This window comes from Tiliqua scincoides, chromosome 10, assembly GCF_035046505.1.
Source record: "Tiliqua scincoides isolate rTilSci1 chromosome 10, rTilSci1.hap2, whole genome shotgun sequence".
NCBI lineage: Eukaryota > Metazoa > Chordata > Lepidosauria > Squamata > Scincidae > Tiliqua > Tiliqua scincoides.
This window is the reverse complement of record NC_089830.1, coordinates 27,953,115-28,077,202: the sequence shown is the minus strand read 5'-3', so window position 1 is coordinate 28,077,202 and position 124,088 is coordinate 27,953,115. Positions and strand designations below refer to the sequence as shown.

The following is a 124,088-nucleotide window of genomic DNA, read 5'->3' as shown; positions in this document are numbered from 1 at the left end:
GCCCCTCACCAACCTGCTCCCTGAGGCAACCACTTCAGTTGGCCTCATGGATGGGCCAGCTCTTGCAGAAGCCCTCCTCCATGCCCATCCACTGAGCAGCCACGACTGGACTGCGCAGCAAGGGCTCCTGGGTCCCAAGGATGTGACTTCCAGCCAGTTTCATCCTGGACACTGAACCCTGGGCTGGATGTGAGGGAGGAGGACTGGGGCAAGGTTGGAGCCCCTTCCACGCTTGCCTCTGCCAACTGATAGATATCTGTCTGTGTATCATCCTGAATTTCATGCATTGTTAATACGTTGTCATTCAAGATGTGTGTCTCTGTGTTAATAAACTGACGTTGTGCCCCCTCATGGGGTATTGTTTTGAGTTTAGGTGGAAAACAACACCCCACGGGAGGCACGACATCAGTTTCTTAGACTCAGAGACGCACACCTTGAATAATGATGTAAACAATGCATGAAATTCAGGATGATACACAGATAGATTTATTTCTATCTATCACCTGGCAGAGGGCAGTGTGAAGAGGAGGAGGAAGGGTTCAAGAACCGCAGGGAGAATCACAAGCAAACACCCGTGGATGCCAAGAAGAAGGAAGTGAGTCCTCCTTGCCCAGACACCTTGGTACAGAGCTGCTTCCAGCCCACAGGCAGGGCCTCTCCCTTTTCAGGCAAGTACAACAAGCACAACCCTCCCCCAGAGCCTCAGGGCCAACGGCCTCATCCCTTTGGGCACCAGGTGTTGTGAGAATGGTCTGGCCAGCGAATGGTCTCGCAGCCTCCGCCTCTCTCCTGCGCTCCTCTGGCTGCAGGTGCTCTACAGCAGATACAGAAGTGGCAGAGCAGGCCAAGGCTCCTTCCAGCCTCTCGGGCAGTGAAGAGAGGCGCCCTCCTGCCTGCCCTCCTGCCTGAGCCCTGGTGCTGCTTTGCAGACCTGCTTGGAGCCTGTAGCACTGCCAGCTTCCAAAGTGGCTGTTAGGTGGGAGGAGAGAGCAGGAGGTGGTGAAACCAATCAGTCTGTCAGGTGGGGGGGTGCTCTGCTGGGTGCACAAAGCCCCACCTCGAGCCTTCATGGTACAGGGACCCACACTGCACCTGTGGCTGTTGTACTGAGCTCTTCCCAAAGGTTCCTACCTTAGCAGGGACATGCGAAGTAACCTCTGATCATTGCCTGTGCTGAGCCCGTTGCACTGCTGCTGTTTGGCAGCCCTTCAGAGTGGGGGGGGGGGTGGGCAGATCGAGTTATGCAGGTTTCCCACGTGGGTGGCTCTCTTCCTTCTTCCGGCTGCAGAGTGGGGCCGATCCGTGGGCCGCCCAGCAGAGAGACAGGAACGTTGACTGAACATGCATGGCCTGGAGGAGGAAAGGGAGAGCAAAACAGATGATTGTTTGGGGAATTTTGCTCCACAAGAAGCTCTGCGGAGATGAAGAGGCAGCCAACGTCTGCCAGCCAGTACTGCTGGAATTGCCGACATCACCTTGCCTCGCTGGTCCACCAGCTTCCTGGAGGTGCTGGGGCTTGTCTGTGTGCAACTCAGGGAAGCCCCATTGCATCCTTTTGCCTCACGGCCCAAGCAGAACGGAGCTGGGAGAGGCAGCCCCATTCTCGGCTGTGTCTTCTAGTCTTGCCTGTTGCAGGGGAAGTGTGGCCACCATTTGGCCAAGGACAACCACTCCCTCCCCTCTCCTTCACAATGTCTTTCTCCAAACACACCTGGGGTCCTTTTCCTTAGCCCCCTCCCTCCAGACCACCCAGGTGCCTATACAATACCATGGTTGGCTCAGCAGCCCTGAGCTGCCTGGTAGGGTGATATGTTCAAGCACTGGGAGGTTGTATGATTGGCACACGGGTGGAAGGGATGTCTTTGTGACTGTGAGCCTTCTTCTTGCTACTACACCTGGGCTGGAGGAGGCAAACATTCAGGGTGCCTTGGTCATTTCTAGCAGCAGCTGTATCAGAAGTGCAAGGACACTTTCAGCACTTTCAGCTGCCTGCCTATAGGGGAACCTGGTTCTGCAGAGCTGCCCTCCAACCTGTCCTTTTCTTTCCTGGTTTGTTTGCAGAACTGTGCAAAGTGCCACATACAGAGATTGCCATCCAAATGGGAGTAGTCTTAATGCACCCTAAGCAAACACTTGGCGGGCAAGTTCATGCTGCTGTGTGAAACTCAGCCCCATCATTCTGTTGTTTAGTGCGGGGGGGGGGGGGAGAAACCCTGCCACAGACTCCCTGTAGTGGTCATCCAAGGACGCCCCCTTCCATAGACTTCTACATACCAATGATCAGGTGCCCCCCCCCCCATCATTCCAATACAGCCCTGTGTCCCTTGTCTGTTTTGGCCTCCTTTCTGAGCCACCACTCTCCAACTGACAAGAAAAGAAGCCCTTCCTCCTTTCCTTGCCCAGGGGAAGGGGCTGAAGAATCCCTGAGCACCAGGGGGATCTCTCCATTCCGCCCGCCCCTCTTTGCAGAACAGGAATCCAAAGACACGTGGCCCAAAGAAGCTACCAGGTGAGATGTGGGCAGTGAGTGAGCAAACCTGGTGGACCCCGGGCAAGCACCTTTGCTTTGAAAGCCACCCATAGCGCAGGGACCTCCTCCTCTGGGCTCCCTGGTCTATGCCCAGCAATACCTGCAGGAGGAAAATAGGGAACTGGGGTCACTCCCCAGCTCCTGCACAGCTTCTGAACACTTCAGTGGGGCCTCCCCCTGGATTTCATAACATAAAAATCTAAGAAAAGCCCCACTGGATCAGGCCCAGGACCCATCTCATCCTGCTTCCTGTATCTCACAGTGACCCACCAGATGCCCCAGGGGGCACACAAGACAACCAGATGCAAGGGAGGGCACCAGGATGAGGTCTCTTGTTATCTGGTGTGCTCCCTGGGGCATTTGGTGGGCCGCTGTGAGATACAGGAAGCTGGACTAGATGGGCCTATGGCCTGATCCAGTGGGGCTGCTCTTATGTTCTTATGTAGATCCTTGTATCCTGGTGCAGCTCCTTGCACCTGGCATTCAGGGACAGGCCACCTTAAAACCTGGAGGCTGCACACAGTCATGATGCAACTCATGGTGTACTTTTCCTCCAGAAATCAGTCCAATCCCCTTTTAAAGGCATATAGGCCAGTGTCATCACCACATCATGTGGCAATGAGTTCCACATATTAATAACAGATTAAAATCAATTCTTTTCAACATTAGCTTCAAAACAGACACTTTCTTGCATATATAAGAGCCAGGGCCGTCCCAAGAGCTCGCAGCACCCAAGAGGCAGCTGCCGAATGCAGCCCCCTCAGTGCATGGGGCCTGGGCTGCAAGTGGCCAATGTGGATTGTTTTGCAACCAAAGGGACCCCAACCCACTGCCTCTCCCAGACCTGAGAATGGAGGTTGCAGTTCTGCCTCCACCCTGCTTGACACAAGAAAGCCCTCTAGCCAAGGGCAAGTGTGGAGCCCTTTCCAGGTAGGGGGAAAGCAGTGGGCTGTGTCTTCCACACTGTGCACCAAGTTAAAATTCCCCAGGAAGAGTCTTCCTCCCCTGCCAGGGAGTCTGCAGTAAGGGGGTGCCTACTGCCCCCTGGTGACCATTCCCTGCATCGCAGCAGCAAAGGTCAAGTGGGGGCGGGGAGCTTCCTTTTATCCATGGAAGCAGCAAAAGTGGTCCAGATCTCTGGGGTCGCCATGGCAACAGGAGGGTACTGCTTAGCTGCTTCAGCCTGTGGGCAGGAAGGAAGAGCCAGCCTGTGGTCCGTCTGTGGGTGCTGGGGCCAGAGGGAGTCCCATCTACGCCTCCCTGAAATTTCTTGTTTCTGCTGGCAAAATCACTTGAGAGCCATGCAGCACCACCTCCGTCCCAGATTTGGAGGGGTTGGCCCCACCATGTCACCTGAGGGTTGGCTCCTGGGATTGCTTGTGGTGATGGCAGAGCATCCTGGGGAACAGCTTCAGTAGGACTCCTGGCAACCACTTAGATCCACTCCTGGGGCAGCCCTGGGATTCCGTACCCCTTTCTCAACTGCCACTTCTCATTGAAAATCTCAGCCCTGTGTCATTGCAGCAAACCACTGTACAGCCCTACACTGGCTCCCTGTCCACCACCACCGGAGATCCAAGACAAGCCTCCCAGCTCCACCTTCAAACCTGCTGCCCCGTTTGTCTCTCAGATCTCATGTCCTCACACCTCCCTGGTTGTAGTTCTCTTGCCTCCAGCTCCACTGCCCTCTGTTACCTTGTAGGGCCTCCTGCTACCTCCCACAGCCTCCCCCCTCCTTCCATACTGGAGGTCCCTCCCTGCTCCCCCCTCCCTCCAGTTCCCTGCTAAGAAACCATCTTTTCTGCAGTCTTTGGCACCTCTCCCGTCTCTTTGTCCTACTGGGACTGGACTGAAAAACCTTTGCATGAAGCCATGGCAGAGTCTTTCCCTGTTAGCACTGCCTTCCCTTCCCTCCTCTTCAAATGACAGAGTGTGAGGTCTTTGGGCTGGAAGCCTACACTCTCGCACTTGGTGAAGTGCCCTGCACCGTGATGCCATCATCACCACCTCCGTCACCAAAGACGAAGGAAGGAAAAGGAGGTGGCTATGGCTTTTTTCAGAAGGTTATGAGGTGCCATGTGCAGTGATCGCAAAACCAGCCAGAGCCTTGGCAAGCAGAGACTGCAAACAGGAGCATAAGTGACAGAGGCCTGTGTTCTGGAGGCTCCCACTCTGGCCTACCAAGCAAGGCACCAGGCCAGCAGGTCCTGTGAAGCCCTGGCACTGATGGGCCGGGCAGCAAAAGGGACCAGTACTGAAGGGGAGCAGTGTCCAGAAAGTGACCAACTGGCCTATGTTGGGGTCGTTCCACCTGCTATCTGGCCAAGCTTGGTCCAGCCTCCAACCCTGTGGCCACTGTGGGGAGTGGAGAGTCTCTCTTCGGGTGGGGAGGGCCTCTGATTTTTCGAGGTCCCTGATGGTGGATCAGGAGGTTTGATCAGGAGGTCTCAACCAACCCCAGCTCTAGGCAGCTCCTGCCAAACGTGGGGCAGCTTCGGGCCATCCCAAAGGGGGGGGGCATCAGTTTTGGCTAGGCTGCCAGCACAGACTGGCTTGCTCAGCAAATGCAGGTCAATGTCTGGGAACAGAAAGGACTACGCAGAGAGGCACAGCCAGCAGCAGCCTCATGGGACGACCCAAGATTAATATTCCAGCTGCAAACTCTGGTTACATAATGTGTGGACAATAACACCAGCCTCTTCCACCCGGAGCGCCTGGTCAGATTCTGCAACTCCACAGCTCTTGACCTGTCTCTGGAAAGAGCCACGCAGAGGGGCCGTAAGCGAGGAGAAATTTGTTTTTTGATGGGGGCAGTAAAACTATTCCCAGTGGAAAATCTCCAAAAGCATCACTCTGGGGAGAAAAATCCACCACTACTCAAGTTTTCTATGGCTAAATTCATATTTGAGAGGGTTGGGGGGGGGGCTATTCAGACAGTGTCTTTTGTGATGATGATCATTTATATGCTGCTTTTCAACAACAACAAAAACACAAAGCAGTTTAAAAGGCAAAATAAAAGAATATCCTGGATACTTTCTTAGTTTTTGGAAACAATGCCATGATCCAGACAGGACACAATCCTCCAGGCCAGTGGTGTAGCTAGAGGGGGTGCAGAGCACTAATTTTTGCAGGGAACCACACTGTAGTGTGCAAGCAGCCCCTCCCCCTTCCCTTCAGAGCCATTCCGGGAGCTTCCCCCACGAACCCCATGTTCCCCCCCCTGCCATGAATGAGATGGCCCCTCTGGTTCATCATTGGCCATGCCACATTGTCCAAACATCCCTTGCTGCTGTTCCATGCCTAAAGGGCTCTTGGCAAAAATCCTATTGTGCTCAGGTGGGATTTGGGGGGCTTTCTGAACCTTCTGCAATTGTAACTGCAAATATAATTAACTGAAAACGACCTATTAATTAAAAAAAATTAGCAACCCAGCAGACTTGAAGTGACTTGTAGTCCAGAGAACAAGCTGTTCTGAAAGTGTCCTGTGAAAGCCGCCATGCCTCTCTGCTCATTGGCTAGTGGGTGTGACATCATGCTTCTGTCTTGCCCTCAGGATTCCGAGGGTCTCAACAGGTAATCACTCCTTCTTCCTTTGTGGCCTCGTGGCTGCCCTGATTCGAGTGGCTTCTTTCAAGAACGGTGGCCTGTTTGACCACTCACCACCCATGTCCCGTGTCATCCCCCTCAGTTGCCTCTGGCAGTCCTAGATTGTGCAGGGGTCACAAGTCACCTGCCAAGGAACTGGGGCATCTCCTGTGATACCCACAATGCAACTGGGTCTGGAATGTGGCTCAGCTGGAGCCTTGTTGCTAGGCTGGCTCCATAGCAGAGACTGCCTGATGGGGAGGGGGAGGAGTTCCGAAGTCCAGGGTTCCACCACATGTGCCCCTGGTCTCCGAAAAAGAAAGGGTGATGATGGAGCTGGGCATCACCTCCCTGCTCCCAGGAGTGTCTGCTCTGACCCAACAGAACTGGGTCCCACATCCTGCACCCACATCTATCCCTACAGTTGTGGGACTCTCTTCCCCTGGAGACTCACCAAAGTTGCCCAGATGTTTTGCAAGAAGCTATTGCAGCTGTGTGCTCATGCTGGGACACCTCCAGGGAGGGGCAGTTCTCAAATCAGATATGGCCATGGTGCCTCCAAAGAGAAGGCCCTGCTTCTGGTCACTGCCCCCCGCTCTCCATCGTGGCAGCATCCTCACCTTCCAAAGACCTCAGGGGGCAAAGCCGGAATGGGCGGAGCTGGTGGTCCCACGGGCCCCAGGGTCCCAAGCCATGAAGGGCCTCAAGGGTCATAGCCAGCACTTTGAATTATGCCCAGAAATGAATCAGCAGCCCAACAGAATCAAACCGCAGAGCTCCAGCAGCCACACAGGTACACACAACTTAGGCATTTTGTGGCCAGGGCCTGGATCTAGTTGGTCTGAGAACACTTGAAATGGGCCACATTATATTGAGGTTGTTTTGAAGGTGTCCCGTCAATGTGATGACTTCCATTCCCCTTTCCACAACCACTGCTCGTTGCTTCCTGCGGAGCTCCTCTGGACCAGACCAACTGGGAATCAGGCCCAAGTTCTCCCTCCCCCCCACACACTTCTTTCTTCTCCAGACTGACGTCGTCAGGGTGACCTGCAGAGCAACCGGTCTTCTCCCTGTCCCAGGGCCTGCTTCGACACTCACACACTCACCTAGCAGCCTCGCCATGTTGAAGGCCCCGATCCGCATTGCTCCGCAGTGGAAAGAACTCAAATGCCAACTTTTAGAGAAGCTGGAACTGCAGAAGGTAACGGGGAGTCTGGTCTGGGGCCCAGGGCTTCCTGCCTGCTGCAGGGCTGCAACAGGGCTGGCCTGTTCCATGCCAACTTCCCTTGATCTCCCTTTCTGAACAGGGCCTGCCAGAGGCAGCTGAGGCGACCCACATCCTGCTGAGTGACCGGCCCACCATCATCTTCCGGGCAAGCTGCTTCCCCAGCCTCATGCCGCTCATCTGCTTCTATCCAGCCAACACAACTAGCTACTTTGCATCCTTCACCTGGAGGGTCACCAAGGGAAACAAGAACAAGGTGAGCAAGAGGCTGCTTGTCTATTCATGGCAGTGGCGGCCCTGGCTCCCCTCCCTGAATGAGGTCACAAACTGATGCGCCTCCTTCTCTGCATATGTGCAACCTCCTGATTTTAGAAATGGGCTATGTCAGAATGCCAGATGCAGGAGGGCACCAGGAGGCAGGTCTCTTGTTATCTGGTGTGCTCCCTGGGGCATTTGGTGGGCTGCTGTGAGATATAGGAAGCTGGACTAGATGGGCCTATGGCCTGATCCAGTGGGGCTGTTCTTATGTAGGCTATAAGCTCAATCAGAAGCCCAGGTCTACCCAAGCAGGCCTCCAAGTCCAGGTGGGAGCCCAGACCCAGGTCTGCCTGCCCAGCAAATGTCCACAGAAGCGATAAGCTCAAGCAGGAGCCCAGATCTACACAGCAGGTAAACCTGGGCTCCAAGTCCACACAGGAGCCTAGGTCTACCCACCCAGCAAATGGCCACAGAGGCGATAAACTCAAGCAAGAGCCCAGGTCTACCTGCCTGGTTGACCTGGGCTCTGAAGGTAGTGCTCATGGCCCCTCCCAAATACAGACACTGGATCCACCCCTGGTTCCAAGGAGGTTCCACTCTCAGAAAGCTGGGAGGATTCAGCTCAACCAGATAGATTCAGTAAATTCAAATCTTCTGTACTTTGCTTTTTAAAAGTAATGAATATTGTAAAAAAAACAACAACTAGTGTTCCAATGACGTGACTGCATTTGACTAGCATATCTTTCCTCTTGCTTTTATGTAAGGTAAATAAATTTTATTTTAATATGTATTAATGCATCAGCAATGTGTCATCAAAAAATGTTATATAGGTGCTAGATAGGCACTATATAGGCATTACATAGGTGATAGATAGGTGATAGAGACTATATAGGTGTTAAATAGGCACTATATAGAAGTTATATAGGCATTATATAGGCGCTATAGGTGTTAAATAGGTGTTATGTAGGTGCTAGATAGGGGCTAGATAGGTGATATATACGTAGTAGAAAGGTGTTAAATAGGCACTAAGGCGTTAGATAGGTGCTGGACAGGTACTATAAAGGTGTTAAATAGGTGTGATATATGCGCTATAAAGGTGTTTAGTATGGCAACTTTCAGTCTCGAAAGACTATGGTATCGCGCTCTGAAAGGTGGTTCTGGCACAGCATCTAGTGTGGCTGAAAAGGCCAATCCGGGAGTGACAATCCCTTCCACACCGGGAGCAAGTGCAGTCTGTCCCTGGTCTGTCTCCCTGGCTATGGGCCTTCCTTCTTTGCCTCTTAGCCTCAGACTATTGGCAAAGTGTCTCTTCAAACTGGGAAAGGCCATGCTGCACAGCCTGCCTCCAAGCGGGCCGCTCAGAGGCCAGGGTTTCCCACTTGTTGAGGTCCATCCCTAAGGCCTAAGGCCTAAGGCCTTAAGGTCCATCCCTAAGGTGTTTAGTAGTAGTAGTAGTAGTAGTAGTAGTAGTAGTAGTAACTTCCTATTGTCATTGTGCTACAGCACAACAAAATTTATGCACCTTTGAGATACAAGCATAAATATATACAACAATTCCAACAGTCACACTCTACACACTCACCCACGCATTCTATACAACATGCATCATAATATAAAAACAGTATAACAGACCATAATGCCCAGGAGCATGGTAAAAACTATATCGCCTTATTCAACGTAATTATGGCTGTGGGATAAAAACTGTTCAGGAGTCGTGTGGTGCTGCTCTCATAGTTCTGTATCGTCCCGAAGGCAACAGTTCAAAGAACTTATGAGCTGGATGGAAGGGGTCTCTCAGAATACTATGTGACTTCTGCAGACAGCGAGATGTGTAGATGTCCTCCAAAGCTGGTAGATGAAGGTTAATGATGTGCTGCGCGATCTTAATAATTCTCTGCAGAGCTTTTTTGTCCCCTGCAGAGCAATTTCCATACCACACCAAGATATCATGGGTTAGGACACTCTCAATGGTGCAACAATAGTAAGACACAAGCAGCTGCTGTGACAAATTTAACCTCCCAAGCTTCCTCAGAAAATATAACCACTTTTGTGCCTTTTTTATCAACATGCTGGTGTTAATAGTCCATGAGAGGTCCTCTGTGATGTAAATACCTAGGAATTTGAAACTAGCAACCCTCTCCACCTCCTCACCATTTATGTATAATGGTGTGTGTACATACCTCTTTTTCCGGAAGTCAATTATAAGTTCTTTAGTTTTTTTGATGTTAAGTGAGAGATTATTTTCTTTGCACCACAATAACAATACCTCCTTCCTATAAGCAGACTCATCGTTCCCGCTAACAAGCCCCACCACTGTAGTATCATCTGCAAATTTTATAATTTCATTGGTGTTATGTGATGGGGTACAATCATGTGTATACAGGGAATAGAGGAAGGGGGCTCAGCACACAGCCTTGGGGAGCTCCTGTATTTAATATCAGAGTGGAAGAATGATAAGAGCCCATCCTAACTGACTGTGGCCTATTTGTCAAAAAGTCCTTTATCCACAGACAAATGTCTTGCTGTATGCCCAAACTAGTCATTTTTAAAAACAGCCTGCTAGGTAGAATGATGTTAAAAGCAGAACTATAATCCACAAATAACAGCCATAAATATGTACCCCGTTCCAAATGACGCAGGAATGTATGTAAAACAATAGAGACGGCATCATCAGTTGATCTATTACTCCTGTAAGCAAATTGACAAGGATCCAAGGTGGGAGGAAGACCAGACTTAATATGTTTCAACCCCAGCCTCTCAAAACACTTCATAATTACCAAAGTTAGAGCCACAGGTCGATAATCATTGAGAGAAGCAACTACTGTCTGCTTAGGAAATGGCGCTAGATGTCTTCAAGCAAGTAGGGATAGAGCACTGTGACAGAGATAAATTGAAAATATTTGCAAAAACTTCAGTCAGCTCTGCAGCGCAGTCTTTGAGGACCCGTCCCAGAATTACATCTGGGCCAGCTGCTTTCTGGACATTAATATTCTGTAAAACCCGTCTCACATCAAATAGGTGTTAGATAGGTTTTAGATAGTGCTAGATCGGTGCTAGATAGGTGTTAAATAGGGTTTAACTGGTGTGTAAATGTAAGGATATGTTGCATGTTATTTTTATGTAGGCCAGGGGTGCTCAAAATGTAAGGATATGTTGAATGTTATTTTTATGTAGGCCAGGGGTGCTCAATAGGTGGATCGCGATCTACCAGTAGATCGCGAGGCAAAATGAGTAGATCTCGGAGTGCCGACCCCCCCCCTTCAGGTGCCTCTGGGAGGAAACGCCAAGAGTAAGGCCCATTGTACTCAATGGGGCTTACTCCCAGGTAAGTGTGGCTAGGATTGCAGCCTCACAGCCTAATCCTAGGCATGTCTACTCAGGAGTAAGTCCTGTTATACTCAGTGGGGCTCAAGGTACACCAACATACATTGTACACATAAATGTTATATGTTATGATGGTGCGAACATTGTAAAAAAAACTCTGGTAGACCTCCGGGCCTTGCTGGGTTTCAAAGTAGCTCTCGAGCCAAAAAAGTGTGAGCACCCCTGATGTAGGCAATACATTTTACATTGCATGCAGAGATGCATTTATTCTATGCACATTATTCTTACGTTGCTTGACAGATAATGATTGCATCTTTCAAAAAAACAACACCCCACATTATTTTCTCTTCCTGAAATTTGGGGTAGTTTCGGGTATTTGATGTTTCTCCAGACTTATCCTTTCATTTTGCCCACCAGTGTAGATACCTGACATCATTGCCCCCCTTGAAAAGATAGTCGCCCCCCCACCTCTAGAATCCTGGCTACAGGCCTGCCTGGGCCCCTCCTCTCTTGCTCTGCTCTGGGCCCTGCCCCCCCTCCCAAAGACTCCAGCTCCCTCCTGGAGCTTGGGACAGAATCCACCCACTTACCTCCTAGCCTGGCAGAGCTCTGGTGGCCCCAAGGGGTTTCCTTTCTGTGGCAGGTGCGTGTCTGGATCTACAATGTGGAGGAGGACACGCCAATGACGGAAAAGGACTATGACTTGGAGGAAGACCCACAGGTGCTGACCATCGTCTACGTTCCCTGCCAACGTCTCTTTGTGGCCTACTGCGAGGACATCCACATCCGGCTCTTCAGTGATCATCAGGAGGACATCAAGCTGCTCTCAGCGGTGATCTCACCCTACTTGATCACCAGTGTCTGCTACAACCCTGAGACCAATGAGCTGGTGACGGGTGCCATTGGTGTGGTGGCCTTCTGGTCCTTCAGCGAGGAGGAGAGCTGCTCTCTGAGTGTGACACATGAGGTGTGTCTTGCCAGTGGTGAGTTTGTCCACGCCCTCAGCTTGGAGCAAGAGGGCCGGGTGCTGGTGGCGTTGTGTGAAAACATCATCCGTGTGTTTGACTACCTAACCAAAGCTGAGATACGCACCTTCCAGGTGAGCCAAGGCGTGTCCCTCACCTGCTCCTCTGCCAATTGGCTCCAGAGCTTGCTATATGCAGGAGACCTAGCCGGGGATGTCAAGGTGTGGAACTTTGACACAGGCAGCCAGATCAACCAGTTCAAGGCCCACCAGAGCGCCATCAGCAGCGTGGTCAGCCGAATCTCTGTGCACACCCTCATGACGGCATCACTGGACGGGCTGCTGAAGGAGTGGAACCTGACCACATGCGAGCTTCTCCGGCGCGTGGACATTGGGGAGCCGGTCTTCCAGATGCAGTTCATCAGCGAGCAGACCTTCTTCCTCCGCACCCAGTACACCTTCTCCATCCGTACTCTCAACAACTTCTACCAGCTCTTCAACAGGACCAAGTCTGGCCTCAAGAAGTTGACGAGGGTGCAGTGCGGCCCAGACAAGGCCCGCATCCTGGCCACCACCGAAGACGGGGTGAGCCGCTTCCTGTCCCCCGTGACGGGCGAAATGCTCTTTGTTACTTGGCCCTTCCAGTTTCTGGAGAAGGCCCTGGACTATGTGTATGACCCAGAGCGGGAGGAGCTCCTGGTGACAATGGGCACCTCCGACATCTATGTCTTGGACACCTCCAAGAACCCCTGCCCCACCAAGTACATCCTGCGCTGCACAGACAGTGCGGACGACAAGGTGCTGTGCCTGGCCTACAGCCGCCTGGATCTGGGCAACCACACCTTCAGCTTCATCTTCAGTGGATACAAGAGCGGGAGGGTGCGCTCAGTCACCCAGCACCTCTTCCGCATGGGGGGGCGCAAGCTGCATGACGGCAGGGTGATGGCCCTCAGCAGCATCTCAGCGGCAGGGAACCTCTCCTACCACTCCCGCGAGTCCTCCTTCCTGTGCTCCTACGGGGCAGATGAGTACATCATCCTCTCCGACGTGGCCTTGAAACGGAACGGCCTCCTGGACCTCATGCCCCTGGTCGTCATCCCCAGCCCCCACTGCCGGATCAACCACCTCCTGCTCATCCCCGGCTACATTTGCGTCCTGACAGAGCAGAATCGGGTCCGGCTTTGGCGCCAGGCGGCCCTGGTCCCCGGCAAGAAGAACCCCTTCTGGAAGGAGTCCGACGCCATGCACCCCACCACCATCACTTCCTTCGACTACTGTTACAACCTCAACATGCTCGTGACTGGCGGGGCGGATGGTTCCGTCCGCATCTGGGACATCCTGGGGCAGCTGCTGGTGGAGTTTGACACCAGCCTCAAGTTCAGCCGGGTCTGCTTTGCCAACCAGCGTGGGGACCTGGTGGTGGGGGGCAACAAGAACATCTACTTCATCCCGTGTGTCACGTACCTGCCCAGCAAGCACCTCAAGTCGCTGTCCACCCAGTGTGTGCCTGACGACGTGATCGAGACTCCCCTGCCCTTCTTGCCCTGCTTCCTCCTGTCCTTCAACATCGTTTTCGTGCCCAAGTAAGTTGTAGGGCGGGGGGGAGGGGAGGAGGGAAGCCCCAGCAGGACAAGAACCCGCCAGGCCCAATCTTTGTCATGGGAGGTGAAGAAGCATTCTGCTCACCTGCCTCTTTGACTTCCCTTCCACGGCTGCTGCCCTGTGCAAGCATCAGAAGTTAGGCGCCAGGGGCATCGACCCACTAGTCTGAGAGGCCCCAGGCAGGCCTGTGTTGCCCGTGTTCTTCCAGCAGCCTCCAGCATCAGGGGTGGTACAGCAAGCACTAGCTGTGGAACCCGCTGTGCGGAGGTCCCCGCCTCCCGGATCACCCATGTCCACTTGGATCCCACCCCAAGGTGACCACGAAAGCTGCCACTTCCACCACCCGGTTGTTTGGCTCCACCCTCAGTTGCAGCCGTTTCCTGTCCTAGAAAGGGGGAAAAACAAGATGCACCTGGTATCTGCAGAGCCCTGGTGGCTCCTGCAGGCGCCACACCATGGCTGGGGCCACTAACCAGTGCATTGTGCAGTAGAGTGCCCACAGTTCCTCAGCAGGGGTCAGCAGGTGGGCCTGCAGGAAAGGGAAGGGGGGTTCTAGAGCCCAGATCATGCTTGAAGAGATGGTGCCCAGTCAGCTCCCTGTGCCAAATCCAGCCTCAGGGGCAGGTGGGACAAAGAGCAGGCAGAGCCAAGGCCGGCCTTGAGGCAGGAACATCAAGTTGTTGGGAGACCAGGGCTTTGCGGGCGGGGTGGTTCCAGGAACGGTCCTGGAAAGGTCCTCCACCCCTCAGAGGAGCCACCTGGCTGAGCCAACACCTGAGCCCTCATTCTCCACGGAGCAGCGGGCGCTGGCGGAGAGCACCGAGATCGAGTGCTACGACAGCCTGACAGGTGAGGGGGCCCTGCCTGCGTCCCTGGGCGGGGGTGCTCCTGTGCATTGCTGGGCCAGCGGAGGGGGGCACAGCGCTAAGTTTTGCAGGGAATCATACAGCTCCGTTTTGCTCCCCCCGCCCGAAATGTCTCCGAAGGGGAGGGGCCGCCTGCACGCCGCGGGGAGCTCCCTGCAAAACTTAGAGTTTTGTCCCCCCCCTCTAGCTACGCCACTGCCACTGGGAACCTCTCCGCCTCCCGCCTGCTGACCAGAGTTGCAGTGGCAGCCCCAGGAAAAGAATTGGGGGGGGGGCCTTTATCCCAGCACCCCCAGCAACGCCACTGATTGCACTGTGGTGCCAACACCACACCAGGGGGGACAAATTCCACCTGCCATGAGACCTCCCTGTGATGGCTGAAGAGGCTGCCAGGGAAAGGGGCTTGCAGGAGGGTGGCAGGGCACTGCCGGATTGTCACAAGGGGAAATTATCATGATCCACAGGAGGTCCTGGGCATGGGCAGGGGCAAGCAGACCTCTTCTGGGGAACTGTGTGTGTGTGTGGGGGGGGGTGATGCTTAGGATGTGGGGTTTCTGGGCTGTGGCCGTGCAGGGAGGGAGTATCCCCACACAGGCACTCCAGAGCACTCAGCTTGCGTTCTTTCCTGTCCCAGGTACCGCCAGGTGGGCAAGCAGGCCAAGAAATATGAGGGCCTGGAGCCCGTCACCAACTGCAAGGAGGTTGTGATCGAGAAGAGTGTGGCCAAAGTGATGGAGTTTGCCGGCAAGGAACCGACGGTTCTTCCTGGCCCTGATTTCTATGAGCCTGGAATGCCCATCAAGGAGAGGCACCCTGAGTTTGCCGTGGAGTACCAGCTCATTCCGCAGTCCCCCTTCAAGCCCTCAGGGGCAGAGAAGAAGCCCACCTCAGCTGAGTTTCCATTGCCACTGCCTCGCCGTGACCTCCCACCACTGGCTGAGAGTGTCCCGCTGTACCGCAGGATCGCCTTCCAGGCTGGGCGTGAGTGGCCCATTGCGCCGGATGGCTACGTCCCCAACTCAGTGATCCGCGCCCAGCTATTCCCCAAGGGGACGCCCCCGGACCTGCGCTGCTCCTTGCAGCCAACTAGACAGGCACTGCCAGTGCGGAGGGTGATCAAAATCCAGCTGCCGGAGGGTGGCAAGGCAGAGCACCCAGAGAAGTCCCGGAAGAAGAAAGGGCCCAAGTTGAAACGGCCCTCCCTGGCTGAGGGGCAGCACCGCCGCGACCTGCTGGCGGAGATTGTGAGCAAGCCCTGGCTGCGGCACAAGCCCAGCGAGATGACCCTTCCCTGCATCACAAAGGCCATCCTGGACCTGATGGATGACGTGCCCTATTCCACCTACCTGCTGTGCTCCACCGCCCTGGTCCAGATAGCCGAGTCCTACGAACTAAGCCCTGAGGTGCAGGATGTGGCCTTCAACCGCCTCATCCAGGACACGGATCACAAGGAGGTCAGCACAGGCACCCCGGGGGGGGGTATAGTGCTGAGAGGTGAGGGTGCAGTCACCAAGCTGAGGGCCCCTCCTTGAGAGAGGCTCTGGGGCTCCTAGGTCTGCCTGCCCCCCCACTGGTCATGCCCTCTGCATACAAAATGGGAGCGGCCGCTGGCCAAAAAATGGGGATGTGGCTGGAGTTGGAAAAAAGCATGGGATGGCTGAAAGATGAAATAGGAATTGTGGAGTCTCTTAAGGGGGGGGGGCTGGCAAAGCACTGGTAGGAGAGCCTGGCTTTGAACTCTCCTCCACCCCCACCAGCTCCAGGAGTCAACTGCAAGAGTCAAGACTGTTTTGACCCTGATTCTTCCCCACAGGTGAGGATGAGATTAGCAGCCTGGGAGGCCTTGGGGAAAATGGACCTCCTGACAGAGAAGGATGTGGTCCCACTGGCCCGGGCCCTGCTGGATGACAACAAGAAAGTGAGGGATCTGGCCCGCTCCCTCCTGGACTCCGTGGCCGGCATCACCGACAAGTTTGTCCTGAAGAAGGAGATGCAGCGGCTGGCGATGACAAGCCTGGAAGACCTGTGAGGACCTCCTGGGGGCTGGGCAGTAGTTAGGTGGGCCGCAGCTGCCGGGGGTGCCTGGGACTTCTCTGAGCTCAGTAAGGATCCTGGAGGGTCCCATTCCTAGCTGCTTCTCCATAAATCAGGACCCAGAGCCCCCCCCACTCCGTTTTCAGTTGCGCCAGGCCATGGGTGTCCAGTGCATCAAGGCTTGGCTCTGCTTGCCATACAAAACTGCACAGCGGAAGAGGGGGTGAGTGCAGAGCACCCGGCACCTGCTCTGGTCCCTGCGGCCAGCATGCTCTCAGTCTGTCCAGGTGGCCGGTGTGATGGGGGGAGTCCTGAAAGGCATCAAGACGCACACTTCTTTCAGGGAGGAGATGTATTGTGAAGGGAGGAGATCTGGGGCAGGCTCCAAGCTTGGATGCCACCCACATCCAGCCACCTTCTCTCTCCTTCCTCCAGGACTCAGCTGAGCCCGCCCCCCGAAGGCTACTTCCCCCGCAGGGTGCGCGCCGCCGGCATCGTGGCGGGGACGCAGGACGAGGCTGTCTACGAGCTGACGGAGGGGGCGCGGAGACTGATGAACCGGGTGGATAGCTTGCTGACCGCCAATCTCTTTCTGACGACCGAGTGCCCCCCTGCAGAAAGCCGGCGGGGGGGCCGCCTGCCCTCCGCTCGGCGCAAGCACCTCGCTTCCAGGGCATCCGGAGACATGGGTGACGACGCCGAGCCAGAGGCCCACGGTGGAGCCCAGGCCCGGTGGCTGGGACTCTTTGGGAAGGATGAGAAGAAGGCTGCCAAGGGCTCCGGTGAGTACCGCTCCCTTCCAGCAGGGAGCCGTTGTTCACTCAGAGCCTCCTCTTGGGTTGGGCAGCCCCGGGGAAGGGTGACTGCAGCCGGAGCCCCATGCAGGTGGGACCTTCCAGGCCTGGGCAGCTCCTAATTCCCCACCGTTCTCCCTCTGGAGAACCCAAACTGTGGGCAGCCGGTCCCCAGCTCCCACCAGACTGCCCTGCACACATCCCCCTCCAGGCCCCAGGAAGAGGTCCCTCTGGGTTCCTTCTCACCAGTCTCCAGCCCAGGCCAGAGCCTTTCCTGTCCCGCCCATGCTATTTTCTAACCAGTTTCCTGGAATGGGAGAGTTCCTTGGGTTTGTCCCCCCAGACCCACGAGGCTGCCTGAGCCGCAGTCCCTCCCAAAGTGTCCCCTGACCTGGGTCGCAGGGCCCCCTGCTCACCTGGCCTCTTCTCCTGCCCCAACAGCTGGCCCTGAGGGTGGGAAGCCTGCGAAGATTCCCAGGGCCCAGTCGCGGCTCAGAGAGGGCTTGGCGACCCCCAGGAGCAGCGAGCGCGTTCTGCCAGAGAGCCCCAGCCCCAGCCCCACCCCCAGCAGCCCCAGCAGCAGCAGCAGCCCCAGCAGCACCAGCTACGTTACCAGCAGCAGCAGCAGCGGCTCCACGTGGGAGGAGTTGCGGCAGGCCAGGAAGGCGCTCGCGGGCAAAGGGAAGAGGCGCTCGCCCTCCAAGCCTTCCCACTCCCAGGAAACCGAGAAGCGGGTCAAGCTCCCCAAACTAGCCCACCCCGTCCTCCTGCAGCGGCGCGACACCCGCACCCAACTCTACAGCGAGATGCTGAAGCACCAGTACACCCGGAAGGAGAAGCTGGCGGGCCCCCAGACGGAGGTCGAGAAGGTGGAGACTGGCTCTGTGCCACTGAGGCCCAGCCAGATGGGGCTCCCTGCTCTGCCCCCCGTGACCCCCAAAGGCAGCCTCATAGACCCAAAGAAGCAGTACAGCCTCGACAAGACCAAGTGGCGCAGCGACCTCTACAAGCTGATGATGCTGCGCATCGCCCCCACCGTTGAGGGCCGCACAGCTGCTGAGGACTTCCTTGCCTCCGCCAAGATGGCCCTCAGTGGCCCAGACGTGTCCTGGGAGCTCTTCACATCCATCAGCCAGTCCCTCCTGGCTGTTCCACAGAAAAGCCTTCAGGAGGTGGCTGGCTTGAAGAAGTACATGGACAAGCTGTCCAAGTCTCCCTTCAGGGAGGAGCAGGTGCCGCAGGAGCAGGTGTCCCAGGGGAGACTCGTGGCTGCGAGAGAAAAACCCCCAAGTTCCAAAGCTGCAGAGGGGACCACCAGAGTCAGCATGGAGGACCTGGCCTGGAAACTAGCAGAGTCCGATGAGGAGGCCGATGCCATGGGGAAGAAGCCAAAGCCTGCAGCCAAAGGGAGGAAGGAGGAGTTCGTGCTCTCTGGGAGAGAAAGGAAGAAGATCCTGAGGAAGAGAGAGAAGGGGCTCGGAAGAGAGCTAAAGGCCACCAAAGCGAAAGAGCAGGCGGTGCTTGCGGGCACAGAATCAGATGTCCTGTCTGACGGGAGAGAATGGGAGGAGGTCATGGAAAAAACACGGCCGGAGGCCCTGGCAAAAGGACGGGAGGTGGCCAAGGGGAAAGAACGAGAGGTGGCCAGGGGGAAAGAAGGAGAGGTGGCCAGGGGGAAAGAAGGAGAGGTGGCCAGGGGGAAAGAAGGAGAGGCGGTCAGAGAACGGGAGGTGGCTAAGGGGAAAGAAGAGGAGATGACCCGACAAAGGGAGCCTGAGGCCGCGGAGAGAAAGTTCAGAATGTTATTTAGGAGGAGAACCGAAGAGCCAGTCAGGAGGGCAGCAAGACGGTGGGCTGGCCTGAGAAAAGGGGAGGCCGTGGCAGAGGAAGCTGACAGGGATCACAAGGAGGTCGAAGAGTGGGCCCTGGCATGGGAGAGTGCCCTGAAGGAGGCAGCAGACAGGGTGGTGGCCCAGGTGATACACAGGTCCCTGATCCAGGTGAAGAAGAGGAGGTTGGCTGAGGCCCGGGAGAAGGCCCTGGCCCAGGTGCTGGATCAGGCCAGAGTGGAGGCAGGCGAGATGGCGCTGCAGCGTGTGAAAGAGATAGCGCTGGCCCTGCTGAAGGAGAATGCCCTGGTCGAGATGAGGACTGAGGCGCTGCAGGAGGCCCAAAGGCAGGCTGCGTACGAAGCCAGGGAGAAGCTGCTGGCCGAGGCCCGCCAGGCGCTGCTGGAGGAAGTGCGAATCCGGGCCCTGGCCGAAGCCCAGGCACAGGTGCTGGGGGAGGGCTTGGAGGGGGTGCGGGCCGCGGCGAGGATCAAGGAGCTGGCTGAGGCCCGAACTCTGGCACTGGCAGAGGTCAGGGCACTGCAGATGATCCAGGGCATGGAGATCACCGTGGACGAGGAGAGAGTTCTGGAGCTGGCTGCCAAGGGCCTGGAGCTGGCCGAGGAGAAGGCACTGAAGCTGGCTGAGGAGAGGTTGATGGAGCTGGATGAGAAGAGGATCTGGGAGCTGGTCCAGCCCAAACTCGAAGAGCTGACCAGGATGAGAGCCAAGGAACTGGCAGAGGACACATTAATGGAGCTGGACACAGAGGAAGAGCAATTAAGACAGGAGGAGCTCGAAGCTCAGTTAAGACAGGAGGAGCTCGAAGCTCAGTTAGGAAAGGAGGGTCTCGAAGCACTGTTAAGAAAGGAGGAGCTCGAAGCTCAGTTAGGAAAGGAGGGTCTCGAAGCACTGTTAAGAAAGGAGGGTCTCGAAGAACTGTTAAGAAAGGAGGGTCTCGAAGAGCTGTTAAGAAGGGAGGGTCTCGAAGCACTGTTAAGAAAGGTGGGTCTCGAAGAGCTATTAAGAAAGGAGGGTCTTGAAGAGCTATTAAGAAAGGAGAGTCTTGAAGAGCTGTTAAGTAAGGAGGGTCTCGAAGTACAATTAGGAAAGGAGAGTCTTGAAGCACTGTTAAGAAAGGAGGGTCTCGAAGCACTGTTAAGAAAGGAGGATCTCGAAGCACTGTTAAGAAAGGAGGGTCTCGAAGCTCAATTAGGAAAGGAGGATCTTGAAACCCTGTTAAGAAAGAAGGGTCTCGAAGCACTATTGAAAAAGGAGGAAGAGAGTCCTGAAGAGAAGGCAGAGAGAGAGCGCCTGGAAAGAGAACGAAGAGCCAGCCTGTCCTCTGAGGAAGAAGGTGGTGCCCTGTGGGAGGACATTGGAGATGAGGACGAGTGGCCCTTTGAGGACGAGTGGCCCTTCTCCGAGGAGGAGAAGGAAGCCTTGCTCTCCATTTTGGAGGAGGGACAGGTGCAGGGGGCAGGGCTTGACTTCTCAACTCGTGCCCAGCTGCTCCTGGACCTCTTGTCTGGACCAGAGAAGCTGGAGGCCAGCGACGAAAACTTCCAGAAGCGCCTCTTCCAAATGGTGTCCCTGCTCCAGATCTCCTCCACCACAGATGCCGAGGGCCTGGTAGAGACTCTACTTCAGAAGGCCCAAGAGCTCTTGCAGGAAGCTGAGGCAAAGCAGCAGGACTTCTCCAAAAGGTCCACCTCCATCCTCATTGGGCTCAGGGAGGCAGTGAAGGCCCACCAGTCCTTGGACACTGAGCACAAGGCATTTGCATCTAGGATGAGAGCCCTACTGAAGTCCGCTCTGGCCGTGATGCGGGCCAAGAGCATGAAGGAGCGGCTGAAAACAGAGGTCCACAAGAAAGCCTGGTGGGAGAAGGTGGAGAAGAAGTGGAAGGCAGATGAGGACCGGGTCCGGAGCAAGAGGGTCTGGCTGGACAAGAAGCTCAAGCAGTCCCTGGTCAGCTGGCAGGTGGAGCAGGACCGGGCCGAGCAGAAGTCCCAGGAGCTGCGGCGGCGGGAGAGGCGCCTCAGATTACGGGCCCAGCCAATCCTGTTGAGCACAGGGGGGAGGGAGGGGCGGCAGGTGACAGTGGAGGGGGCAAGAGAGGGAGAGGAGCAAGGCGAGGAGGTGGTAGAGAGGAGGGCGTTCCTGAGTGCCCGGCAAAAGCAGCCTGCCCTGACGTGGTCCCTGGGCCCAAAGCGCCAGGCAGCCTGGAAGACCATCCTGCAAATGGTGAGAGAGCCCCGAGCACCCCAGCAGGCCCAAAGAGGGCCAAAGGCCCCCCTCCCAAGGATTCCCAAGAATTCCCTGTACCTACTTACAAGGCCCACACCAAAGCAGAAGCTTGGCCACAGGCTCCGGAGAGGGACCCGGCACCACATCTTCCGCATGGACAGCAAGACCGTTGACTGGGAGATCTTCATGAAGCTGTATCAGTCCCTCCTGGCCCTTAAGGCGGAAGGTGGGTTTGAGTCAAAGGAGTGGCAGGAGAAGGTCGCCCAGCTGCTGGATCTCTATGGCGTGAGCAACCCCCTCGTCCGCACCCTGATGCAGCGCCTGCTGGTGGGCGACTACCGCCAGCACAGGTATGTCACCAGCAGCCTGGTGAAGATGGGCGAGGCCCAGGCCAGCCTGGGCCAGCGGATCCTCTGTGAGCTGGTCCATCACTCGGAGCGCCTGGCCCCCAAGCCCCAAGCCACCTTGCACAGCATCCTCCCCCTCAGCTACCAGAACAACGTGCACCCCTTCAAGCCCTGGGGCATCTCCCGGTGCGGCACCATGTCCATGAAGTGGAAGACCTGCTTCTTCAAGGGGAAGCCGTTCAAGCTGCACCTGTACGCAGCGGCCCGTGGCGGCTCCCGAAGGGTGTTTGCGCTGTAGTGTTTCTATGTATATAGTCTGTGTATATAAATATAAAGTTCTTTTCCAAGAATCCTCTTTTGAAAATCGCATAATGCCCCTCAAGGCCAGTGGGCCACGTGGAGACGCAGCCGCGAGGAACTTCTGGCATGAGGGGTGCTCCTTGCAGCGGCTTTGCAGAATAAAGCGGGCGTTGACGGAGTCTGGACTGTCTTACTTTGGAGGCAGTGCTGCTACTGTTGAGTATCTCACAGAGATTTACAGCGCTAGCATCAGCAGGGTTGGGGCCACTCACTTAGATGGTTTTGGGAGGTGATGTGAGGAAGAGGAAAGGGATGGGGAGCCATTCGCCATGATGGTCATACAGAGCCTCTAGGTTCAGTCTGTCATGGGGGGGGGGCACCAACAGAAGGGGAGTCCCCTACTGGGCCACTCCAGGAAGCAGGATGCTGGGCCACCCAGTGGCCATCTTGGTGTGGTCCTTGTTCTCCTCCACCCAATAGCATAGCTGCTGCTTCAGTCAACCTCTGCCTCTCTTGCCAGGAAACCTGCCAGGCCATGACAGAGCCCACACAGTGTTCCACAAACACTGGTGGGAGAGTGGAGGGAGCTGTGACCTCTCAGTGCCTGGGCTTATTTTGTTGTTTGTTGAGCATGGAATACTGTAAACATGTCTACACAGAAGAAACCCTTCTGTGTGCAGTCAGGCTTCCTCTCAGGCAAGCTTCTAGAGCAGTGGTTCTCACACATTTAGTACTGGGACCCATTATTTAGAATGCGAATCTGTCAGGACCCACCCGAAGTGATGTCATGACCGGAAATGACATCATCAAGCAGGAAAATTTTTAACAATCCTAGGCTGCAATCCTATGCACCCTTACCCAGGAGTAAGTCCCATTTACTAAAATTGTTAAAGGAATATACATAGTATACATAGTAGTAGTAGTAGTAGTAGTAGTAGTAGTAGTTGGCAACCTTCAGTCTCGGAAGACTATGGTATCGCGCTCTGAATGGTGGTTCTGGCACAGCGTCTAGTGTGGCTAAAAAGGCTGATTTGGGAGTGACAATCCCTTCCACACCGGGAGCAAGTGCAGTCTGTCTCCCTGGCTATGGGCCTTCCTTCTTTGCCTCTTTGCCTCAGACTGCTGGCAAAGTGTCTCTTCAAACTGGGAAAGGCCATGCTGCACAGCCTGCCTCCAAGCGGGCCGCTCAGAGGCCAGGTTTCCCACCTGTTGAGGTCCACTCCTAAGGCCTTCAGATCCCTCTTGCAGATGTCCTTGTATCGCAGCTGTGGTCTACCTGTAGGGCGCTTTCCTTGCACGAGTTCTCCATAGAGGAGATCCTTTGGGATCCGGCCATCATCCATTCTCACGACATGACCGAGCCAATGCAGGCATCTCTGTTTCAGTGCATACGTGCTAGGGATCTGTCAAGGAGAGAAATTTCTCATTTTTCTGGCAGGGAAAACCACCAAACGAAACCAGGGAACATGGCGTTGGCTTTGCGGTCAGAAATACCCTGCTGAAATCCATCATCCCACCTACTCTGTGGGAAGTGAAAGAATTTTGTCCCTGCAGCTCCAGTCATCAGTAGTAGTAGTAGTAGTAGTAGTAGTAGTAGTAGTAGTAGTAGTAGTAGTAGTGGAAAGAATCTACATGGTAGGATATGGGAAGAAAGGCGTTCCAGCTGGACATTTTGGAGGGGCAGGCTATGTTTTCTGGGGTCTCCCAGGAAGGCCGTCTCCCTGCCTTGCTGCTGTTTGTGAGAAGCCTGTCAGGCACGTTTTGCACTTCCTGGGGGGGAACACCTGCCGGGTTTTCTATCCAAGTGTGTGTATGTGTGGGTGTATTGTATTGGCAACCTTCAGTCTCGAAAGACTATGGTATCGCGCTCTGAAAGGTGGTTCTGGCACAGCGTCTAGTGTGGCTGAAAAGGCCAATCCGGGAGTGACAATCCCTTCCACACCGGGAGCAAGTGCAGTCTGTCCCTGGTCTGTCTCCCTGGCTATGGGCCTTCCTTCTTTGCCTCTTTGCCTCAGGCCAAGTGTCTCTTCAAACTGGGAAAGGCCATGCTGCACAGTCTGCCTCCAAGCGGGCCGCACAGAGGCCAGGGTTTCCCACCTGTCGAGGTCCACTCCTAAGGCCTTCAGATCCCTCTTGCAGATGTCCTTGTATCGCAGCTGTGGTCTACCTGTAGGGCGCTTTCCTTGCACGAGTTCTCCATAGAGGAGATCCTTTGGGATCCGGCCATCATCCATTCTCACGACATGACCGAGCCAACGCAGGCGTCTCTGTTTCAGCAGTGAATACATGCTAGGGATTCCAGCACGTTCCAGGACTGTGTTGTTTGGAACTTTGTCCTGCCAGGTGATGCTGAGGATGCGTCGGAGGCAGCGCATGTGGAAAGCGCTCAGTTTCCTCTCCTGTTGTGAGCGAAGAGTCCATGACTCGCTGCAGTACAGAAGTGTATTCAGGACGCAAGCTCTGTAGACCTGGATCTTGGTATGTTCCGTCAGCTTCTTGTTGGACCAGACTCTCTTTGTGAGTCTGGAAAACGTGGTAGCTGCTTTACCGATGCGCTTGTTTAGCTCGGTATCGAGAGAAAGAGTGTCGGAGATCGTTGAGCCAAGGTACACAAAGTCATGGACAACCTCCAGTTCATGCTCAGAGATTGTAATGCAGGGAGGTGAGTCCACATCCTGAACCATGACCTGTGTTTTCTTCAGGCTGATTGTCAGTCCAAAATCTTGGCAGGCCTTGCTAAAACGATCCATGAGCTGCTGGAGATCTTTGGCAGAGTGGGTAGTGACAGCTGCATCGTCGGCAAAGAGGAAGTCACGCAGACATTTCAGCTGGACTTTGGATTTTGCTCTCAGTCTGGAGAGGTTGAAGAGCTTTCCGTCTGATCTGGTCCGGAGATAGATGCCTTCTGTTGCAGTTCCAAAGGCCTGCTTCAACAGGACAGCGAAGAAAATCCCAAACAAGGTTGGTGCAAGAACACAGCCCTGCTTCACTCCGCTTCGGATGTCAAAAGGGTCTGATGTGGAGCCATCGAAGACAACAGTGCCCTTCATGTCCTTGTGGAAAGATCTGATGATGCTGAGGAGCCTGGGCGGACATCCAATCTTGGGGAGAATCTTGAAGAGGCCGTCTCTGCTGACCAGGTCGAAAGCCTTTGTGAGATCTATGAAGGCTATAAAGAGTGGCTGTCGTTGTTCCCTGCATTTCTCCTGCAGTTGTCTAAGGGAGAATACCATATCAGTGGTGGACCTGTTGGCTCGGAATCCACACTGCGATTCTGGATAGACGCTCTCTGCAAGTACCTGGAGCCTCTTTAGTACAACTCGGGCAAACAGCTTTCCTACAACGCTAAGGAGAGAGATGCCGCGGTAGTTGTTGCAGTCACCCCTGTCACCTTTGTTCTTGTACAGCGTGATGATGTTTGCATCCCTCATGTCTTGAGGTACTCCACCTTCTCTCCAGCAGAGACAGAGGATTTCATGCAGCTCAGTGACGATGATCTCTGTCTCACATTGACTAAAACGCAGCAGGGACAATGCTTTGAAGCGAATGTTTTCATAAGTATTGGAAGAACGAACAGGGAAATCTGTCTTTCAGTCTTCCCTTCCCTCTTTGCACTCTCTGTTCCTAAAACTTAAAAAGGTCTTGGAGGTCCTGAGCTCTAGCTTCTGCTAAATGTGCTGTCTGTCTCTCTTTTCCGCACACACACAGACACACACACACACCATTTACTTTTTCTCCTGTCCAAATGCTTTGATGAGTCTTTCCCCTGAGCTCATTCTGCTGAGTCAGCCCATCAAAATTAACAGGCAAGCAACCTCAGCAACCGCAGTAGCCCCCACATTGGGAGGGGGGAATAGATGGAGGGAGGGAAGGAGGGAGGATGCAGGGGAGAGGTTGTGAACAGCAAGGGGGTTTAAAATGGAAAAAAATATGGAAATATAAAATATCACAGCAGCTACAAAATATTCAGAAGAATGATAATGACCACAACATTACAATATCCGTTCAACCACATTCAGATCACAGACCAGCTAAAGATTGCAATGAGGATTAGCAGGAAAGAATTTTGGAAAGATTCCGCACAAGCAGCCCCGGGCTCAGGAAGGAGATTCCTTCTAAGCAGATTCCAAGCAGATTATCCCGTTCTGATGGGGACTGCATGGTCTTGCTGGAAATGGCTACTTTTGTTGGCGACTTTCTTGAGACTCCCTGAACTTTGTCCCAGCACTATCAGTGCCATTTGTCATTGTTCACATTCATCACCACTTGGATTCCCCTTTCTCAGGTTTAGTTGAAGTGCCCCTGGCACCTGTTGGTGCTGTTGTTTTTTCTTTTCAGCTTGTGCCATCTGAGGCTGTGGACAGGATCCTTGCAGCCATCTGGCTGTCTGCTTGACCTTGCCCAACTTGGCTCATTAGATCAGCCTGAGGAGGGACTGGCTGAGTGGACAGTGAGAGTGATTAATTCATCTCTGATGAAGGGGGTGTGGCCAGCAGTGTTGAAGTTGTTCACGGTTCATCCCCTCCTGAAGAAGTTCCCTCTAGATTTCACTATTCGATAATTACCATCCAGTCTCTAATCCCCCATTTCTGGATATGGTGGTTGAGTGGGTGGCAGCTTCTCAGGTTCAGAAGGTTCTAAAACAGTGGTTCCCAAACTCCTAGAGGAGAGTTCGGAACCAGATAAATGTTTTCTTGAGCAGGGAGTGGGGTGGGGATGGGGGCAGTGGCGGTGTTGCAGCTATTGGAGCGCCACCGCTACCGAGGGGCTTTTTTACTTACCTGGGGGGCAGCACTGGCCTCTGGCAGGGTTCGGAAGGCTTGCAGCCCCTTTGGCGGTTCTCCCCGCTGCTGCAGAAAGCCCTTCATCTCCTATTAAAAGGCACTTCTGGGGATGTGTGGGTGTACACAAACTGTATCTCCCAAATGCCTCTGTGAAGAAGAGTGAATTCAGGAGAACCAGTGAAGACTAGAACTCACTCCTCCCCCCACCCCCGCAGATGCAGCCCATGTTTCAGAGGAAGTCGACCAGAAGGTGGCCTTGCACTGCCTGTCCTCGACACAGAGGAGGCTGCCATGATGGACTGTGTTTCCCCTCTCTCCTCTTTTCTGAAAGTAAAGCATAGAACCTGAACTCATGTGCTTGGAAGGACCCCCCTGCCCTCCCCACACACCCCATAGATGGAAAAATAGCTTGGGAAAGTGCTGATTTGGAGAGGAGAAATGGCCAGAGGGAAAAGAGCAACGCAGCACCTGCCTCACTGTTTCTTGGCCTGAAGGAACCGCCTCATCAGGCTGATTTTTTTTTTTTTAAGGTTGGGGGACTGTGGCCCTCATCCTATTTAACTTTCCAGTGTTGATGCAGCCATGCCAATGGGACGTGTGCTGCATCCGGTAGTGGTGGTGAGGATAGTCACAGAGGCCTCCTTAAGGTAAGGGAAGGTTTGTTCCCTTACTTCAGGCTGCATTGCAGCTGCATCAGGGCTGGAAATTTGGAAAGGATAGGGCCCTGTGACACACAACGGTCTGTTTAGGTGAATGAGAGCAGGGCCTCCGAGGGGGGGGCACAGGGGGTACATCATACAGGATCAAAAAGAGGGCCCAGGAGCCAAATTCATCTTTGAAGGGAGAAGGAAAGAGGCCAAAGAGAAGCGTTGTGCCCCCTGATAAAATCCCTCTTGGTGGCTCCGTATGAGAGGGGACTGAGGTCTTCAAGGACTCCAGTGAAGACTTTGAGTTTGTCTTAGAAAATGATTATTCTCACTATAAAGAGCCAGGTCAGAAAATTCAGTGCTGCCACTGGCCATCACACACCTGAAATCCATCTTTGCAAGGCATGGTGAAGTCCACAGGTCTGAAAATGGTTCTCAGTTTGCTGGATACTAGTTCCAAAACCTTGCCAAGGACAAACATCCCTGGGGCCAGGTGGTCTACACTCAAACACAGAGTACCTTCAATGTCAGCAGTCCCTCAAGGAGGGGCCTGGAATGCCAGCATGCAGGAGAAGTTCCAGCCAGCAGCACGAAAGGTGTGTTGGAGGAATTTCTTAAAACTGGTTTCCTCTTTAGGGGGGAAGCAGAGTAGCTTCAGCAGCAGACCCCCCCTCTTGCTGGGAATCAACCCAGGGAGCCTCCCACACCCGGCTGACTGCTAATCAAGAAAGACAAACAACATTGGCTGGTTGAAGTTGCAAAGGAGATTCATTTACTCACGGTTCATTAGAAGTATGGTTACAGCATCTGATTGAGATCAGAGGTTACTCTAACTTAAAAGATAACAAGGCCCTGAAGCTGCCTCGTCCTGCATGTGCCATGTGGTCAAGATGGCGGCGCCAGCAGAGCCCTGCTGCATGCCATCTTGTCTGCTCAGTGGTCGGTGAGGAAGAGAGAGCGGGCTTGGAGAAGAAGGGTAAGTTATAGTATCAGGGCCACGCCCCCACATAGGTCATCCAAAGGGGACAGGTAAAATGTAGGGTCACCGGGCTATGGCTTAACCCTTTCAGTGGACAGTATCCTGCCACCTCTTGGAAGCAGACAGAGTTGTACCAACTCCAGTAGGGTGGGGTGGGGAAGGCCAGATCACCTACAACTGGGATGGAAACAGACCGAGTTTCCACACTACTGCCAGCTTCATCGGGCTGACCAAATCAGGACACCAGCATCGCTGGCCGTGCAACTCCTGCTGTACGTGGCCGGCACAAACCACAATAGCTTCCGTGCATCCAGGTGGGGTTTGGTCTCAAAGGAAGCCTGCACAGCACTGCAGTCCCGTGACCAGCAACAATCGGTGCAGTTGAAGAACACAGATGGATTGTTGATGAGCTGTCAGCCTGCGCTGCCCAAGGTGTTGAAATGGCATTGAAATGGCAGGTCTGTTTCAATGTTGGTAAGTATAAAGTGATACACATGGGGGGGGGGAGGATTCACATATAGGCTAATGGGTTCTGAGCCATCTGTGACGGATCAGGAGAGGGATCTTGGGATGCTGGTGGATAGCTCAATGAAAGTGTGGACCCAAAGTGCAGTGGTGGTGAAGAAGGCTAATTCCATGCTAGGAATAATCAAAAAGGGGATTGAGAATAAAATAGCTACCATCATAACACCATTGTACAAATTGATGGCATGGCTGCACCTGGAATGTTGCGTTCGGTTCTGGTCATCACACCTTAAAAAGGGTATCATGGAATTGGAAAAGGTGCCGACAAGACTGACCAAAATAATTACTGGGCTGCAGCACCTCCTGTACGAGGAAAGGCTACAACACTTCAATCTAGAAAAAAGGTGCCTGAGGGGGGACGTGGTTGAGACACATAAAATTACCCAGAGGATAAAGCCGATAGAGGGGTGTTCTTTTTCCTCTTGCACAACACCAGAACCAGTGGGCAGCCACTAAAATTGAGTGGCTGGAGAGTTGACAGACAAAAGGAAATCTTCCTTTACCCACATGTAATTAGTACGCGGAACTCCTTGCCACAGAATGTGGTGATGGCACCTGGCCTGGATGCTTTAAAAAGGGATTCGACAGATTTCCGGAAGAAAAGTCCATCACAGGTGACAAGCCATGAAGGGTATGTGCCACCTCTGGCTACAGCTGAATGCCAGATGCAAGGGAGGGCACCAGGGTGCAGGTCTCTTGTTTCCTTATGTGCTCCTGGAGGCATCTGATGGGCCACTTTGTGATGCAGGAAGTTGGACTAGATGGGCCTCTGGCCTGATCCAGTGGGGCTCTTCTGATGTTCTTGTGTCCAGAGAGGGCTTACCTGGTGCAGCCCCACGGGGGGGGGGGGGTCAGTGGGCTCTTGGAGGTGCATTTCCCATGTGGAAAGACAAGATGTTCAAGGGTCTGGGTTTGCGCATTAACCAGCAGGGCTGAATCCCGCTGTTTGCTCATTTTTGTGACTTTCCAAGGGGAAAACACTCTCCAGAGAAACCCAAAACACTGTTCATCAGGACTGTCTCCTCCTGATGGGGACCTCTGTCCACCCACTTTCCCCCATGGCTCCTCCTCTGTTTTAGCCCAGCCCTCTCCTCTCCCCCACTCTTCCTCGGCTACTCAGGCTCCCTGTTCCTTTTCCAGCCTCTGGGTGTCACATCTTGCATGCCACCTTAGGTGCTGGCCTGGATGACGGGACACTCTGAAACATGGCAGTGGGCCTTTCTGGGAAAGGAGTCTCACTGCTTTGACTAGCCTGTCTTCGCCACTAGCTTGTCTTTGCTCTTTCATTTGTCTGCTGCCTGCTGTTTTTCTGGTGCAGGGAGACCAGATCCGAAGGGGGCAGAGGGCCTCTGCCTTGAACCACTGGATGGAAAAAGGAAGTTGGCAGGTGCAGCTCAGCACAGAAGGGTTTCAAAAGCTGCCCCTGCTCAAATCCCCTCTTCTGTAGGGTGGTCAAAGGTACAGGCTCTCCGTCCCCCTTTGGATCTGGTCATCCTGTTCCGGTGTAAATTTTCTTGTTTAAACTACTTGCAACAAACTCCTATTGCAACCCTCTCTAGAGATGTGGAGCCCAAGTCTACACGTGCCTACTCAGAAGTAAGTCCAGTTAGAGTCAATGGGGCTTACTCTACTCCCTGGTAACTGAGGATAGGATTGCAGCCTGAAATAGAAAAGCCTCACATAGAGCGCAGCAGTGGCGTAGCTAAAGGCGGACAAGGCACTAAGTTTTGCAGGGAGCCCCACTGCGGCGTGCAAGCGCCCCCTCTCGGAGCCATTTCGGGGGCGTACGCGTCCGTTTTGCAGCCACCCCCCGGAATGGCTCCAAAGGGGGGCGTTCGCACGCCGCGGTGGGGCTCCCTGCAAAACTTAGTGCCTTGCCCCCCCGCTAGCTACGCCACCGGCCAGGCAGGTGTCTCGGTGCCCACCTGCATTGCCGGGCGGCGAACTACACGTCCCAGCATGCACCGAGCCGCAGCTGCTGCCTGCTGCCCGGGCTCCGCTCGCACCAGCTGACAGCTCCGGCGGCTGCCCAGGGCTGCTGGATGGACACCATTAGAATCGTCTGCCGGAGAGCCCCGTAGGAGGGGCAGATGTGCTGCGGAGGGCGTCCCGTCGGGGCACCAGCTGGGCAGGATGCAGCCGCAGGGGAGGTGATTGGCCGCCGGTGGGAAGCCCCCTCCCAGGCAGGCGGCACCGCCGGCCGAGCAGGAGGGGAGGGGGCCGCCCCCGCCCCCGCCCCCGCCCCCGCCCCGTCGGGAGGCATCTGCAGCAGTGGCCGGGAGGGGGGCGCCTGGCAGGCCCCTCCGCATGGCCCTGGCAGCAGCAGCAGGCCCCGGGCAGCCCGGACAGGTGAGAGCAGACCAGGTGCGCGCTGGCCAGGCAGGGCAGGAGCCGGATGGCCAGCTTTGCCAGAGCAGCCTCCCCCCCTTGTGCAGATTTTGGAGCCAGACCTCATCCCACAGGGAGCAGCGCACTGGTGCCCTTCGAGCAGGGCATGGGCTTTGAGAGGGCCCTGCATCTCTCTCTCTCTCTCTCTCTCTCTCTATCTGCTGCCTGTCAGCGGAGGGGGGTGGGGACATAATGGCCTCTTTCTTCTGAGCCAGGGCTGTCACTGGAGGAGATGAGGCCGGCCGGCCAGCGCACCCATCAGCTGTGGGGCAGAGGAGGCCGCAGTGCTTGAGAAGGGAATGTGGCTGGTCTGTTGCATTCTGATAAGAGCTCTCATTTCCTTGCAGGCTTTCCCCAAAATGTGGGTTCTGACGTGGCTCTCAGTGCGTTTAGGGGGACTTTCCGGAAGGGCCCTGCGTGAAAATTGTGGAGCCATTTGAGCGAGGAGGGGAGTCCAGCGGGGACAATGGGAGCCCAAGAGGCCAACCCTCTGGATGGTGGAGGATGTGGCGGCCAGACCCCCATGGGATTGGTGCTGGTGGGCCAGCTGGGCCTGTGAAGAATGCAAGGCCGTGGCCAGCAGAGCACAGGGCCTATGGTGGACAGCAGCCCAAGGGAACAGGCCTGCCAGGAGTCGGGGGGCAGGGCGGGGCTCTGGAACATGTGCCTGCCGACCCCCAACCCTTTCTGGACAGCTGTGTTTGACTATGAGGCTGCGGCCGAGGAGGAGCTTACGCTGCGCCGTGGGGACCTGGTGGAGGTGCTGTCCAAGGACTCACTGGTGTCTGGGGACGAGGGCTGGTGGACGGGCAAGCTCCAGGACAAAGTGGGTGTCTTCCCCAGCAACTACGTCACCAGCCACCCCAAGTACAGCCAGCTGCAAGGCTCCCTTGATGGCCCCCACCCACTGGAGATCTCCTTCCAGGAGCTGCAGTTGGATGAGATCATTGGCGTGGGAGGCTTTGGGAAGGTCTACAAGGGGGTATGGCAGGGGGAGGAGGTGGCGGTGAAGGCCGCCCGCCAAGACCCTGACGAAGACATCACCGTGACAGCAGAGAATGTGCGCCAGGAGGCCCGCCTCTTCGCCATGTTGCACCATCCCAACATCATCGCCCTGAAGGCCGTTTGCCTCAGCCCTCCCAACCTGTGCCTGGTGATGGAGTATGCCCGTGGGGGGGCGCTTAGCCGGGCACTGGCAGGCAGGAAGGTCCCTCCCCACACGCTGGTCAACTGGGCTGTCCAGATTGCACGGGGCATGAACTACCTCCACAACGAGGCTGTTGTGCCCATCATCCACCGAGACCTCAAGTCCATCAACAGTGAGTCCTGCTGCGTGGGGGGGAGGGGTTGGAGAGAGGCAGAGGGTTGGCAGTGGAGAGGCCTGGTGGGGCCAGAAGCACCCCCTTCCTGCACACAGGGCCCTGCCCCTTCTGAGTCCTTGGGCCCTCAGGCCACTTTGCAGGCAGGGCCAGGATCCAGACCCCGATTCCTTCCTGTCAACCCCATTCACAGGGATCATCAACATATTTTAAGTAATGCAGAACAGCATAAGAGAGGGAGCCTGAAGAAAGGCGGAAAGATGCCTCTGCTAATATTACTGCCAAAGGCCGGGGGGGGGGGAACAGATGTCTTTCTAACAGGTGCCTAAATGCCAACAGCAAAGTGGCCATGCAAGGCTTCTGGAGCAAAGTTCCCATTCCGGTGCCACAACCAAGGAGGCTCTGTTGCAAGTCCCTACCGATTGTACTCCTGCTGTGAGTGAGCAGAGAGCAGGGTCTCCCTCAAGGACCAGGGAGGTGGGCAGGGTCACATGGGAGGACATGTCCTGGTCCAAAACCACTTTAGGCTCAGAAGGCAGTAAGTAGCAGTTCAGACTGGGCTTGGGAGCAAATGGGGAGCCAACGAAGGTGGCCCAGCACAGGACAGGAACTGGCCAGAAAGCCCCAGGCCTGGTTAAGGCCCTCCTTGGAGCAGGTTTGAGCAGCTGCCAAGGGCTTTCCAAAGGCAGCCCCTCCCAGCCTGTGTGGCAGCCAGCCAAGGTTCCAGCCAAGGTTCCAGCCCTCACGACTGGGGCACCCAAGAGAGTACCTCTCCCCGCAGTCCCATGCTGGCCGACTGCGCTGCAAGTGAGTGCCCCTCTCAGCACAAGGTGCCTCCGCTGCAGGGCACAGGAAGATGTCCCTCTTGCACCATTGTGATGCATAGGACAGGATGCTGCAGTGGCACTACGAGGAGGTCGGCCTGTGCTCTAGGACAGGGGTGTCAAACAAGAGACCTGCAGGCTTAATGCGGCCCCCGGAAGCTATTTATTGGGCCCCATTATAATTGGGCTCTTGCACCGTGATAATTGGGCTGTCTCATCTCTTGAAATGATGAGGAAATGTGCATCATTTCCTTAATGACCTCACTTCCTGCTTAGTGATGTCACTTTCAACCCTCAGCAAGTGCCATGAACGTTTTGGCCCTTTGCATGAAACGAGTTTGACATCCCTGCTCTAGAAGATCTGCCCCACATTGCTCCTCTAACACCCCACTTCTGGCCCTGGGGGGTGGCAGGAACGGTGGTGGTTTACCAGGGAGATGTCTACCTCACTAATCTCCCCAACGCTGCTTCCTGGCCCCTGTGCCAGTAGGGTGAGATGTGTGGTTGCTGGAGAAACGAAACCTGCCTCTTCCCCCCTCCCCCCAGTCCTGATCCTGGAGCGCATTGAGAGTGATGACCTGAGTGGGCGAACGCTGAAGATCACCGACTTTGGCCTGGCACGCGAGTGGCACAAGACCACCAAGATGAGTGCAGCCGGAACCTACGCCTGGATGGCGCCTGAGGTCATCAAGCTCTCCCTCTTCTCCAAGAGCAGCGATGTCTGGAGGTAATAGTGGGGGGGGAGGGGCAAACACATGGGGGGCAAGGCAGGGCAAGGAGTCCCTCTGGAAACATGGGGGTTTGGGGGTCCCCTTGCTGGGCCAAAGCCTGGTCCACTTTTTTTCTGGTGCAACGGAACTGCTTTTCATGCCTTGGAGATGTGAAAAGCTTCATCTGTAGCGTTTGGGCCTGCTGTGTAGCTGCTCAAGGCACAGAAGCTCACCCAGAAGAAGCCGAGCCCCCCATTCAGAGTCCAGGAGCATTTTGGCGGGGGGGGTGGATGGCCCCCTTCAGTGGTGGCAGGCACCGTGCCCAGGGAACAAGAGATGGTCTGGTGTGGGATTCCTCTGGCACCACCCGTCCCTGAGAGTCTTTTTCTGCCTGTCCTCCTCAGCTTTGGGGTGCTCCTCTGGGAACTGCTGACAGGTGAGGTTCCATACCGGGAGATTGACGCCCTTGCGGTGGCCTACGGCGTGGCCATGAACAAGCTGACTCTGCCCATCCCCTCCACCTGTCCGGAGCCCTTTGCCCGCCTGCTGGAGGGTGAGTGGGAGGCACCCAAGGGGGCCAGAGGGTCTCCTGGGAGCTGGGACACCCTTCTACTGATCACCTGGGTTCTGGAAGTGTCAGGGGGGTGGATGGTTTCTGGCACATGCCAGAGGGTGGGAGCCACACCTAGAGAGCCAGGAAAGCTTCCCCCTTCCCTTGGCAACTGCCACATCACAGAAGGAGCACATTCTGCTCAGTCATTCTGCGCAGTCCTTGTTGCCCCCTGCCCAGTCACTCCCCTTTCTCCCTTGCCTCTGGCTCTAGCCGCAGCCTTTGCTCCCTCTCCTGCCATGCCTACTTCCCCTGGCTGTCTCCCTGAGGCCTTTGGAATGTGGAAAGACTCCAGAGGTGGGAAAGGGTTTGCCCTCCAGCTCAGGGGAGGGACTAATTTAGGAAGCTGTGTGTGTGTGTGTGTGTGTGTGTGTGTGTGTGTGTGTGTGTGTGTGTATGTGTGTGTGTGTACCATGAAGCAGGCTGTGGGTCTTGCCTCAGGCAGAAGACTGGGGAGCTCACCTCTGCCCATCAGCCTCTACTGCTCTTTCTCCCCCCCAACTTGAAAAAGGGGGCAGAGAGGACGCCAGAGGTAAGCTGGAGTGTTGGAGACTCTCCTTTGCACTTCCACCTTCCCCCTTCGTTTTCCAAGCCAAGGAATGGGAAGATGGCGGCGGCCATCACTTTACCAGATCGGGGGGGGGAGGGGCAGCATTTGTCCATGGCCCCTAATGCCAAGAGGTCTTGGGCTGGTCCTGTGTGTGTAGACACACACATACAAAAGATACAATTGCACTCCAGAGTGGACTGTACAAAGGGGTGCCTCTCTCTGGGCATCTTACGTGAAGCAGTGGATTTATGTTCCGCCTGCCTCCACCTGAAGTTGCGCAGCTTGTCTGTTTGTATATAAGCCAAATGCTACCCTGATCCCCTCCCTTGAGCCTCCACAGATCTCTTTTGTAAAGGAAACTGCCCCCCCAGGGGCTCCTTGCCACTTGGGGGGCAGGAGCGATCCCTTTGCACGTGCCCGGCCTGGGTGAGGGTGGCCTCTTCCTAACTTCTCTGCCCCCTGCAGATTGCTGGAGGCCGGATCCACATGCCCGGCCTGACTTTGGCTGCATCCTGCGACGGTTGGAGGTGATCGAGCAGTCGGCCATGTTTCAGATGCCCCTGGAATCCTTCCACTCCTTGCAGCAGGACTGGAAGGCAGAGATTGCCGGCATGTTCCAGGACCTGCGCACCAAGGAGAAGGTGAGCCTCTCTAACCTCCCCCCACCTCCTTCCGCCGCATGACAGACTGACCCCCTCTTGGCTCCCTCCTCCCCGCCACCTGTTGGGCCCCTGTGAGGAGCATGGATGGTGGGCTGCTCTGGCCTGTCTGGGACCCCTTCTGGACTCCAGATTTGGGGCAGGAGGATAGAAGTGCACTTTGTGCATGTTCAGCAGAGCTCTCCCCTCTCTGAATTCCCAGGGCTCAGCTCATTTTGCTCTCGAGAGCAGGTTCCAGGACTGAGCCCTGCTGGGGTGGGGGTGACTTGGGCTGCCTGGCCTCAGAGGGCTCCTCCTTCCAGGAGCTGCGGAGCCGGGAGGAGGAGCTGCTGCGGGCAGCCCAGGAGCAGAAGACACAGGAGGCAGAGCTGCGCCGCAGGGAGCAGGAGCTGGCGGAGCGCGAGATCGACATTGTGGAGCGGGAGCTGAGCCTGATCATGACACAGATGGGCCAGGAGAAGCCCCGAGTCAAGAAGCGGAAGGGGCACTTCCGGCGCTCCCGCCTGAAGCTGCGTGACGGGAACCGGATCAGTCTCCCATCCGGTATAGCCCCGGCTGGGGAGCAGCGGGAAGGGCTGCCCGTGTCCCGGCCAGAGGCACTGGGCCCGGAGATGCCTGGGGTTGGCTGGTGCTGGTCCAGAATGGGAGCTGCACACATGCCGCTGGGCCCTCCTGGGCGTCCCTCCCAGCCCCCACTCCTTGCCCAAGTGCTCAGGCGGCAGTCCGAGGCCTCCACTCCACCTCTGACCTTGGCCGAGTCTTGTTCCACCCAAGCGTGCGCAGGGGTTCCAAACCCCAAGGCTGTCCAAGGCCTGGCTGCCGCCTCCCCTCCTGCCCCACCACCTGCTGGAGGGCAAGGGGGGTCCAAACCTGAGAGACTAAGGGATGTGGGAAGGGGCAGGCAGGGGGGCAGTTCTCTGTGTCTCTTTGACCCCTCCAGGATTTGAGCACAAGATCACTGTGCAGGTGTCACCCACCCTCGACCGGCGGAAAGGGCTAGGGGCCAATGGAGCCAGCCCCCCCGGGAGCCCCATTGTCATCCCACGCCTGCGCGCCATCCGATGTGAGCACCTGCCCTCTTGGAGCCCTGGGGTTCTCCCAGAGTGCCTGCCCCGAGGGAGAAGGAGGAGGGGAAGGACTGGCCTGGTTGGCACGAATGTTGTGCCTGAACAAGCCTGGTGGGTGGGCTGGGGGAGGGGGCAGGTCACTCTTGGCAGGGAGGTGCCACCAGGGAGGAGGCCCTGCCACTGGCAGACACCCCCCCTCACTTTGGCAGGAAACGGAATTCTGGCTGGGCCTCCCTGGAGGATGATAAGAGGGAACCATAAGAGGGGTGGGGGAGCTGCTGAAACCTAAGTGAGATGCTCCTCGTGTTCTGCCTCCCCACCCCGGTCTTGCAGTGACACCCATGGATGGAAGCCAGACTTGGGGCCGCAGCACCTTGGCGAAGAAGGAGGAGCTGGTGGGGACCAAGAAGAAAGGCCGGACGTGGGGGCCAAGCTCCACCGTCCACAAGGAGAGACTCGGTGGGGAAGAGAGGTAGGAGGCCTGAGCTCCAGGGAGCGGGGAGGCGGCTCAGTAGGGAGAATGTGGGATGCGCTGTGGGGAGGGAATCCAGACTACTGGGCAGGGGCTGTGGACTGGCTTTGGGGGCAATGGAAGGAGGAAGAGGAACTTGGAGTAAAGGGAGATGCAGGCGGTGATGTGGGGCAGGCAGGAGGCAGTTCATGGAAGAGTGCCCAGCCTGGAAAGTTCTCTGCTGCTGCTGTAATGTTGGGCGGAAAATCCTCCCTTTCCCTTTATAGTACCCTAATAAACAGCTGCAATTCCAATCAAACGGGGCAGCTTTTTAACTTTAGCATGTCACCTTTAGAGTGTGTGACATTCACATGTTACCTGCTCCTGCAGCACCTCTGCCATGTGGCAGTGAGAGAAGCGTGTTCTCATCCTACCATGTATTTAAAGAAGTGCGTTTTATGTGTTCCGTGAGAAGAAGAGTTCCCAGGATCAGCTCTGCAAGTGTCTGAAGAGACCACTTTGTGCTGCTTTGCAGATACTTGGCTATTGGAAAAACTCCTGCCATGTTTGCACAGTGTCTCCAATTAACAAGGCGCCTCTTTTGAAGAGTCCTTTCCTACCTTTAAGTCAAGCAAGCTTGCAGCGTCCATTTCCTGCTGGAAAGACATTCCAGTTCCGGAAGGCCCACCGTTGCAGGCTGGGGTGCAGGACAGCAGGGAGGGGGCCCCCAGATGAGGGGCTCACACCTTCCCTCCACTTTCCGTGCGCAGGTTGAAGTCCCTGGCAGAGGGCAGCAAGCAGTGGTCTTCCAGTGCACCCAACCTGGGCAAGTCCCCCAAGCACGTGCCGCTGGCAGTGGGTTTTGCCAGCCTGACGGAGATGGGTAAGCTGGCTCTGTGTTCCTCTGCGGAATTCATTGCCACAAGATGTGCCAATGACTGTGAGGCTGGATGGTTTAATGGGGGACAAGACACATTTGTGGAGGCCCAGCTGCTAGTCCGCAATGGCCGCGTGTCAGGTCTGTGGCAGGCAGCTGTGTGCCTTTGAAGCGGGCTTCCCATTGGGGCAGGTAGTGCCCCACTGTGGGGAGGTGGCTAGCTGGGCCCCCTTGGGCCTCATCCAGCCTGCCAGTGTCTTCTCCCTGGTTGATGCTGTGTCTTAGCTAAGAGTTGGTGGGGCAGAGGACGACCCCCAGGGCCTACCCCAGACTGACCAGCCCTTCCTTTCTCTCTCCCTGAACCCCAGAGGAGTTTGCTGAACAGGCGAGCAGCAGCCCGCACTCCCCCTACCAGCCCCTCTCGCCACTGGGAGTCGAAGGCCAGGCCGGTCTGGAGGGACCCAAGCGGGACTCAACCCTTGCCCACCGCCGCAGTGAGCTTGTCCTGCTGGGGTGTGCGTCCATCCTGGCATCCATTGCGCTTGGTGCTGACCTAGTGGAGCTGGCAGGTGGGGGGCTCAGCCACGGCGGCACATCTGGACCCTCCACCTCCATTACCCTCCTGTCACTCTCATCCCTCTCGGACTGCAACTCCACCAAGTCACTGCTGCCCTCAGACAGCGACGAAGCACCCCTGTATGAGGCCCCCCACCACCCCCCGGACCCAGAGAGCCCCCCACCCACTCCCCACCACAACCCCCTGGTGGACATCACGGTTGAGAGCTTCAAGAAGGACCCTCGCCAGTCGCTCACCCCCACCCATGTCAGCGCCACGCAGTCGCTCAGCCGAGGACACCGGCGCACTCCGTCCGATGGTGCCATCCGCCAAAGCCCGCAGAGGGCTCTGGATTGCCAGGGTAAGCACCAGCTGATTCCTCCAAGGTCCCCCTGAGCAAAGCTTGGCCCCAGATCCTATATGCTGAGCCCAGCGCTGGCCCCAAGGGAGCCAAAGGGTGGGGTGTGCCTGCTGTTTGCACAGGCTTGGGACGCAGCAGAGGAAGGTCTTTCTAGCATGCTTCCAGAGGCCTGGCACCGCTCATGTCAGAAAGAGGGGCTTCTGGAAGGACGGGGCACAAAGACGTGTGGAGGGGGAGAGGTGCTGTTTCACCCTCCTTGCAAACAGGGTTCGTTTTTGTACCTGGATAGCAGTCTTGCTTCGGCCCTGCATGAGGTTCATGCCCCAGGTCAAAGGCAGTTGCCTTTTGTCAAGGGTGCAGCAAGATCTGCCTGTTTCCAGTGGTGGACAGGAGTGTTTTGGGGAGAGGGGAGGGCATGTGCCCAGGAAATGGGGCCCAGAAGATCCTCCTCTCTGCTAATCTTGTTCCCCCAGGCTCCCCAGATGCGCCACCCTTTCCACACCTGCCAGACCCACCCCTGGCTCGCCGCAAGGCATCGGAGCAGCGCGCCCTGCCTGCAGGGCCAGTGGAGCGTCCCCGGACACTGACCTTTGCCCCCCGTCCTCGCCCAGCCCCAGGCCGGCACCGCCTTGACCCCTGGAAACTGGTCTCCTTTGGACGGACACAGGGGGGCTCCTCCTCACCAGGGGAGGCTGCCAAGGGGGACGTAGTGTTCTGCCAGACCCTCCTGGACATTGACATGGAAGGGCAGCACCGGGACTGCACGGTGCCCTTGTGCGGAGGGCAGGCCCCTTGCTGCAGCCTGCAGGCAGAGGGCTCACACTGAGGACGGGTCCCAGAGTGCAGCGCAAGCGACAGCCAGTGCAGGGCCCCGGCCTGGACTCCGGGAGCTGCTCTCCGGTGCGCAGGATTTCGCATGGCAGTGATTTCCAAGCAATGTGACAGCTCAGTCAGCATGTGCGTGTGCCCTGGGAGTGGGCGCAGGTGTGCAAGCGCATTTTTGTCTGTGTGTGGGGGGGGCAGCCAGGTGTTTTCTTCCTGGTCACTGTCTGCTCCAAGCACCTGTCCTTCCAGTTCTGTTGTGTGTTTTTTAAAGATGTGTGAAGTGGAGAATCGTCTCTGCCTGCCTTTCTTCCACCAGCAGTGCTGGCTCTGAGGATTCAGGGGGGGTCTGTGTGTGTCAATCCATGTAGGTGCACTACTTATGCTGATGGCAAAGCTCACAGCTGGCCACCTCCTGAGTCTGTGCTGAGTGACTGGTGCTGATGCCACACGCGCCCCCCCTCGCCCCTTCCCTGCGAAAAAAGGGGGCAGCCACTCACCTGCATGACTCTCGGGGGGCTTGAGGGTGGCAATGGCTCAGCCATGCTCAGCATTTCCATCAACACCATACAAGCTGTGTGCCTCAAGACGTCTTTGCTGTTTTTAACAAGTAATTCCCCATAGTTTTTGGTTTACTCTTATCCCCCCCCTGCTGTGCATCCTCCCCCCAGAAATTAAGGCTGCAAACATCAGAACAGCCCCACTGGATTAGGCCATAGGCCCATGTAGTCCAGCTTACTGCATCTCACAGCGGCCCACCAAATGTCCCAGGGAGCACACCTGATGACAAGAGACCTGCATCCTGGTGCCCTCCCTTGCATCTGACATTCTGACATAGCCCATTCCTAAAATCAGGAGGTTGCGCATACACATCATGGCTTGTACCCCGTAATGGATTTTTCCTCCAGAAACTTGTCCAATCCAAACGAGTGGAGGGCCCTGCTGGTAATCAGAATGACTGGTGCTTGCAGGAAACCTGGGAAGGGGCTGGGCTGCAGCCCCCTTCAGAAAGTGGAAAGGGCCACCCAAAGACCCTTCCCTCCCATCGTGCAGGACAGGCAACTCCAGTGAGGGGCTGTTGACCAGGCTGCTCGGGGGGGGGGGGAGACTCCTCTTGCACCCTATGTCCTGGTCACCATAGCAACAACATGGTGGCCACAGAAGGCAGCAGTGAGAGGGAGGCCGGGCTTCTTGTAAGCAGGAATTTGACCCCCTCTGCCTCCTGTGTACACTGCGGGGGGGGGGGGGACAAGCAACGCCACAGGCCTTTGGGAAGGAGGGATGCCAGCCACAGGAAGGCAGCAGCCTTGCCATGAAGAGGAGCCCCCAAAAGGGGGCAAAGGCCTTGAAGAAATATCTGCCAGTGACAACAAGCCTTGGGGACACATGCACCTTCTTGGTTGGGGGGGGGGCTAGTGCCATGGGAGTGCTGGCTGAAAGGTGGGGTGGGCACCTCCCTGGCCTGACAGTAGACTTATGGGAGATGGGCAAAAGCCTGAACTGAGTGGGTTCCAGGGCTGATCCAGGCAGGGTCTTTTAAAGGGCCATTAGACACCTCCCCAGAGCAGGCCCGCTGGGTGCAGCATCAGGTCTCAGCCTGGTAGCCACACGATGCTTCCATCTGCAGCACTGAAGGACCCAGGCCCCGTCGCGGGGAGGGGTGGGGAGGAGAACTCAAACTCCCACCTGGCCGCTGCTAGAACCAGGATGCTAGGCAAGGCGGCCCTTCCTTGCACCCACCCAGCAGGGCTCTTCTTGTGCTCTTGCATGCCTCGCACCTGTCAGCGCAGCAGCCTGCAAAGGCTCCCCAGACACCTGGAGAAAGCAAGAGCCCATTTAAGGGTGCGGCTGTCTCCTGGAAGGGTGCAGAGGCTGCTGCAAAGGTGTCAGAGGGAAGGGAAACCTGTTCCAGGCAAGGAGGAGATTCCCACTCCCCCAGCCTGAGGCTGAGCTCACATCTCCCCAACTCATTCTCCCACTAGCATCCCATGACCCTCCTGCTATTCCCTGTCCCTGGCAGCACCCCGGTGGTGTCTCCTCTACCGCCCTGTCGCCAGCCCTAGAGAGGCACATCCAGCAAAGGTTCTTGTTATTTAAAAAAATAAATAAAGCAGCAGCCCCGGCAGCGTTTTGGCAAAGTGCTACATTATCGCCGCATCCCACAGCCAAGAGGACCGGGAGCAGGGCAGTCCTGCCAGAGAACAGAGGCCCCTCCGGCAGGGGCCCCTGACCGGGCCTGGCAGGCACCTGTTTGCAAGTCCCTGGGTTGCAGAGGGCAGCAGCGGGCGGGTTCTGGCATTGGCGGCCCCAGGAGGCCCAGTCCATCTCCAGCCAGGTGGGAGGCACTGGCTGGGCAGGCCGCAGGCTACGCACACACTTCCTTGTCCCGCTGGGTGCAGCGGCTGATCTTAATCTCCGTCAGCTGGATGTAGCGCAGAACGTTGGTGTCTGTAGAGGGAAGGAAGGGAACATGTTACCCCTGCAAGGCTGTTTCAGGGTCAGCCCCCCTCCCAGGCTGCCTGGAAACTCCAGAAGGAAGGGCTTCTTCTTGGCCCTTCCTGCCACTAGTTCAGGGACCCCTTCCTCCGGGGTGGCTGGCCCAAGTCCTAGTCAGAACACGGTTAAGACTTTGCAAGGATTTGGGAGTGAGCTGGGATGGAACATCCAAGGGTAACATGAAGCTGCTTAATCCAGCCAGCCCAGGACATCCACACAGAGGCTTTTAACTGTTGCCTGCACCTCCAGGAGCATTTCACATAGCTCACACACCCCATGTAGATAGTGTTTTATTTTATTTCCATTATTTACTCTTTTCCTGAAATTGCACTAACGTGTGACAAGAATTTCAAAAATCAGCATGAAAATCCAATCATAGAAAAAAAGTGTTCATAGAATTTGAAGACATCAAAAAAAATGCATGCAAAAAAATCAATGAGAAGGCCAAAAACAGGGAATGTGGTGGCCAATCATAAAAGACACAATTGTCTTTTGTTGACTCAGAGTTGTCAAGGCCACACTCCAGGATTTTAAAAGTGGTCCTCGTCTCGTTTGAAAACAGTGTATCGAAACCACATTCTGCATCCCCTGGGGTGCAGGCTGCATAAGTTAAGGACCCCCGGCCTGTTCTGACAGGCAGCTAGTCTCTGAGGCTGAAGAAGAGGGGAGCCCCAACCCTGCCTGGAAGGGATTGAACCTGGGACAAAGCAGATCTGGGGTGCAGCTCCTGGCAGGGCCAATTGAACCAAGGGTTGTGCTAACACTTCCCACAGGTGACATTTAGTGGTTGTCAGATCCTGACTGTGGAGGCCTGTCTTCAGAGCAGGCATGCCTGATTCATCAGTGCAAAGGCTAAGGGGGCTCACTAGTTGCCCCCAGGAGGCCCCTGAGTGGGGCATGCTGGCCAGGCTTTGGTTCCTGAGCCACGGCCACACCCTGCCCCCTTAAACGCAATGCATGGTCCCCACCTGTGGGCTCGCAGTTCTTGGCCTCCCGCAAGTAGAGCAGGGCGTTGTCGTAGTCCCCCAGGTGGTAGAAGGCGATGCCTGCCCGGTACCTGGCCTTGAAGTTGCTCTTCTCCCGGTCCAACACCTTCAGGCAATAGTCCCGCACCCGCTCATAGTTCACCAGCTCTGACTGTAGCAGGCAGGCTGAAGGAGGCAGAGGGGGGAAAGGGAAGAGGGGTCTGGGGCAGGAGGCAAGACCCTGGCTGGTCCCCACAGACAGCAAGCTTTTCCTCCTGGATGCCCAGCTTCCCTGCAGCTGCTCAAATCCTGCCAGAATGTCCCTCCAGCAAACCCTTCAGACTCCCCTAACCCAGTCCTGAAGTGGCAGTGCCTAGTGGAGAAGGGGCTGGGCTGTGTAGTAGGACTTTCCCATTTCCAACTGCTGCTACGCGGGGGAGGGGGCCATTTCTGGGTTGGGGGTCTCCTGGGGCAGGTCCTGCAATTCTACTCTCCGGAAAACACCAAGACGTGGACAGTGCCCACAGAGGAAGACACTGTCGTGACCACAAAGCCTGCCCACCCAATGCACTTGGCACCCCCCCCCCCCAATTATTTTCCTGGGTTAATCCGGCCAGCAGGTGGGAGGCGGAGAGGTTCCCAGTGGCAGTGGCGTAGCTAGAGGGGGGACAAAGCTCTAAGTTTTGCAGGGAGCCCCCCGCGGCGTGCAGGCGGCCCCTCCCCTTCGGAGACATTTTGGGCGGGGGGAGCAAAACGGCGCTGTATGATTCCCTGCAAAACTTAGCGCTGTGCCCCCCTCCGCTGGCCCAGCAATGCACAGGAGCACCCCCGCCCAAGGACGCAGGCAGGCCCCCCTCACCTGTCAGGCTGTCGTAGCACTCGATCTCGGTGCTCTCCACCAGCGCCCGCTGCTCCGCGGTGAGCCGATGCCGGCAGCCGGCCCTGCCCAGGAGACTCTTCTCCACCACGGCCTGCGCCCCCGGGCCGCCCCCCAACTCCTGGGCGGCCTGCAGGCCCTTCAGCTGCAGCAGGGCGCGGTGGTACTTGCCGATGGCCTCGCGGAGCTTCTTCTGCTTGTAGCAGCGGTGGCCCTCCGCCTTGAACTCCACCGCCCGCTGCAGCTTGGCCTCCAGCTCCAGCTCGGCGGAGGCGTGCTGGGCCCGGCAGCCGCCCCCGGGCCCGGCCCCGCCGCCCGCCCCGGCCTCCGGGCAGCCCCTCTGCTCCGCCATCGCGCCCGGCCTCACAGGCGGCGGCAGCAGCGGGCCATGGGGCCGGCGGGCGTCGAGGGCTGGAGCTCTCCGCTGCACCGTCGGGAAGAGCGCGCTGTGCATGCAGGGCGAGCGAGCGCGGCGGCGGCCCCAGCAGCAGCGAGCGCTTCAGCACCGAGGACAGCGCTCTAGTGCATTGTGGGAAACTCCTCCCGCATCAGCAGCAGCAGCAGCGCCCTAGTGCATTGTGGGAAACTCCTCCCGCATCAGCAACAGCCTGACCTCGGATGTCTGGGGCCCGCGGGCGGGGGCAGCGCTCCTTCCGCTTGAAGGAGTGAGGGGGAGGGAAGCAGCAGGCCCTGGCAGAGCCTGTGCACGGGAGACCGCGCTAGGCTAGCCCCAGCCCTCAAGCTGCCAACCCCGGAGCAGAAAAAGGGAGCCATGCTTTGCTGCCCCACTGCTGCCTTCATTACAACCAACACACACGCTAAGGCAGGGTGCTCCTGGACAAGCCCTCTCCTGCCGGAGGGACCATATCACCCCCCTAAACAACCCTTACCAGGAAACTCTTCATCCCCCTGGAATAGAGGCCCGGGCTTCCCAGCCCATGCTCAAAGGCACACACAAACCTTGCCGCCGGGAGGGACAGCACAGAGCCAACAAGGAAGCAGCCGGCCCTGCTGGAGGGCCCTGGCAGAGCTTGTGCACAGGAGGCAGTGCTAGGAGGGTCAAGCAGAGTGAATAAAAGACACTTTATTAGACACCAGCAAAGTCCCTTTTTCTTACAGTCCTTTTTTTCCCTCCCAAAGTCAGCACAAGGGAGGGGGCCCAAGCCAGACCTTTCCCAGCACTCTTCTGTGGAGATGCAGGGAAAGAAAGAGAAAAGCAGAAGTACAGTGGTAAGGAAGACAAGGAGGCGTCCTGCACAGGCAAAAGAGGAGATGCAGCCTACGGTGTTCACTCAAAATTCTTCCCCGGTTTGACAGAACTCCAGAGGTTGACTTGGCTGCTCAGCCAGGTGGCCTCACTCTTGCTCAGGGGTGCTGGCCTTGCCAGCAGGGCATATGAAGAGTCCTCCCATCAGGCAGGCCATGGGTGCATCAGGCCCACCAGACGGTCTCCTCTAAGGCAAGCCCTCTTCAGGGGCTGGGGCTCCCCAGGCAGCAATGCAGGTAGTTGGAGGCGGCAAGGGAGGGACTGGTGCTGACTCCAAGCTTCTGCGGCCTGGAGTATTTCAGGAAGGTGCCGCGCAGGGTGGAGCCAGCTCCCCGCAGTGCAGCCCTAGCCATGAAGGGGTGCACTGCTGCCAGCTCGGACTCACTGCAAAGGAGAGAGGGAAGAGGCGGCAGGCAGAAGACCCATGTAGCTAAATACACTCCCCCCATTTAAAGGGGAGGATGAAGGCCCTGCCACACCCATGGAAATCCCAATGCACATGGAGACTGAAAATCGATGCAAGCAAAGATCACAGCCTTGTGCACTATGCTCCCTCCAGCCACAAACCCCCCTGGCCTTTCAGCCCCCTGCTGCTCCGCTGGAGGCCGGGGCAAAGGCCCAGTATTCAGGACACCTCAGCACACTTGCAAGGGCAAGAAACAGTTCCCCTCTGAAGCAAGCACTGCCTAGACTCCAGCACTTCTCAATCGTGTCTAGAACCAAGGAGGAGAGAGGACAAGTCGCCCTCTGGGGGAGCCCCCTCAACTCCTCCATCTTGCCTAGGGGGTCCATGGCTCTCTTCCCAGGCCTGGCACCTCCATCCTCCAGGCCTCAACCCTGAGGCACAGCCCTACCTGTAGGTGAGAAGCCTTGGTGAGGCCTCCTGGGATGCCTCCAGGCCACTGGAGCCTGCTTCCCGGAGGACCCGCTGGGCCAGGCAAAGGGCAGCCAGGGAGAGCTGGGCTGGCTCAAAGCACAGGCAGTCCACTTCCAGCAGAGTCAGCTCCATGAAGTACATGGCCAGGTTCTGGAGCTGCAGAGGCAAGGAACGGAGGAGTGTGGGAAAGAGCAGCTATTCCACCCCCCTCACAGGTGCCCAGACAGGCAGCATGGTTGGAACGTGGCTCTGTGTATGAATGGTGTCCACGCCCCTGTGATTAGGAGGTACAGAAAGGCACAGCTCTCAAGCCCGATGGTGACCCTGCCCCTCCTCAAGAAGAAGAGCTCCTCCTGGACTCTCAGTGCCCCCCTGCCTCTCACCTCCAAGGTGCAGTGGCCCACCTGGGCCAGCAGACAGAGCAAGTGAGCGGGGTTGGTGTAGTGCAGCTCAAACTTTAGGCGAGACAAGATCTTGCGCTCCATGCGCAGGAGGTCTTTCTGGGTGAATGCATCCTCCATCATGAAGCAGAGGCGGGCAGGCTGTGTGGGGAATGGGAGGGACAAGGGCTGCCATCAGGGAGCACAGACATGACCCCCACTCCTCCAAGGACAGCTGGGCCACTGCTGGGGAGACTGCCCCACCCTCCACAGGGTCCAGTAGGGTTGGGCTCCCTAGGGGTGGAGTCAGCTCCTCCCCAGACCCTTTGGCTCCAACACCTCTCCAAGAGAGGGGAAACCTGGACCAGGCTCAAAAGGCCCCCCCCTCGCCTGCTGCTTACTGTGGGAAGGGTGCTCTCCTCCACTTTGCAGGCCAAGAAGAGGCAGGCGATGCCCAGGAGCTGCAGCCGGGGGACCCGCACTTTGCCCACTCGCATATAAGCGCTCATGAGATAGGTGGCCAGGTAGAGGGTGCTCTCCGCCAGGCCCAGGTACTCCTGGAGGGGAAGCAGAGGCAGCGAACTGGTTCCTGCTGGCAGCACAGCACAGAGGCTCGAACTGGCTGCCACGGTTAGCACAGCCCTGAAGCAGAGGGAGACCCCCACAGACTTACATGCACTTGCACCACCCAGTCAATCACAAGTGCGCGCATCTCCGCAGTCATAGGTGGTGGCACGTCAGACTTCCCAAATGCGTAGCATGGCTGCTTCTGCTGGTGGGGAGGGGAAGGTGGAGAGAGGGGAGTTCATGAGACCGTTCCCCAACTCAGTCCCTTTCCAGACCTGGTGTCACAGTGACAGGCAGCCCCCAGGATGCCTGACTGGGCCCCCCCTCCCTCCCTGCCTGCCACCACGCTCATGCTCACCACCAAGCTGCTGAAAATGTCATAGGCATACTCCTGTTCCAGGCCCATGTCCAGCCGCAGCATGGCTTGAGACAGCTCCTCGGCCAGGGATTCTGAGACCGGCACAGCTGCAAGTGGAGGATAGAAGGGGCGTGCTGGGCTGGATGTGGCATGGCTCACTCACTGGAGCAACCCACAGAGCAGCCTGTATCTCTCCTCACAGAAATGGGCTGGCTGGGCTGGGCGTGAACCAGACCGCAGCACCTGAACAGGGCCTGTCTGGGGCTGAAACAGCCTCCCTGGCACTTTGTTCCTCCCGCCTGCAGTCCAGGATGCTGGCACAGGCCTGGAAGGACTGATACAGGCCCTTGCAGGATCAGCTCCTCTGCCTTGGGCTGAGGCTGTCTGGAGAGGCCTTCCTGGGGGGGGGGAGGGGAGTCTGGAACACCCAGGAGAGCAGTGTCACTGCCTGGCTCAGAGCTGCCGTGTTCCATTTGCAGACCTTGGACAGTCCAGATTTCTGCTGCTCCAGTTGTTTGTGCAACTGCCACAGGAGCAAAAAACGTGGAAGGGGTCAGAGTTCCAACGACATGAAGCAGAGGTGACAGGTGGCCAGTGGCCTTGTGGGACCAACGTTTCTGGAGCAGGCCTTTCAATAGCCCTCTGCAGGTGTGCGAGCGCATGCAAGAGGCCGGGGTGTCCAACATTCACAGCAGTGGCCACTGTGAGTCTCCAAGATAGGGCAGGGCACACAGTCCATATGAAAGCAGGAAAGTCACAATCTGGCCAGCTTCTGGCACCCACTCACCTCTCTGCAGCGAGGGCACTGCCGGGGTTTTGGGGCAGGTGGCTCCCAGCTTCTCAGGCAAGGCTTCTTGTTTGTAGCTCCCCTGGTCTTTCTCCTGGAAGAGGGGGGGGGTGTTTAGCAGTAAACACACTAGAATGGACCACCTGGGAGACACTGGCTGTGGCAGCTGTAAAACAGACACGTTCCTTAGGGGAAAAGGGGATCGGTGGTCCAGGGACCCCCAACCAGGGTCCCAACCCCTTTGTACGAACCCACACTTGCAATACAGTGCCCAGTGCTTGTTATTACCATCAGGGCCACCAGGCATTGGACATGGGGCAAGATGCCCAAATGGACCCCACTTCCTACGGTCTCCAGCATGCACTGGGTAACAGAAATGCATTGAAAGGGGATTAAAGCTGTAGTGGAATTTGTAATACATTTGTTTTTGTCACGGACTGGGCCCTGGGGGTTTTGCTCTCCCATCCTCTCTCTCCTCAGGCCTGATCACCACATCTTAAAAAACATATTGATGAGCTGAGGAGAGGCCTGGGGGGCCCATAGCCACTGGAAGAGGCTCTGGGTCACCTGCAGACAGTCCCAGGTGAGCCCAACCTGGGCGCAGCAACATACAGGGCAGGGATAAAACTCCTACCTGAAGCCCCAGAGAGTTGCTGCCAGCCTGCTTCGACACAGCCGACCTCGAGGGACAGACCAGAGACTGCCGCAGTGGAAAGCAGCTGTCTATGCTCTTGGGATCAGGGGCAGGCGGGGGCTACAGCATTTGGAAAAGGAGAAAAAAAAAGGACGGGTAAGTGGGGGCATTACAGAGGCCCACAGAACTGCTCTCAGTGATGTGGAGAGGGACATTCTTTCCCCTCTCATTCAACTCTAAAGCTTTGGGTTCATCCAGTGAAGTCGAGAGATGGGGGATTCAGGACAGGCCAAAGACCTCCTTTCACCACAGAGCACCCCACTCATTTAATGCGACTCCAGCAACAGTTTCGAAGGGATTTTGCCAGCTCTCGGAGGGGGCTGGTAGCAATGATAAGACGCCTTGATGAAACCTCCCCATTCAGGGGTAGCCTGCCTGGTCACACTGGTGGGGGACCACAGTGGGCGAGAACAGCTGCCTTTGGGGGCCTGTTGGCAGAGCTACTGGAAGCATCTAGCTTCTTCGCATGAGGAACAGGTTGCAGCCCTTGAGGGAAGATTGCTCCAATCTCATGGGGTGTGCGTGTGTGTGTGTGTCAGGGCAGTGAGACAGAGCGCACAAACAACAGCCACCATCACACTGGCCTCCCCAGCAATCTCAGTCTTAAGCTGACACGCACACACTCACCCCTGGGGCCAATTTGCACATGCCAAAGGCCAGGTACGCCGCTGCCTGCAACTGTCACGCAACCGACCTGTCTCCTCCACATTGAAGCTTCTCAAGGGAGACCACTGAGGATCCCTGAACAAGGGAGGGGTATGGACATGGCAGAGGCAGAGCTTCAAGTCGGCCCCGAATCTGGCCACTGCCAAAGACTCCCTTCGGCATGCCACCCCCTCTCTGTCTCAGTCTTCCTCATCCGCAATATGGGGTACAACTACTTTCTGGCTGCAAGCAACCCAAACATGGGAGGGGTTCTGCCCACTCGCATTGTTCAAAGCACCACCACTGCAACGGCAGGCCGGGGGGGGGGTCATGACTGGCTTCTGCTTCCTCTGTGCTGCTGCTGCTGCCTTCATTATTCTTATTGCTACTCGATTTTCTGTTTCTATTTTTAGTCTGTGTCTTGCAGTTCTTAAGATGCTTCTTGTGAGGCACCTTGCGCTATGGGAGGCCAGAAGCACTTTCAAATCAGTGAAACAAACACCTGGAATCGGTCCCATCTGAGGCCAGGCACAGGCTTCTGGGCTTCTCCATGAACTACTCACACTCCCCTCCCCCCCAGAGCTTGTTCCGTGCTTGCAGACAGGAGAGTAACATTTACCAAAGGGAAGGTACCCCCAACAGCTCCCTGATCCAACCAAGAGATGAACTCAGCAGCGTCTGGAAGCCAGCTTGCAATGGGTCAAGGGAAGGGGGGAGGCCTCTTCTTGCCACAAGGAGAGGGCAGGACAGAACCCTACAACGACTTGGCCCCTTCCCATTCCCCAATGAACGGAGCATCTCTTAATCTTGACTCTCCTGGGGAAACTGTGGGTGGGGCGCAACCTCCTGGACTCCCCCTTCCAACCCACTTGTCTCCAGACCCATCTTTGTTCGCACCTGGAAGAACCTTTGAGAGGGAGTACTGCTGAACATGCATAACACGCACCCCTAGTCAGGGACAAGAGGCAGTTTTCCCACAGCAGATAATTTATTAGACATAAATGTGCATTTATGCCACTCTTATGGCAATAATTCAATACCACCTTCCACTTCAGAGAGTGCAGCTTAGGACCTCAAAACTTCCCCATACACCGCTTGCAAGTGCTACAGAAACAGCTGGTTTGCTTACCCCACTGCCAGAATTCTGCTCTCTCCCCACCTTCCCCAGAGCCTGCCTCCTTGCAGGACCAGTGGTTGAGAGCTGCTAGGGACACGCGATGGATCCCCACCCACCTCACACCCTGAGCACTGCTGTGGCCTCAAGGAGGAATGGCACAACACCGATCTGTGAGCACATGGGATGTGGCCAACCCACCCAGCAGGTTCTCCCAAAAAGCAGAGCCACAGCACCCAAAGAAGAACCCACCTTTCGGGTGCCTTTAAGGTCTCCATTCAAGCCTTTGTTGCTCTTGCTTTTCAGGGGTTCTCGTTTCTCCTCCACCTGCACCTGATCACAAGGAGCAGTTAAAGGTCAGTGCCCCCCCCCCTTTAGCCCCACTCTCCAGGGTGGGACTTATCCCTAGGGCTGCTACACTCCTCTTGGCAGGCACAGGGCATTGTGGCAGTACCAGCTGAAGACAAAAACAGGGGCATATGAGCACACGCCCTGAAGGCCAGTGGGGAGCAAAACAAACCCTGCAGTGCTGGCAGCAGTGCTGGTTAAAGGAGTTCACCTCCAGGGACAGGAGGTGTCTAACCCCACAACCTGAGCAGCTCAGCAGGAGAAGAGGAAGCAAACTCAGGGCCCGAGTCCAGGACAAGAGTGTCTTTGCTTTAGGCCTCCCAGTCCAAATGCGCTCTGAGAAGGGCCCCTTGGGTTCTGACTGGAGATCCAACTGAAAGACCTGCTGATGGTGGAAGGGCCCAAGGACACACAACAGCCTTGCAGAGCCTCTCCAGGGTTTGCACGGGGGTGGGGGGGGAGAGAGAGAACAGGACCTTCCTTATTTAGGGGAAAATAATCCCCTTCCCCTTAAGACTTTGGTGAGAGATGAGCTGCAGGGTGCAAGTTTACACCCCCCCCCCCATACCCCTCTTTGCAGGGCTGGCCAGCCCCTCATCTCCTGACAGGCCTTGGGCTTGGTCAGAGCAGGCCACATGACTTCTAGCAGAGAGCAGCAGTCCAGCTCAGCTTCTACCTAGATGGGTCCAAACTGAGCACTCAGCTTGGCTTCATTAGCACTCATTAGCTAGAAAGAGTCCATTGGCCCATTTCCTGGAGCAGGTACAGCTGGAGGAACTCATTGCTGCAGAAGGTGGCAATAGACCAGTCAGTGGTTCTCATACTGTCTAGAGGCCCCAAAAGCTTCTGTCTAATTTATAAACTCCCAGGGGTGTGGCTATAGCAGTGATTGGGCAGCAATGCTGCCCCCATGGTGCACACAGCCTGATCTGCACTATCAGTTTCACAACCCGACAAAAATTGGAGCACCATGACATATGGGTCCCAAACCCACGGTCTGAGAACCAGTGTGCATCAGCAGAGCCCCCGAAACGGAACCAGGCACAGAGCAGGACAGGGCAGCTCCTGGCTCTTAACAAAATAGAGCCTTCACCCTATCTCCCTCACCCAAAGGCCAGGTGTCACAGGATGAACAGAGAGGAGGGCCCTTGGATTCGATGTGCCACTGCTGGCTGGTGTCCCAGGGCTTTCCTGCTGCAGAGGCTGATGGAGGCAGAGGGCCCAAGCTGATCCAACTTTCCAGCACTGATGCAGGTGTGCCAATGGGGTGTGTGCTGTCATGGAGGCCTCCTCCAGGTAAGGGAACATCTGTTCCCTCATCTTAGGATGGAGAGATGCTCTTTACACTCTCGCATAACACCAGAACCAGGGGACATCCACTAAAATTGAGTGTTGGGAGGGTTAGGACAGATAAAAGAAAATATTTCTTTACTCAGCGTGTGGTTGGTCTGTGGAACTCTTTGCCACAGGATGTGGTGACGGCGACTGGCCTGGACGCCTTTAAAAGGGGATTGGAGAAGTTTCTGGAGGAAAAATCCATTACGGGGTACAAGCCATGATGTGTATGCGCAACCTCCTGATTTTAGAAATGGGTTATGTCAGAATGCCAGATGCAAGGGAGGGCATCAGGATGAGGTCTCTTGTTATCTGGTGTGCTCCCTGGGGCATTTGGTGGGCCGCTGTGAGATACAGGAAGCTGGACTAGATGGGCCTATGGCCTGATCCAGTGGGGCTGTTCTTATGTTCTTATCTTAGGGCTGCATTGATCTGCAAAGTTGGACAGGATCAGACCCTGAGTCTATGAGAGGGCTGGCCCTGTCTTATCTTAGAGGTTCTTGCAAAGGAGTTACTTTGGGACTTGCTCTAGGGCAGGGATGTCAAACTCCTTTCATACAGAGGACCAAAGTTAGCACGCATGGTACCTTCTGAAGGTGGAAGTGACATCACTAAGCAGGAAGTGAGGTCATTAAGCAGATGATGGCCAGAAATAAGCCCTTTGTTCTCACACAGAAATTCATTAGCTGCTAATGACAGAAGAGAAAATGTGCAGATCTTGTTCATATTTTCAAGATATGAGAGAGCCCAATTATAACAGGGGCAGGACAAACTGCTTCTGGGGGCTCCATTCAGTCCATGGTCCTTATGTTTGACACCCCTGCTCTAAGGGAAGGCAGGAAGTACCCAGTATCCCAGTCACAGTTAGGGTCCCTTGAGTCTCTAATTTTCATCTTATTTATTTACCTTATTTCTGTCCCTCTTTCCTTCCCCTTCTTCTTGGCTCCTCTTTGGAGTGAGCAAAGATTAGAAGCCAAGGTCCACTCCCCCAGAGCCGCCTACAGCTTCTTCCATGCTCACAGGCAAACAGATGTCTTCTCTCAGAGGCCACTGGGGAAGCTGGTGTGGGGAAGGCTGTTGCACACACCCACAGCCATTCTGTCACCCACAGATCCTGGGCAAGGGGCTCTCTCAAATTGCCCAGATTTCTCTGCTCCCTCAAGGTAAGTAAGCAAGCAAGTAGGCAACCTTCAGTCTCAAAAGACTATGGTATCGCGCTCTGGATGGTGGTTCTGGCACAGCGTCTAGTGTGGTTGAAAAGGCCGATTTGGGAGTGACAATCCCTTCCACGCTGGGAGCAAGTGCAGTCTGTCCCTGGTCTGTCTCCCTGGCTATGGGCCTTCCTTCTTTGCCTCTTTGTCTCAGTCTGTTGGCCAAGTGTCTCTTCAAACTGGGAGAGGCCATGCTGCACAGCCTGCCTCCAAGCGGGCCGCTCAGAGGCCAGGGTTTCCCACCTGTTGAGGTCCACTCCTAAGGCCTTCAGATCCCTCTTGCAGATGTCCTTGTATCGCAGCTGTGGTCTACCTGTAGGGCACTTTCCTTGCACGAGTTCTCCATAGAGGAGATCCTTTGGGATCTGGCCATCATCCATTCTCACAACATGACCGAGCCAACGCAGGCGTCTCTGTTTCAGCAGTGCATACATGCTAGGGTTTCCAGCACGTTCAAGGTAAGTAGCCACTGCAAAGCCAGCAATTCAATCAGGTGCCGGTAGGAACATGCTATTGCTAAGTGGGAGAGGGCCTTGAGGCATGGCCACTACCATGAGCTCTGCCAGTCCCCCCCCCCTTTGCCGGCCCTTGACGGCAATTGCCTGTCTGTGGCCTTCGTGTCTCCCTGGGAGCCAGCCAGCCACAGAGGGACCTGCACGGCTGCCTCATAGGCCTTTCAGGGGCTAGCCCAGTTCTCACCAGCACTTGTGAGAAGCAGCACATATATCAAGAGGAGACATGGGGAGGCCAGTCCTGATGGGAGCAGCAGGCTCCTCTTCGGGGTGATCATTCCTGGGGTGACGCAAAGAACTGCCAAGGTGGCTAGTTTGCATGGTCTTCCCTGCCAATCCTCACCTCTTCCCTCGCCTGTGCCCTGGATGTCTTTTGCAGGAAGCCCCCTTTCAAGCAGCGAGCCATTCAGTTGCTGTCACCTGTTTCAAAGAATCTTGCTTTCAAAGTGGCATATATAAAGGACAATGAAAAAGGCAGTCACTGGATCTCCATGAGGAGGGCCCTGGGGCAAGAACCACAGCAGACATCCTAGAAACAAAACTTTTATTGCTTGTACCGTACAAATCCAGGGGGAAGGAAGGAAGGCACCTTGGAGGTTTACAAAAGCCAGAGGCCTTCAGGGCTCAGGGCCCATCAGCCACCGGCATAGAAGATGCTCCGCCACTCAAGCCACCCTTTATGTCACAGACTGTAGGCACAAGGTGGGGCCACAGTCTGTGAGCTGTTGGGCCACCAGATGCACTTCTCTGGCCAGTCCAGCACTCGGGAAAATTAACACCACTGCAGAAGTGCCCATCAACAGTCGCCAACAAGGGTCAGTATTAAATTAACAAACTTAACTATCACACCTACAGAACTAAGGGAAGAAACCCACTTCTGTTCACCCCCACCGCAAGTGGCAAGCATAAAAGTGTAACCCCCCCTCCAAAAAAAACAAACACATCACCTTGAGGCAGGCGGCCCCTAAATGCGCTCATGGGCAGGCTGCACTCATCGCACGCCTAGTTACAATCCAGCGCTGGTTTCCTGCAGAGTGCCAGAGCCCGGCTCAGCAAGCCCTGAAGCACTTGAGGGAGGCTCCCAGGCCGTGGGGGGAGGGCACACGGGAGTGAGAGGAGCATCTAAGGCTTATCTTGAAATGGAAGGCCAAACTGGGAGGGGGGGAAGAGGAACTCACCCAATGCCCCCTTCTGCATTGGGGACCACCAGGCTGCGCCCCTCAAATTCAGGCCTAAGCAAGCTTAAGCCTGTGCCCACTGGGACTCCAGGACAAGCTCAAGGGACTATCGCCTGCCCTCTGCTCCTCCTGCACAGCTGGCACAGCAGTGCGGTCTGGCGGGCAGCCTGTTGCCTCCGTACCCAGCGGGGCAAAAGGACAAGCTCCAGTGCAGGGCAGCAGTTTGTCTCTCACACAGCAAGAGGGGTAGAGAAGAAGCTGCTGCTGAAGGTGTCACTCAGAGTGCAGCGCTCTTTGAAAGGCTGCAACCAAAGGCTGGCCGGGAAGGTCACTGCAGGCTGGCTCCTGCAGAAGAGACGAGCTGCAGCTGAGTGCCTGCCTGCAACCCAAAGCCTAAACCAGTCAGGCCACACGGGGCCAGGAAGAGAAGTGGGCCACCTCTATTTCTACCACCACTGCCACCAGATCCTGAAAGCCTCACAAGACCTTCCCACATATACACGGTGGAGGGGGGGCTTACCTCTCTTACAATGGCAGGTGCAAGAGCAGAGGCAATGTCGGAACCAGCAGCCTGCCTGGGCACCATCCCTGGGGGTGGGGCAAGAACCAGAATCCAGAGTGGGCAGAAACAGCCCCAGTACCGCTTCCCTCAGAAGCATGGCAGGGGGGTGGGAGTGGAGGCTGAGCACTGCAGAAAACAGCAGGAGTCAGACCTCCCAAAGGCCCCTGCACAGGAGCTGCTGAAACTCTGCAGGCTACTTGTCCCATCCCAGAAGCCATGCCTGCTCCTCCTCCTCTCCCACACCGGTTCCCTTCTCAAAGGACACAGCCACAAATGAGCCTGGCATCTGGGCAAAGGCTCTGCCCTCTTCTCACTGCCAAATAGCATGTAGTGTAGCCACCAGCTTGTCTCATGGTTTGGAAGACTCTGCTGCCAACAGCAGCCCCTCAAATCCCTCTGGGGTTCTTTCATGACCCAAGGGGTTTCAGGCCCTCAGGAAAGCTGCCTGTCTAGGAAGGGAAGCCTCAGCAGTCACTCCAAGGGGCTGCTGCAGTCACACAGGCAGGAGGGGAGATCCAGCTCTGAAGGCTGCATACAGAACCTGCCCCAACTCCCCACCATCTGAACTTTTTGGCCAGACACCACTGTAGGCCTCTTGCTCACTCCTGCAGTCATGTTCTCAGTGATTGTGGGCAACTCCTGAGGATTCTAGGCTCAGAGGGTTGGACCAATTAATTCCCAACAGGTCATACAGGATAAGACACTCCTTCCTGCCCTCTCACTTGGGGCCCCAGCACCATGGGAAGCCAAGGCCAGTCTAGGACATTTGCTGGACCCACGGACCACAGCACCTGCTCTGGTCCTCCGGGAGCCATGCTTGTGGAACCGATCGCAGACACACCTCCCAGAACCAAGCATGGCTTGGGGAGGGGTGGTGGGTGTTTCTTCTAGCGTGAGGCGGAGACAATGTATCTTGCATTACATGGCATGTGGACCAGGGAAGCCTCAGCACACAGCAGAGAGGGAGAGAATACACCTCCGACAGCCAAATCCTATCCATGTGGACTGGGAAGCCGAGCACAGGAGGGATCTCCAGACTAGGCCCCTCCCCACCATCCATTCCCCGGTAGGTGCAGCTGAATGCACAAAAAAGCCAGAGTGCTGCTGTGGTGCAGGCCGCAGCTGCCACAGTAAAATGAAAAATCAGGGCTCTTTGGGGAAATTACAACTCCGAGGACCTGCCCCAGGGAGCTGCCTGCCTGCCTGCATGACCACATGCCCGCTTCTCTGCCAGGCTGTGACTCTTTGCACAGCAAGAAGCCCAGTGGGACTTCTTTGAGTCAGCAGGTCAGTGCGGGTCAAAGGAAAGAGGCCACAGTGCCCAGCAGGGCAGTAAAAGCCCTCCCCCCCCAACAGAAATGTTGGCTGCATGCAGCGGTCACAGCCAAGCATGACCAACAGGCTAAACCCAGGCTAAGAAATGATTTCTGAGCCTCCTCTCAAAACTGCTCTTGGAGGAGGCAGGCCAAATTTTAGCCCTGAACAGGAGGTCCCTTGAGATCCTCAACTGCCCCACAACACACACAAGGGTCGAGATTTGGTTTCCACTCCACCCACCTGACCCCCATCTAAGCAGGACGGCACCAGGTGCACCCCTACAAGAAAAGGGGGCATCTGTGCAGCCCCAAGGGGCTGGAGGTGGAAGCAGCACCCAAGGGGGCAAAGCAGTGCCAGATTGAGGCATCTAGCCTCTTAACTACACACAGCCAGCAGGTTACAGGAAGGGGCCACTGCCAGCAATGGAACTCAAGCCTGAGAGGCTCAAGGGGAGGACTGGAAAGCCAAGGTCTGGATTCTAAAATGCTCCAGGGAGGGGGCAAAACGGGGGACGAATGACTTTTGCTGAAGTTGCAAGTAGGACAAGAGACATGTGGAGATGCCCAAATAGCCAAGAGCCACAGCACTCGGCCTTCATCAGGCAGGCAGGCAGGCAGACATGGTGCCTGCCGGTGGGGACTGTGCCCCTCGAGGTAGCCCTGAGCAGTGCGCAAACCACACCGCAAGCAATGGAGGCAGAAGACTCTGCCTGTGAAGCCGGTCCCAGGCAGCTGCTGAGAAGAGGCTGCAGAGCAGGGAAAAGGGCCGTTCTCCTGCTGAACGACCCTGCACTTCCCCCTCCCCTCCCCTGCATTTGCAACTTGACTGTTGCTCACGTGACATGGGAGGGCTGCCATGATGGCTGTGTCGCCCCCAAGCAAGCTGGGTGACGTCTGGCTAATGCTAAGGCTTGAGGAGGAGGGACAGAGTGGGGGCCTGAGCGGGAGAGCTGGCCAGAGAGCCTGCGCCCCAGGCCCACTGCGGAGGCACCAAGCGAGCACCGCCCTGCTGAGAGCAGTCCGAGAGAATACTTATTGCTTTGGTGACTGCAGCACAAGCAGCAGCCACAGTGAGAGAGGCAGCCGCTGCCCTCCGCAGCTGGCAGCCTCTGCCCCAGGCAGGCGAAGGCCCGCGAGCGCCAAGCTCTTCACGCCACAATGTCCTCTTCAGCGAGACGCGCCGGTGTGTCCAAAGCGGTCCTCCTGGTTCCACAGCCACATTCTCCCAGCGGCTGCCCAGTCCTACGGCAGGGGAGACCCTTCACCTGGCCAGCAGCAGAGAGCACAGCAGGAGGCAGGTCCTTTCCCAGCGTCTGGACAGTCTCAGGCCTGTTTGTTTCAAGCTGTGGCTCGGAGACCAGGATGCGCAGGGCAGAGCACGACACCATTGGTCCAAGCGGCTTCCTGACAGCGGGAGGGGCAGGGCCCTCACCTGCTGCATGGGGTAAGCCCCCAAAGTCCGCTCGGGACCCTTAGAACTGCCAGGGTGTTGCAGGGCCAGGGAGGCACAGAGAAAAATCCGATCACGGGCCACCCCGGTCTGTTCTGCAACCCAGCAAGCCCCATCGCCTCTCTCTCTCTCTCTCTTCAGGGGCCCCGTGAGACGGCTGCCACCCTACTCCCGAATGCTGGCCGAGTAGGAGAACTGGGGGAAGTGGGTCCTCTGGTCAGCATCAAGGGGGTCCATGCTGTCATCTGGGGACAAAGAGCACAGCCACTGAGCACACTGCCTCCCTCCCCCATCCCACCAGGGGCCAGGCAATGAGCAGTCCTCGGACCGCTCTGGATCAGGCTCCAAGCCCAGCTCAGTGGGAAGGCAGAAGCGGGTCACACTGGAGGGGGCGGGCCCAGGAGGAGGTGCAGCCACCACAACCTACTCACAGCGGTCGGGGGGCGTGATGGTGATTGACTGAGCGGTGAACTCGTCGTCAAAGTACCGAGTGTCAATTTCAGACGTCACCTGGGGCTTGAAGGGCGGGACAAGCTGTGAAGAGAAAGGACCACTTACTCTGTGCCCGAGCTGGACCACCCCCAGTCCCCGTGCCCGCTTGCAGGGAGCAGTGTGAGAACCTGGAGGGCTGGGCAGGGGAGTGGCCGGCTGGCTGGCTGGCGCTCCCTTCCCCCCCCATTACCTTCTTCTGAACCACGTCCTGCCAGTTGATGCCAGCGAAGAACCGGTGCTCCATCACCTCCTTGGCGTCATTGGGGCCGCCCCCTAGCCTGCATGCACAGCAAGGACTTGTTACTTCTTCTTGTGGGGGGGGGGGTGCTGCACCCCTCACCAAGTGGGAAAGGGCCCATTTCTACTGGGCCCACACCAACCAACAGCTCCTGCCTCCGTTGAGCCTGCTGCCATATTCTAGCCCTCCCTGCAATCTCAGAACATGGCACACAAAATACACTACGGCCCCATGAGGTTCCCCAGATCACAGCCCCTCACATGCTGCCACCGGGGCCCCACCTGGGCGATCTGCCTGCGGGTCACCCAGCTGATGTTCTCAGTCCGACCTTCAGATCCTGGCCAGTAACACCCCGTCCCTGCCTGCTTGCCCCCCCAGAGGCCAGTGCCCCACGGCCCTAACCTCTGCTTAGGGTCCTTCTTCAGCAGTCCAGCCAGCAGGGCCTTAGCTTCGGGGCTGAGCGTGCGGGGGAAGCGGATCTCCTCCATGAGGATGAGCTCAAAGAGACGCTCGTGGTCCTGGTTGTAGAAAGGCAGGCGGCCACACATCATCTCATACATGACCACTCCCAGGCCCCACCAGTCCACGGCCCGCCCGTAGTCGTTGTCCTCCAGCACCTGCAGACGGGGGGGGGGGGAGAAAAAGACAGGTCAGGAGACTGGCTTCCAAGGCGAAGGCCTCACGACAGGGACACGGCCTTCTGGTCCATCAAGGGATGCTCTCTCCACCGGTTGTCTCGCTCCTCTCGAGGCTGGACAACAGGGGTGCAGCAGCGGCACACTGCACAAGGGTACAAAGCCCCCCTCCCTGGAGGGTTGCTACGCCCAGCACAAGGGTCGTTTGGCAGCTCCAGGGCCAGGCAGGCAAGAGGCCCCTGCCACCCCCGCAGAGACCCCCCTGGTTCATGGGACTTCCAGTCTGGCATGCCCTTCTGCTTCCTGGTCCAACCTGCCTGCCCTCCGACTTACCTTGACACCCCCACGCCAGAGCTGCAGGCATCACAAGCAACAGGGCAAGGACTGTTCCCACCAGGAGATCAGGTCTCCTCTCTGAGAAGAGCCCTGCCAGCCCTCCAGTCCAGCAGCGCCACCCTGCTTCCCACAGTGGTCCACCCACCGCCCCCTCTCGCTACCCAGTCATCTCATCCCCGCAACCAGCACTCAGAGGCGGACTGCTGCTGAACCTGGAGGCAGTGAAGCTCGCACTGCGATGCTCCCTCCTTGCTGGCCCACTGGGGAGCAGCCCCCCTTTGGACAATCAGCCACCACCAACAAGCCTCCCCCCAGCACTACCTCTGGGGCCAGGTACTCAGGCGTCCCGCAAAAGGTCTTCATGGTGGCGCCGTCGGTGATGCCCTCCTTGCACAGCCCAAAGTCAGTGATCTTTATGTGTCCGTCTTTGTCCAGCATGAGATTCTCCAGCTAAAAGGCACAGTGCAGCATTAGGACACAAGGGAGCCCTCCCAAATCGGACTGTGAGACTCATGCGCTGCAGAGCGCCTGGTTTTGGGGTGGCACCCAATGGTTCCAAAGGGCAGAGAAGGCGCATTCGCATTTGGGACTGGGCCACTGCAGCTGGGGGAGGAACCTGCGCATTCCAGGGGGTCTTGGGGCTTGTCTCAGCACCTGACACCTGCTTGGTACGTCTGTGCTGAAAGCCAGCACTGGGCTGAGCTCACCCACCTGCTGCAACACAGATGTGGGAAGAAAAAGCCTTGCCACGCACGTGTGGGGCGCAGCCCCAGAAGCAAGCTGTTGTCCTGCTTGCAACAGGGAATGACTCTGCAGAAGGGCTCCTGCCTGCAAGAGGCAAGAATGGGGGCCTTTTTCTGCCCCCTCCAAGCCCAGCTGGAACTTCCTGGCAGGGCTGACTCCCCCACCCCTGCTCGGGCAGTGCTCCTGGGTATGTAGGCTGGGCCTCCGGTATGCCAACCAATGGGTTCCACAGCAGTAGTGCCAGGCCCTCCAGCATAGAAAGTTATGCAGGGGGATTCTGCCAGCTAGCCAGAACATGACGACCGGGGGACTGGCAGCATGGAACAGTATTACCTTGATATCACGGTAAACCACGTCCCGAGAGTGGAGGTACTCCAAGGCAGAGACAATTTCAGCCCCATAGAACCGGGCACGGTCCTCAGTGAAGACACGCTCTCTGGACAGGTGGAAGAAGAGCTGGAGGGGGGGAGGAAGACACGGTGGGAGGGGGAGCTCCGTGAGCAACAGGAATGAAGGCAGGAAAATTGCCCACTGCAGCCGCTCACAAAGGCTGTGCAGGCGAGGTGGGGGGGGGGGGCTAAGCCGATGAAAGGTGCATGCACTGGAGGAGGAAGACTTCCTTAAGCCACACGCAATCCTCTCCCATATACCTAGGAAGGAGCAACGCCAAAAGCAGGCTTGGGGGTGTCCCAGGACAAGGGGGCGGAGCTGGGCACAAGCAGAGTCGCAGCTATCCCAAAGCTGCAGCCCCTCCCCACTGACACTCACCTCCCCTCCATTGGCATATTCCATGACAAAGCAGAGGCGGTCATTGGTCTGGAACGCATATTTCAGTGCCTGGGAATGGGGGATTGACAGGGTCACCTTTGAAAAACGGGCTGCTGTAGCCTCATCCTGCAAGGAGCAGGAAGTGCCTGCCCCACTGAGTGGCCCAGAGAGTCCAAGACTTGGGGGTCAGTTGTTAAGAACGTCAGAGGAGGCTTGCTGTGTCAGGCCCAAGGCCCAACTAGTCCAGCTTCCCGTATCTCACAGTAGCCCAGTAGACGCCTCAGGGAGCACACAAGACAACAAGGTTCGTGCATCCTGGTGCCACCCTATTGCATCTGGCATTCAGAGATAGGCCACCTCTGAAATCAGGAGGCTGCACATACCCATCACGGTTTGTAGCTGGCGATGGACTTTTCCTCCATAAATCTTCCCAATCCCCCTTAAAGGCAGGCAGGCTAAGTGCCATCGCCACATCCAGCAGCAAGGAGTCCCACAGATAAATTACACACTGGGCAAAGAATACTGCCTTTTGCCTTTTCTGACTCTCCTGCCGCGTAATTTTAAGTAGACGTCCCTGGGTTCTGGTGTTGTGTGAAAGGGAGAAGAACATCCCACCATCCGCTCTGTGCATCCCCTGTAACAGCCGTGTCCCCTTCAGGCCTCATTACAGGTCGACAGGATTTTCCAGAGGACAAGTGCAACACAGCCGGCCTGAAAGTTACTACTTCCCCCCCCTCCCCACTCAGTCTTTCAGGGGCAGAAGGGAAGCACCCACCCCCTTCTCACAGCTCAGGCAGCACAACCCCTGATTCAGGGCCAATGCTGATTCTGCTGCTCAGAGTGCCCTTTGCTGGCAACCCAGGCACTGGAGGCGCTGCTGCACCACAACGAAGGGCAACCACCTCACACACACACCCCACAATCTGGTGGCCAGGCCAGCAGCAGCAGCAGGTATGCCTGGCCTGCAGCAGGAGGGGCCCTGCGGAGGGCTCTGACGGACATACCGTGAGGAAGGGGTGCCTGGTGTTCTGCAGGACTCTGCTCTCCGTGACCGTGTGGGCCACCTCATCCTGCAGGGGGGAAAGAGGGGGGCACATGTACTGGAGGCTTTCTGATCCGCCCGCTTTCTTCCAGGAGAGCAGGATACAAGACCTCGTGCTCATGACCTAGGCTCAGGCCACCTGCTCAAGTGGGTGGTCCTCTCAGTGACCCCGGGAGAAGTCCTCGGGTGATACTGCTCCCGCTGGCCTCACCTGCCTGTTAGGCTGGGCAGCATCACACGGGGGGGGGAGGGAAGATTCCCACCCATCTCTGAAGGGCAGTACAGCCAAGGGGGGCAAAAAATCTCCCAAGCAATCCTTGGATGGGCCACTTAGGGAGAGACATGACCTCATGCACATCTGGAGCCAGGTGCGCAGCACTTTCCACATGTGCCAACATTACACCTCCTCAATAGAGCACACAGAGAAACACCCTCCCCAGTCAGGAAGACTACCTGCCTGCACACAACCCCTCCCCTTCCCCCTTTCCCTGGCAGCAACCAGCTTCAGAGAGCCCCAGGGCACACTTGCGTGACCAGCCAGGGAGAAGTGGCCTGGGGGCGCCTTGCCTCAGACGCCTGAGGCCCTCTCTACTTGCCACAGCCCTGCACCTTGGCAATGATCACTTCCTTGCGCAGGATCTTCATGGCGTAGTAGCGCCCCGTGGCCTTCTCACGCACCAGAATCACTTTTCCAAAGGTGCCTTTCCCCAGCAGCTTCAGGTAGTCAAAGTCATTCATGGTCTGTCGGAGACAAGCAGTCAAGAGATCTAATCGGTCACGGCGCAGACCACTTGCCCTCAGCCCCAAGGCGAGTGCCGGGCTCAGCCTATAGAGTGCCTGACCCGATCAGACAGAGCAAGTCACCCACTCAGGTGGCTGCCTGTAGGAGGAAGAGGTCTAACGATGGTTGCCAGCAGATTTATGGACCCTCCATGTTCCACAACAGCCTCCCTCTGAAAATCAAATGCTGGGGCCTCTGCTTCCAGGCTCCCCACTGGGGCTCCTGACCAGCTCAGGAAGCTGATGGCCAGCCGGAGCCTCTAGTCTGTCAGGATCCTATGACCCCCCTTACCGCTTTGGTCCGGGTCTGGGTCACGGCCACCTCCATCTCCTCAGCCCCGGTGCTGTCGCTAGGAGAGCCATAGTCCATCCGGTCCTCCTCAGGCTCCTGGTTCTTCAGGCTGTTGGCGACCATCTGGATGGCCCGGATCCACTCCTCCCTGGGGACAACTCAGGTCAGTTATGGACACTGTGCAACCATGGGGTTGTGGGGAGGGGGAGGGCATCCTCTTCCAAGCAAAGTACCAAGTGCCTGTAGCACTTGCTACCCCCTCTCAGCCCAATCCTACAACTGGGCTCTGCGAACGCGCTTCTGAACTGACGGCAGGAGCAGGGCAACCTGCTGGGCACCACGGGCAGCATCCGCCTCTGCCAGGACCCCCCCCCCACAGGCTAGCGCTCTGGACCACCCTACACAGAGCAAGCCCTGCTCACCGCTCGTCAGGGGAGTCCACATGGAAGGTCCTCTCGATGACGGTGGTCCACTGCAGGCAGCGGATGATGAAGGTGTTGGGCCGCGGGCGCTCGACCTTCATCAGCTGGCATTCTGCAGGGTGGGCAGGTGTGTGGGAAGCCCCTGCTCAGTACGCAAAGGTTTTGCCCTCCAGCAAGAAGCCAGACCCCCACCAGCCCTCAGCCCAGCTGAGGATCCCTTTTCACACTGGACCCTGGGAAACCCCCAGCTGCCCCCTCCCTGCAGGACACCCACAAGAAGCATCCTCACCTAGGACTGGCAATGAGCCCAGTGTCATGTGCTGGCAGGGAGACCACCAGCAGCAAGGAAAGCATGGCACAGGCACCGTCAGCCTGGGGGGCACACGTGCACTCCCCCCGCTCCCAAATGGGACCCTCTGTGAACTGCCCCTTAAGAGCGTGGAAAGGATTCACCCCAGGAAGACACTGTGGGCACGGGGCAGTTCACACACACCTACACTCCCACTGAGGCATCCTTCCACGTTGCCTGGAGAATAAGAGGGCATCACGCCACCTCTCGACAACGCCACCACCCCCTAGACTTCCAGTAAGGAGGCCGATACCCCCCAGGTTCTGAGCATCTTGTACCTGCCACAGAGAAGTCATTCAAGGGGGGCAGGCTGTGGTCTGACATCTCTGGCTTCTCTTTGTACCCAATGAAAGACCCATCACTCTTCAGGAGGAAGTACCTGGGCCGCCAGGTCTTGATGTATTCCCCTGGAAAGCAAGCAAGTCAGGCAGACAGGCAGGGCACCCCCCCATGAGGCTGTCCTGAACACAGGTCCCCCTCGCCGTGTTCACTGATGGAGCAGGAGCTCTGCCTGAGGCCTGTCCCTGGTGTGCCACTGCTACCCCACATCTCCTTCCCTCCTGTTGTGGCTGATGAATGGTTCTTGCTTGGTTCTCCACGAATAGTGACCCCAAGCAGAATATGGGAAACCCCACGTTCAACCACACCCATTCAGCTTATTTAAAAACTTAACTACGCCCAGAGCACAACACTGTTGGCAACAGGAACAAATAGAGTGGAAGAAGCACAGCAGAGGCCTGCCCAGTCAGGTGAGGCAAGTCTTCGGCACCCAAGAAAGACTGCTCGAGAGACCCACCACTGGTCAAGAAGTCCTCCTTGAGAGATCACGCAGGGCAGCCAGGTTCCTGGGAAGTGAGTGGTCCCAAGAGATACACTTGAGTCCTAAGCCAGACTGGGTTTCAAAGGCCATGACCAGCAAAACCAATGGTGTAAGAGCAGGTGACTGGGCACTCCTTGGCACCCAACTTTGGTGCCAGATGAATCTTCTGCAGGGCAGCCCTTCATGGGCAGCCCCATGCAGAGTGTGTCACCACACTATGTCTGAGGTGACCCCAGGTGCATGCAGCCACAGCTAGCCGTGCCTGAGATGGAAATGGGTGCAGCCGAGGCTGGACAAAAGAGTCTGTTCCAGGCGCAGCCTCTTCTAGAACCAGTCAACATACCATTACCACCCCAGCAAGTCTACCCCCCCCCAAGAAAGGTTCAGTTCCACCTTGCCACCCACATCTGCCACTGGAGGAACTGGGGCCCCAGGCCCTGGTCTCTCCCCCCCCCCCACACACACACACATAAAAGCAGAAGCAACACTGCAAGTGTGCCATGGGAGGGCCTACACACTCTAGCAGGCACTTGGGCCAAAGGGCTCTGCAGGGGAACCCACAAAGGCTGCAGCTTCCCCTCAGGCTCCTCTAAAGGCACTGCGCTTGGAGCTGCAGGGAAACTTGGAAACTGGGCAGGCCTCAACCGTGGGGCTAAATGCGCACCTGAGAAGCTCAGCAGCTGCAGCTGGATGGCTGGAAAAATGCCAGGGGTTTCCGGGAGTGGACGAACTGGGACTTTCCAGAGGGCAGGGGGAAGACTGCCCCCTTCCCAGGGGTCGCAAGTCTCCATAACTTGTGGAAAGCTACACGCCAGGTGCAGCCCACGCTTCTGCTCGGCTCCTCCTTCAGGCCCTCCCAGCCACCCAGCTCTTCCGGACATTCCCAGGACACCTTCACCTGGAGGATGCCCAGAACACGCCCAGCAAGGGGGCCCCTCCTCAGTCCTCCCAGGAGCCAAACCCAGTGCCAGGGACCGAAATAGCCTCCGGGCTGGCCTGCCCCCAGCAGCTGCCATCTATATTTGTCTTCAGGGAATTTGCTGGAGCCTCAGCCCAAAGGGGGGGGCACAGAGAGGAACAGCAGCTCGGGGGACAGCTGAGACTGTCACTTTGAGGAAGGACTGCCGAGCCCAGGCACTCCAGCCCAGAGCTGTGGCTTCAGCAAGCAATCTGCCTGTTGCTGGGGGCGGAATCACCTCTCAGGCCAGCTTGTGCAGCTGCTCGAGGGTCTGCCTGCATTGCCATCGAGCACAAACTCAAGCCCTGCACAGGAAGAAAGTTCAGCTGGCTGCAAGAAGAACCTCTCCCTCCTGGTTTGCCTTACTGGGCACATCCTCACTCATAATCCAGCTGGAGTTTTGCTGATGTGGGATAGGATGCAATTGTCCTTCTTCTGCAAGGAACTGACCCCAAGCACCATCAGGGAACTGTGGGTGGAGGGGACCAAGCTGCTGCCACAGACACCCTGACCCACCTCGGGATTCTATGGCAGCCAGGACAACACGCTGGACCTGGCAGACTGCCGGGGGCCAGCCATGCTGCAGATCAAGCAGGGGCACAGGGAGCCTTCTCGCTCAAGGGGACTGCATCACACAGAAATGCAGCTGCTGCTGGGCTGTCACGGGCCAGCGTCAGGCGGTCCGTAAGAGGGCGCTGCTCAGCAAGCTGCCCCCACTCAGAGACCCAACTCGTCAGGAGGGAGCGTAGCAGTCATGACACTGGTCAGAAAGCCCCAGCAGAACTATCTCTGTTAGAAGCCCACCCAGACCAGGAGGTCTCAAACCACTCCCAGGGAGGCCCAGGCCGTAAGGCAGCTGCCCAGAGCCCTTTTCTCCCTGCACGGCGAGGCTGGTCTGCAGAGCAACTGCCGCCAACCTTGCTGGCTGAGAAATAATATTGGCGGCAGTGGCACCACAGGCATGGAAAGGGCCCCCCGCCAAGCTCAGACACGAATGAGAGGAGCCACAAACATGCACTGCTCAGGGCCACTGCGTTTTGCACAAGCTGAGGCTTCGCAAAAAACCAGGACTGCCTCACAGAGAGGCAAGATACGAGCCCCTTCCTCAGGAAGCAATCCAACCCCATGGGTGGGGGGTGCCACTCACCTCTCTTGTGCAGCCAGCCCTCCTTCACGACCGACACCTCCGTCATGGTGAGGCGGTGGTGTTGTCACGCTGCTTCCCTGCGGCAAAGCAACAGAAGGGCCTTGAGTCCTTCAACCGTGATCAGGATGGTCTGGCGACCTACAGGAGAAGGGAGGAGGACGATGGCTGATCACTGGCGAGGCAGAGTCCCCAAGAAATGAGTCATGCCCACCCTAGCCTGAGAAGGCTCCTGCAGACCACTGGAAGGACAACCCTCCTCAGAGTCACACAGTCGGTTCAAGGTCCCATGACAGCCCCAGGGCTCCCCTCCACAAGCAGACACTCCAAGGGGCCTCGCAAATGCAAGCCTCAGAACCCGGCACAGGCTGCCAAGCCATGACCAACAAGGAGCCCGTCCGAGCCCAGGGGCAGCACTTGCGTATCCGAGACTGAGAAGCAGGATGGCTTGCTGGGCCTCTGAACCACCTGTACCTCCGTGGCCGGTTTCCCTTCCAGTCTTATCTGCCGATAACTCCAAAGGAGTCACACAGCTCAGATCAAAGAGCCTGGCGAGGGAAATGCACCTACTCTGTAGCAAAAACAAACAGCTAGAGAAAGATTAATCCAGGGCACCTGATGGGATTAAGGGGGGGCTCAAAGACTAGTCCAAAGGCACTGGCAGCGAGAGAGGAGGAAGGGGGAAGCACTGGGGAAAGTTCACGGACAGGCGGCAGGCAGGCACACCTGATGCTAAGAGCCAAGAGAATCTGGGTAGCTGGTTTCTGGCACAGACCACCCCTTCTGTAGCCCCTCAAATGTCCTAGAAGGTCCAGGAGTCAAAGTGGAGGCAATTCCCCTCCTTGGGTCCAAGGGAGTGATTTCCTCCCACTTGCATTCTGATGGTGTAAAGCCCCAAGACGGGGGGGTGGGGTGGGTGCGTAGTTGAGCTTCCTGCCCCCTCCATCTGTGACATGTAAAAGCACTGCTCAGATGGGCTTCTCACGTGCAGGCTTTTGCTGAGGCTGAAAATCCCTTCTTGCACACGGAGAACTTGTAAGTTAGGGAGAACATAATGTCAGAATCCTTCCCTGAGAGGCTACCTGTTAATAGGCAGGGGTTGTCAGATAGAAGGGAAGCAAACAACCCACCCTGCAAGCCCACCAGTGTTCTGTTAGATTAGAATATGAAGAATGGCACCCCGCGAAGAGCAGTCCACTACCTCTTGTTCCATGAGCTTCCCAAGAAACACCAGAGGGGCTGGAATAGGTGGAACTTGGGCCTGATCCTGCCTGGCAGTTCTGTGTCCCCGGAGCTGCCATTCAGGCAGAGAAGTGGCCAATGCTAGATGCAGTCAAGAAACTTTGGATGCTGCAGCAGTATCCATTAGCCATTTGGTCACTGGAGACAGCAGCAGAACTCCAGGACAAGTTAACACACACATTTAAAAAAATGAAAAGCAGGTCTTGGAACTTGTTTTTGACTGAAAACATAATGCGGGATGTAACTGATCTGTGTAACTCTCAACCACAAGATGTGGCAATGCTGCAAACTGAGAAGCTGCCAGTCACAACACGCATCACTCCTGTCCAAGAGGCCCACCCACTGGGGCAGGAGGAAAGCTGGCCCGATGCCCACAGCCCGGGTGAAAAGGCACCACAATCCCTCGATGGGCCAACAGCCTGTCCACGGGTCACCTCACTGAAGTGAGATCAGAGCCCCAACAGCAGAAGGAAACCCTTCCCTCCTTCAGGTTGCCAGGGGCAACTCTCCAAGGTTTTCTACCCAGGGAATGCTGAGACAAAAGGAGCCAGGTCACCCCTGCTTGGTCCCACAGCCTTGCCCCAGCTCTTCCCAAAGTGGCTGCTCCTAGTCCCCATGCCCAAGACCCCTTCACTGAGGACAGGGAGGATCTGGGCCAAGCAGCAATGAGGGCCTTCAACAACCCTGACATCTGCTGGAAGCCTCCCTTGGCTGAGAGTGGAAGGTCCAGGGCATTCTGGGCTTGCCTTGCTGAATACTACAGACAGTGGAGGAAGGAACATAGAGGTCTGCTACCCTGGATGAAACCCTTCCACCAAGGAAGCAGCGGTCAAGGCTCCTGGCAGTTCTGACCACCTTGAGGGAAGGAGAAGCTGAGGGGGTTCAGACACCTGCTCTCTATTTGGAGAGAGTGGATTTTAATGGGCCCAAATAACAAATAAGCCCCTGTTGCATGGATAGAGTGGTTAAAAGGGAAAATGGTCCCAGAGAGATGGGATTTTTTGAAAAGTATTTTCTCTTTTCCCCAGGCTTACATGGAGGTAAGTAAAAATTACCTCCCATTTTCCCTCAGGTTGCCTCCCTCCAGATGTAGCATATGCCTTTCTAGTGCAGCTGCACTGGCACCAGCGGTGAAGATAGGACTGTGCTGTTGATGGACCATCAAATGAACATGTGCCAGCAATGCGATGCAGCTGCAGAAAAGCGAAACCACTGCTGTGCTGTGTGAGTAAGCAGGACTTAAAGAAGCTGAAGCAAATTCAGAGGGCAGCCCTTGGTGAGAGTCTGGACATCAAGCCCTAGGAGGACAGTTGAAAAAGACTTGGTATGTTTAGCGTGGCAAAGAGAAGACAGGGAGAATGAGAACCACCTGCCACAAGGAAGAAGGAGGGCCCTGCTTTCGGTGGTTCCTGAGGGCAGGACTAGAACCAAGGGGTTGAAACCACACGGCTACGGAACATCTTTCCACACATTTAGCCTCACTCTAAGCGTAAGGACTACCAGGCACTAGAACAGTCTGCCTCAAGCAACTGTAGGCTCCCCACGTTGGAGATCTGAGTAGCAATTGGCTGCTACTCAGGAGACTGGACTAGATGACCTCCAAGGCCCTTTTTTCAACCCCAGAATCCGGACAGCTGGGGCCTGCCCACACCGCCAGGTTGGCATCTTTAGGTAGATCTGATACAACCAAGCTCCTAAAGTCACATCAACAGGTCACAGTAAGTAGAGAGCCTTTTCTGTGAATCCAAGGAGCAGCCATCTTCCCAAACAAGCAAAAACACCTGAGCAATATCCATGCAAAAACTCAAAGAATAATACTGGAGTAAAGCTGGGGGAGTGGCCTCAGGAAGTTGTTGTTAAGCATTTTATACTGCCTTTCTCAATGGGAGTGAGGAGGTGGTGGTGTGGGGCAGCACAGGATGAGGGTGAAGGATTGGAGGTCCTTATGGATATGCAAAAAAGTAGCCCAAGTCTCTTGCTTTAGGGCAAAAACACAAGGGTGATCCCAGAACCCAGAATGCGCCCTATGTTGAAAGAGCAGGACAGATGGAAGGGGTCCTCACAGCAATTCTGCATGCCAGAGGGGCAGGCCACGCTGCTGCTACCAAAGACAAACACAGAGGGGAACCACAAGCACATTCAGATGATGCTCCTCAGGGAAGCTCCACAGCCTCTTCCAGGTGGGGGGCATCAGCTCCTCACAAGCCCCACCCCCAATCTGCACACCCATGCCCTACCCCACAGGCTGCCAAGCTGCAGCTGGTGACTCAAGAGATTCTCCTCCTGGTGGCCCTGGCTGTGCACCCCACGTGGGCCAGGGGAGGAAGGGAGATGTGTTGACTGGTGCAGCATGTGTGACTCAGATATTGCAGGCACTGGGGCTGTTTACGCACTCCAGGATGTGACCCTGTGGAATGGGGCTTGTGGCTGAGAAGAGGAAAACAGAGAAAGGACATTTATGTTCAGGCAAAGAGGAGAAAGAGCTCTGAAGTGGGGGGGGGGGAGAATCTACCCAGCACTGCTATAGGTCCTTGGAATTGTTCCTCCCACATCACTGGGAAATGCCACGTTCTCCCACTCCCCCAAATGCCACCACACAAGCTTGGGGACAGCAACATCCTTCCCCCTGCCACGACTGGCCACAATTAACTTCGATTAAAACCAGGTCTATCTCTGCTCACAAACTTCCCTGGCCTGGTTCCTTGTGCCTGCTGAGGCACCCACAGCAAACTTTCCAGGCGGACTTGGGGCAGACCTGGAGTTGGGACTCCAGACTAGAAAAGGGGAAGCGGCAAGTTAACAATGATACCTCTAGCTAATACACGGTGATCCCCCCCCCTCCAGCCAGGGTCTGCTGGAAACAAGCAGAGCTACGGGCTGTGGCCTCCCCAGAGGCTGAGCCTCTCAGTTACCCAGGAACAAGGATTAGCTGCAAAGCCCACCAACCCAGTTCTGTGCTTGGGGCTGAAACCTTGCCCCAAAGAGCGAGTCTTTTACAGTTGGAAGTTGTTCCACTGTCACTGTGGCTGCAATTCACCTCCTCCTCACAAGGAGAGGTGCCAAGGAGAAAAGCAGAGGCCAAAGCAGCCACCAAGTTCTGAAGGGGGGCAGAGCCACCCAGAATGCCCCATAAGTGCTTGGACAAGTGCCTGCTCTGAAGGAAAAGGGCCACCCCAAACCCATGGGCCTCTCCAAACCCCTTTAAGAGGCAGCACAGCACTAATGCTGTCACCTCCACCCCAAGGAGACCAAGTCTGGTTCTCTGGCAGAAAGGGGAGGCACACACATCCCTGCCCCTCCCTCGCCAAAGGAACTGGGCCTCACCAGCAGGCTCAAAGTGCCCCATGGCAATCAAGTGCTGGCAACTCCAGACTGAGATGGAACCTGGGTCAGGAAGACAGGCTGCCCTTTCACCCAGTGCCACAGTTTGCTTGAAAAACAACACACCAGTCAGGAGCCTTGGAGCAAGCCTGTTCAGGAAGAGTTGCAGGCCACAAGCTGGCTGGGCTTAGGGAATGAGTGTGAGTTTCCAGGCGGATGCCCACCTCTCCACCCCTGCTCTGACCCCACAATTAATCCTCCAGGCAGTAAACATGGAGCCTGGGCCTACCAGAAGGGAACCTCTCCAATCCTCCAAAGCTTTTGCACCTTTCTGCACCAAACGTGTCCAACGCAGGCCTGGTTCTGCTCACCAGAACTCTGTGTGACCTCGAAGAGGCAGATTAACAGGCACTGGAGAGGCATGTGAGGCGCAGCCCCTCACCGGAATCCTTTGAAAAGTGCCAACAGGGTGAGGTATGGGGTGGGGAGGCAGGTAAGGCGCAAGCATGCTCTGCACACCGGGAGTGCCCAGCAGCCCAGAACAGAGAGGCACCCAAAGGATCGAGTGTGCATCTTCGCTACCCCCCTGACTTTCTGGGAAGGGGGCAATGCTCTGGCCTCCTTGGAACCCCTGGAATCTCACACGTCCTGGGCACACGACCCTCCCCCCCAAGTGGCCACCAGGACCGCAGAACATAGCAGAACATACCGTTGTGTGTGTGTGTGGGGGAGACTGCAACCCCCCCACCGCACTTCTTTCCCACAGACAGTGGAGGCTCTGCTCTCCCTGGGGCTGGACCAGGCTGTGCTTTGCAAGGGGTCTCCAGGGAGAGCAGTGCTGTCACCCCCTCCCCTGTCTGCTTCCCAGGAGCTGCCCAGGCCCCGCTCTCCACGTTCCAGGAGGAGAAGGGAGGGGAGAAGCCCCCCCCAGCATGCGGCCGCCCACCCTTGGGGGCTTCAGCTGCACACAGAACGCGGCGCCCACAGCATAAGAACATAAGAACAGCCCCACTGGATCAGGCCATAGGCCCATCTAGTCCAGCTTCCTGTATCTCACAGCGGCCCACCAAATGCCCAGGGGGCACACCAGGTAACAAGAGACCTCATCCTGGTGCCCTCCCTTGCATCTGGCATTCTGACATAAATGACATAAATTCTGAAATAAATTCGAGACCCCCCCACGCCCCCTCCCACAGACCAGCGCTGTGCGCGTCTACTCAGAAGTAAGCCCCACGCTAGTCAATGGGACTTACTCGCAGTTAAGTGCGGCTGGGATAACAGAGCCCAAGTCCTAGGCAGGTCTACTCTTAAGCAAGCCCCATGCTAGCCAACGGGACTTACTCCCAGGAAAGCGTGGCTGGGACGGCAGCCTGTGAGCCCCTCCACGGAGGTCTACTCAGAAGCAAGCCCCACGCTGGGGAACGGGATTCCTCCCGGGCGGGGGCGGGCGGCCCGGGCCCGACCTCTGCAGATCTGCTCGGAGGCAGCCCCGCTGCCGTCCGCGGGCACACTCGGGCAGGCTCGGCCGGGCGTGTGGGCCGCCCGCAGCAGGGCCTCCGGCCGGGCGGGCCCAGGGCTCCCGGGCGGCCGAGCTGGCTCCCCGCGCCAGGCCGGCTCTCACGGCGCGCGCGCGCCCACCGCCTCACCTGCTAGCGAGGTCCCCCGCGGGCCGCCGTCGCCGCCATCCTCCGCCTCCTCCCGCGGCCGTGTCAGGCACGACGCGCCCGCGCTCCCGGAAGCCCCGCCCCCGGCCCACGCAGACAGGAAGCAGGGGAGGGGCGGTCTCTGCGCACGCGCCGGCGGCGGGCACCGCGCAGGCGCAGAACGGGCCCGCAGGGGGCGCCCTCTGCGCCTGCGCGGGACAGGCGCGGCGGGGCAGGCTCCGCTCGCCTCCGCGTCCCGGAGGCACCCTCTGCCTGCGGGGGCCGATGGAACTCCCTGCCACGGGAAGTGGGGACGGCCCTTCTTTTAACCCCAGCTGGCAGTGCTCTTTGGAACTCCCTGCCACGGGATGCGGCGGATGAAGGCACTTCTTTTACCTGGTTCCCTTCTTTCCTCAGGTGGAGGAGCCTTAAGAACAGAAGAACCCCACTGGATCAGGCCATGGCCCATCTAGTCCAGCTTCCTGTATCTCACAGCGGCCCACCAAATGCCCAGGGAGCACACCAGACAACAAGAGACCTGCAAGGCTTCCTGGGAATTGTAGTTAAGAACATAAGAACAGCCCCACTGGATCAGGCCATGGCCCATCTAGTCCAGCTTCCTGTATCTCAGAGTGGCCCACCAAACGCCCCAGGGAGCACACCAGACAACAAGAGACCTCATCCTGGTGCCCTCCCTTGCACCTGGCATTCTGACATAGCCCATTTCTAAAATCAGGAGGTGGCACATTCACATCATGGCTTATAACCCGTAATGGATTTTTCCTCCAGAAACTTGTCCAATCCCCTTTTAAAGGCATCCTTTTAAAGATGCCGTCACCACATCCTGCGGCAACCACTAGCCTTGCTAGTGAATGCCACTTCTCAAGCCCACAGCAGGCGGAGACCATCTCAGCCACCATCCCTCCTTGGTGTGTGCTTCATTAGTACCTGCAGCATTCCCAAAGGCAGCTGCCTCACTTTGAGGACACGTCTTTATGATCCCATGTCCAGTCACAACACATATTGGGGCAGCCCATCCCAGGATGTCTTCCTACAAGAAGCGCCACCACCCAACTGATCATCAGACCAGGCTGCTTCACAAACCTCTCACTCCTCTACAGAAACTCAAAAGGTGCCCCTTGGTGCCTACAGGGTTTTCCCAGGAATCATGCCTGGAAGGATACACAAGCCGCTCTGCCACTGTCCCAGTCCCCCCCCCCATCTTCACCTGTGCCCAGGGCTCCCCAGTAATGCTTTGCCCCACCTGGTGGACTGCTTCAGAATCAGAAACCGCCCCTCCCCTTTGCACTCCCTACGTTGCTTCATCATCTTCAAGCAAGATATAGCCTGTCGCTCAGCTGCCCCACCTGCCCACCCCCAGAAGAGGCCTGCTTTTCTCCATCCCTCCCAGCACCATTGGGTCAAAAGTTCATTTCCCCTTGGGAGGAGATTTGCTCCCACCTGTGCAGGTCCTGTTGTCCCGTCTCCATCAAGCACCAATTGCTCTGCCCACTTCACTGCCTGAGAAATGCTCTCCCAAGTGTCTTACCTTTAATTCAGCAGGTGCCAACCCAGCCCACATAAGGTGCCTGGAAAATAACTTCTCTCGCATGCACAGCACTTACCTTTCAGGCATGCAGCGTCTTTCCATCCAATCTCTGCAGAGAGTCGCGCCAGGCAGCCACTTCCACTGCCCCTTGCCCAAGCAGACTATGAACCCAGATTTGAGGGAGGAAGCAGCTGCTCAGAGCAACTTTCTGCAGAGACTGGCTGGAAAGATAAGATGCTGTGGAGGAATGCAAAGTGCTGCACTCACAGGGGGCAGGTATTTTCATCCCACAGTTTGGAGACCACTGCTTTATTTGAAATGTCAAGCTCCCAAGGAATATGACAGCAGAAGTGATCTAGACCTATCAATTCAATTTTTAATTTTATTTTGTTTTCACTGACCCCACCATCCAGCTTAAAAAGCTGTTTACAAAATAAAATTACATAAAACCGATTTCTGTGTCTTTCTTCAACCATCAGCAGCTCGGGGGAGGGGTGCCAGGCTCTCCAGTGCCTCCCCCACCACGGCTATGCGCGACTAGAAATCCCACAAGCTGCAGCACACAACCCCTTCAGAGGATGAACCCTTTTCTTGTGAGGGTCTCTCAGACAATAGCTATCTGCTCTGCTCGCACCCCAGGTTTCCTAGGGTGGGAAGACTGCCTCCTTGGCCATGAACTAAGTGCCCTGAGAGGCAAAAGGAGTGAGAGTAAAACTGGCCACAGCCCCAAAACCGAGCAGTGCTGCTTCCAGAGCACAGGCAGGAAGGACGGAACCAGCCCAGCAAAGGATTCTATGCCGGAAATCATCACATGCTCCCCGCCTTCCTTTAGAACTATGTTGTTTACAACATGAAAGAGCCCAAGCCACAGAAGGGGTTTCTTTCTACCTTAAAGGAGCCAAACAGAAGCCAGTCAGAACCTCCTACTTCTGGCACTGGATGAAGCCTGCTGCTTGTCATGCACCAAATGGCTCCGGTGTCCAGCAGGGGACAGTCCGGATAACTGTTCAGTTGCCATTCTTGGGAGCCCAGTGAAGATAAAGAGGGGAAGCGTGCAGGGGAGAGGGGTCTACTGCACCTCACAAGTCTTATGCCTCTATGGACGGAAGCCCCTCAATTCATTACTGCCCGAGGAAGAGGAAGTGGAGAAATGACAGAAAAAGAGCTGAGCTGGGCTGCTGCAAGGGCCCTGGAGGGGCTTTGTCCAACCCCAGCAATGGGTGCTGTCTGTTCTCAGCAGACCCCTCCTTCCCTCTCTGGTTCTGCCAGGCCTGATGCTCAGCCTATGGCACTGGTGGATGCTGCTTTCATGAGATTGTTCAATGGCACAAGAAGCTTCAAATAGTGTCCTGAAGAGGCTGACCTGACACCCAACAGGCCTCAGCTGGAAAGAAACAAAATGGGGCCTCGTCGAAACAGCCATCCACAAAACTTTGCAGCCCAGAAGTTACCAATGCACGTTACAAACGGGATGGGGGAGAATGCAAAAACACTGAGCGCCAGCAGTCCGGGGACCCCAAGCAGACCTGTGAGGAGGAGAAACAGGACGGGCCTCGCCAGCTCACACGGTCTTCCTGCCCAGTCGCTTGAAGACGCTGACGGTGCCCGTGTTGTCCATCTGGGCGCTGGGGGCCTCAGTGGTGCTGCTCACTTTGGCACTCCCCAAAGTCCTTTTGATGGTGACTCGGAATCTGGACTCTGGCTTGCTCTTGGAGCTGGTGACACTGCTGTCTTGAGCTTCAGCGAGGGGGGGACGCTTACCCAGTCTCTTGGCCACGCTGCCTGGGGGGGCTGATTCAGGCTTCTTTTCCTTGACGGGAGCTACAGGGCTAGCTGCGCTCTTGCTTCCAAGGCGCTGGACACTGGCAGTGGCTGTTGGCAGTGGCTGGGCCTCAGAGCTAGTGGCTCTTGCCCGGATGGTCACCCCGGGGGGCATGGGGCGCTCCTGCTGGGGCTTGGTGGGCTTGAAGAATTTCTTCAGCACCCCCGCATACTGCAAGACAGAGTTGCTGCTGCTGTCGCCGTCATCGTCGCTCTCAGGGGCTTTGTCCTCTTCTGCCTCCCGCATGTCGCCCAGCCGGCTGAATACTCCTGTGGGCTGCCAAGAGAGGAGACGGGATGAGCAGCAGGGTGGCAGGCAACTGCACCCCTCTGCCCCAACTTGAAACATCTCTTCCTCGGTCTCAAAGGACTGGGGGAAGCAGACCTTTCTAAGCCCGTGCAAGGCAACAACTGTATTGTGCTGACTCTCCATTGCTTTTCATAAACACTTCCAAAGCAGGGTATGAAAAGATAACCAGTTTAAAATACTTCTGCCTTACAGAGACCACTGATCACAGCAAGGAGGAGAGCAAAGAAGACTCGTCCAGAACAGCTGCCCATAGTGGAGGTAGCAGCCAGGCAGATGCTACTTCTGCAGTGGTTACTGCAGTATCAGAGTCCCTATCCAAAGAAACCATCAGCAGGAGACCCAGTGAGAGTGCTTCGAGATGGGCCTGACAGGGACAGGTCACAAGGCCTGGCTTGACACAAGTGGCACTTCCCAGGCACACCGCCTCCTGGACCAGGGCAAGCAGCAAGCCGCCGCCCCCCCCCCCCCGTAGCTCTGCTTTTGTCAACTGGCCCCTGCCTGAGAGACCAAGTATGGGGAAACTGCAGCCAGCTCAACAGGAGTCTCCAGGGTGGCTGGGTACCTTATTTCCTGTAGTGGTGTCTGCACTTGTTTCTGCACCCAGCCGGTCAAAGACAGAGGTTCTCTGCAAACCTGTTTAAACAATGACAGGAGGAAATGCATTGAAAACTATTGTGGCTGAAAAGGATAGTAGAAACATGGCAAACTGCAGGGTCTCCTTTTCAGTCAGGCAGGATCAAATGGGAGAAGACAGTCCCTGAAGCCACCGTGAGCTGTAAAGGAAATGGCCAGCACCTGGACTCAACCAGCAGCCCAGGAAAGGGGGCAAGAGACGAGTCACTTGTGCCAACCGGCCAGCTATGGTCAGATTTCAGCTGTCACTAAACCTATTGTTTAATCTGGGTTTTATGATTTAACTTGGCATATATGTTTGCCTTGCTCAAGAACATGGCTTTTAAGTCAATGGGCAATTTTCACAATGGAGAGAGGTGAAAAGCGGTGTGCGCCAAGGATCTGTCCTGGGACCGGTGTTTTTCAACCTCTTCATAAATGACCTGGAGACAGGGTTGAGCAGTGAAGTGGCTAAGTTTGCAGACGACACCAAACTTTTCCGAGTGGTAAAGACCAGAAGTGATTGTGAGGAGCTCCAGAAGGATCTCTCCAGACTGGCAGAATGGGCAGCAAAATGGCAGATGCGCTTCAATGTCAGTAAGTGTAAAGTCATGCACATTGGGGCAAAAAATCAAAACTTTAGATATAGGCTGATGGGTTCTGAGCTGTCTGTGACAGATCAGGAGAGAGACCTTGGGGTGGTGGTGGACAGGTCGATAAAAGTGTCGACCCAATGTGCGGCGGCAGTGAAGAAGGCCAATTCTATGCTTGGGATCATTAGGAAGGGTATTGAGAACAAAACGGCTAGTATTATAATGCCGTTGTACAAATCTATGGTAAGGCCACACCTGGAGTATTGTGTCCAGTTCTGGTCACCGCATCACAAAAAAGACATAGTGGAAATGGAAAAGGTGCAAAAGAGAGCGACTAAATTGATTACGGGGCTGGGGCACCTTCCTTATGAGGAAAGGCTACGGCGTTTGGGCCTCTTCAGCCTAGAAAAGAGACGCCTGAGGGGGGACATGATTGAGACATACAAAATTATGCAGGGGATGGACAGAGTGGATAGGGAGATACTCTTTACACTCTCACATAACACCAGAACCAGGGGACATCCACTAAAATTGAGTGTTGGGCGGGTTAGGACAGACAAAAGAAAATATTTCTTTACTCAGCGTGTGGTCGGTCTGTGGAACTCCTTGCCACAGGATGTGGTGATGGCGTCTAGCCTAGACGCCTTTAAAAGGGGATTGGACAAGTTTCTGGAGGAAAAATCCATTATGGGGCACAAGCCATGATGTGTATGCGCAACCTCCTGATTTTAGAAATGGGTTATGTCAGAATGCCAGATGCAAGGGAGGGCACCAGGATGAGGTCTCTTGTCATCAGGTGTGCTCCCTGGGGCATTTGGTGGGCCGCTGTGAGATACAGGAAGCTGGACTAGATGGGCCTATGGCCTGATCCAGTGGGGCTGTTCTTATGTTCTTAACTACAATTCCCAGGAAGCCTTGCAGGTCTCTTGTTATCTGGTGTGCTCCCTGGGGCATTTGGTGGGCCGCTGTGAGATACAGGAAGCTGGACTAGATGGGCCTATGGCCTGATCCAGTGGGGCTGTTCTTATGTTCTTAAGTGCAGAGCCTGGACTGTAACTCTTGATTTTCATGGCAAGTCACCCACCAATTACTCTGTCCTACAAAGTTGTTTAATTTTAAAAGAAGAAAGTCAGCCAAGCTGGCAAGGAAGTCGCCCTGTACCTTTTGCTGCCTGCTGCTCCAGGATCTTCTTGGTTCGGGGAGTGGTGCCTTTGGGCATGTGGACGATGTACTTCCCTTCCATTTCTGCTGTGACACGGCGGCGCTTCACAGGGACCGTGGGGTTCTCAGCTCCTGGGCTGCAAAGAACTGCCACAGAAAGGGAGCAGAAGGCCAAACATTCAGCTCTGTGCCGCTCTCCCTCCAGAAAGAGCCTCTACCTCCACTGGGCTCAAGGCCAAGCAAGGCAAAGTGGGTCAGGGCAAGAGAAGACAATGCTGCACCCCCCAACTCACAAGGGCAACTGGCAGCACAGTGAAAATGGAGACCTGCCCTGTGAGGAAGAGCTAAAGCATTTGGAGCCCTTTCAATTAGGAAAAAGACAATCAAAGGTGGGGGGAGGAAAAGACCACCACCCAGGCTTACCACACTGTACCTTGTGTGGAGAAAGGGAGGCACTTTCCTTATTAATGAAATTGATGGAAGTCCTTCCCACAGTGCTTGGTTAACTTACAGAATTTATTGCCACAAAGAGGTGGTGATGGCCCTTGAGAAAGAAACCCCCCCCCCATGAACTCGAGCCCCAGTACTCCAAACAGAGGAGCTCAACCCTGAACAGACACGATGCCTATCATTTAAACACCACCAGAGAGCAGCAGAGAGCCATCCTCCACAAGCCTGGACACAAGCATTCTTCCCTTTTCTCCACTTCTAGACCAGTTTCTCAAACCTTTCTGTCTCCAGAGCTCTTTACACTTCTAAAAGGAGTCTCGGGGAGCCCCAGAGCACCAGCACATCTGAGGAGTGGTGCAGCGCCAAGCACCACACCAAATACCAGTGAAGAGGAAGGAGGGCAAAGAGGAAGGATAGTCACAAACAGGGGAGGCAGGAGGGACAGATGGTGACCACTCACAGGGTGCTAGTGGAGCCCCTGAAGAAGCCCCAGGGCTCCTCGGAGCACACTTTGAGAAACACTGTTCTAGGCAATCATTTCTTTCCCAGTCCATCTTTCCACACTTCCGTTAAGTCTTCCAATTTGAGGACTCTCCAATTAAAGCGCATTTCCCCGCAACAGCAGCAAGGGGTCTCCCCAGAACTGGAGCCACCACTGCTCTTGCAAGTGACAACGTCAACTATCTGCAGTTGTCATCAGCAGCTTTTGTGCCCTTTCTGGATCCCCCAAAGTGTAGCCCAATCAGGAGCTCAGAGGTTTTCCCAACCACTCTGCCGAGTACTCCACTGCCATTCCCGTTGTGCAGAAGAACTGTGAGACAGTGTCCACTTTCCTGCGCAGTCTGTTCCTTTGTGTGGAACACTACCCCACACCTCCAGTGGGCAGGGCGCATGCTGCCTCTCCTGCCCTGTTCCTCAGAGGCAGAGGGAAGTACTAGGTTCATTCAAGCTGGTGGGTGCGGGGTGAGAGCCTGGCCCGGGCTTGCTGTGGAAGGACCCTCCCGTTCAGGGAGATCCTCAACTCCCTTTGCTAGCCTGCCTCCTGCCAGCCCACAAGGAGACACAGTGACCTGCTCTGCCCCAGCCGGGAAGCAGCACACCCACAAGCCGCAAAAGGCCAAGCAGTGCACAGCCTTGGCAGTGTTCCAACTGGCACTTCAGCAGAGCAGAGAAGCAGCCCTCAGGCCAGCAGCTGTGTGCTGGCCAGACAAGGTTCCCAGACGAGCAGCACTCTGGCAGATGACAACAGGCAGACAACTGCTCACTCTGCCCCCCACCCCAGGCACCTGCTTTGGCATTCTTGGCCGCCATCTTGTTGGAAACAGTGACGGAGATCTTGGAGGCACTGGTGTCAGGTCTCCGGACAGGAGTGGACGGTGGAGAGTCCCGGCTCAGGCTGTTCGCAATCATCCGAGTGGCGGCTGCAGGGACAGCAAGGAGGAGGCCATTGAGCAGAAGCTGGCCACACAACAGGGCCTGCCAGTGACATTCATGAGCTCATGGGCTAGACCAGGGGTGCCCAAACCAAGGCCCTGGGGCCACTTGCGGCCCTCGAAGACTCCCAATGCAGCCCTCAGGGAGCCCCCAATGAGCCTCTGGCCCTCTGGAGATTTGCTGAAGCCTGCACTGGCCCGATGCAACTGCTCTCAGTGTGAGGGCGACTGTTTGACCTCTCGCATGAGCTGTGGGATGAGGGCTTCCTCCACTGCTTGCTGTTTCACGTTTGCGATGCAGCAGCGGAGCAAAGGAAAGGCCAGCCTTGCTTTGTGCAAGGCCTTTTAAAGGCCTTGAGCTATTGCAAGACCTTCATTCATTCATATAAGTTCATCTTAATATATTCATTTATGTAACTTACATAAATTTATTCAAATTTTAAATGTAAATTAATTCTTTTTTCCTCTGCCCCCCGACATAGTGTCAGAGAACTGATATGGCCCTCCTGCCAAGAACTTTGGACATCCATGGGCTAGACAAAGAGGAGGAAGGCATGCCTCCTGTTGCAGTATGGCAACCCCTCAGTAGCCACCTCACAACTGGCACTGAGCCATTCACAGCACGCCTGGGGGCTGCCTAGGTCCAAGGCTTGGGGCATTACAGGGACCTGGGACTCAGATCACTTGGGAGGGCTTCAGAGCAGCTGCGCAAGCCCTGGAAAAGCTGTACTGTCTGAAGGAAGAGAGGGGGCTGCGCAATAACAGTCCAGATTTCAGACTCTCCCCCACTACCCAGGAGGAGGAGGAGGAAGCAGATAGTGCTTGGAGGGACTTGGGGCTGACTGAAAGGAAAGGAGCCAACATCTGGATGGATAGATGCTGGCAACACCAAAATGTTCTAAGGCTGCAGTAAAAGAGGAGGCCCTGCCTCGTACAGAGAGAAGCAAGGTAGGAACCTGCACACAGGAAAAGATGGGCAGGGGAAGGAAGGAAGGCAGGCAAGGCCTGGCTTCCAGGGCCAGCCTGCTAACAAGGTTTGACGGGTGGCAGGTGGGGGCGCCTCAGGCTGGACCCCCTGGCGCTGCCCATCAACCTAAGCCCTGCAGCCACCGGCCTGCCCTGCTTGTACTACTCACGGCTGATGGCGTTCCTGCGGAGTTCGGACTGCAGGGTGCTCTGACTGGAGGCCATGGACTCGGTCGCAGACTTGCAGATTTCCTGGAGACAGAAGGCACCAGAACCCAGCACTGAGCAGCAGGAGGAGACAACCCCCCCGTTCTGGCACTTGTTCCTGTGACAACTTCCACCCTGCCCATTGTGCCCCTCCCCACACTGGGGTACCCAAGATGGCAAGCAACATCTACAATCACAACAACAAAGCATAACAATAACAACACCACCAAAAGAGCATCAGCATAAACATAGCAGAGAGTGGCGTGCAGGCGAAGGCAGCGTAAACAACACATAACGAACAGTAAGAACCCCCTCCCCACCACAATACACTAAGTGGAGATATTGTATTGGCAACCTTCAGTCTCGAAAGACTCTGGTATCACGCTCTGAAAGGTGGTTCTGGCACAGCGTCTAGTGTGGCTGAAAAGGCCAATCCGGGAGCGACAATCCCTTCCACACCGGGAGCAAGTGCCGTCTGTCCCTGGTCTGTCTCCCTGGCTATGGGCCTTCCTTCTTTGCCTCTTTGCCTCAGACTATTGGCAAAGTGTCTCTTCAAACTGGGAAAGGCCATGCTGCACAGCCTGCCTCCAAGTGGGCTGCTCAGAGGCTAGGGTTTAAGCAGTCCCTGGCGTCATGCTCTACGCCAATCGAGCGAAGACTTATAACTGGTAAACTGCTGCTTCCCGTGTTGTGCCGACGCCATATGGCGAAGTTGAAGTGTCCTCTCCAGTGCGCGAAGCCTGGGTAAAGAAGGCATGGAGGATAGACTGTTACCCATGCAGCAAATCCCCCCTCTCCACGTCGCTGGAATGGTCCAATGAAAAGGCAGAAGCCAATACAGTTGGTTCCAGCGGCGTCGCAGGAGTTGCCAGAACGTGACTGTGTTCAGCCATGAACTGCCTCAGGGACTCCGGCTCCTGATTTTGCCTCGAGGTTGACTCCTGAAGCCTTTTCCACAACTGGATATAGCCACAAGGCAGTGGAGGTTTGGGATCAGAGCTTTCCTTCTCTTAGATGAGCTGCCTTCCCCCCCTCCCACCCCACATCCTCCGTTAAGTGGATAACAGAGCAACAATTAGCAGTAACTCAGTGCTCCCCAACACTCTAAAGAAAAAACCCAAATGCAAGAGAAGTTTTTACATCTTTTTTTTTTACTGCCATTTTTTTTAAACACCCAGGGCCTGATCCTATCCAACTTTCCAGCACAGGTGCAGCTGCAATACAGCTCCAGGGTAAGGCAACAAATGTCTCCATCCCTTGAGGGGGCTTCTGTGACTGCCTCCCCACCACAAGATGCAGCTCATACCTCATTGGCATGGTTGCGCCAACACTGGAAAATTGGATAGGATTGGGCCCCCTCTGCAGATCTTAGCTCAAGATCTCGAGAGTTCCAGAATTATGGGAGAGTTATGGGAGTTCCATAATTGCAGTGCCACCACAAGGAAGTCAAAACCAGCACCATGGATTGTGCCTGGAATCAAATCAGCAGCCCGACAGAATCAAACCGCCACGTTCCAGTGACCACACAGGTTGCTATGTTCTGAACTAATGGCAACTTCCGGACAGTCTTCAAGGGCAGCCTCACACAGAGCATGACACAGTAATAAGGTCTTGATGCCACCAGGACATGGACCTCTTTCCAGAATATATCAGGTCACAATCTAAAGCAGAACTCATGCAAGTGTGCAAATATAAGTAGTTAGACACATCATGATTATCATTTTCTGCAGCAGGTGGAGGGTATTTTTGAGGGTTGCTCTAACTCTCACTCACTGTTATGCACGGTTGTTCCCAGAGAAGCACTGAATGCCTTTAAGAGCCAACACAGTCAAGGACATTAATGGAAGCCCTCCCAACCCCCACGGTTGATATTTTCCTGCACACACATCACCCCCCAAGCCAGGGGAATCCATTTGTCACCTCCTACAGGTCCAAGGGTCCTGCCCAAAATACCAGGAGCTTGGCAGTCAAATACAGCTCTTGGGCAGCCACTCCCCCTTCGCACTAAAGACTGGAAGAGGACAAGAAGGCCCCCAGGAACTCACCTGCCTGTATACCACCTTGGCATGCTTGAGGATGGCAATGATGTCTCCGACGACGGTGATGCCCAGTTCGTTCATGATCTCCTTGTTCAGGTCCATCAGCATGTTCTTCTGGATCCTGCAAGTGGCAACAATGGTACAGCGGGGGACTACATCCTGTGTGCTCAGGACACCCTTGCCTGGCCCAGAGGAGGCTGCTCTAGCCCTCTGCAAAAAGCCTGGGCAGGGAAGGAAGGGGTTTCCAGACCTGGGAGCTACAACATGGACCTTCCCACCCACAGGCTTGCTGGAGAAGAGAGGCTCAAATAGAGAAAAAGATCCCCAAACACCCCTTGCCTGACTGCCACGAAACCAAACTAGTTTGTTATAAACCATTTCCAAAGCCACTGCAAAAGGTTAATTATTCATGCCAAGAAAAAATACAATGTGGTGGTTTTTTCCACAGAGAGGGGAACATAAGGAAAAAAAAATAAGGCTTAGGGTTCTATAAGGTGTAAGTTATTGCTTTGTTATGGACTGGAGCAAAACTAAATAGTATGAAAATATCAAATATGAAACAAAACACATCAGCTGTTGTGTCACAAATATAACTTAAGAAGTTAAGGGCGCAATCCTAAACCCTTATGTCAGTGCTCTGCACTACTGACATAGCGGTGCCAATGGGACGTGTGCTGCATCCAGCAGTTGGGTGTCACTCACAGAGGCCTCCTCAAAGTAAGGGAATGTTTGTTCCCTTACCTCAGAGCTGCATTGCCCTTATGTCAGTGCTGGAAAGCAATGACATAAGGGGTTAGGATTGTGCCCTAAGTTTATTTCATGCTTGCAGCAATTCTACGTAAGTGTGGTGTACTATATTTAGAAGGGAAAGAGCAGCTGTCACTCTTCACCCCAGCATAGCTTCTTTTCCAGTGGCTGTTGCTAGTCTTCTGTATCTTTTTAAGACTGTTAGCCCTTTGGGGACAGGAAACCATTTATTGATTTATTTTTACTACATAAACCACTTTGTGAGCTACTTCTGTTGAAAAAGGGTATATAAATTTCATCATCATCATCATCATCGTAATACACTTGATATAACATGGAAACGTCTGGTTAATTGAGAACTAGAAAAAATGACACAACACCAAGACCTGGCCACTGAAATCACATAACTATGGACCAAACATACCAAAGTGGTCCCCATTGTCATCGGGGCACTTGGAACAATCTCAAAAAGTTTTGCAAATTACTTTAAACAACTACAGCTCACTGAAATAATCTCACCATCAGATCTGCAAAAAACGGTGCTTTTAGGAACATCATACATAATGCGCTGATACCTAATTGATACTTAGGCTATGACTTGTACCAATTGCTCAACACCAGTTAATAACTGTGTATCATGTAGTTTGGGATGATGATGATGATAAAAAATGATTCCACTGTTTCTGGGACCTGCTTCTCCCTCCTAATTTGGGTTTTTAAATATGACCAGCTGTGAGGAGTTTATGAAGATCCCAGTCAGTTCAGGTTTCAGGGCAGGCTGTGAGTGTGACAGCCTTCAGCGTCCGTTCCCCACGGGCGGGTGCCCTCACCCCCACTTGTGGCTCCAGCTCTCTCAGAATGATAGAAGCAACGTAGGGAATCGGGATGTGGGGCTCTTATTGCCTTGTGTGCCCCGAGGCATCTGGTGGACCACGGTGAGATACAGGAAGCTGGACCAGAGGGGTCCCGTTTGGCCTGATCCAGCAGAGCTCTTCTTATGAAAACTACTCTTGTTAACCCACGTTTGCCTGGCTCACAGGTGTACACATTTGGTCCCTGCTGCTTACATGCAGCATTGAACAAAAATAGCTTTTAAAATGTGGTATACTGAAGAATAATTGACCCCCTTATTTCTAGTCCTGCTCCTGCTGTCTCCTGCCTCTGTTGCCCTCCAAGTTTGGGTCTTAAAATACAACTAGCTGCGAAGAGCTGTCAATGATCCAGGCAAATCCAGCTCCAGGGCAGGCGGTGGGTGTCACGGGCTGGTTCCTGCGGTGGGTGTCACAGGCTGGCTCCTGCCAGCGCCCCTTCCAGCCATAGGGTCCCCCCACCCACCCCCCAGTGGGGGCCCAGGAGAAGGAAGGGGAGGGCGGCCAGGTGGGGCACCTGTTGTCCACGAACATGACAGCGTAGTTGACGGCGGGCCCTGGGGGGATCCCGGCCTCCTTGAAGAACTGGATCCACTCCGACGTGGCTGGAAGGAAGGCAGATGAGAGGTGTGGGTCAGCAGCCAAGAGGCAGCCCTGCCACAGAGCCTCCCGGGGGGGGGGCCGAGGGTCCAAGAGGAGGCAGCACTGAGAGAGGCAGAGCTGGGGGGCTGTGCCTGCCTTGCCACTGAGGGCCATACAAGGACTGGTGGCATAGCTGGAGGGGGCAAAGCACTGAGTTGGGCAGGGGGCCCCTTTGGAGCCATTCCAGGCGGGGGTACAGAACGGAGGAGCCACCTCTCCCCTGTTCTGCACCCCCCTACCTGCAATGGCTACGAAGGGGGCCCCTGCCCAACTCAGTGCTTTGCCCCCCTCCAGCTACGCTACTGCCAAGGACCCCACCACCACCTGGGAGGGGCTCCCTCGTCGCCCTAGCAACGGGGGCTCGGTCACCAGTCTCCATAGCGACGCTCGCTCCCCCCCCCCGGCTCACCCATCGTGACGGAGACCATCGTGGCGGCGGCCGCGCCTCCAGGCCGGAGTCCCCACGGGGCGCCGCAGAGGGAAGCCGGCGCCGAGCCTGGCGCTAAAGGAACACACCGCCCCCTTGCCGGTCTCTGGGGCTGCACCAGGCCGCGACGGGCCTGACCCCGCCCACTTCCGGTGCGCGGAGGCCGCTTCTAGGCACCCCGCGATCAGCGAGTCCCGCCCGGCCCTGCCCACTTCCGGCGAGCGGAGGCCGCCTCTAGGCATCCCGCGACCAGCGAGTCCTGGAGGACTCCGCCGCGGGAGGGGGAAGACATGCCCCTTCCTCGCACAGGCATCCAGAGGCGCGTCCAGGGCCTGTGGCGCCTGGAGCAGCAGTGCTGTGGCGTCACATGTGACGTCACGACAACGCATGACGTCATTTTCCAGGTTTTGCTGGATAATGCCCAATGAGCCGTTGAGAGGTTCCAGGCTAAGGAACCTTCCCACGGAGCCAGGCAGAAGCGCCTCCGCTGGCAGCACGGCCGGGCATGGGTGGCAGCGCGGAGAGGGCGCAGCAAGGCACCGTCTCCTCCTTGCCCAGGGTTAGGGGTGGAGCCAGGGAGTTGCGGATGTGGGCGGCTGTCTCTCCCCACCCCCCCCCCCACAGCACTGCTGCGTAGTCATATACGACTTTCCTGGCAGTAAGTCCCATTGGTCACAATGGGACTTGCATCTGAGTAGACATGGGCAGGCTTGCACTGTCAGGCGGTCCACAGGCATAGGAGGGCTCCGCAGCTCCCTTGCCCTGCAGGTGCTCAGCCTGTCCAGGACCAGCCCTGTGCACGCAAGTGGGGCACAAAATGCTGCAGGGGGGACAGCATTGTGACTGTCAACATGAGCCCTCCTCACCCGCTGTGGTCTTTCTAAACAGCCCGTCCAGCCTCAGCAGCGCCCCCCCCCCGCTATCTCAATGCAGCCCAACAGGCCCTCGCTAGCCAGGGTGCCCAAAAGAGCCCAAAAGAGCCCCCCAGCAGCCAGCCCCCTGGCCTTCCCCCACAGCGCAGCAGACGCACCCACTCCTGTCTTTTATTCTTCTTTCTACTGTCTTTTATTTTTCTTTCTACTGGGATGGATACAGACAACAGCTGGATGCCAAAGCACCCCAGGCAAGTGCAAGCACCGTCCCCCAGTGGGCAAAGAAACACACAGTGGTCAGCACAGTTGTGCACTGGTGAAGGGGCAGTGGAAGGGGCAGCATAAACACACACACGAACACAGAGCCCCACAAGGCTCGTGGTCCCTCTACCCAAGAAACTGCTTCACTCCACTGTTGTCCCAATTCCCACCCCCAACCCCATGCACTGATCTGTGAAACTGTCTGAGGAACAGGCAGGGACCAGACCTGGTCTGTTTCTCCCAGGACCTTCTTGGCTAGGAAACTTCTCTAGGCTGCAATCCTAACCACTCTTTCCTGAGAGTAAGCCCCATTGAACAAAATAGGACTTACTTCTGAGTAGACCTGGTTAGGATTGTGCCCCTACATTCCCATTTCTATATCCTCACCCACTTCTTCCTATTCCTACCCTCCACCCAACAGATAGAAGAGCCTCCTTCCTGAAGACAAGTTCTACCAAACTAACAAGTGCTACTTGAGTGGCAGCCACCCTCATAAAATGCATGTTGCCACTCCTTGGCAATGAGTGTTGCCATACCATGTGCTGACAGTGCAGAAAAGGCTGCTTAGCCAGCTTCCCCGTTCCCCAAGTTCCTGCTTTGGGACAGGAACAGCAAGAGAGGGAGAGAGTTCCACACAAAGGCACCCCCACCTCCTACAGGAGGCTTCAGCTGGGAAGAGCCTGGTGCTGGCTGGTGCAGATCACATCAGAGCAGGATGTCCAAAGGGGCCCCCAGACTCCAGCACAGTCTTGTGGCCTCTGCTAGATGCTGATGAAGGCAGCCTCTCTCCAAGGGGGTGTGGGAAGAACAAGCATCAGCTTCGATCAGCGGGCCCCACAGAGGTCCTCCCCCTTGCCCAGCAAGCTCAAGTCCTGGCTGTATCTGGAATTCCAGTCCCGCTCAAACACGGCCTGCAGCTGGTCCCGCATGGTGGGTTGGGACGAGGGCTCCACGTGGCTCTGATTCACAACCAGTGCCGATCCTGCAGTGTGGAGGAAGTAGTCCCCAGACCAGTTGGACGTCCCTTTTGGAAGAGAGAAGGAAGATGCACCACGGATGCTGAGGGGTTGGCCTTTTGTCCCTGCTGAGCTCTGAGGAGCTGGCTTCCCTCACAAAAGCCAACACTTGCTCTGCTTCCCTGCTAAGCCTCACTGCAGCATCATTCGAGGCTTTTGCAAACAAAAGCAAGCCTCCCCTGACTGTCTCCAAGGGCCTGCCCCACTGACCACTCACCAATGTAGGCCACCTTGTCAGTCACCATGTACTTATTGTGGTTGACTCTGGCGTACGGGATCTTGGCCTGTGTCTCGTTTGCAGGGACCACAAAGAGCCTCTAGGAGACGGAGGAAAAAGGGGCAGTGAGTCAAGGGAGATCTCGGCTGTTGTTGAACAAGGCACCCACCCGCAGGGGAAGGCAGATGGGAGCAGATCCAGGTCAGGGAGATGGTCGTGTGTCAATGGAGGGGACACAACCCCTCAAGAGTGGCCCCATCTGCTAGGAGGGTGCAGAATCTCCCAGGGAGGGCTGAGGGGGCAGACAAGATGGCCCTTATATTACACTGCCCCCTACAGCTATGTTCCTGCCCACACTGGTGAGACAAAACAAGTCTGCAGCTCTCGCCTGCCCCACATCTCGATAGATGGAGCACCCTCCGCCACTGAGGGCGACAGCACCGACCTCCCAGCCCCACCAAAGGTCCTCACCACTTCCACACTGTAGTGGGTGCGGTTGTCCTGCATGGCAGCCAGAGACCGCAGAAAGGGGAACATGACGGCTTTGGAGTGTCGCCAGCAGCCAACCAGGAGGCGGACGTGAACTGCCCTCTCATATGCCGCCTTCCGCAAGTGGTCATCAATGACAGGCCAGAACCTGGAAGTGGGGGGAGATGCAGCCAACACTGTCTCCTCTTGCTCACCCACCCCTCTGCACTCACACTGAGGTTGCCTGAATAAGGAATGGTGTGGCCTGAAATTCTGTCCAGGTACAGTTTACCTCTGAATGCTTGTTGTTGGTGGGCAAGCAGCAGGGAAAGAGGGGTTGCCTGCCTGAGGTCTTCCCAGGGCCTTGAATGGGCCACCATTGCAAGCAGCAAGAACTTGGTGGCCTTCCTTAGTTGAAGCTGCCCCAGGGATGTGCACACACAAACACAGCCTCCCCTGCCCACCCATCCTCACTCTTGTGGGGCTGGGACTGACAGCAGGCTGCCGCTGACTGCAGATTTGCAGGAAAAGGGGCAGGACAGGCTGTTGGCCGACAGAGTGGCAGCACACAGAAGGGGCAGGTCTGGCCCCACGGTCCTTGGCCCCTCCTTACCTCTTGGGGTGCGAGAACTCCATGGTGGGCAAATAGCTCATCACAGCCACATACACAAACTCCTCAGCCCCGTCAATGACGCTCAGCAGGGACTGGAGGTCCTCCGTTCGGCCAGTGGCGCATAGGCGTGGGGGAGCACTCTGGGACAGCAAGGAGGAAAGAGAGCCCCGGGGGGAGCCCCAGGTTGCCGTCACAAACAACAGTGGAGACAAGCTGGGGGAAGTTTTCCAAAATAAAAGTGTGGGTGTGCTTCTGACTTGCCCAGGGAGGGAGTCCCTTGCATAGCTCCACCCCCGAGTGGATCCCAGGTACAGACCTGCAGGGCCTAAACCAAGAGTTTGGGGAGTTGCTGTGCCATGTCTTGCTTCCAAGAGTCAGCTCAAAAGCCAGAGGCAGAGGCCACAGGGGCTTGGGGGGCTTTTACAGGAACATCTCCCCAACAACACAGAGTTGCCAAGCATGCCTTGAGAGGTGACTGCTACACTGCCCCACAGGCCCACTCACCGAAAGGTAAACGCCAGCCTTACTGCCATTCAGCGTCAGCTCCAAGGGCCTCTCCTTGTTGTATGTGGTTGAGAACCTCTCTGGCCAGGGCGAGGGGATGGTGGCATTGGGCAGCCCCAGAGCCCAGTACACCTCAAACATCTTCCCCAGGTCCTGGGCCAGACAGCTGCAGTTGTACACAGCGACCCCGAGCTCCTTCACCTGCAGGCAAGAAGGAAGGGTGTTCTGGGACGGCTGCAGAGCATTTGGCTACCCACAGAGAGTGGGCAATGTAGCGTGATGCAGTCTGAGAGGAGCACCCATGGCTGCTTCATCGATGCACTGAAAGGAAGTGTGAGCACATGCCCCACACTCACACCCAGGATGGGGTTCCTTCAGGAACATTCCAGGCCCCTCGGGAGAGGCTGGTCACCTGAGTGAGGGCCCTCCAGTCCATGTTGGCACTCCCCAAATAAATGTGCGTCTCATCCACGATCCAGAACTTGGTGTGCAGGACTCCGGTGGTCAGCTTGGGCAGGTCAACTTTGCGGATCTGGGCTCCTGCAGGTGATTTGGAAACAGGTCATTTGCTTTGTTATAGAATCCTATTTGCAGTTTCCCCTTTTCGGAGGGGAAAACTCACAGGCACAAAACAAGTGAGCAAGTTTTTCCCTCCACAGCAAATAACAGGGGGAGGATTCAAGTCCATGTGTCCAAAGAGGGTCAGTCTCCACGCATGGGGGCAAGGAATTAGGAGCCCTCCCCAAAGCTGCGTCTCCAATCCAAACTGCCCTCCTCTTTAGCTGCTTTTTGAAAAATGGCCACAATGGCAGAATGGCCAGAGCAATGGCCCATCCTGATGCTTTTGCATTTCCAACACCTGTCTTGGTGCCACAATCCTTACAAAGGAGACACAGGCCACAACCAGAGCCCCTGTCTGCCTCCCACCCTGGCTTCTGGAAATTAAGCAGGGCCACCAACAGCCCCTCGAGGTGCAGACACTCACCACTGTCCTCCAGGGCCTGGAGGTCATTGCTGGGCAGTCGGGCAGATGGGGGGTTGACCGCAATGCGAGTGGCAACACCTCTGCCCGCCAACTTCAGCAGCTCTGCTAAGACTTCTTCCCCCTATTGCCAAAACAAGGGTTGGAGGAGGGTTGACACAGTCCTTTCAGAACTGCCTTCTCTGTAGCACGGGGGCGCTTCTGTGCCCAGGAGTTCCCATTTGGCTGTGCTCAGGCACACCCCAAACTGCTTGCAAAGAGCCCAGTGGACAGGGGGTGGAATACCTCTCAAACGTGAGGATTACAGACCAAAAGGAGTGTGAGGGGCCCTCGTTCAACACGCATTCCACGCCTGCCCTGAGAAACTGGGCCCTTCGCTCCTGCCCCCTCCCCGGGTTAACCCCATCAGGCACCTTGGCTGGGGCACGTGGGCTACAAGCCGCAGGTGGAGGCATTTTGCTGACTGGCCACAGAGAGACTTGGCCCCACCTCAGCAACACAAACATGCAGTTCGGTTGCAGGCCGATGATAGTCTGTTTCATTTTGCAGCAACTAATTAAAACCTGCCACGTGTTGACTGGCAGAAGCTGCCCTTGGACCTTTTCTGCCACTGGTTCATAGTCGCGCATCTCCCCAACAGCTGCTAATTTAGGGGAAAGGGGTGGCTTTGAACATGTAGCTTGTAAAAACATTGGACGAGGACTGCTTGACAGCTTCCAAGTGCATGAAAAGGCTTTGCTGCTGGAACCAAAACCTGAACAAATGGATGTTCCACTTGCCCTCAAAGGGGCCTTTGACTGAGTTCTGCACCAGGCAATGAGCTGCCTGTTTGCAAATGGGGCTGGTGAACCTCCCCAGGCACAGTTCATAATCCAAGTGTCTCCGTGTAACCAGCTACTTTTGCCATGCTCTGCGTTTGTTCCAGTTTCACACGCAAACTAGCGGGAAAAATAATTTCTTGTCCATCAGTTTGAGACTGTTGCAATTACGGGACAGCTCTGTGGATCTACCAGTTAAGAGGCTTTCGCTCGCTGGGAAGAGAGACCAAACCCCAGCACTCCTGACAGGGAGAGAGGCTCTGTGGCTCACCTGGCCGGCGGAGGGGTCCTGGGTGTGCGTGTCCTCATTCCGCAGGGTCCAGTAGAAAGCGGCGATGTCGACAGAGTGCCTGGCATCCCCCAGCAGCCTCAGCCAGGCCTCAAATGTGGAAGGGCTGACTGTGCTGTTGTCATCGTAGGTCAGTCCCTCTGGGATGCTCTCCACCAGCACGACCCTAGGGAGAGGCAGCACCAAGGGCTCAGTTGACACTCCCCTTGTTCAAACGCCAGCAGGGGCCCCGAGTCTGACAGGTCTGCAAATGTGGGGCCACAGAGGCCTCTACCACTGGGAGCTTCTGGGTCAGGCCAAGCTGCAGGCAGGCAGGCGGCTCCACCTGCCCCATAGCAAGTGCCCCTACTTTGCTGCCCACCACCCGTCTCCATCTGTCAGCCAGTAGCGCTTGGGCTGGGTACCTCCACCCCACCATCGTCACCACCCCTTCCTCTCTGGTGGAAGCGCTGGCAGAGGGATGTTGGCAGAGGGCCATCACAGGCAGGCTGCCAAGCGAGGAAGAACATAAGAACATAAGAACAGCCCCACTGGATCAGGCCATAGGCCCATCTAGTCCAGCTTCCTGTATCTCACAGCGGCCCACCAAATGCCCAGGGAGCACACCAGATAACAAGACCTGCAAGGCCTCCTGGGAATTGTAGTTTAAGAACATAAGAACAGCCCCTCTGGAGCAGGCCATAGGCCCATCTAGTCCAGCTTCCTGTATCTCACAGCGGCCCACCAAATGCCCCAGGGAGCACACCAGATAACAAGAGACCTCATCCTGGTGCCCTCCCCTACATCTGGCATTCTGACTTAACCCATTCCTAAAATCAGGAGGTTGCGCATACACATCATGGCTTGTACCCCATAATGGATTTTTCCTCCAGAAACTCGTCCAATCCCCTTTTAAAGGCATCTAGGCTAGACGCCAGCACCACATCCTGTGGCAAGGAGTTCCACAGACCGACCACGCGCTGAGTAAAGAAATATTTTCTTTTGTCTGTCCTAACCCGCCCAACACTCAATTTTAGTGGATGTCCCCTGGTTCTGGTATTATGTGAGAGTGTAAAGAGCATCTCCCTATCCACTCTGTCCATCCCCTGCATAATTTTGTATGTCTCAATCATGTCCCCCCTCAAGCGTCTCTTTTCTAGGCTGAAGAGGCCCAAACGCCGTAGCCTTTCCTCATAAGGAAGGTGCCCCAGCCCCGTAATCATCTTAGTCGCTCTCTTTTGCACCTTTTCCATTTCCACTATGTCTTTCTTGAGATGCGGCGACCAGAACTGGACACAATACTCCAGGTGTGGCCTTACCATAGATTTGTACAACGGCATTATAATACTAGCCGTTTTGTTCTCAATACCCTTCCTAATGATCCCAAGCATAGAATTGGCCTTCTTCACTGCCGCCGCACATTGGGTCGACACTTTCATCGACCTGTCCACCACCCCCCCCAAGATCTCTCTCCTGATCTGTCACAGACAGCTCAGAACCCATCAGCCTATATCTAAAGTTTTGATTTTTTGCCCCAATGTGCATGACTTTACACTTACTGACATTGAAGCGCATCTGCCATTTTGCTGCCCATTCTGCCAGTCTGGAGAGATCCTTCTGGAGCTCCTCACAATCACTTCTGGTCTTTACCACTCGGAAAAGTTTGGTGTCGTCTGCAAACTTAGCCACTTCACTGCTCAACCCTGTCTCCAGGTCATTTATGAAGAGGTTGAAAAGCACTGGTCCCAGGACAGATCCTTGGGGCACACCGCTTTTCACCTCTCTCCATTGTGAAAATTGCCCATTGACACCCACTCTCTGCTTCCTGGCCTCCAACCAGTTCTCAATCCACGAGAGGACCTGTCCTCTAATTCCCTGACTGTGGAGTTTTTTCAGTAGCCTTTGGTGAGGGACCGTGTCAAACGCCTTCTGAAAGTCCAGATATATAATGTCCACGGGTTCTCCCGCATCCACATGCCTGTTGACCTTTTCAAAGAATTCTATAAGGTTTGTGAGGCAAGACTTACCCTTACAGAAGCCATGCTGACTCTCCCTCAGCAAGGCCTGTTCGTCTATGTGTTTTGAGATCCTATCTTTGATGAGGCATTCCACCATCTTACCCGGTATGGATGTTAGGCTGACCGGCCTATAGTTTCCCGGGTCCCCCCTCTTTCCCTTTTTAAAAATAGGCGTGACATTTGCTATCCTCCAATCTTCTGGCACCGTGGCCGTTTTGAGGGACAAGTTGCATACCTTAGTCAAGAGATCTGCAACTTCATTCTTCAATTCCTTAATAACCCTTGGGTGTATGCCATCAGGGCCCGGTGACTTATTGATCTTTAATTTATCAATGAGGTCTGAAACATCTTCTCTTTTAACCTCTATCTGACTTAACTCCTCGGTCAGGAGGGGCCGTTCGGGCAGCGGTATCTGCCCGAGGTCTTCTGCCGTGAAGACAGATGCAAAGAACTCATTTAATTTCTCTGCCATCTCTAAGTCTCCTTTTATCTCCCCTTTCCCTCCCTCACCATCCAGAGGGCCAACCGCTTCTCTGGCGGGTTTCCTGCTTCTAACATATTTGAAGAAGCTTTTATTATTCCCCTTAATGTTGCTGGCCATGCGTTCCTCATAGTCTCTCTTGGCCTCCCATATCACCTTCTTACATTTCTTTTGCCACAGTTTATGTTCCTTTTTATTCTCCTCATTAGGGCAAGACTTCCATTTACGGAAGGAAGCTTCCTTGCCCTTCACAGCCTCTCTAACTTGGCTGGTTAGCCATGCGGGCACCCTCCTGGATTTAGTGGAACCCTTCTTTCTTTGCGGTATACACCTCTGCTGGGCCTCTATTACTGTTGTTTTAAGCAACAGTAGAGGTAGAGGTGGCTGGGGAGCCTCTGTGAGTCTTTGTAGCCCTCATTCTCGTAGGAATGCTCTCCAGTGGTCAGAGGCAACGCAACCAGAAGCCCACCTCCTTTTCCATGGGTTCTGCCTCTCCCCCCCCCCACGCAAGCCCCTTCCTTGGTCATGCCAGGTCAGAGCATCAGGCCCCACACTGCAGCACCCCCACCACCCCACCCCATTGTCCTGGCCAGGGGAAGAGGAACCATTCGCAGGCGCTGGCTCTGCAGTCACAACCGAGCAGTTGTGCAGCGCCACCCTGGGGCCTGAACCAGACACTTCAGAGCCCAGGGAGGGAGATGGACTCCAGCAGGCGGGAGGCCCAGTTCTCACCGGCAGGGGTCACTGCATGAGTTGTCCAGGTATGGGACGGCCACCCAGCTCCCAACAGAGACCGAGCCGCGGAAGGGGAGAACAAGGGTGTGGATCAGGAGGGCAGCCACCAGCACGGTTCCAAGGATGGTCATCACCAGCACGCAGCAGAGATCCTGGGGGAGAGAGGAGGTGGGAGTGACTGGCCCGTACACCACCCGGGGCTCAAGCCCACAACTTGGTCACAGAGCCTGGCCTGGTAGCACAGAGCAGCAGAGCTGTCCGGACAAGGCTTGGGGTGGACAACTTGCTCCAAACAGCCTCCAATGCCAAAAAATGGCCCCCAGGGAGACCAAAGATGGAAGAGAGCTTGAGGTGGGCGAAGAGTATGCCAGTCTCCCAGTCACCTGTGCTTGGGCTCAGCTACGAGTGGGGATGGAAGCCACGGATGGTGCCACACATGGACGACTGGGGCTTCAAAGGACACAAGCAGGAGAAGGGCTGCAATCCCCAACGCCACCCAGGAGCCATTTCACAGGGAAGTCCCTGGAGGTCAGCAGGACGCAACCCAGGGCAGACGGTAGGACATTTGCAGGACAGACGTTTGCAGACTCGTGATACCAACCTTGCGGTGGGCTGGGGTAGGCTGCTCGGCCAGCGGAAGCTCGGCAGGACCAGGCAGTGTCTTCAGCTGGAAGGAAGGAGCAGAGAACTTACAAACCCCAAGAATCCGGCTGGCTGTGCAGGTGGCCTCTTCCCCTCACAGCACAGGAGTGTAGACTGGGCTGTGAATCCCCCCCCCCCACAACCATCACAGGGCTGGCTCACACACACAGCGCCTGGGTGGCACCCAGTTTCCCAGAGAGGGTCTCCCCCACAAGCCCCACTGAAACAAGCAGTGGGTACTCAAGGACAGAGCAAGAACAGTTTGCAAATGGGATTTTCTTGGTCTCGTGCTCCCCCCCCCTTTATTTCAGTGGGGCTTGCTGGGGAATTGTGTGCCCCAAGTAAGATCAGATGTCCCGGTCTCCCACTCAATTGTGCACATTTCCATCCCATCAGGCTGACTCCATAACCCTGGCCAGGATACAGCAGCACAGGTGGCACGTGACTTATGCCACAAGTGTCCCAAACTGCACCGCATGGACAAGATGTGGGTGAGCCTGGCAAATCTTGATCCTGTGGCACACAGCACCAGGGAGAGCAGGTGAGGGAGCCAGCGGGCACAGCTCTTGCCCCTTCAGGCTGGCTTCCCTGCGGCACACAAGTCAGGAAGTCCCACACGCCAGGGCACACCACCAACCAGAAGGGAGCAGCCTGCACAGGCAGCTCTCCTGACTCCATTGCATGGGAGGGAAAGCCAGGAGGCTGGATGGGGACAGTAGGCAGCCTGTGATCAGAGCCTGTGAATCCAAAGCAGGCCAGGAAGGAAGCCGAGAGTAAGCCTGGCACCCACACCTTGAGAAGCTCCCCTTCGGGGTGCAATTCAGAGGCCCTGGGCCCATCTTGACCTAGGGCTCCAGAGGGTGGAAGGTGAGGCCTTTGTCATAACCCCTGGGAGGGGGTCAGCAGGACCAGGCCACAGGCTCCTGTGTGCATGAGAGGAGCAGATCTCCTGCCCCCCACAAACACTCCTGCCACCCAGACATCTCCTTTCCCTGCCACAGAATTTACCTGCTGGTATGTGACGTGAGGCTTCATTTGCTCCAGGACAGTGAGACCCAAAGGGGAGGAATCAGCACTGGACAGCCTGCAAGGGACCAAGGAGGAGACTGAGGCATCACTCACAGGGGTCAGCACTGCGGCTCCCAAGAGACCAAATGAGTGGCCACCAGGCAGGAGAACTGGGGGGCGGCCAGTCCAACCAGGCATCAAATCCACACCATTTTGCAAAGGAGAACTTGTCTTGTGTGAAGAGGCCGCAGCAGGGGGTGGGCAGGTGGCCCAGAGGCAGCATTTGTTAGAAGAAAAGTTATTTCAGCTCCTGCCATTTCAAGGAAAGCAAATCTCACCCCCCCACCCCCTAGCAAGTCGCCCGTTGGATTAAACTGATGGCACTTCCTGGTCACACGCTCCATTAAGACCAAGTCACGGGACTGCCTCCCACATGCCCAGGGCCATCCCAAGGAGAGGGGGCAGGACAGACCTGCCTACGCAGGCCCCTCCTAGCCATTTTTATCAGGCCAGTCTGAAGCCAGCCCTGCAGCCCTCAGTCTTCCACCTTCTTTGCTTCAGACAAGATTCCTCTGCTCCCCCCATCATCTGCTGATGATGAGGGGGCTCGTGGCGTGGCCTCCCAGTCCTGGCATGCTTCTTTGCCTTCCTGCATGACCACTCAGCCAGCACTTCCTTCTAACAAAGGGAAGTCCCTAGCCAAGCAGGAGCAGCAAGGCCTGTGTCGTCATCCCCCAGATCTGCTCCCAGTGCCTGGCCTCAGAGATCCGGAGGCCCCGGGCACAGACGGAGAGAAGAAGGGGCACTGTGGCCCAGGAGTCCAGCAGACGGGCTGCAGACAAGCCATCCTCCCAGAGAGGAGCATTGAGGAGGCACCTCCCTGGAGAGCAGCAGCCAGAGCGTTCCATCTGGGGCTGGACAGACCTGGGGTTTGGTTCTGTGTGGGGCAGCTTCCTGGGACCATGGACCTGCATGTCTTCTTGAGGGGCCAGCACTTTAGTCCTTCAAACAGAACCAAGATGTTCCGCCACCCTGCCTTGGAGGAAAACCTGGACACAGCCCTGGGGCAATGATGCAGAAGAGTGGCAGAGAGGACACTCTCTGAGTATGTGCAGTATGTGCAGAGGGCACCCCAGGTGTCTTGCCTCACAGACTGGCCCGCAGACTCCAGGTTTGAGATGGGAATTTCATGCCAAATCCTCCAGGCAGGGCTGGATGGAAAAGGTGCAAAAGAGAGCGATTAAGGCTGCAATCCTAACCACACTTTCCTGAGAGTAAGCCCCACTGAACAAAATAGGACATACTTCTGAGTAGACCTGGTTAGGAGGGCTGGGACACCTTCCTTATGAGGAAAGGCTACAATGTTTGGGCCTCTTCAGTCTAGAAAAGAGGCGCCTCAGGGGGCACATGATTGAGACATACAAAATTATGCAGGGGATGGACAGAGTGGATAGGGAGATGCTCTTTACACTCTCACATAATACCAGAACCAGGGGACATCCACTAAAATTGAGTGTTGGGAGAGTTAGGACAGACAAAGAAAATATTTCTTTACTCAGCGTGTGGTTGGTCTGTGGAACTCCTTGCCACATGATGTGGTGAGGGCATCTGGCCTGGATGCCTTTAAAAGGGGATTGGACAAGTTTCTGGAGGAAAAATCCATTACGGGTTACAAGCCATGATGTGAATGTGCCACCTCCTGATTTTAGAAATGGGCTATGTCAGAATGCCAGATGCAAGGGAGGGCACCAGGATGCAGGTCTCTTGTTATCTGGTGTGCTCCCTGGGGCATTTGGCGGGATACAGGAAGCTGGACTAGATGGGTCTGTTCTTATAGATCCAACCTCTAACTGCCACAAAAAGGCAACTGACCCTTTCCACAGCTGGAGCATGTGCATAACCCACAACACAGCAAGCGGGGAGCCTGTTCAGCAGTCATGCGTGAGTCATGCGTGAGAGGGCTGTGGCAAGCCTGGGAAGTCCCAGGCACCTCAGTGTTTGGCAACAGCACACTGTGCCACCCTCCCTCACAAGCCTTTGGTTCCAGCACCACTCCAGGATCACTGGGCAGCCTTCCCCCTCCTCCTGGCTGCTCACCCAGAAGGCAACAGGGCCACAATCTGGCACCAGCAAACTTGCCTTCTTGCAGGGAATGCCCCAGAAGGGATGCACCACCACCAATGGGGCTTCCAGGAATCCAGCCTCCTGCCCCACGCCCAGCCTGGGAAGCGCATCTTCCAAAACTGGCACCTGCTCATCCCAAACCTGTTTCTAAGGGCGTAAACCACTGAGCCAGCATGCAGGATCCAGGCCCTGTGGTGTGGCTGGCTGGCACAAGCCCCACTCGTGCCTCCCAGTACCCTCCCTCTCTGTACCACTCACTGCCACCAGGAAGGGAGCCCAGGAGTCCTGCTGGTGCCCGGCCCAGGCCCACCACTGTGCAGCACGCCAGGCAACTCACAGGCAGGCTCACAGAGCTCCCCCACACATCTGCCAGGGCGAAGGCCGCAATGCCCAGGAGACCCCGGCAGCCAGAGCCCCAGAATCCCCCCGGCAGCCTCGCCCAGCGCCTGCTGCCAGCCACGTCGCCAGGGAGGCCGAGCAGCAGGGCTGGCCAGGCAGGTGAGCTCGCCTGTGCCGGGGAAGCCGGAGGCAGGCAACAATCCTATCCGCACGTACCCGGGAGTAAGCCTCACTGACTATAATGGGACTGACTTCTGAGTAGACATGCAAAGGATTGCGCTCTTAGCCCTGCTCGCTCGCCCGGGCCCCCCTCGGTCAGCCGCTGGACGGGGCTCCCTCCTCGGAGTCCGCGGCCCCCCGATGCCCGCCCCACAGCGCGCCCTACCTGGGCTGGCGGAGGGAACGGCGGCGGCAGGCGAGCCAAGAGGCGTCTCGCGGGCGGGGGGGGGGGGACGGGGCGGGCCTCTCGCCGATGCGCCAGCCCAGGGGAGGAACCGAGCCGAGGGCGCCTCCCCGCCAGGCCGCTCCGCGCTGCCCTCTAGGCGGCCCGATCCACCGGTGGTCTGCGGACGAGCGCTCTGCTGGGCAGTAGCGTAGCTGGGGGGGCGAAGCGCTAAGTCTTGCAGGAAGCCTCTCCGAGGCGTGCAATCGGCCCCTCGCCTTCGGAGCCATTCGGGGGGGGGGGAGAAAAACGGAGCCGCGAGGCAGAACTTAGGGTTTTGCCTAACTCATCCTGCAAAACTTAGTGCTTCCCCCCCCAGCTACGCCACTGCTGCTGGGATCATCTGCAGGTGGCCTTTAGAAGGTTGGAGCCGGCTAGGGGAGGAAGACCTGGCCTAGGTTGCCTGATCATCCTCCTTCCCCCCCCCCCCCACAAGAAGACACGTGGGCCGGGATTGAGGGCCCAGCAGACAAGAGCGTGGGTGGGGCGAGGGCTTCCCAAGCCTTGGGGACCCAGGTGGCAACGCGAGGGCCTTCCAGGGTGGCCCACCAGCCCTAGCTGCCTATGGGAGGAAGGGGAGGTGTACTTAAATGCCCCCAAGGCTGCCATCCAGGGCACACTTGACTGGGAGTCAGTCCCACACTTAAGAAGGTGGGCTTTGTTGGGACTGCCCTGCAGGAGGTGGACATTTAAAACTCTGCAGAAAGCAGCAGATGGGAGAAAGATACCCCCCCCCACACACACACACACACAGCACCTATCCAGATGCCAGCTTTGTTGAGGAATCAAGAGGTGGTGGGCTGAATATTCACTGGCACCCCCCCCCCACCATTCACGCTCTGGCAGCAGCAGAGGAGCCCCTTGGCATGGGGTTGATGAAAACCCCTCTTTGGCTGAGGCCTGGGGCAGTTGCCACCCCCCAGACAGCCAGTCACGAGGGCCACGCAGGTCTGGGGAAAGCGGGGTGCGTGGTGGGTCCCTGGACAAACATGCTGCTGCGCACTCTGCAATTGATAAAAAGTTTATTGAGCAGATATCAGAGGCAGTGGAGGGGGCAGTGCCACCTGCGCTGCTGGAGGGGGGCAAGTGGCCGGCAACTTGTGGCGCGCCTGGCCCCCAGGCAGGGCGGGCGGCTCATCTTTGGTCCCTGTGTGAGAGGGACCCCCGGGTGGCTTTTGCGCCCCTTCAGGCCCAGGGCCTTCCGCACTGCCATCAGGGCTCTGCACAGCTCAGTAGTAGCAAGCAAGGTGCCTTTATTAAGCAAAGCAGCGAGGAAGAGTCTATATAATGTAGTGGCTACAAAGGAATCTGCTGGCGGCCCGAGCTGAGGGGGCAGCCTCTCCGCTGCGCCTGCCCTCTTCCTGGGCGAGGGGCCCACGGGTCAGTGGTGGCTGGCGATGTGTTGCAGGTAGGGCTGCAGCTGGTGGCGGTTCCGGGAGGCGTGCAGCACTGTCTTGAGGGGGCCTTGCTCTGCCAGCCACTCCTCGTTGGGTAGCCAGGTGGGGGGCCCGGGCAGCTGGGGGGCCTCCTGCTGTGCTCTCTGCTGGGGAAAGAAAGACAGTGTTACCCTCCCGGCGGCCGTTGCCTGGTGTCCCAGGCCCAGCAGCCCCATGGCACATGGAGGGAGGCAGCAGCACGTGGAGGGGCACCAGTGAAGCAGCCCTGGGGAAGAGCCCGGGACCCACTCCTGGGCTGCTCTGCATTCCAGTCCTTTCAGAGAGCCGCCAGAGGTCCAGGACTGGCCTTTGCTGGTGCCCGGAACTGGCAGGAGAATGCAGATATCTTGTTGTCTAGTGGGCTCCCTGAGACATCTGCTGGGCTACTGAGAAATGCAGGCAGCTGGACTAGATGGATCCCCTTCGGCCTGATCCAGTGGGGACCCACTGAGGTTCTCATGCTCTCTTTAACCTGGACGTGCCCCAGAGGAGGCAGTCCCCCTTACCTGAGTGGTGGGGGAAAGCACCAGGCCCTTGGAGAAGCTGGGGTCCTCCCTCGCGTTGGACTCTGGCAAGGACGCAGTGCTCGTGTTGCTCCCTTTCTCCCAGCTGGCCGTGTCTTCTGGTGAGTATTGCCCCAGCAGGATCAAGTTTTCAAAGGTGGGGTCAGACTTGGCGTGGTGGGATGCCTTGCGGTGCTTGGGGCTGCCGTGCCGGTTCCGGTAGTAGGCTGGGATGGGCTCTTGCTGTGCTGGGTCATGGTGCATCCTGAGGGACTGGTGGAGGGATTTGCGCCGGCCAGAGGTTGCCTCTGTGGGGCCCGAGAGCGGCTCGTAGAGCCCTGCACTGGGGCCTTCTCCCCACACTTTCAGGGGCACCTCCCGGCCTGCCTCGGCAATGCAGAGGTCGTCCATTTGGCTGGTGGTCCTTTGGATACCACGAGCCGCTGCATTCTCCTCCGGCACGGCGAAGAAGCGCTCCTCCTCCTCCATGGCGCTGTACAGCTGCACCTCCTCCTCTGGCATCTTGCTGCTGCCGGGCAGCGATTCATGGATGCTCCTCAGGCAGAGCTGGTAGTACTGGGTGAGTGCGTAGTTCTGCTTGAGGGGCTGCGTGGAGACGTACGGGTGCTTCAGAGCCGCGCTGGGCGTGATGCGCTCGTGGGAGTCCCAGGTCAGCATCCGCTTGATCAGCTCCACCATGCTCCGGAGGTCAAAGTACTCGGCCAAGGCCTCAGTGTCTGGGTAGATCATCTTGTGGACGTTCACGGCCTCCATCTGGTCCAGCGACTTGAGCACGTACTTCCTCCTCTCTACAGACTTCACCTTGGTGTCTGCCAGATATTCGGCTGGGGACTTAAGCTGCCAGGCGTTCCCCATCTCTGGGTGTTGCCCCCGCTTGAAGAAGAGATGGGCCTTCCTGGCTGCATTGAGAAGGGTGGGCCTCGGCATCCCCTGGGTCTCACAGATGTACCGGATCTGGTCGTACTCATTGTTTCCAGGGTACAGGGGCCAGCCAAGGTGCAGCTCTGCCATCACGCAACCCAAGGACCACACGTCCACCTTCTCGCAGAAGGGCAGGCCAAGCAGGATCTCCGGCGCCCGGTAGAATCGGGACTGGATGTAGGGTTCCTTGACGTAGCGCACCTCGTTGAAGATGCTGGCGGAGCCAAAGTCAATCACCTTTACTCGGAAAGGGTACCTCACCTGGTCCACCAGCATGATGTTCTCTGGCTTCAGGTCTGCGTGGATGATGGAAAGCTCCTTCAGCTTGGCCAGGGCTCTCAGCACCTGTGTCGTCACCGTGCGGATGTGTCGGACTGGCAGCGGGGAGAAGTTGTGCTCTTTCTGGAAGTCAAAGAGATTTTGTTCCAGGAGCTCAAAGACCAGGTAGAACTTGAGGTCATCATGGAAGAACTCGTGGAACTGGACAATGTGAGTCTCCTCCGAGTCGACCTCCGACATGGTCTGCAGCAGCTTCAGCTCGTTCTTGATTATTCGGCTCCGGTACGAGTCATTCTTCAGGATCTTTATAGCCACCATCTCCCCTTTGCTCCGTTTCCAGCTTTTCACCACTTCCCCAAAAGTGCCCTTCCCCAGGATCTCAAAAACGTCATAGAAGTCCGATTCCGACTCGATTGTGACCATCATTCTGGGCTTGCCCAGGCGCAGAAACACGGGTGCAAAGTGACTTCTTGCAAAGAGAGGTTCAGCCGCCTCAGAGTTGAGAGAACCCCGGCCCTTCTCTGGAACAGGAGGTGATGCAACAGTCAGCTCCGTTCCAAAGCAGCCGTGTTCTGAAGGTTCTGTTGTGGAAGCAGGAGCTCCCTTGGCTTTGGAGCTGCCAACAGCTTTTTTTCTGGATGGAGGGTGCTTTCTGCTGCTGGAAAACTGGGCTGAAGCTCCCCCAGCCTCCCCTCAGCAAGGCCTTATGCCCTCAGACAATCACTCTTTGCTTTAGGACAAGAAAGGGCCCCACCTGCCAAATTTAGAGGGGATACAGGAGTACCTTGCCCTAGAGAGCCTGCATGGGTTTCCATGGGTGGGAATGAAGGCCTCTTGCCCAGAGGTAAGAAGAACCCCACTGGATCATGCCAAAAACCCATCTAGTCCAGCTGCCCATATCTTATAGTGGCTGACCAGATGCCTTAGGGAGCATGCAAAATAAGATACCTGCATCCTATTGCCCTGCCCTGGCATCTCAGAGACAACTTGCTTCTGAAACCGGGAGGTTGCACGTATCCCTCACGGCTCGTAACCTGTGATGGACTTTTCCTCCATCAATCTGTCGATGCCTTTGGAAGGCATCTAGGCCAGCTGCCATCACATCCTGTGGCAAGGAGTTCCGCAGGCCTGGCTCCTCCACGGCAGGTGGACATCCCATAGGCAGCGAGACCTCCTTCTTTATCCCTCCCTGCCCTTTCAGATGTATCTTGACTGGATGAGTTGACCCAAAGGACTAGTCTGACTTGGGTCCATTTGAACAGAGGATCACTGGAGCAATGGTTGGAGGGCATCTGCAGGTGGCTGCAGGCCTAGGCCACGTCTGTGCTCCTGTGTTCTTTGGCTTGTCTAGCCCTGAAGCTGAAGGCCAGGGGGATCACTACAGGCTAAAGTGTGTGGGGAAGCATGGGGTGAAATGTCTTGATTTGGCTGGGGACAGCGAGGCATCATGACAAGGGCTGAGAACTTCTGGCTGAGAAGCACCAGAGGACTTGCCCAAGGTTGCCTGGGGAAATCTGTGGTGCCTCCAGCAGAGGTGGGGGAGGCGGGGCTAGAGCAGGCCATTGATGGTACAAAAGATCCAGCCAGATGCCTGGTCAGGATTTGTAAAGCAGTCATTGATCCGTTAAATTAGAACAACCAAAAAGATCATTATCATTTAGGTTTGGTATTTCTGCTGAGTGCAAAAACCAGCAAGTTAAGTGTCGTTGTGAAGCAATAAAATTAAACTTTTATACTAGCCACGATTATGACAATTTTTGCACAATGTTTGAGAAGGTGTCTATAACTGGACCAGATCATTTTGGCTTTTATTCTGGAAGGCCAGAATGCTGGTTCTTCAAGACTGTGGTCTAGGCAGGTGGCAGCAGCAGCTGCAACACTGCAGCCTAGTCTACCACAGCATCAGCTCCTTAGCTGTTTTGTCAGGTCCCTGACATGCCTTAAGCTCTGCCGAGTTGCCCAAGAAGATGGGAGAGACTAACCCGTCAAGTTGCAGCCTGAGGGCTCCTTCTGCAAGTGGGTGCCACGCTCCAAAAGGACAGCCAGGCTCAGAAGAAGGCCTTGGGGTTCTGCAGAGGCCAAATGTTAGTTTTCTAGAACTTCCTGATGAACATTTTCTTCCGAAAAGTGTCTGCAGAACCAAGACAAAGAGGCAGAAGAGTGTGGACTGCAGAAGAGAGATGGGCCTGGTCTCTAGACTCCCTGGTAATAACAACACAGGAGGCAGCAGCATTAGTCCAGAATGAATTTTTATTCCAAACCAGAATAGAAAAAAAGCAGCAGGAGAACAGGGTAACACCCTTTTTAAAAAGTAATTAAACACACAGTCTGGCAAAGAGGCAGTTACTGGAAAAGTTTAGTGGCCAAAAAGGAAGCCGGTCTTCACAGCAGGCCTGGGGTGTTAAACATTAGGATAAAAGGTTTCTGTACATCTCAGAGCAGCAAGGAATTGTTTCGGCCTGCCTCTCCCAGAGAACTTCTCTCTGCCAAGCTCAAGGACACTGGCTTTCCTCTGCAGAATTTTGCAAAGATACTTTTCAGTTGTACGACTGGAGTAGATGAGTGTCGATTGAAAACTGAAACAGGGAGGGGGGGTCCCCTTTTTAAACCTCTGCATGAAAAAAGGGCCACCAGCTGTATCCAGCTCAAGAAGAATTAGGGCTACTGATTAAACCATCACTCTGCAAGTAAGGAGAGGAGGGAAAATATGGAAGAGGAGGTGGACCTTGGTCACCTGGTTATACCGTCAGCAGTAGGAAGAGAAAGAAGCACCTTTGTACCCACAAAGAGCAAAGCAGGCAGGAGATCTGCAAGGCATCTTGGACAGGACAAGACTCCACTTGCTCTGCCCAGGAAGCAATGGAAAGGGGGTTCGGGGGGGGCGTGTGGAGTGTCATGCAAAGGCCCACTTTTACGAGGGTTGCAAGTGTCCTTTGCCAAACTCACCACCACAGTTGTGATGGTGAACCAGGAGAACTGGGCCTCTGCGGGCACCCCTGGCCATCCACTGCTCAGCCAGAAACCAGCCCTCAACTCAGTCAGCAGTTCTCCTCCCTCAATGAAAATGATCCCATTCTGCCTCGATCCCCTTCACCCAAAAATACCATTCTGCCCCCATTTGAAAGAGACAGGGGAGGAGACAGACAGCCTTGTCCTCCACATAGCCCTCTATCTGTCTGCTCATTTTTGGTGGCCAAAGCTGTCCTGATCCCTGGACAGAGAGGCACCTTGGGGGGGGGGGGGCTCTCACCTGTTTCTCACTGGTGCCTCCCTCAGGACTTGTTTAGATTGGGGGTCAGCTTCTTCTTACCATGTAAACCACTTTGCGAATGAATTGGTTGAAAAGCAAGCTATAAATATTCGTCATAATAATAGTAATGGTGTCAGAACAGACAAACAAGCGTTTCAAGGCAAGCCAGGCAAGGAGTCTTGTTTCTGCAAGACTCTCAGCCAAAGCAACAGTCAGAGAGTGAGATGCCTGATGGACAGCTGGAGGCCCCGTCCATCCCAGGCAGTGGGGCAGAGAGGGAGGACAGGGGTCCTCAAGACAGGACCAGACAAAGGGGGCCAGATAGTGGTTCACATTGTATATCCGCAAGAATAAGAACCCCTTGCTTGCCGGGGAGCTGCAGAGGTCTCTGGGGAGGAGCCGTTAGAGGAGGAGGAGCAGCATATGGGGTGGTGCCCCCAGTGCCACAGCCTGCCCCCTTGTGGTTAGTGCTCAACATGATACGGGAGGTGAAAGAGCGCTGAGTCACCCTTGCCCCTCCCCACCTCACACTGTAGCTGTCGCCTCCCCCTCACCTGTGCCTACTGCCCGAATGGGGCCTCCCCCCACTGCCAGGACCTGCTTCTCCAAACCTGGCTCCTCTGAGAAGCCCACACTGGGCAGCTTGAGCTTCAGCCCCTCCGTGTCTCCACCCATGCCTTCCCCACCTTCAGAGGTGATTTCCAGGGTTCCATGGTGGGGTTTGGGGCTCAGCATCAGCTTTGGGAATCTAAACCTGGAGGCCTTCTCCCCCAGGGCCGCGGTGTCACCAGTTTCTGCAGGAGCCGCCTCTCCGTTCCGCTTCTTGAGGCCTGAGAAGGAAATCTTGGGGGCCCTGAACTTGGGGGCCTTCAGGGGTGAAAAGGGGCCAGTCCTGCTAGGGGCTTCCTCCTTGGCTTCCTCTGCCCTCACCAGGTTGAGGTTCAGTTCAGGGTCCATCTCAGACCCAATGGCAGGAGAAGATAGTTCCACCTGAGGCAGCCGGATCTTGCCCAGCTTGGTCTTGGTGTCCTGGGCCCCATTCTGTAGTGCTGATGCCGCTTCTGCCCCCTCCCCATTGGGTTGAGAATCCCCCTCTGCCTTGGAGAAACCCAGCTTGGGCACCTTCAGCCTAGAGGGGCCCCCCTCCTCCAGCTCTCCATTGACCTCGGCCCCCATTTTGGGTTTGGACAGGGAGAGCCCAAAGGATGGCCTCAGCTTCAGCTTGGCCATCACCCCTTTGCCATCCCCGTCTTCCTCCAGGAGCCCAGAGGAACCTTCTGTCCCCCTCCCCTTGGACCGGGTCAGCACAAAGACAGGTCTCTTGCCCTTGGCTTCTGCCTCCTGCCCAAGGGCTCCTTCACCAGCCTCCAGTCCTGCTCTAGGCAAGGCGAGCCCAAACTTGGGGAGCTTCACCCGGTACTTCCTCCCCTCATCTGTGGCCCCTGCCTTGCCCCCTGGGCTCCTTTTGCCAGCCCCCTCTAACTCACAGGAGCTGCCATGTTGCAGCTGGGCCCCCTCTACATCATACTCCGCCTGCACTGTCAGGCTCGGAGCAGACAGCTCCACACCAGGCACCCTGAAGGCCCCTCTTGGCCCCTCCAGCTCTGCCCCACCTGAGCCCCTGCGGCCTGGGGAGGGAGCGGTGGTGCCTGTGTCTCCCTTGGGGCCCAATCCCCCAAGCGTTGGCACATTGATTTTGGGCACCTTCAACACAGACTCAATCCCACTCAGGTCTACCTCCAGGTTTGCCATGCCTGCCAAGGCCCCTGCACCCCCCTTGGCATCCTTCTTCCCAGCTTGCTCCACGGAGAACCCCACATCTGGCAAGGCCAGCTGGGGCATCTTAAAGGCAAAGTCTGGCCCCTCAGTGGAGGGGCAGAGGGGCTGGGTGTCCATGCCTGACTCTGGGCCAGCTTTGGAGAGACTCAAGGAGGGGATCTTCAGCTTGAACTTGCTATCCTCAGCCCCTGTGGTGGCTTCCGCTTCTGCCTTGCCAAAGCCAACTAGTCCTGAGGGCCCCTTGCTCTTGGCCTCCCTTACTCCAGCCTCAGTGCCCAGCCCCTCAGGGCTCCCCCTGAGTTTGGGGGCCTTCAGTTCCAGCTGTGGGAGCCGGGGGAGGTCCCTCTCAGCCTCCCCTTCCCCATCCGAGCTGGAGCCCCCAAGTTTGGGCAGCCTGATGGCAGGACTGCTCACCTTGCCCTTGCTCACATCAAGTTCCAGCTCAGGGCCCTTTACTCTGGGGGCAGAGAACTTGGGCAGCCCTACCGAGGGCATTTTGAACTTGCCCTCTGGCCCTTCCACCACGGCCTCTCCCTGGGTCAAGGGCAGCTCCACATCTGAAAGCCTGGTCTTGGGCAAGGAGAGGTCCACCTTGGGCACCCTGATCTTGGCCCCAAGCAGAGAGCCTTCAGCACCCCCCTCAGCCTCCTTCGTTCCCTCCCTCCCAAGGCTTAGCTGGCGTCCCCCAAGCAGCTGCACCTCAGCCTCCAATCCCTCCTCCTCGCCCTTTCCAAACATGGGCAGCTCCACCTTGGGCAGCCTGATCTTGGCATCTGCTCCAATGGCTCCCTGTGGCACAGTGATCTCTGGCCCAATTACGGGAAGGCTGATGTCCAGCTCCACTTGAGGGGCAGAAACCCCCAGGGCTGGCACCCGTGGCATCCTCAGCTCTCCCTCATAGCCCCTGATGCCAGCCTCTGACACGCCCACCCCTGGCCTCTCCAAAGCCAGCTCCCCCTCTGCTCTGGCCCCAGGCATAGCAAGATCCAGCAGCGGTACGTTCACCTGGAGACCAGGGCCCTCTGTGCCCCCCACCGCCAGCCCTGCTTCTGCTCGTCTGCTGCTGCTGCTGAACTTGGGGAGCTCCACCTGGGGGACTCTGCCTGAGAGTTCTGGAGTTTGGATGTGCAGCCCGCCCTTCTCTTTCCCTGCCTCTGCCTTAGGGGGCATCAGCTTCCCCAGGGGGCCTTGGGGCTTCTTGCTCTTGGCACTCACTTCCACGCCAGGCACTTCCCCCGCATCCCTGCGCGCGATGCCGAAGGAGGGCATCTTGAACTTGGGCACTTTGGCCATGGCCTCCTTTTTGGGGGCTGTGACCCCCAGTTCCACTGCCAGGCCCTCCTTGCTCCCTCTCAGATGGGCCTCCCCTGCCTGGAGCTCCTGGTCACCCTCCCTTCCTTTGCCCCCAAATTTGGGTAATGAAACCTTTGGCACTTTCATGTCGATCTCTGGCAGGTCTATGCCCAAGCCCTCCTCAGTGGACAACTCAGCCCTCCCTTCGGGCACCCCAATACTGACCCCGGGCAGCTCCACAGAGGGGAACTTCAGACCCCCTTCAGAAAGAGCTGGGTCCACTGCAGCCCTCCCGCCAGGGCCCTCTGCCTCCACCCCCCGCCGGGCCTTGGGGAAAGAGATCCCGAACCTGGGCATCTTCAGCTTGGCAGCTCTGTCAGCTGTTTCTGGGGCCTCAGCCTCCGGACTCCCTTTCCTGCCCTTGGGGCCAGAAATGCTGAACTTGGGGAGGGCAAACTTGGGTGGCTTCAGTTTTGCCTCAGCCTCCAGAGGTTTGTCGCCCCCAATGGTCACGTCTGGGTGCTTCACAGCAGGGATCTCCACAGAAGGCAGCTTCAGTTTGGCACCTACGGTGGGCGTCTCCATTTCTAGGCCGACCTTTGGCAACTGCCTGCCCTCCACCCCTTCGGTGCCCGGCTGCTCCTTCCCAAGAGCAAGCGCCACCTTGGGGATCTTGGCTACCACCTCGCTGACACCCAGCCCCTCAATGACCCCCCCACTCGGCTCCAGTTCAGGCCGGCCCACTCCACAGGGAGGAACGCTGATCTCCAGCTCCTTGCCCAGGGTCTCAAGACTGGGCATCTTCTTCTCAACCTCAAACCTGCCTCCGGTCTTGGGCAGCCCCAGCTCAACCCCAACTCTGGGCACATCCACGTCGAGGGTGGGCACAGCTGCCGAGGGGAAGCTCAGCCGAGGCGAGGGGACGGCCACCTCCACCGCGGGCCTCTCAACGGCAATGCCCAGCTCTGGCCGAGGCAAGTGGGACTTGGGCAGCGGCAAAGTTGGCACTGTGACCGCTGGCAAGGACAAGTCTAGCTTGGGCACGTCGACCGACACACAGACGTCGCCTCCGGGCTTTGGCTCCTTGGCGTGGGTGGGGGGAGGGGGCGGCGCTGTCTTGACAGCAAGGTCAAACGTGGGGAGCGTCACTTGAGGCACATGCAACTTGAATCCAGGCTCTTCGGCAGCCACCTCCACCTTTGCCCCCAGCTCCGGGGCTGCCAGCTCCACCCCCGATTTGGGAATCTGCATGGCAGCCACTCGGGGGACAGAGAGGTCCAGAGCTGGGACCCTCCTGCCTGTCGGGGGTGCCGCTTTGCCAGCAGCGGCCACTGTCGCTTTGCTCTCCAGCAGGGAGACCCCAAGCCCCAGGCTCGGAACTGTGGGGGCCTTGGCTTTGGGGCCCTCCGGCTTCCCCACACCGAGCTCCACCTGGGGCAATTTGCTCTCTAGCTCTTCCTGGCACTTGGCACCCAGCTTCGGCAGGCTGATGGTGGGCACCTTCACCGAGACCTCCGGAGCCTCCACTCTAGGCTTGGGAAGCTCTGAGTCTGCCTTGCCTTTGGGCAGGGGGAGCTCCACATCCACTGAAGGGGCCTCCACTTCCAGTGCTGGCAGGGCCACTCCCAGCCTCGATGGCTCTTCCACCCCATCAGCCGCTCCTCGGCCTTTTCCCAGGGCGACTTCCACGGCCGGCAGCTTCCCCTCCACCTCTCCGGCAGAGACCCCAAACTTGGGGATCTGGATCCTGAAGCCCTCCCCTTTGAGGGACACTTCAGGGGCAGCCCCCTCCCATTTGGGGAGGCTCAGGTCAACATCCACCTTGGGGGCTGCCACTGCAGCCGAAGGGAGCCTCAGCCCAGCTTGGGGGGCGCTCGCTGGGCCCTCCAGTTCCCCAGCACCGACTGTGGGCAACACGACCTCCACTTTGGGCAGGCTAGACAGGGGCGCTTGGACCTGGAGGCCCTCCCCTTTGGGAGGCTCCCTGCCAGGCCTGGCTCTGGCCAGCGGGAGGTCCACTTCCACCTGCGGGGCCTGGAAGCCAACTCCTGCCTCCTCCCTGGGCTTCTTACTCTTCTTAGGGAAGGGGACCATGAACCGGGATGGCTTCCCCTCACTCTCCCCTCGGCCTGCTGGCTTCGCCCCCATGGCAGCTCTTGGCAGGCCCACTTCCAGCCTGCCCTCGGCTCTTGCTGCTGCTGCCGCCGCCACATCCTTGACCTTCAGCCGAGGGAACTTCAGTCTGCGGCGCTTGGTCTCCAGGGAAGAGGGGCGGGGAGAGAGGTCTGGGCTGGGCTCTGCCACTGCCACCTCCCCAGTGCTCTTGGCCTTGCGCAGACGGGAGAACTTGGGCAGGGAGAACTCCACGTCCAGAGGTGCCAGCTCCAGCTCCCCACTGTCTGCTACCTGCACCTCTCGCGGGCCCTTCACAACTTTCCTCTTCGTCCTCTTCTTCTTCTGCAATGGGGTCAGGCTCCGGATGTTCTGCAGAAGGAAGGAAGAGAAGGCTGGGTGAGGCTCTCCTTGCCAACCAGGAGCTGCCTCTGCTGACACCAGGGAGGCCTCTATAGAAGACAGCATGGGGCAGACCCATGGTGAGTGCGGTGATGCTCCAGGGGGCCCTACCAGGCTGTGCTCGGAGCATACAAGCCTCGGTAGTTCACAGGACTCTTCATCAGGCAGAGCAGGACCTTGTGAAGCTGGACAGACTCCACCCTCCTCAGGCAGTCTGACAGGGGAACATCCTGGCTGACGTTGGGGCCAGTGTGGAAGCCCCGGCCTATCTGCACATACTGGGCCAGCCAGGAATGTTGGCTTTGGGCCCACCAGACCCAGAGAGAAGCAGGGTCTAGCCACAAGCACATTCCACAAGCCACAAGCACATTCAAACGCATTCTCCACCGGTGCTGCACTGGGCTGCTGCAAGAGGGAGCGAGCTGGATGCCCGGCTCCATCACTCCGAGTCTTTGGGATGGTGTGTCGCTGTGGCATTTCTGTTAAGGCTGCAACTGATGTGCGAGGTCAGACCAGGCAGGTCCACCAACATTCTGTAAGCAAGTGTGGCTGGCCAGGAACCTTTCAAGTGGCACATGAGAGCAGCGGCCTCCCGCTGCTTGCTTGTTCTCAGCATCTGGTATTCAGGGGTAGACTGCGCCTGCACATGAAGGCTCCTTGCCACTGGGTTCAAGGGTGCCTTTGCACATCACAACCTCTGCGTCCCCTGGAGCCTGCTCCCTCTCTGCTCCCAGTAAAGGGGTTGGCCAATCTGGGGTGGGGTGGGCAGAGATTCATGGGCCATTCTAGAGCAACCTACCAACTTGGCCAGCTTGGCTTTGGGGCCTTTCATCTCAAAGGTGGATGTGCCAGGCTTGCGGGCAATGTCCACACCGGGTACTGTCCTCTTGAGCCAGAAGGAGACCTTGTAGGGCTCAACACACTTGAGGATCTGCAGGGCGTCTTCATACTTGATGTCATCAAAGAAAACTCTGGCACTCAGGAGCTGGTCCCCTGAGGGAAGTGAATGGGTAGCGTCAGCAAGAGGACCGGGGGGGGGGGAGGGCTTGGTGGCCATCATAGGATGGCAGCTTGAGGAAAATAACAGGAAGGACCCATTGGCATGAACCTGGGGTGCCACCACACAGCATGGCCTGCTCTGAGTGCCAGGAGATCTCCAAGGCCACAGGCAAAGACTTTCCCCCAGTCAGGCAACAATCCCAGATCTTGTTTTAGGGTTGTGCTGGGGACCTCCAGCTTTGCCTGCAGAAGCTCTGCTGTTGACCTCTGGACACATCCCTTTAGAAGCTCTCCAAAGCCAAACAAAGAGGGTCAAAAGGGGGCTCCAGGGCAGGGCCCTCCTTCAAGCTCCAGAGCAGAGGAGGAAAGTCTGTCCTCCTGAAGGGCCCCTTTGCTTCGCCTCTCCTCCTCACCTTCTTGGAGACGCAGGGCTTTGGCTGCTGGGGAGTCCTTCAGCACATCTGCGACAAAGAGCCCTCCCCGGCCCCCACCGGCCACACTCATCCCACTGACACCAGCCTGGGCTTTGGTCTCCACCACGATCTCCAACACTTCGGATGTCTCAATGGTCTTCTGTGGAGGGGGAAGAAAAGTTATACGGAGTCCTGAGCTGCGCCTGTGGACAGCCTTGACAAGACCATAAAGAGAACGGCAGAGAAGAATCGGGGGGGGGCACTGATCCAAACTGCCCCAGCCAGGAGCAGAGCAGCTCTTCAAGCACACCCAGATTCGCACCCCACAGGTCGGCCCTGCTGAGCAAGCGCCCCAGCTGGCGCCTGGGCCTGGGCTCTCACCTCCATGGCTCGGAGTTGAGCCTCCATCTCCTGGGAGGCCTGGGGCGCTCCCGCCTCCTCCTCCTCCACACTGCGCCGACTCTCCCCCTTCTTCTGGAGGACCCGCTTCAACTCTGCATGGAGCTTCTCTTTCTGGGCCTGGAAGGGGACACTGGCCGGTCACAGCTCTCCAGGCACCGACACCGCTCTGCCGGCCACCACACTCCTCCCCAGCTGTGGAGACGGTTGTGCTGCGAGGGGGCTAGAAAGGAGACCCCCCCTGGCCAGAAGACCCTGCCTGCCTTCCTGGAGCCAAGTCCCCAAGGCCCCTTGGCGGGCAGGCTGAGTCAAGCCCAGTTTCATCCCACAGACCCCAGAAGCAGCGGCTTCCCTCAGTGACTCTGCTTCTGAGGCAGAGACCCCCCCCTTCTCCTCCCCCATGAGCACGTTTTGGACCACGGCCTACCTCTGCTCAGATGTGCAGTGTCACCCCCACCCCCGCTCCCACATGGGAGACCCTACAAGGGTAACCCAGAGAGGAAACGGGCCCTGCTGTCATGCCCCCTCTCCCCCCAAATGTATTCAAGCTCCCGGTCTTTTTCATGCATCCCTCTCCAGCCCCTCGCCCCACCCCAGATCTTCTGGGCCCACCTCTCCTCCTCCAGACTCACCACTCTGTCCGCGTCGCCAGCTTCTCCTGGGGACACAGGTGGGTGGGTTCCTGAGAGGGTCTGGAGCCGGACCGCCTGCGCATTCCCTTTCAGCTCAGCTCGCTGGAGGTCAGGAACAAAAGGTGGGCAATTGCCCTGCAAGCCACAGGCCCCCCAGCAGGATGCAGCCTCCAAAGAGAACAGGCCTGGGTACCCCGTCCTGCACCCAGCCACCTACAGGCTGGCGGGTGACGCCAGGGCGGAGCAGGAGGAATCCGACCTGCAGTCGGCCAAGTCCAGGCAGACAGCAAAGCCTGAGCCTGGGTTCAAGACCCGCCTTCACGGGACTAACAACCTGAGCAGGCGATCAGACCCAGCACTGTCACGGTGTGCCTGGGAACCTGCTTTGAGAACCCCCGGCTGCTCCCAGAGTTCCTTGGGTGGCGGAGGGGCCAGCCAGAGCAGACCCAGCCTGGACCTGACTTTGTGGCAGCGGCCCCAAGGGGCGGGGGGAGCACTGCCTGGCACTGGGGCCTGAAACAGCAGCGGGGCAGAGACTACTTACAGGCGCCTGGTGCCTGGTCCTGAACACATGGCTTTCCGGAGGCCGGCCCTCGGCAGCTGCGGAAAGAAACCGCTCAGTTAAGGGCCGGCGGGAGCACCTGCAGGCTCCTACCCGGGTGGGTGCAGGTCCCTGCTTCCCTCCTCCCGCCCACCCTGGGGGGCTGCCCTTCAGGAACAGGGGAGGGCTCGGGCTCAGTGGCGTAGCTAGAGGAGTTTTGCAGGGAGCCTCCCCACAGTGTGCAAGGGACCCCTCTGCCCCTTCGGAGTCATGGGGCGGACGCCTGGCTCCTTAGGGGAGGGGCCCCCTGCACGGCAAAACTGACTGCCTTGCCTCCCCTCTAGCTACGCCACTGGTTGGGGTCCTCTGCTGCCGCTGGCCTCGCAAGTCTCACGGCAGGAAGCCCTCCCCCCCCCGAAGCCGCGCCCCACCTGGAGCGTCCGCCCCACGGCAGAGTGGGGCCCCGCGCGGCTGGGTCCCGGCCAGGCGCCTGCCCCAGGAGCACTGCCTTCGCTGCAGGCGAGCCTCCTGCGGCCCGTCCCCGTCGCGGCGTCCCCTGGCGGAGCCCGGGCCGCGGCATTCTGCTCCCACGCGGGACCCACGCGCGCCGGCCGCGAAAGGTCAGCGCCGCAGGAGACAAAGGGGCGCCACGTCGGGCAAGCCCCGCGCGGGCATTGCTGGCATTCCGGGACGGGGCGCACCGCTCCTCCGCACAGCGCGCCGGCCAGCAGCGGCCCCCCCCCCGCCAGGCTTCCCTCGGTGCCGCGGCGCAGTGGCGTAGCCGGGGGGGAGCAAAGCACTACGTTTTGCAGGGAGCCTCCCCGCGGGGGAGCCAAGCGCCCCCTCCCGGTAGCCGTTCCGGGCGTACGCCTCCGTTTTGCACCACCGAAGGGGGGCAGTTTGCACGCCCCGGGGAGGCTCCCTGCAAAACTGTGCTTTGCTCCCCCACCAGTTCAGCCACTGTTCCCAGTTATGAGGCAGGACACAGCCGGGATGGGAGGGGGAGGGGCCAGCCCAGTCGCTCGTTTCTCCTGGCCTCAGGGTTGGCGAAAGGGGGCAGCGTGTGATTAGTCTGCGGAACTCCTTGCCACAGGATGTGGTGATGACATCCGGTCTGGATGCCTCTAAAAGGGGACTGGACAAATTTCTGGGGGAAAAGTCCATCACGGGTTACAAGCCATGATGGGTATGTGCCACCTTCTGGTTTTAGAAGGAGGCAACCACAGAATGGCAGATGCCAGGGAGGGCACCAGGACGTAGGTCTCTTCTGGTCTTGCGTGGTCCCTGAGGCATCTGGTGGACCACTGTGAGATTCAGGGAGCTGGACTGGATGGGCCTTTGGCCTGATCCAAGGGGGTTCTCTGTGGGCAGGTGAGCAGCTGCAGGACAGGGCTGAGGCTGGCTGGGAAGAAGGGAGGGCCTCCTTGGGGTGCAGGTGGCTGCAGGGAGGCCTCTCGGAGCTGCCCCCTCCCCCTCCAAATGCCGAGCGTGCAGGACAGTGGAGAGAACGGCGCCCACTCTGCAGGCAGGACAATCAGGGCCTTGTTCTGGCCTTCACCCCTCCCCGCTCAAGGCTCCAGCTTCACAGCCTCCTGCAGGGACAATGTGGGCAAATGCCAGGCATTCTGTAGGCTCAGCAGAAAAGGGGGAGCAACAAGGGCAAGGAGGGAGGCATCCCTTGGACCGGCTCTTCTGCGAAGCCACTGGGAAGCTGGGCAGAGTTCAACCTAAGAAGAGCTCTGCTGGATCAGGCCGTAGGCCCATCCAGTCCAGATTCCTGTACCTCACAGTGGCCCACCAGATGCCTCTGGGAGCACACAAGACGAGACCTGCGTCCTGATGCCCTCCTTGCATCTGGCATTCTGAGGTAGCCTCCTTCATGGCTTGTAACCCGTGATGGACTTTTCTTCCAGAAATTTGTCCAGTCCCCTTTAAAAGGCATCTAGGCCAGATGCCATCACCACATCCTGTGGCAAGGAGTTCCACAGACTAATTCCGTGCAAGGAAAAGAATGCTCAGGTAAAGATTACCCAATAACTAATTGCACACTGGGTAAAGAATACTGGGTGAAGATGCTTGAGGGAACATCCCTTCTTCCAATGCTTGGGAGTTGCGCCGGTTGCACTTTTGCATGGAGGAGGGTCAGACTCGCCGCAGAAGGGCTCTGCCAGTAAGCCTTAGTGCAGACACTGGGGAATTCCGGCAGTGCCCCCGAAGGTCAGGACCAGGCAGGAGGCCAACTGCAGGAATCCAAGCTGCACAGAACAAGTCAGTGGGGGGGGGGGAGAGGGAAACCCTGAGAGTTGCAGCTCTTCCTCACCCTATATATCCCTTGCCGAGTAGTCCCATCATGAGGGTGGACAGGTAAGCAAGCCAGGCTGAAGTTACTGTGGCTTACTCCCAAGTAAACATGCCCAGGACTGCAGCTTCAACAGGAATGCAGTTCTGGACTCTAGTGGCTCAAGATGGGGACCCTGCATTCTGGAAGGACGTGCAGGTTCTCTCTGCCTGCCGGCCCTTCTGTGGACACAAAACTCCCGAGGAGGACTCCTCGGGTGCAAAGCAGAGCAGGCCCCCCAGAAGTTCACACATTTCCCCAGCAGTGAGTGTGGCTCCAGAACCAGCCTCCCCTGCTGCTGCACTTGGGGTCCTCAGCACTCCCAGGACTGCCCTAGGCACAGCCACCTTGTCGCAGGTCAACTGCTCCGGGTCTAGTCAGGCCCCAAGTTGGGGGCCTCCTGGAAGGCCCCCTGAAGTTCCAGCATGGAAGGGGAACATTTGAAATAAGGGGAGGCCACTGGGGAGGCTTGTCAACACCCTGGATTCAGGTGGGCACACAGAGAAAAGTGAGCAGCAGGCGAGATCCAAGCTTGTGCTCAGCTGGGAGGGGGCCAGTCTGAGCTCAGCTGCCAGAAGTCTCAGCTCAGGATTGGCAGGAAGCTGCTCCCAGCCGCACAGAAAGACCCGGAGCTGAGCACTAGCCCCTCCCTCTGCAGCCCCTGTGGCCAGTCACCCCCTCCTACTCCTTGAGGCTGGGACACCCCTGCCCCAGATCCCCCTCTCCAGCAGGCCCCTGGAAAGGGAAGGAAATGACCCCCACCCACCCTGGCCTGCTCCCATCCCTGGAACAGAAGTGCATTTCCTTCCACTGTTACTCAACAGGCTTCAGGAACAACAAAACACAGGGACGGAAAAGGAGACTGTTACACCCGGAGCGCCTGAGGGGGACATGCAATGGAGTGCAGGAGCATCCCTCCCTTTCCTCTGTGGTTTCCCCTTTGGCAAATTACAGATTGTAAGCTCACTGGGGCAAAGACCCACCCTCCTATGCTCTGCAGAGGGTCCGGCACACTGCTGGCGCCCTAGCAGTTAACAACAAAGAAAGAGAAGCAAGAACATAAGAACATAAGGCCACATGCAATTGCCCAGTGGTGGGGAAGGCACACTGCACATGCTCAGTGGCACTGTTTCTTGAAGCTTGAAAGAAGCCCATGAGCAGGCTTGTCTCCTACATTCAAGGACCTGGTGGCTGCACGTGAGGGACCTCAGAAAGACTGCAAGGAAGGTCAACTGCATGGAAGATTCATCCTCAGGATCCAACAGGTAGGCCAGAACGGTCCCGATTCTGCCAGCAGATGAGGGAGTGATCACCTGAGCAGCTGGGGTACCCCCCCCCCTCCCAGTACATGGGATCCCTACCACCCTGCAGCCAGGCATAATGCTCCCTCGTGGGGAAGGCCTTTGTGGGTCAAGATGGTTCAGAGCTCTCCTAGTGCCTCTGAGCGGCCAAGCCCAGCCCAGCCCAGCCGCTGCCCAGCATCCTGTTTCTAATTCTGGCCCGGATGCATGCTTCACTCTCTGGCCTGGACGCCTCCCTGTCGCCAGCCCAGTCAGAGCACATCCTTCCTGGGGGAGAGCAGGTGCCCCCTCACTGGCCAGGCTGACAGCTATCCTGACATCTGGGAGGAAGAAAATACTGTAGCAGAGGACACTTGTTGACCAAATCTGACACTGGGGCTAGCTAGGAGCTGTCAGCCCAAACTGGCAGTCCCTGCCTGCCCTGGCTGGAGATGCAGCTGAGGACTGCTCTTGGGACCTTGTGCATGCATGCAGTGCAGGGGCGGCTCTTTCACTGAGCTCTTCTTCTGCTCGAAGAAAGCCCCTTCCCTGTTTAACAAGCAGAGGTTTGTATGGCTTTATTGCCAAGCCCAGATTGTCCCCAAAGAACAGCATGTTGGGTCAGTGGGTGGGACTGAGCACAGCTTTGATCCCAAGCTTAGTCAGAAGAGGACACCTTTTCCACTGCAGGACTGATCTGCCCTGAAGGAGGACAGGTCCATCCATGGGGCCAGCTCAGGCAGCAGACTGGCAGGGGCACCCCCCTGCATCCACCCACTTGCCTTGACTGCTCTTCCTCCTTCTCCCACTCCCTGGCTTGGCAGATGGAGGGGAAGGGAAGCTCCAGGAGCTCTTGGGCCAGTCCAAGGCAGCCCCACTCAGTACTGCACATTGTTGGGCTGAACTGTGGCATGGGGCTTGCAAGAGAACCTTCCGGGGTTCTTCATGATCAACATCGAGCAGTCGGGGAATAAGCCAGCAGCACTGCAGGGGCACGGAGGGTCCAGACAAGCCTTCCTGAGCATCCTTAACAGAAACCAGCTGCTTCTTCCAAGCCCCCTCCCTGGCCAGAGTGCCAGCTGCTGCCTGTGGTGGGAAGCCAGTCAGGAGGAGGAGGCTGGCCGCAGCTTCTCCTCTGGCTCCAGAAGCTCTGAGCAGCCAGCTCAGGCAGGGAAGGGCGGATCTCCTTTTGGGACACTTAATTGGGAGCAGCTGCCCATCGACCAACCCCTCTAACCGCTGGCCACCTCTGGCCAGGCTGCTGCTGGGACCCAGATCTGGCCTGAGATCTGGGAGGGGCAAAGCCAGGAAGCTGTCACAGCAGCAAGACCATCCTGGCTCCTCCTGGAACTGCTGGGCTGTGCTGCTGAAGAGGAAGAGCAGGGAAATAATGGCTGGTTCTCTTCCAAAGGACAGGCCAGGCTGGGGAGGGGGAAAGAGTCCAGACCCCCTTTCTGAACACAGAGGCAGGCCTGGTCCCTCTCAGGATGGAGAACAGACCCTGGCCCCCATCGTGAGGGAGTCACGCTTCAGAACCTCTGCAGATACTGCTGGCGCTGGGCTCTGGAGCATGTAAGCTGCAGTGTGCCCAGGAGTGTCTCCAGAGTGTTTACCCCCACCCTGCCCGCCCCCACACAGGCAGGCAGTGCAGCTGGCAGGGCAGGCACAACTCCTGAAACTTTTCATTCCTTTTCAAGAAGTGAGACTTGCAGGAAAGAAACAGCCCTTGCTCTGGAAGGGAGATCAGCACCAGGCTGGTCCTGTGGCGGGGGCTGCAAGTTGAAAAGAGAAACCAAAAGCAGTAAGAGCCAAGCTGGGAGGCTCATCTGGGACTGACAGTCCAAGGGCATCAGCCTCTTCCTGAGCTGACCACTGACCCATCTGGGTGTCACAACACCCAGGGTGCGGTGGGGAAGCTGTAGCTGGTAGCTCTCCCTGCAGAGAAAGACAGGGTCAGGGGGCAGCAGGGATGGCTGAGGATGTCAGAGGCCACCCAAGGGGCCCCCGCTTGCCCCTGCTGCAGAAAGCCAGGAAATGGCTTCCCCTGCTGGTTGAGGACACTGGCCAGGCTTCCTTGGGGTCCAGGCTCAAGAAGACACTGCCAGGGAGCTTGTGACATAACGGGAGATGGCCCTGCACATCATGCCCCCCCCCCAGCAGCACCTGCTCCTGCAGGTTGGGGAAGGGGTTCCTGGGCAGGTCGGTGTCCAGGTGCCATGCTTGGCCAGAGCCCAGGAGACCTGCTTCCTGCCTGGCCAATGCAGGGGCTCACTCTGTGCCAGGGATCCCACCCTGACCTGTCCTGCAGGCCGGTCCGGCTCAAGGAAGGAGCCTCCCAGGGAAAATACTACAGAATTCCGGGGACAGCGGCAGACCCAGCCAGGCCCTCCTCCTGGGACTGTGAGATGCAGGCAGGTCCTGGGCCTGATCCAGAGGGGTTCTTCAGAGGTTCTTGGGGGGGGGGGTTCTGCTGCACACAGGGCTGCACAGAGGTAAGGATGCCAACTTCCCCCCACCCCCAGCAACTTCTGCATTGCCCAGCCAGGCGTACCAGGTACAGACCGAGAGCCCAATCCTATGCACGTCTAAGTCCCATTATAGTCGATGGGGCTTACTCCCAGGAAAGTGTGGATAGGATTGTGCCTGACTACTTACCGGGCCCCGATCCCCGCACGTCCCGGGCTGCGCTCCGCTCGGCTGGCCGAAGCTCCGCCGATCTGGGCGACCGCGGCTGGGGACGCGGGGCCGGGGCTCTGCGGGCAGGAAGGGGGCGGCTCCGGCCGGCCCTCCAGCCCGTGGGCGCCCGACTTGGCCGGGCCCGGACGGGCAGGAGGAGGGTCGGCCCCGCCCGGGGAGGGGCTGACTGCCGAGCAGGAAGCCGCCCCCTCCCCGCCTCGGTGCCTAGGGAAGCCGCACGGCGTGGCTAGGCACGCGGGCCCTCTGCACGTGCTCAGAGGCCCCCTGGCCTTGCTTGCAGCTGTGACTGGGGAGCTGCCAGGGCGGAGGTGGAGCTGCAGTCCGCGTGCGGGCAAGACTGGTGACTGCCTGGCCGGTTGCAGCCTCCAGGCACAGCCGCTCGGACGGGCGGGGACCCCATCATCTCGGGCCGCTCCGCCCGCGACCCTCCTCTTCCAAGCCCCCCCCCCAGCCCGCACCTGGCACCTGCCAAGCCGGCCAGCCGCTCGCCTTGCGGCTGCAAAGCGGACCGGGGTGCGCGCCTTCCAAGCTCCCGGGTCTGGAGTGGGCCGGGCTGCGGAGCCTCCTTGAGGCTGGAGTGCCCGTGGGGGCGAGAAGCCGTGTCCTCCAGGCAGTGGCGTAGCGGGGGGGGCAAAGCGCTAAGTTTTACAGGGAGCCTCACCGCCGTGTGCAAGCGGCCGGAGCCATTCCAGGCGGGGGAGTCGCCTCCGTTTTGCTCTCCCCCCCCCGCCCGGAATGGCTCCGAAGGGGAAGGGCCGCTTGCACGCTGCGGGGAGGCTCCCTGCAAAACTTAGCGCCCCCTCTAGCTATGCCACTGCCTCCAGGCCACTAGGCAGAGAATAGGCGTCCCGTCCATGCTCCTTGGCAGCCACCGGGCACTTGGGCAGGCTAGTCGAAGAAGACCAGGCCCTGCCAGGGTGACCAGACGTCTTAACCACAAAAGAGGACCAGGCACCC

At 56.9% G+C, this 124,088-nt stretch overlaps 9 protein-coding genes across 11 annotated transcripts; 2 read left to right on the top strand and 7 right to left on the bottom strand.

Moving 5' to 3' along the window:
- The first annotated feature begins 6,658 nt into the window (after positions 1-6,658).
- On the top strand, positions 6,659-21,906 carry WDR87 (WD repeat domain 87). The gene is made up of 9 exons (XM_066638142.1): positions 6,659-6,908; positions 7,195-7,316; positions 7,423-7,596; positions 11,566-13,469; positions 14,989-15,808; positions 16,168-16,379; positions 16,824-17,170; positions 17,624-19,844; positions 20,256-21,906. The coding sequence occupies exons 1-9, from the start codon at positions 6,659-6,661 to the stop codon at positions 21,904-21,906; spliced, it is 7,701 nt and encodes a 2,566-aa protein (XP_066494239.1).
- Positions 21,907-31,124: 9,218 nt separating this feature from the next.
- Positions 31,125-40,301, top strand: MAP3K10 (mitogen-activated protein kinase kinase kinase 10). The gene is made up of 11 exons (XM_066638417.1): positions 31,125-31,192; positions 31,579-32,550; positions 33,921-34,101; positions 34,489-34,637; positions 35,710-35,885; positions 36,206-36,446; positions 36,844-36,966; positions 37,304-37,442; positions 38,192-38,304; positions 38,667-39,215; positions 39,689-40,301. The coding sequence occupies exons 2-11, from the start codon at positions 31,794-31,796 to the stop codon at positions 40,039-40,041; spliced, it is 2,781 nt and encodes a 926-aa protein (XP_066494514.1). The 5' UTR covers positions 31,125-31,192; positions 31,579-31,793; the 3' UTR covers positions 40,042-40,301.
- A 2,101-nt stretch (positions 40,302-42,402) lies between these two features.
- Positions 42,403-44,829, bottom strand: TTC9B (tetratricopeptide repeat domain 9B). Its single transcript, XM_066638141.1, has 3 exons — positions 44,358-44,829; positions 43,502-43,684; positions 42,403-42,485 (listed from the first exon to the last, which is right to left on the bottom strand). The coding sequence occupies exons 1-3, from the start codon at positions 44,827-44,829 to the stop codon at positions 42,403-42,405; spliced, it is 738 nt and encodes a 245-aa protein (XP_066494238.1).
- Positions 44,830-45,845: 1,016 nt separating this feature from the next.
- CCNP (cyclin P) lies at positions 45,846-56,234 on the bottom strand. The gene is made up of 10 exons (XM_066638139.1): positions 56,169-56,234; positions 51,519-51,521; positions 51,317-51,391; positions 48,612-48,705; positions 47,828-47,931; positions 47,573-47,671; positions 47,301-47,456; positions 46,903-47,061; positions 46,497-46,675; positions 45,846-46,026 (listed from the first exon to the last, which is right to left on the bottom strand). Exons 1-10 carry the CDS (start codon positions 56,232-56,234, stop codon positions 45,846-45,848), a joined length of 1,116 nt encoding a protein of 371 aa, XP_066494236.1.
- On the bottom strand, positions 54,998-74,295 carry AKT2 (AKT serine/threonine kinase 2). Of its 2 annotated transcripts, none has more exons than XM_066638273.1 (14): positions 74,206-74,295; positions 68,000-68,137; positions 65,353-65,481; positions 64,726-64,837; positions 64,304-64,451; positions 63,841-63,972; positions 63,194-63,259; positions 62,190-62,258; positions 61,755-61,877; positions 60,999-61,127; positions 60,109-60,323; positions 59,659-59,746; positions 59,408-59,510; positions 54,998-59,221 (listed from the first exon to the last, which is right to left on the bottom strand). In XM_066638273.1, the coding sequence occupies exons 2-14, from the start codon at positions 68,043-68,045 to the stop codon at positions 59,142-59,144; spliced, it is 1,440 nt and encodes a 479-aa protein (XP_066494370.1). In that variant the 5' UTR covers positions 68,046-68,137; positions 74,206-74,295; the 3' UTR covers positions 54,998-59,141. The 2 variants fall into 2 exon arrangements, with proteins under 2 accessions (XP_066494370.1, XP_066494371.1); XM_066638274.1 differs by having other exon boundaries at positions 68,000-68,076; positions 74,206-74,279.
- A 1,824-nt stretch (positions 74,296-76,119) lies between these two features.
- Positions 76,120-88,162, bottom strand: C10H19orf47 (chromosome 10 C19orf47 homolog). Its single transcript, XM_066638553.1, has 8 exons — positions 88,011-88,162; positions 87,477-87,564; positions 85,350-85,464; positions 83,268-83,349; positions 81,985-82,119; positions 80,249-80,395; positions 78,445-78,515; positions 76,120-77,849 (listed from the first exon to the last, which is right to left on the bottom strand). Exons 1-8 carry the CDS (start codon positions 88,027-88,029, stop codon positions 77,313-77,315), a joined length of 1,194 nt encoding a protein of 397 aa, XP_066494650.1. The 5' UTR covers positions 88,030-88,162; the 3' UTR covers positions 76,120-77,312.
- Positions 88,163-89,082: 920 nt separating this feature from the next.
- PLD3 (phospholipase D family member 3) lies at positions 89,083-101,837 on the bottom strand. The gene is made up of 12 exons (XM_066638633.1): positions 101,780-101,837; positions 98,932-99,007; positions 97,883-97,948; positions 97,279-97,433; positions 94,051-94,234; positions 92,965-93,085; positions 92,392-92,519; positions 91,980-92,180; positions 91,476-91,615; positions 90,866-91,031; positions 90,395-90,494; positions 89,083-90,185 (listed from the first exon to the last, which is right to left on the bottom strand). Exons 2-12 carry the CDS (start codon positions 98,956-98,958, stop codon positions 89,986-89,988), a joined length of 1,488 nt encoding a protein of 495 aa, XP_066494730.1. The 5' UTR covers positions 98,959-99,007; positions 101,780-101,837; the 3' UTR covers positions 89,083-89,985.
- Positions 101,838-103,217: 1,380 nt separating this feature from the next.
- Positions 103,218-105,419, bottom strand: HIPK4 (homeodomain interacting protein kinase 4). The gene is made up of 2 exons (XM_066638998.1): positions 103,751-105,419; positions 103,218-103,372 (listed from the first exon to the last, which is right to left on the bottom strand). Exons 1-2 carry the CDS (start codon positions 105,417-105,419, stop codon positions 103,218-103,220), a joined length of 1,824 nt encoding a protein of 607 aa, XP_066495095.1.
- A 1,808-nt stretch (positions 105,420-107,227) lies between these two features.
- On the bottom strand, positions 107,228-123,142 carry PRX (periaxin). 2 transcript variants are annotated; one of them, XM_066638712.1, is made up of 7 exons: positions 123,090-123,142; positions 116,820-116,875; positions 116,276-116,377; positions 115,626-115,763; positions 115,245-115,404; positions 114,632-114,825; positions 107,228-113,802 (listed from the first exon to the last, which is right to left on the bottom strand). In XM_066638712.1, exons 4-7 carry the CDS (start codon positions 115,650-115,652, stop codon positions 108,772-108,774), a joined length of 5,412 nt encoding a protein of 1,803 aa, XP_066494809.1. In that variant the 5' UTR covers positions 115,653-115,763; positions 116,276-116,377; positions 116,820-116,875; positions 123,090-123,142; the 3' UTR covers positions 107,228-108,771. The 2 variants fall into 2 exon arrangements, with proteins under 2 accessions (XP_066494809.1, XP_066494810.1); XM_066638713.1 differs by having other exon boundaries at positions 115,245-115,401.
- Positions 123,143-124,088: the final 946 nt, after the last annotated feature.

Coding starts and splice junctions, on each gene's coding strand:
- WDR87 (XM_066638142.1), top strand. CDS start 6,659: ATGGCCATGGTGCCTCCAAAGAGAAGGCCCTGCTTCTGGTCACTGCCC. Junction 15,809..16,167: donor AGGACACGGATCACAAGGAG/GTCAGCACAGGC, acceptor TCTTCCCCACAG/GTGAGGATGAGATTAGCAGC. Junction 19,845..20,255: donor CAGGAGGAGCTCGAAGCTCA/GTTAGGAAAGGA, acceptor AACCCTGTTAAG/AAAGAAGGGTCTCGAAGCAC.
- MAP3K10 (XM_066638417.1), top strand. CDS start 31,794: ATGCAAGGCCGTGGCCAGCAGAGCACAGGGCCTATGGTGGACAGCAGC. Junction 38,305..38,666: donor TGCCAGCCTGACGGAGATGG/GTAAGCTGGCTC, acceptor CCTGAACCCCAG/AGGAGTTTGCTGAACAGGCG. Junction 39,216..39,688: donor GAGGGCTCTGGATTGCCAGG/GTAAGCACCAGC, acceptor TTGTTCCCCCAG/GCTCCCCAGATGCGCCACCC.
- TTC9B (XM_066638141.1), bottom strand. CDS start 44,829: ATGCACAGCGCGCTCTTCCCGACGGTGCAGCGGAGAGCTCCAGCCCTC. Junction 43,685..44,357: donor GTGCTACGACAGCCTGACAG/GTGAGGGGGGCC, acceptor TGCCTCCTTCAG/CCTGCCTGCTACAGTCAGAG. Junction 42,486..43,501: donor CAAGAACTGCGAGCCCACAG/GTGGGGACCATG, acceptor TTCCCTCTACAG/ACACCAACGTTCTGCGCTAC.
- CCNP (XM_066638139.1), bottom strand. CDS start 56,234: ATGGTGCCCAGGCAGGCTGCTGGTTCCGACATTGCCTCTGCTCTTGCA. Junction 48,706..51,316: donor ACCTTAAAGGCACCCGAAAG/GTGGGTTCTTCT, acceptor CCCCTCTTCCAG/GAGAAAGACCAGGGGAGCTA. Junction 46,676..46,902: donor TGGGCCACTGCACCTTGGAG/GTGAGAGGCAGG, acceptor TTGCCTCTGCAG/CTCCAGAACCTGGCCATGTA.
- AKT2 (XM_066638273.1), bottom strand. CDS start 68,045: ATGACGGAGGTGTCGGTCGTGAAGGAGGGCTGGCTGCACAAGAGAG. Junction 63,973..64,303: donor CCCAGACCCGGACCAAAGCG/GTAAGGGGGGTC, acceptor TGTCTCCGACAG/ACCATGAATGACTTTGACTA. Junction 61,128..61,754: donor TGGTTTACCGTGATATCAAG/GTAATACTGTTC, acceptor TGTGCCTTTTAG/CTGGAGAATCTCATGCTGGA.
- C10H19orf47 (XM_066638553.1), bottom strand. Junction 80,396..81,984: donor GGCCAAGAATGCCAAAGCAG/GTGCCTGGGGTG, acceptor TTTCTGTGGCAG/TTCTTTGCAGCCCAGGAGCT. Junction 78,516..80,248: donor GGAGCAGCAGGCAGCAAAAG/GTACAGGGCGAC, acceptor TTGTTTAAACAG/GTTTGCAGAGAACCTCTGTC.
- PLD3 (XM_066638633.1), bottom strand. CDS start 98,958: ATGAAGCCTCACGTCACATACCAGCAG. Junction 97,434..97,882: donor CTACCCCAGCCCACCGCAAG/GTTGGTATCACG, acceptor TCTCTCCCCCAG/GATCTCTGCTGCGTGCTGGT. Junction 94,235..97,278: donor TCATGCAGTGACCCCTGCCG/GTGAGAACTGGG, acceptor GCCTCTCCCTAG/GGTCGTGCTGGTGGAGAGCA.
- HIPK4 (XM_066638998.1), bottom strand. CDS start 105,419: ATGGTCACAATCGAGTCGGAATCGGACTTCTATGACGTTTTTGAGATC. Junction 103,373..103,750: donor GACTGCCTCCTCTGGGGCAC/GTCCAGGTTAAA, acceptor CCCAGCAGAGAG/CACAGCAGGAGGCCCCCCAG.
- PRX (XM_066638712.1), bottom strand. CDS start 115,652: ATGGAGGCTCAACTCCGAGCCATGGAG. Junction 115,405..115,625: donor CTCAACTCCGAGCCATGGAG/GTGAGAGCCCAG, acceptor CCCCCTCCACAG/AAGACCATTGAGACATCCGA. Junction 113,803..114,631: donor AAGCCAAGCTGGCCAAGTTG/GTAGGTTGCTCT, acceptor TTCCTTCTGCAG/AACATCCGGAGCCTGACCCC.